We start from the raw sequence: 143841 nt of genomic DNA, 5'->3' as shown, positions 1-143841 counted from the left end.
GCACCAATAACACTATCCATAAAAGAAGAAATGGGTAAATTGCACTACATTAAAATTAAGAACGTATGCTCTTTGAACGACTTTGTTAAGAAAATGAAAAGATAAGACACAGACTGAGAGAAGCCATTTGCAGATCACATATCTGTTAAGGGACTAGCATCTGGAATATATAAAGAACTTTCAAAATAAGAAGAAAGTAGATAGCACAACCGAACAAAAAAAAAAAGGTGGAGGGAGAAGGGAGAAAAAAATTTGAACAGACAGTTCACCAAAGAAGATACATGGATGGCAGGTAAGCTCGTGGAAGATGTTCTAAATAATTAATAACCTGAAAACGGGTTATTAAAACCATAATGAGATATCATTCACACCTATTAGAATGGTTAAAATTAAAGACATACACCACACCAAGTCTTGGTGAAGACGAAACTCTCATACATTTCTGGTGGGAATAAAAAATAGTATGACCACTTTGGAATGTGGTTTGGCAGTACCATGACCCAGCCATTTCATTCCTCTTACCCAAAAGGAAAGAAAATATATGTGTTTACAAAACCTTGTATGCGCCCTGGCTGGTTTGGCTTAGTGGTTAAAGCGTCGGCCCGCGGACCAGGGAGACCAGGGTTCGGTTCCCTCTAAGGGCATGTACCTGGGTTGCAGTTTGTCCCTGGCCCCGGTTGCGATCGTGTGGGTGGCAACCAGTCGATGTGTCTCTCTCACATCAAGGTTCCTCTCTCTCCCTTCCTTCCTCTCTCCTTCCCGCTCTATCTGAAGATAAATGCAAAAATGTCCTCGGATGAGGATAAAAAACAAACAAACAAACAAAACCTTGTATGCAAATGTTCTTGTAATAGCTAAAAACTGGGACCAACCCAGAGGTTCGTCAACGGGTGAATAGATAAAAAAAAACCTATCGTCTATTTATACAAGGGGCTGCGACTCAGCAATTAAAAGGAATAAATGATCGATATATGTAACAATGGGCATGAATCAAAATAATTAAACTGAGCGACAGGAGCCAAACAAGAAAGAATATATGCTATGTGACTCTATATAAAACTCCAGGAAACAGACGGTTTGTAGTGACGGATGCAGACTGGTGGTTCTGGGATTGAGGGAAATGTTTCTCATCCCAATTATGGTGATGGTTTCATGATTGTATACATATGTCAAAACTGACCAAAATTGCACACTTGAAATGTGTGCAGGCTATTGTACTTCAAATATAACTCAATAAAGTTGGGGAGAAAAGGGGACAGCTTTCTTCCTGGGCTGATATGGAATGCCCATTCGCATAGTGCCCCAAGTCACCCCTGCACCATCTGCGCCACCAGGGCCTCTCCAGGAAGCACCTCTGTGAGTCCAGGCAGATCCCAGAGATGTCGCAGGTTCGGTCCCAGACTGCTGCAATGAAGCGAGTAGCGCAATGAAGCGAACTGTCTTGGCCTGGAGTTCACACCATCGGCACTCCTGGTTCGCAGGCTCTGACTCAGGATGAAATTACACCACCCACTTTCTCGGGGGTCCAGGTTGCAGAAGAGATCGGGGGACTTCCCAGCCCCCATAACTGTGTGAGTCAGTTCCTCACAATAAATCTCACTCTACGTACACATGTCTATCGATGTCAATGTCGGCGTAGGTGCATCTCCTGTTAGTTCTGTTTCTCGGGGGGGACTCTGCCTAATACATCCAGGAAGCAGAAGGGAAGGACAGGAGAGAAGGGGGCGGGGAGAAGCCTTAGGAGGAGGTGTGATCAAGGCGGCTACAGGCAAGAGTCACTGACTGTGGGCCCTGGGAAACCACAGCCACTGCGCCCTGGGACAGTAGGCCATATTACTGTAGTAGGTGATAGTACTGTATTAGATAATATTACAATAGTCAGTAATATTGTAACAACCAGGTATGGTGCCAGGTGGGTACTGGCAATATCAGGGGAACACTCTGTAAATATGATTGTCTAACTGCTGTACACCTGAAACTAATACAAAATAATATTGAATGTAAACTGTAATTTAAAAATAAAAAAAGAAAAGAAAACAACAATGGCCAAAATAACATTAACATAAAAAGAGTCTGATGCAAAGTGGGATTTAGGGATTGGAACGCTTCGGAATACCTGGAACATCCTCTGGTCTCTGAGCCCTGACTCCTGGTGAGCACTCCATCCTCAGGGCACAGGGACTGTGGTTAGCATGTGCAATCTGGACCCAGGCACCGGGTTCAAATCCAAGGTCAGCCAGTGATGGCATACAACCACCAGGCCTCAGTTTCACTATCTGAGGAATGGGCTGATAATAGTGTTCACCTCTTAGGGACACTATGGCCTTCAAGTGAGTTATTCTATGCAAAATGCTTACTCCAGAGTCCAACACAGAGTTTTGTGCTCAGTAAATGCAAGCTGATCTTAGTAATGTATGATAACTCCTGAATCTATACCTCAAATTCATACTGTCTATTGAGCTCCAAGTCAATAGACAGCTCTGCTCAAGGGGACCTAGGCTGGCCTGACCTCCACCCCACCCCCAACCCCCAAGGCCACTCAGCATCGGGTTCCAAAGCTCTGTTAAAGGCCCCATCCTCTCAGTTGCTCGTGCCAGGAACCTGGAAATCTCTCTGGAATCCTGTGCCCTCCTCCACATCCAGGCATCACCCAGTCGGTTGGTTCTAACTCCTCAATATTCTCTCCAGACACTTGCTCCTCAAGTGTGGTCCGGGGACCAGCAGCATCAGCATCAGGCTCTTGGCCCCACCCCAGACCTACAGACTAAAACATGCATTTTAACAACATTCCCAGATGATTTACATGAATATTAAAGTCTGAGAAGCTCTGCTCTCCAACTTCTAATTCTCTCAACCTTGGCTGCACAATGACATCATCTGAGGGCCTTTAAAAATACTGTTGCCTGTGTCCACCTCCACCGATGCCGACTGAATGGGTCCAGGGTGTGGTCTGAGCAGCAAGATACGGCAGTTCTAACGTCCACCTGAGGCTGAGACCCAGCGCTCTTGCCCGGGCCCCCTCCGCCTCCCCACACCCCCCACGCTGGTCCTCCTACAAGGACAACCAAGTGGCCCTCAGCCCAGCCTGCAGGGCTGCCCGAGCCCAGGCCATCCCCACCCTCCAGCCAGAGTGGCCTTCCTAGCAGGAGAGAAGCGCACCCACTGTAATCAAGATGTGTCAAACATGCACAGAAATGAAACTTCTTTTCTCTAATTGACCCCAACTTCCTCACCAGCCTCCTCATCCTGCTGATAGCAAGAAAAACAAACTAGCAAACAGACTGGACTTTACTAATTAAAGGTGACTCCATCTCTTCTGGGTTACCTTGGTCTCTTCCTCTCTCTTTCACACGTTCTTCCACCTCCCACCCCGTCTTTCCTTCCTGAGGTGCTCTCGGGGTGCTGCTAGTCCACGCGTCCTCTGGCCCCTCCTCGGCCTCAGGCATCCTGGCCCTCTTATCTCTGAGCTTCAGACTCTGTTTGAGCGGAGACTACAGGTGCTGTCTTTGGTCCCTCTGGCTGGCAGGTGTGTGCCCACATCCCCTGCTGCTGATGGGGACCCTGCCATCACCTCTCTGTGACCTCTTTGTCCTGCTCCTCTCGGTCCCTCTAAACCTCACTTTGGGAGGCACACGTGGACTTCTGGGACTTGAGTCCATCACTCCCTCCTCGAAGGAAGGCCTCCCGCAGGGTGCTTCCCTCGCATCCTCTGTTCCCTTGAGGCTCTCGGTCAAGTTCCCAGGTCCAAGCAGGTCAGGCCGGCTTGTGAATACAAAGGGAGCTTCGGACTTTATTTTTTATTTATTTATTTATTTATTTATTTATTTATTATCCTCACCCGAGGACATTTTTGCATTTATCTTCAGATAGAGCAGGAGGAAGAGAGGGAGGGAGAGAGAAACATCAACGTGAGAGAGACACATCGAGTGGCTGCCACCCACATGACCCCAACCAGGCAGGGGACAAACTGCAACCGAGGTACGTGCCCTTAGCGGAAACCGAACCCGGGACTCTCTGGTCCACGGGCTGATGCTCTAACCGCTGAGCCAAACAGGCCAGGGCAGGAGCTTTGGACTTTAAAGAAAGCTCTTCTTTTTCCACCAGGCTGCCTTTCGAAACAATTGTCAAGGCTGCAAGGTAACATGCTTCAGGGTGCAGGAGGGAGAATCGAAAGCAGCCTTCTTGCAAAGCGAATGTCCACCAGCCATGAGAGAATAACCACACTGTGGTACAGCTGAGCGAGGGAATATTACTATGTAGTAAAAAGGATTCTGCTGATAGACAACATGGAGACTCTCAAAAGCATGGTGCTAAGTGAAAAAGCCAGACACAGAAGGATGCCCACTGTATGATGGAAGTCTAGACAAGGCAAGTCCACGAATTTGCAAGCAGATCGGTGGTTGCCAGGGCTGGTGGGGTGGCGGAGAGGGGGCTGACTGCAAAGGGGCAGGGAGGAACTTTGGGGGGTGATGGAAATGTCCCATGACTTGATTGTGGTGGTTATTCCACAACTGTATACCCTTGTAAAAAATGATGGACTTGTACACTTAAAATTGGTGAATTTTCTATGTAAGTTATTCTTTAATAGAGCTGATTAAAAATAAAAACTTAAAGAAATACCAGTTTTATATTTTAAAACATCAACCTCATTTTGTATTTAAAGTTGATATTTTAGCCTGGCCGGTGTGGCTCAGTGGTTGATCGTCGACCCACACACCAAGAGGTCGCCGGTTTGATTTCCTGTCAGGGCACATGCCCAGGTTGTGGGCCCAATCCCCAGTGGGGCTCATGCAAGGGGCGGCCAATCAATGTTCTCTCTCATCTATGCTTCTCTCTCTCTCTCTCTCTCACCCCCTTCCTCTCTGTCAAATCAATAAAGAAAAAAACATTTTTTAAATTAATATTTTAGCATCTGATTCTCCATTTCGGCTTAAACCTCACCTCCTGACACAGGCCCTTCCTGAACCCCAAGACTGGGTTAGATCTCCATGCGTGGCAGCCCCACAGACACGCCACCCTTTCTTTGCACACTGTGATTTTTTGTTCACTTTCCATTTTTCTCACCAGACTGTAAGTTTGGGGTCCCTGGGTCCCCACACAGTGTCCAGCACAGAGCAGAGGCTCAATGAATGTTCGCTGAGTGACTGTTTAGGATCCCAGTGAATGCCGGGTGAATGAACAAACAAAAGAGCAATCACCAGTTTGGTGGATCTGGGGTGTTATTCGCATGGAGGGGAAGATATTGAACAAACGCTGAGCAGAGGTCTAGGGGAAAACCACGTGAACAAGGCAGAGGGAGTCAGGAAAGAAGGGGATACAAAGAGACGCCCTGTGGACACAGCGTAGCGTGGCGGGGTGGGGAGTGAGGAGGAGACCGGGTGTTCCAAGCCAGCCCAGACACCATTAACGAGCGTTTATTGAGTCCCAATCACACGCCCAGAACCATGGGGACGTCGTGAGAAGCACGGGCTGTTCCTGCTTGTCTCTACACCACGTTTCACCGCCCCACACATTAGTCTCTGCCTTGTAAAGATCGATTCTGTATTGACAGTTTCTGTCTGCACCCAAACAGGCAGAAAAAAACAGCCCTGCTGGAGGGACCCGACGACAACTGGATTTACGACCGCGTCTCCGAGCATGCGGGCTGCCAAAACGCACCAGCCCCGCCGCGGCCCCCAGCACCCCAGACACAGCGCTCGCGGGCCGAGGAGCGCGCCGGGTCCAGGACAGGATCGGCCCAGTAACCAACATTTGCTGATGTCTGGACCGTGCCAGCCTCTGAGGCTACGGAGACAGTAAAACATCATCCCTGCCCCGTGTCGCCCTCGGACCAGCCAACAAACATTACCGAATACCTTCCATGTGTGTTCAATAATGTTTGTTGAGTTTTAGTTATTTAACAAACACTTACATAGTGCGTGCCGTGTGCCAGGAAATGTTCTAAGTACTTTGCAAAGATTAACTCAGTTAATCCTCATAACGGCCGCTCTCGTTCCCGTTCTGCCAACGAGGAGACTGAGGCAGAGACTCGCCGACAGCCGCAGAGCTGGCGAGTGGCAGGGCCGGAGGACGGACCCTGATGGCGGGCTGCGATCCCTGCTCACGCTCGCGATGCTGTGCTGCCCCCGGTCACTCATCCCACGGTGACTGGGGGAGCCCGCTATGTGCCTCCAGGACAAGCCCACGTCTCCCTCACCTCCGCACTGGGTGTCGGGTGCAACACATAGTTGGGGCTCGGTCATGCTGGTTGGTCACTGAAAGTGTGGGTGCTGGAGAGAGTGCCGGACTTGGAGCCCGAGCACTTGGACCCCCCCTGCGGGTTCTGACATGCTCATCCATATTCAGGTATGTTATGTATCCCAAGGGGCTTGTATTGAAAGAGTGGAACTGAGATAAGGCCATAATATCCTCCAAAAGAATGAAGTATTAATGGTGGAATTTCAGGCATCCACAAAGGAGATAATTCTGTGGGTGGGTGGCCCCCAAGCACACCCTGTCGTTGATCGCCTCCCCTAGTGCCTGGGAATGGGACCGGCATTGTCTGCGAGGGGGTGCCGAGCACTCTGACTGGGGCTGTGAGTCACTGGATGGTCACCCTGGAACCTGACAGGGAGGCACAAGAGCCCGCCTACCCGCAGACGGTCACGTCCTCCGGGACAAGGCAGGGTCTGTGGGAGCAGAGCAAGGGCCTGGCCCTGCAGGCCATCAGAGGGGGAAGCTGCCAGCCGCCCCAGTCTGTGCCTGAACTGTGACCTGTGTGCCTTCTCTGCTGGCTGAATCCTGGGGAGCAGCTGGTGGAGGGTCTGGGAGCTGGGCAGGAACCCACATCACCTGAGACACGCCCAGAGTCTGCCTCTACAGCTGCGTCCCCCGGCCCGCGGCAGTGTCAGCGGGGAGAGGTGGATCTTCCCAAGTTCACTCTGCTCAGCGCGGGGGTGGGGCAGACACTGCCGGATGGGCCTCCTGTCCTCCCCAAATGACACCCACTGGTAGTGAACTGTGCCCAGGTACCCCGACACGTGGCACCTTGTCTTACTCAATCCTCGCCTCCGCTCTGTGAGGTGGGACTTTTATAGAGGAGGAAAGGAAGCCCAGAGAGGTGAGGGCAGCTGCCCAGTTCGCCCAGGGGTTGTGGTCAGCAATGAGGCTGCTCCTTCCAAATCTGGAGCCCGAGCTCCAAACCACAGTGCCATGCCACCACCCACTGCGAACGGAGTCCGGACCTCACCTCCTGGCTGCCACCCTTGCCGAGTCTGGACCCTGCACTGAGGTGGCCGCCTGTACTGATCCATGTTCCTTGGACCTGTAAGTGCAGCTCATAACAGAAGGCTGGAATCTCCCACCCCACCCATATCTCTCTCTCTCTCTCTCTCTCTCTCTCTCTCTCTCTCTCTCTCGGCCAGCCCCGCCCCCTCTGGAGTTTCTCCAGCCTTCCCCACACCAGCTGCCACCCCCCCTACCCTGCCAGGCCTCCTCCATCTCCAGGGGCTCCCAGCAAGCCAGCTTTGACATAGCTCAGTACATCTCAGCCTCCTCCCAGGTACACGAGGAGGTGAGCTTCCCCCGTTAGCAGTTATGCTGTAACACTTAGAGTTAGGTACTGCCCTACCTTGAAATTTCGGGCACCTTGCTTTCCCCCTGTATCCGGTGATGGTGTCAGCAACTACCTCAGGGGCGGCTTCTGTTGCCCGCAATTGGGTGGATCCCAGACAGTGGCAATGAGGGAGGCCCTTCTGCATTCACAGACGAGGAAACTGAGGCCCAGAGAAGGTCAAGGATTTTCCCCAAGTCATGCATCCACATGGACCTGGGGCTAGAATCCAGCTCCGACCCACCCAGTGCAGTGGCCACTTCCTACAGTCAAGTCTCCGGCAGCACTGAGACCTTCCGCGGCTTCCCGCGTGGACGCCACCTCTAGGACCCCTTCCCTGGGCCCGGCGGAAGGCGCCCTGCCAGCTGCTCCTGTCCTGTCTCGCTGCCCCTGTCCCTGGGTGCCCAGCCCCCACACTCTCCCCCCAGCCCTACAACCAAAACAAACACTGTCCATACTTCATTTCATCACCAAACAATAAAAACAGACTTGCATCCCCCTTCGTGGAAATGCTAATTTATTCGCTGCCATGCGGGCCAGCTGGACTGCGAGGACAGAGCCCAGCTGAGCGGGGAAGGCCGGGCGGGCGGCGGCTTCCCTGAGAACTGGGGGACCGAGGTGTCTCAGCTTTCATCAGGGGTGCCGTGCTCTGTCCAGCCAAGGGGCGAGCGAGGAGCGGCTCAAACCGCCTTCCTGGCCGGGCAGCCAGCGGCCCTGTCCTGACAGCCCTCTGGCTACGAGGCTGGTCTCCTCCGTGAGGCTGGGCTAAGGGGGGCTGGTCCCCAGGCACGAAATTAGGAGTAAAAAAAAAAAAAAAGTCCAAGGTTGGGAAAAAACAGCCTAGAGCCCGGCCGGCTGTCCAGTTGGCTGTCTGTCCTGGGGTTCCATCACATGTGGGCACGTCATGGAAACATCCTCGCAGAGAACTCTCACAGCCTAAGAGATCTCTCAGCTCCCAGCGGTGAGTCGTTTCCAGTTCCTCCTTCGCTCACGCCTCCCCAGCAGACCCACTGGCTCTGCCTTTAAGATACACCCGGGATCTGGCCACTTCTCACCGTCTGTATATATCATTACCTCCCTGATCCAAGCCACCATCATCTCTCAACTACATTGTTACAACAGCCTCTCCCTGGGCTCCCCGCGTACACTCTTGTCTCCTGTGGTCCATCTTTCCTACAGAAGCCAGAGGAATCGTTTAAGATGGACATCAGATCTCTTTCCTACCCTGCTTAACCCTCCAATGGAATACAACGTTAAGTTCTCACGGTGGCCCGCCAGACCCTACTCTCCATGGCCACACCCTGTCACTCTAGCTTCATCTCCTATGGCTCTCCCCTTCACCCATTTCACACCAGACACACCAGCCTCTTTGCTGCTCCTCACTCTTGTCCAACACATGCCTGCCTCAGGGCCTTTGCACTTGCTATTCCCTCAGATATTCCCAGTGCTTACCCATTCTCTTAATTCAGATCACTTTAAAACATCCCCTCCTGCCCTGGCCGGTTTGGCTCAGCGGTTGGAGCATCGGCCTGTGGTACAGAGAGACCCGGGTTCAGTTCCCGCTAAGGGCACGTACCTCGGTTGCAGTTTGTCCCCGGCCCTGGTTGGTCGTGCGGGTGGCAGCCACTCGATGTGTCCCTTCACATCGATGTTTCTCTCTCTCTCTCTCTTCCTCTCTCTCCCTCCCGCTCTATCTGAACAAAAAAAACAAAAAAAAACAAAAAAAAAAAAGGAAAAACGTCCTCGGGTGAGGATTAAAAAAAAAAAAAAACAAAAAAAAAACAAAACATCCCCTCCTCAGAGACTATCTCATCTAAAATAGCTCTGCCTCTGTCCCTGCTGTGTTTTTCTTTCAAGCGCGAATCGCTTCCTGACACTGTATTTTATACCATTTGTTTATGTGATGTGTCCCCTTCTAGAACGTAGGTTCTGTGAGGGCGGAGGCTCTCTCTCTGCCTTGTTTCGTCTGTGCCCTTAGTGCCTGGAACAGTGTCTGGTGCATAGCAGGGGCTCGGTAACTATTTGTCGAATGAATATTCTGTTTCGCAGAGGCTGCGTTTGTACACATAGCAACACTTCCCATCTGGATGATGTTCTTATTGAAGAAAGGCCTTGTGTGCCCCAAAAACAACTCCCAGAGAGGTGTCCAAACACTCTTGAACAGTAGTGGTTTTGTTGGCGGAGTCCGCCCTTTCGCTCCCCTGGCAGACGTTATTTATAGGTCGTGATTAACCAGGTTCTTCCCAAGTGAAGGTCCTCTTGGACAGGTGACATTATGGGCTGCATGCTTGAGCACCCCCTACCCCCGCCAATTCGTATGTTGAAACCTGAACCCCCAATGAGATGGTATTAGGAGGTGGGGCCTTTGGGTGGTGATCGGGCTTAGACGAGGTCATGATGGTAGGGCCCTGTGATGTATTAGTGCCCTTCTAAGATGAGAAAGAGGTCAGAACCCTCTCTCTTCACCAGGTGAGGGTACAACAGGAAAGAAACCGCCTGCGAACCAGAGAGAGGGCCCCCACCAGACACTGGATCTGTCTGCATCTTGATCTTGGACTATTCAGCCTCCAGAACTGTGAGATATTAACGTCTACTGTTTACACCTCCAGCCTATGGCCCTCTGTTATTGCAGCCTGAGCAGCTAAGACAGGTGAGGTCCTGCTGGGGTAGCCCTCATCACAGACAGCACCCGGGCCATGGAAGTCTGGATGTTTCGACATGACTCACAGCTGAGAGAGACCACAGATGTGGCAGAGGACCGACTATCCAGTCGAAATAGGCACAGTAAAGTTCAAGGAAGGCCAACGGTGTCCTTTCCTAAAGTTCCTGAAAATCAAGCATTGCAACTTATCTTAAGGAGATGTGGAAGGTAGGTAGAGAGTCACGTCTGAAACTCTTTCACGACCTTATTTGTGTCAGTGAAAAACTAGAAACAACTTCCTTTGCCACAAGAAGGGATGGATCATCAGTCAAGTCTTGTAGGTCTGTCTGCATGACGGCCCGCTGGGCAGGAGGGTTCTCAGCCTTGGTGTGGTCAGCATGTGGGGCCGGACAATCCTCTGATGTAGGGACAGTTCTGTGCACTGTAGGATGTTAGCAACCAGTAGCAGCGTCCCCACTATCCCCCTTGTGACAACCGAAAATGTCTCCAGACAGTGTCAGACGCTCCTGGGGAGCAACCGCCCCTGGTGGAAAACCATTGCTATACATTCAAGAAAAATCATCTTTCTCAGTACCGTGGGAGATGCCTGTGCTAGTGCGCTGGGTCAAAGGGAAGCGATGAAGATTGTGTGTTCAACTATATTTATATATAAAACAGAAAAATCTTTGGAAGGAAGCATACTAGGATGCTAACAATAATCTCTAGGTGGTGGCATTATGGAAGATTTCCTTTCACTTCCTCATTTTTGCTTTTAAATATTCATTGATTCATTGATTCATTCACTCATTCAACAGATACCTGCTAAGTGTCTATCCCCTGCCAGGCACTGTCTGGGGCAGTGGGGACAGGCTGTGCACACGGCAGACACTGGCATTCACAGAACTCTGCCTCCACATAGGTCAAGGTCTGCTGGGGTACGGGGGCGGATAGATGTTCCACCCAGAGTCTACAAAGAACAGTACTCTGAGAGAGTGAGGGGATCTGGGAGGACCATAAAGGGGGGGGGGAGAGAGAACCAGCCTGGCACTTAGTACCCACTCAACGACTATTTCTTGAATAAATAAAGAGCCCTTAAAGAATTTTAAGTAGGGGGGCTAAATCATCTGATTTCTATTTTTAAATAATAGTTATTTAAAAACTTCATTTTGTAATGATAATTACAGGTTTGTTCTTATAAAATTTCGACCCGCATAAAGGAAAAAATATAAGGGAGCATATAAAAATCACGCGAATGCAGCCACTGTGAGCATTTTTGTGAACATCCTTTTAAGCATCCTTCTCTCTCTCTCTCTCTCTCTCTCTCTCTCTCTCTTCCTGTCGATCTCTGCCTCTCTTTATAAATATATAAAAACATTTTATGCAAGTGGATTCAAACCATTCATGCTGATTTGTAACCTGCTCTTTTTCTGCCCTTTGTAATTTTATGCTCATTACAAACTTTCCACAGTGGGCATATATTACTTTTATAATCCGGAACACAAAAAAAAGCAAAACGACCACAAAAAATAAAGTGAAAACCCACAAATACAGGATGAGGGATCACTGGCTGAGCAATAAGGCTGTGAAGAAAGGCTCTGGGGTTTTGCTGACCACAAACCCAGCATGAGTTGACGGCATATAATTTCAGTTCTGTTCGTTTTATCAGACAATGCTCCAGCTCCTAGTATGGGACAAGCAAAGGGCAATATGGACATGCTTCTTTGGGCTCGGCCCAAGGTAACTTGATGCCACTGAATCCCCTTTGAATCGAGCTAATGTTCAATGAGCACTTACTATGTGCCAGGCACTGTTCTAAGATATTTACATATATTGACTAATGTAATCCTCCCAACAACCCTATGACATGGGTCCCATTATTATTCTCATTTTACAGATGAAATGGAAGCCCAGAGATGTTATGTGACTTGAGCAAGGTCACGCAGCTTATGCAAGGAAAGCTTCGTGAGAAACACCAAGAGGAGCAAGCTATGGGTCTGCCCTTAAGGAGCTGACAGTCAAAAAGGCAAATACAGCAATCTCACACTAATTCATTTGACAAAGATTTACTGTGCAAGGGGTCCCGTGGGTACATTCTCGTGGCCCAGCTAAGGTGGATCTTCATTTACTCAGTCATCAGACAAAATCTTATTAAGCACCGATTGTGTTCCAGGCACACAGAAGTAAATAAAACAAAGTCCCCACAGTAGAGTTCACAATCAAGTGGGATATAGAAACATCAAACAAACAAATACGCACATGATGTAATTTAAGATGGAAACTAGTCCTCTGAAGAAGAATGAAGCAGGGTGAGGGCTGGAACAGACTGGTGTGGGAGTCTGAGCAGGAGGGCAGCTGTAGGTCATGTAGAGAAGGTCACCAGAGAAGGCCTTTCTGATAAGGTAGCTTTGGAAAAGTGATCTTAACAGAGAGAGACCAAGTCTTGGGAACATGTGGGACAGTGCAGTCCAGGCATAAAGAATGGCAAGTGCAAAGGCCCTGAGGCATGAACAAGCTTGGAAAGGCAAAGAACACGAAGGAGACTAGTGTCTGGATCAAAGTGAGTGGAGCAGAATTGTCGGCTATGAAGTCTGTCCGGTATTACATCCTGGCTGGGCAGCATTTGAGAGTTTTAAGCAAAGAAGTGACAAGATGTGAAGTCCACTTTTGAAAGGTCACTGGACTGGAGGGCAGCAGAGAAGAAGATAAGCAAGAAGACGGTTCTGTCCAGCTGTTGTGGCTCAGCGGCCGAGTGTCGACCCCTGCACCAAGAGGTCGCCAGTTTGATTCCCAGTGAGGGCACACGTCCAGGTTGTGGGCCCAGTCTCCAGTGGGGGGCATGCAGGAGGCGGCCAATCGATGTTCTCTCTCATCGATGTTTCTAGCTCTCTCTCCCTCTCCCTTCCTCTTTCTCTAAAACATCAATAAAGGGCGGGGGAAAGTCAGGTCAGCAATCGAGGCATAAGCTAATGGGACAAGACCAGGTGGCAGCGGTGTGCCTGTGGGAATCAAGACTCGTCATAAAAATAGCACTGACCAGACCTGTGGATGGAGGGTGTGGAGTGTGAGGGAAAGAGGGGACGCGGGGTGGCTCTAGTGGTTGGGGCAGGAGTGGTGCCATTGACCTAGAAGCAGAAGATGGAGGAAAGTGGTTTCGGAAACTCCATCTGGTTTGAGATGCGGCGGGGACTCCTCCAAACGGGAAGCTGGATGCAAGAGCCGCGAGCTCAAGGCGCAGCTCTGGCCTGGAGATGGACGCTTGCGGCGTGTCAGTGTATAGAGAGACTGTCCCAGGCCAGGCTGGATGAGACTGCCTAGGGGCGGGGGGAGAAGAGCCCGGCATGCTCCTGCATTTATGGATTGAGAAGAAGAGACGAATCCTAGAAAAGAGCCCGAGGAGGAGTGGCCAGGGAAGGAGGAAAGCCAAGCAAGTATGGTGGCCTGGAAGCCAGGGCTTCAGGCTGGAGGGAGGCATCAGCTTGGACCCGGGCTGCTGAGAGGATGAGGAAGCTGAGGCCGGAGGCTGCCCACTTTGGCAGCTGGTCATCCCTGCACAGGAGGCATCTCCTCTCAGCATCCTGAGACCCAGAGTTCCCAATCCCCAGTTCCAGCCATGGACCCCACAGCAGAGGGAGGGCCCATCATCTGTTCACACAGGCGCCTGTCAGCCGGTGTCCAGGCTCAGCCCTCACGGACCCCACCAGGCGCGCGCCGTCCCTCCCGGGATAAGCTGACACACGTGCGGTATAGCTTTCCAGAGGCCCTGCCTGGAAATATTTGCCCCCTCCAGGCCCACTCAACCCTGATGCCTCAGATGACAGCACTCGACATGCGAGTAATTAAACCTCCTCCAAGGACGGCTGTGAGGGTGAGAGAATCTGAGAGGAATCCTTGTCAACTCAGAGGTAACAATGTGTGCTCTGTAATGTAAGCGCTGATCGTGTCATCAGAAATTACTCCTCCCTCTAACGGCCTTACCCTCCCTCCTGCTCCTCCTGGACCCAACGCACCAGCCCTCGCAGCCCCCCTGCTCACTTAACTTAGCCCATCTCTTTTTTCAGGAGTCTCTTTGGTCCTGCAATTCACGGTTCTTCCAAGCCAGCTCAGCCCTCCTCAGGCGCTCCACACCACATTCTCTCCCACCCTCTGCTGAGGAGAAAAGAGGGAAAGAATAACAGAAGTAGAGTTAGACATGATGATGGTGATAAGAATGAGGAGGAGGAGGAGGATGGTGATAACAGTGATGGTGGTGGTGATGATGATGATGGTGATGGTGGTAATGATGGTGATGGTGATGATGATGGTGCTAGTGATGATGGTGGTGATGGTGGTGGTGATGATGGTGATGATGATGGTGCTAGTGATGATGGTGGTGATGGTGGTGGTGATAATGATGATGATGAATGATAATGGTGATGATGGTGGTGGTGTTGGTGATGATGGTGATGATGATGGTGGTGGTGGTGGTGATGGTGGCAGTGCTAGTGATGATGGTGGTGGTGGTGATGGTGGTGGTAATGATGGTGGTGGTGGTGGTGGTGATGGTGATGATGAATGATAATGGTTATGATGGTGATGATGATGGTGGTGGTGGTGGTTGTGGTGATGGTGGTGGTGATGATGGTGATGATGGTGGTGGTGGTGGTGATGGTGGTGGTGGTGATGATAGTGATGATGAATGATAATGGTGATGATGGTGATGATGATGATGGTGGTGGTGGTTGTGGTGATGGTGGTGGTGATGATGGTGATGGTGGTGGTAGTGGTGGTGATGGTGGTGGTGGTGATGATGGTGATGATGAATGATAATGGTGATGATGGTGATGATGATGATGGTGGTGGTGGTTGTGGTGATGGTGGTGGTGATGATGGTGATGGTGGTGGTAGTGGTGGTGATGGTGGTGGTGGTGATGATGGTGATGGTGATGATGATGGAAATAATGATGACAGTGGTGGTGATGAGGATGGCAATGATGATGATGGTGATGATAAATGATGTGGTGATTATGATGAATGCCGATATACCTCTTACTGAGTATTCTTTATGCCTGACCTGGTGAGACTTCTCATCTATTCTTCCCTGCAGCCATGGAGGTAGGTGCTCTTCAGGTGATAGTTGCGCCCCCAACATCAGCAGGACAATAGGGATGCACACTATTTATTAAGCATTTCCTATGTGCTCGGTTTGGGATAAGCACCTTCTGCTCACCGCCTCCTTTCAGCCTCACACGATGATAGGAGGTACTCTTATTACATCCATTTTGCAGGTGAGGAAAGGTTAAGTTGTTAAGTAAAAGAATGAATTGTGGATCAGACTTAAAATTGGATCAGGGCAAAAAGAATGGAGGCAAAGAGAAATGCTTACTAACCACTGTGCCACACTGCGTTCCCAGAGAGATGCCTTTGGGGTGGTGATGTGCTGTGTGTTGGAATGGGGGTGGGTAGGAAAATACACAGCCCTGCTTCCCTGCGAGTCCTGCCTTGGGAGCGGGTCTGTGTCTAGCGTGTGGCACTCTGGAGATGGTGGGTGTGGGCACCAGAGGCGCCGCTGACTTGAGTGTGTCCCAGTGGGACTGTGGCAGCCTTTGCATTTTTGTGGCATAAGGTGGAAATTTGAAACATTAAAGAAACGGGGACAAGAGATAGAAACAAGCAAAGGAGAAAAAGCAAGGAAACAATAAAATGTTATCATCTTGCAGGCGCCAGGCTGGGTGATGAAACCGCTAATGAGCCCAAGGTTCTGCAGAGCCCAGCGTCTAATTTGAACCAGACAGACAGCAGCCTTGAACGCTCCTGTCGCAGCACTGAGATCAGTCCTCCAGGCAAGGCTGGGAGGGGAGTCCCCCGCCCCCACGCTGCCCATCCATCCGGCAGCCCCAACAGGGTGGAGGAAGGCGTGAAACATCACCCACTACCCAGCTTTGGAAGCCTCTGTGCATCTCAAAACCAACCAGAAATACCCCTCCCGTGCGTGAGCTGAGTGCTTCAGTCCACGGTGCAGTGGAGGGGAAAGTGCACGGCACTGGACTTGGGGTCAGCTCCTGGTCTGTGAGAGGCCACTACCGCTCTGAGCATCAGTTTCCCCACAGGAAAAATGAGGACGTTAACACATGCCCCGTCTTCCTCCCAGGATAGCTGGGGGGACCGGGTGAGATGATGCACCTTCCCATAAACCTCAAGCGTGATGAGGGCCACCCAGCCATCTCTACGGTTGTGCTTACCACAGGCAGTGGGGTACCACTTTCAAGGGAGGAATCACGCGAGTTTCTTAAGCCCGGAGAGCTAAAATTCCTCTTTCCCCAACGCCATTGCTCCAAACCTCCAGTTTCTATGACTCGTTTGGTTGTGACAGACGATGAGAATTGAAAGGAAGGGAGACAGAGACAAATGGAGGAAAGATAAATGCTGCAGAGAGAATGACGAGAAGGGAGGGAGGTGGGACTGAGACAATCAGAAGAATTGAAAAATAGTGCCTGAAAGGGCAAAAGATGCCGGGGGTGAGGCCGCGAGAGGAGGGCGGAGCCAGGGGAGCAGAGCCCTGGGCAGCCTGGGGCGCAGGGTGGGGGTCAGAACCGGACCGGGCCTGGACCACGCGGCTCTGGGCATCATCCCGAGTGACGGGAAGGGTGAGAGAGCGAGTGGCCCTGGAGCCAGGGTAACGGACTCCTTCAGCCTCATGGCTCTGGGTTTGGGTTGAGCAGAGGGTTCGCGCTCTCCAGACCCCACCAGAGAGAAGACTGGTTTCTGATGCCAGAGGCTCCTCCCTCCCACTGTTCAGTCCAGAAAACCTACAACTGTTTACCACTCAGATATAGACCTTTGTGCCCAGATGGGTGATTTCTGGAAGGTCACAGCTGGCGCAACCTCCAAGGCCAGGTTGTCCAGCCCTTCCTCCCTTACCGTCCACTGGGAAGCTTGGTCAAGGCCCAGAGGGAGGAGGCTGCCCACGTCACCAAGGGAGATCGAAGCTGTTCAGGAGCATAGCCCGAGCCTCCTGGCCCTGGAGGAGAAGGCAGAGAATGAATGGGGTGGAGGGTGAGTGGAGGTCTCAGTGCTGGGGTGCTGTGGCGAGAAGGGAGGCTGAAGAGAGGGTGGAGCCTGGAATTGGAAGGATGAGACTAGGGGGGTGGGAGGGGTGCAGGGGGAGAAAATGGATGCTCTCTCTCTCCTCTGCCCAAAGCAACTGCTGTGTTCACAGATATGTCCCCAGCACCAAGAAGAAGGCCTGGCACAGAGGAGGCATTTGCTAAGTAATTTGTCTCAGACCCCGAGGCAGAGTAAAGCCATCTGGGGACTCCCCGACCTTGACCAGAGTATAGCACTGTCTGGCCCCGGGGCCCAGGGCGGGCCGGATGGAGCCAGCAGCAGGCGAGGCGGAGCTGGGAGCAGGATGCAGGCCTGGGGCAGGGTTGAGCCTTCTGACTGGGCTGTAGCTGCACTGTGTGAGCCTTCTGACTGGGCTGTAGCTGCACTGTGTGAGCCTTCTGACTGGGCTGTAGCTGCACTGTGTGAGCCTTCTGACTGGGCTGTAGCTGCACTGTGTGAGCCTTCTGACTGGGCTCTAGCTGCACTGTGTGAGGCTAGGCCTGGGCTGGCTGAGCCCGAGCTCAGCTCGGGGCAGAGCTGATGTCTGGTGGAACTGTGGATGGGGCTGGGGCTGGGGCAGCTGCCGGTGTGTTTAAAGCCGGAGCTGCTGCCAGGGTCAGGCTAGGATGACGGCTGAAGGGGGTTTGAGGTGGGGGCTGATGTCCAGCCTGAACTGAAGCTGGTTGGGGAATGGCCTTGGAGGTAAGGCTGGTTCGGGGCCTAGGACCCCTTCCTTCCATCGCCCTGGCCCTGTGCCTCTACCCAACACTGCCCAACGGCCCCTTCCCGGAGTCCAGCCCATGCCCGCTGGAGCCCAAGCAAATGCCACATTCCGACCTGGTGGTTGGCCTGTGATGCAGAGCCCTGCACGTGCCCCAGGGGTGCCAGCTGGGGCAGAGCACCCTTACAGCTCTGTTGTGCAGCCGAAGGTAATGGGCTCTTCCATTTACTGTCTTTTCACAAGTAAAATAGACCAAGTGAGACTTGCAGGGAGGCAACAGAAAGGCTGATCGGTGCTGCGGCTTCCTGAGCCCCTGGTTTCCAGAGAACCTGGCTGTGGGGCAGGATCCTCCCAGGGGCTGCCCGCCCCTGGGCTCATGTCTGTTCCCCGGGCTCGGCAGGGAGGTGCTGATGGAGCCAAGGCGAGAGCACCAATCAGAAGTGCCAGCTGGGAAGGGGGACACCCACGCTGGAGTCTCAGTTCCCACCTCTGCAAATAGCACAGGATTTGGCTCAACTCTGTGACCTGTAAAAGAGGTACCTCCTCTCCTTGAGCCTCAGTCTTCATATCTCTAAGACAGAGCTATTGGCAGAACATGCCCACTCAGGGTCTGGCTTACAGGAAAAATCGGCTGGCCCGTCTTTCTTGTAGAGGCTCAGAGATTGGGCTCTGGACTCAGACAGACCTGGGTTTAAATCTTGGCTTTGGCACTCATTATCTGGGGGCTCTGAGCAGATTACTTCACCTTTCTGAGCCTCAGTTTTCTCCTCTGTGAAATGGGCACATAAGAGTGTCTATTTCATCAGGTCCACGGGTCAGAGTGAATGGTTACAAGCAACAGAACCTGATTCTGTCTCTCACGAGTGCAGAGGGAACTGACCAGAAGGGTATCAGGACGGCACAGACTCGACGGTGAGCGGGAAGACCCGGCCTGGAGCGAGAGTAGAGAAGAAGGAGGGTGGGGGGCAGGGCAGTAGAGACCAGAGCAGGTGGCAGCAGCGGAAGCCCACTGCTCCCGCCCTGGTGATGACCAGGACTCAGGTGGCCCCTGACCCTTCACATCAGTTGCTCAATGTCCATGGCTCAACCTAAGTTACAGGCCCGTCCCCTGCCCACTTCTTTGGTTTCCCCAGTGGGGACAGTGTGGCCTCCCACCAGTCCATGTTCACTGGGGAGTCCCGAGGAATGAGCAGGGTGCTCCTGATAGAGGGGTTCAGAGCTGACAAACAGGGTCTGTGACAGGGGTCTTTGGGAAGGAAACAAGACAACCTGTGTCCTGTGCTGTCACCGAGGAGCACTCTTGAATTGCAGCCATTAGCTGCCATGGCAGCCTCTCCTGCACGGTCCCCGCCTGCACGGTCCCCGCCTGCAGACACCCTGGACTGAGTGGCTACGGGCTTGGCTGGGGCACTGGCTCACGAGGCACCACCGACTCGTCAGGCAGCCTGACGTGAAGGAAAGAGCACCGGACAGGAGTCCACCTCCGCATCTCGTTCCCGTCTGCAGCTCATCAGCAACGCAGGTCTGAGCTCCCCGCTTCTCAGCTGAAAACCAGCGTCGATGCCACCTGCCCCCCCGTCGTCAGAAGCTGGGAGGAGGCTCTGTGATAACACATGGGATCATTCTTTTAAAATTTTAATGTTTTCTAATAACTTTTAAATCTTTAAAAATAACTCACATCCCATAAATTCTCCCTGTTAAAGAATACAAGTCAATGGTTTTTATTATATTCACAAGGTTGTGCAACAACCACTGCTTTCTAATTCCAGAACATTCCATCATCCCCCAAAGAAATCCTGTCCTCATTAGTAGTCATTCCTCATTCCTCCTTTCCCTCAGCCCCTGGCAACTACTAATACGCTTTCTGTCTCTATGGATTTGCCGTTCTGGACATTTCATATAAATGGAATCATGCAGAATGTGGCCTTTTGTATCTGGACTTTTTTCTCTTAACATGGTGTTTTCAAGGTTCATCTATGACATAGATTCTATGTTGTAGCATGTGTTAGTACTTCGTTACTTTTCATGGCTGAATAATATTCCACCGAATGGATATATATCACATTTTGTTGATCCATTCACATAGGATTATTTTCCGTTCACACAGGCCCAGGACTGGGGCCTCAGTGTTGTCAGAGGGAGGCAGCCAGAGCAGAACCAGGAGAGAGACCACGTCGGCAGGGGAAGGTGTGTGTCGCCCAAGCGCATCAGTCTCTGGCCCTGTGCATCCTAAAAATGCCTGAAGGCATTCCAGAAACTCCTGGATTTTGAGAATGGAGAGTTATGGGTACCTAGACTCTAGGATTTCCATCACCTCTGCCTCGAAGCCTAGGTAGGTATGGGCACCAGTGAGGACTTCCTGGAGGCGGGGAAGTAGCAGACGCAGTGCCGGGCTAGGCACATAGTAAGTGTTCAACAAATACTCAGATGGATAAATGAACGGAGAGAGAGAGAGCTATGGATGACTGGATGGAGGGATGCAAAGGTGGGTGAAGAGAGGAAAGGTGGATGGATGGAATTGAGGAATGGACTAATGACTGGACTGGTGAGTGGAGCTAGCTCTGCATTCTTGCCAATACCTCCTGTATGCAGGAGAAAGAGAGAAACCTTTTACCTAGAGAGAAATCCTAGCCCAAGGCATCCTTAACCAAAAGACCTACCACTTATGTACTATCTCCTCTTCAGGAGTAGGAAGGATCGAATCTCAAATCTCTGGAATTTCAAATCAAAATTATCTAGCTGTGCTTGGCACAGAGTAGGTGCTTAATACATTGTCAGTGACTGGATGGATGAATGAATGAATGAATGAATGAGTGAATGAATGGCTGAAACAACTGAGCAAACCTATTTCCCACCCATTTTACGAATGAGGAAAGTACACCTACGGTCATCCAGCAGACCAGGGGCAGAGTGGGGTGTGGAATCTTGGCCAACTGGAAGTCCAGCATTCTCTTCCCCGTGCCAGGCAGTTTCCTGGTTCCTGATCTCATTGGGGGCATCTCGTGTAAACCAGAAGAGTCATTTGTCGGTCTTGAATTTTGTGTTCTCCTACCTACAAGGCGGTCACTGAACTGACCACGTGTCTGTTTGATGAAGGCAAATGTGTCTTGTCAGCAGCGTCCCTCCTGTGTCCAGCTGCAGCATGTCAGGTGTACGGAGCACTCAAGATAAGCTGTGGATGCCTTCCTACCTCCCAGGGAGGTTGTGACGGCCCCAGGTGACAGGAACAATGACATTCAACATCTGGATAGCATGTAAATGAGGTGATGCCTCTGCCTGTCACGTGGTAAGTACTCAATGAATGGGGGCTACATTCATTAAACAGTGACGCTCCACATGGCCCGGGCAGTCTTAGCAGGCTTCATACTTCCCAGTGCCATCGGACTGGGTACCAGGAGGTCTGGTTCTAATCCCAGCTCCGCCAGTCACTCCCTGTGTGACCCTGGAAGTCTAACCTCCTTGGGCCTCGGCCTTCTCATCTGCAGAATGTCCTGGGGCAGTTGAGGAAACAGTAAGAGAGACAGGGGACGAGGGCACTTTCCATGCTGCAGACTAAGCAAAGGGCAGCAAACTACCATGGGCCCAATCTGGCCCACCACCTGTTTTTGTACATAAAGCTTTATTGGAACATAGCCACACCCGTGTGAGTATCGTCTGTAGCTTCTTTCACATGACAATAGCAGAGTCACACGTAGTTGTGACAGAGACCATAAGACTTGCAAAGTCTAAAATATTTACTATCTGTTCATTTACAGGAAACGTTGGCCAACTCCCGCTCTTGAGCAATTATTCCCAGGTCTTAGCAGCATAGGCCCTCCACCCCTTCCTTGGGAGCTCGTTAAAAGTACTGCTCCCAGGCCCTCCACAAGGTTCCCGTTCAGCTGGGGTTAATCCCGGCTGTCTCCTTTTCGACAAGTGTTCCTGGTATTTCTGATAAGTGAGATCCCTAGTCCAGATTTTGAAAGCCCCTGAGAGAGACAGACCTGGGGTCGAAGCCGCGCTCCACCACTTCCTATCTGTGTGACTGTGCCCGAGGTACCGAACCTCTCTGATCCTCAGCTCCACGTGGGACAACACTGCCTGCCGCGAGGGCTGCTGGGAAGACGGCGTGGACTCCCCATGCAGTGCTCAGCCAGGGCAGGTGCTCAGTAACTGGCCGCGCTCTTCCCTTCCCGCATCCCTGGGCTTTCCGCAGCCCCGGGCGAGCCGTGTCCTGGTTCTGCAGCTTCGCAGGGGGACCCCCCATCTTTGCAGACAGGTCCTGCTTCCCCAGCGTTTGGTAAGAGGCTGGGTCGGAGGGCTGGGCTGGCAGAGCCTGGAGCATGTCTGACACTAAAACTGCCACCAGCTCCGTGTTGACACATTTACTCTCATAATATTTGCTTTCTGCAGCCACAATTGCCCCCGCGCTGACGTCAGATGAAGACAGCTCCCCACCAGCGCTTCCAGGGAGCCAGATCAGCGCCTCCCCGCCCCCACACTGTCCATCCCTCGCTCCTCCGCTGAGTTTTCCGAACTAACCACACTCCAGGTGGCAAGTGACTTGGCAGAATGTGTTGGTGTGAGACCAGGAGAACAGGCAGATTCCGGTCCCAGCCTGTCACTGACCTTGGGCTCCTTTCCGGCCTCAGTTGCCTCATCCCTGCCCTGAGGGGCCTGGCTTCTCCGGTCTCTAGGGCTTCTCCCAGCACCACGACTCCATGACTCAGGGATTCCAAGAACCCCCTGGTTGGGAGATTCCAGCATTTGCCCACTATTCCCTCCACCCTCCTCAAGCTAAGGGAAGGATACAGAGAAAGAGAACGGAAATTGTGAAAACTAAGCCACACTTCTATGTATCTGCAGCCATGCAAACAGCACAACCTTTCTCTCATCACGACAGAAAATAAAAACAGAAAAACTACAAGCCCTCCTGTTAGACCCTCTCATGGAGGGGAGTTTCTTCACCACAGTGAATACCCCGCATCCCAGACACCTCGCGGGGCCTGGGGATGGACCAGAAATGAGCTTCTCACCCCCCTGCCCCTGACTCGTCCTGACAGCTCGGTCAAGTTGCAGGTGAAGCCACCTGATTCCAGGGCCAGCTCTTCCCAGGGAGGAGGAAGAACCATGCTCAAGGCCAAGGGAAGAGGAAATTGCAAGTCCCTGACCCCAGTGGAAATGCGGGTCCGTGTCAAGGACACACTGGGTGGGGCTAAAGTGGGTTTACAGTTGTGAGTACAGGAAACAGTTTATTCTTGTATCATCATTCATTCATTATTGTATTATTTTCCACACGAACAACTGTGAACATGCTTTTGTCCCACCCTGCGCTGGTTCATGGGAAAGCCACTGGGAGGGGAGCCCACGCCTCCAAGAGATGAACAAAGGACACGCATCTGAAATCCCAGCCTGAAGCCATCAGGAAGACATAGGGACGGACGCCTCCTGCCTTGGAAGGAGGCAGGTCTGTGGAGCCAGAGAGACCCAGGCTGGACTTCCGCTGCGGCCACCGTGGCTGGGCCTGGGCTTTGCCAACTGTGAGAGGGAGGTGATGACAGCCAGTCCCTAATGGGGCCCTGTGAGAATGGAAACGAGGCAGAGGAGAAGGCCCTCCCCGAGTGTTACCGCCCCCCTTGGAGAGGGTGCGGGGACGGTCCTGTGGGGTAATCACAGTAGATACTTACTCTGCGCAGGGAACACCGAGCGCTTGGAAGCACTCACACGCCTCATTTAGAGCATTTCTTACAAGAGGCCCATAAGGCAGTTACCATTGTCCCCATTTCACAGCTGCTGAAACTGAGGCTCAAAGAAACATCACGGCCTACTGGCCCCATAGAGATCAAGTGGGCCTGGCTGTGTCCAGAGGCCTCCCGGGTACCGGCCACTGGCCATGCGCGTTCTCTTCAGCCCTCAGTGGACATCCTGAGCTGCCACGGGGAAGCTCAGTCAGACTTGTGAGGACACAGCGCCCTCCAGTGGCTTCTGTGCAGCAGTGAGGGACAGAAGTCGGGGAAACCCACTGCACAGGGCTGCGCAGCCCAGGGGAGGGGTGCACCGTCCGGCTCCTCCCTCACCAGTCCAGCTGAGGATCAGGGTCACTGGCTCCTTGACACCCCATGTTCCCTCTGTCCCTAGGCCCTTATAATTACATCATTTTAATCTGGGAAGAAACTTCACCACCACCTAAACAAACTCTCTTTGCAAAGAGGAAATTATTGAACCCAGAGTGGAGACAGCATATCCAAGATCACACAGGGAGTCTCCTGTCTCTCCCTTCAGCCCCAGCAGGAAGTTCATGGAGGTTGTATCCACCTACCCTGCACCTGCCCCCGCCCCGCCTCTATTTCTCCCCTCTGCCCCCTCCCACCACTAGGGGGCTGCCAGACACACCAGGTAGAGTAGGACAGGTTGAAGGGAGAGGTCAGTGATGGGCACTGAAACTATTCATGACTGTGTGATCTTGTGCAGGTTACTTACCCTCTTGTGCCCCAGTTTCCTCATCTGTGAAACGAAAAAAAAAAAGAATAATACCTATGTCACAGGGCTGCTATGAGGATCGAATAAGGTGCGAAATGGGAAAGGCTGGTAGCACAATACCTGTAGGTAGTAACCGGCCCAAACATGGTAACCCCTGCTACAATTGTTATTTGTTTGGTGCGGCTAATTCACTGGCTCACTTCTGAGAGGCACACATTTTTCCTCCTCCCCTTCTCTCATTCCAGTTTTTTCTCATCAAATCCCAAAGTGGAAAATCAATCCTCCGCACCCCTGTCTCATGTCACTCCCGTGAGAGGTACTGCGTGGGGGGAGGTGGCCTTGGGGCCTTGAGAGTGGGCACCGTGGGCACTGTCCCCTTGCGGGGCCGCTCTGGCCCAGGTGAGCTTGGTCAAGGCTGAGTCCCAAAGAAGAGCTAAAACCTCAGAGGGTTTCTCTGGGCGCAAGGGAACAGTTAAGGGGCGTGGTCAATACCTTCCTGGGCTTCTGGCACGATGCCGAAGGCCCAGCTCTAACTATTGGACACCACCAGACTTGAAGCCAGAACGATGAGTTCAGATCCTGGCCTGCCACTCACAGCTGTGTCGTCCGGGGAAGAGACTCATCACGTCTGAACCTCAGTGTCCTCCTCTGCAAAGGGAGCATGAGGACAGGTTCGTGCAGAGCTGTTGGGTGCAGAACAGAGTGAAAAACCTGGAACAGGGTGCTTTGGCCTACTTATTGAACAGCAATAGGTTTGAAATAAATTCACCATCTTCCCCCTAAATTCCATTTTTTTCTTGGATTGCTGTCCTGGTAGGTGGCAGCATCCACTCAGCCACCCAGCCACCTAGAGGGGTCATGTCATGGGGCTTGGGCTTAAGTCCTGGGTCTCTGTGAGGATGCACTGGGGGGATGTGTGGAAAGCCCTGTCACAGCATCTGTTGCATAGTAGATGCTCAATAAATGGAAGTGATTCTTTTTATTATTATTCCCACACTAGACTGCATATTCTTGGAGGGCAAGACTCATGTCTTACTTACTTTTGTATCCCCAGCAGCTAGCATGAGATCGGCCCGATAGAGGAAGTTCAATAGATGTTTTTTAATAGATAGACGAATGGATGTGGCTAAAAGAAGAGAAAGATGTACAGAAGAGCTGCCATTCATCTGGTAATCAGGCAGTGACGGAAACTGGCTGAGCACTGCGATGTCATGTGAGCCTCGCCCCGGCCACGCAGGTAGATTCTGTTTCTATCCCTAGTTCATGAGGGAGAAAACTGGCTCGGAGAGGTAAAGACCCTGCCAGAGTCCCACAGCGATGATGCTGGTGACCGAGCTGATATTTGAAGTCACTTCTCTCTACAAACCCCTTGCAATTTCCCTTTCTCCGCAAGGCATCCTAACAGTCAGAGTAACAGCCGGCACATGAAGGAAAATCCGAACAGCATTGATTTGGGGTTTGCTCAAGTTCTCAGGTGCTTCTCACTTATTATCTCACTGAATCCTCACAAGAGGGGAGGCTGCTCTGCATCCCCCCTTCCATAGGTGAGGAAACTGAGGCAAAGGAAATGTGGGTGACTGTCGGCAGAGGCAAGCTCTCTACAGCCACGGGAGCCACTCTGTCGCCAGGTCCTGGTGGCACTTGATGCAGCAGAGAAGGGCGAACCTGGAGGGGTGTGTCCTGGGTCCGGAAGTTGGAGGTGAACCGAAGCAAGGAACTGTAGACGTCTCCAAGCGTCAGAGCTGGGGTATTGGGGCACCCAGGAAAGGTTGCTGTTATTACTGTTACTAATAAAGCAGTCTATTCTTATAGATGCTCTGTGATCATATACTATAAAATCACTCACATTGTCATGCATCGTACAGTTTCCAGAGCACTCTTTGTACACACAACCAATTGTTCCTCACCAAGTCCTTCAGCATATGCAAGGCAGGGATTCTTATCACGACCTCACAAAGAAATGTCTTCAGAGGAGTTTCCTGAATCCCCTCAAGGTCCTACAGCTGGTAAGTGGTTGCCCAGAGTCACCGCCTACGTTTTTCTGAGTCCTGATCTGTGCTGTTTCTCATGTGCCTGCGGCCTGAGACGCTGCTGTGTAGTGCAGGTGCTGTTCAGTAGGCTGATGTGAGTATCGACAGGGAGCCAGAGATGGCAGAGATGACTGGGAAGAGAGAGGACTGGGGAACTAGGAAAAGAGGCTCTGCAGGGAACAGGACGAGACAAATGAGGCCCTTCTGGGCCCCACCCGGTGCCCCAGCCTCTGCTCGGCCACACACCAGGCTGCCAACCCAGATGCTGCCACTAGATGGCGCCCGCGGCTAGGGGACCGACTGGAGTGAACCTGGGCAGATGGGAGACTGACTGCCGGAACTGCCGACAACCGCCTGCACTTTCTGCCCTGCTTCTGGTGATGGGTATCTCCTCCTATCAGCCTGTGTTCAGAAGGGCCCCATCAAGCCTCCTCAACTAAAATCCACAACAGTCCTCGAATCCAGACAGTCGAGCCCCACAGCTTAACGCCAGAGGCTTTGGTCTCAACCAAGCGCTCTCTGCTGGCCTCCAGGATTGACGGGCCAGGGAAGGGTGCCCGTGCAGGCGGGAGGTGGCCATCACGAGGTCTGGGAGAGGTCTGTGGGGCCCAGAGGACCGAGTGCTCCACTCCACGAGGAGCCGTTGGGGAGGTGGGGGCGGTCAGAGGGCTCCCAGAGCAGGGCTTAGAGCGATGCTCGGGGTGGTGGGGCCGGCGGGCAGAGCTTGGGGCACAGAGTGGCAGGGTGTCTTCAGGCGACCTGAGTGCTTTGGGATGGTCAGAGCAAGGGAGAGGGGGTGGGACAGATGATGCTGGGAGGTGGACGCCAAAGGGGCTTGGATCATGGGGGGCCTCGGTGTGCTGGCTCCGCTGAGGGCGCCACGCTGTGGGGATGTGTGGGTTTCCGAGTGAGGAGTGGGAGTGGAGAGGACGTGATGTGACCACCATGGCAGCAGGGTGGAGGGAGGAAGGGGGAACCCGCTAGGAGGAGTTAGCCATAACCGATCCTGGATCAAGATCAGTGGCCCCAGAGGGTGGAGCAATGGGCAAGGAAAGTGTGGTGGCATGACCGCCCTGCTCGGTGAGCTGACCGGTGAGAGAGCAGGGACCCACTACCAGTCAGGTGCATCCAGTCATGGTGAATGCAGATTTTTATCACAGCCCAGGCCCCTGAGTGAGTCCCCAGGAAATGCAGAGTCGTGGTTTCAGCAGAGATGTTTCTCAGGTGTACTGAACACTTCCAATAGGACATGCATGTACGGTCAGATAGAATGCAGGGCACGCAGTTATATTTCAATTCCAGATAAACAAAGAATAATTTGTTGGCATCAGTACATCCCAAATATTGCACGGGACTTATTTACACTAAAAAACAAAACAAGCCCTGGCTGGTTTGGCTCAGCGGTTAGAGCGTCGGCCTGAGGTCCGGAGAGACCCGGGTTCGGTTCCCGCTAAGGGCATGTACCTTGGTTGCAGTTTGTCCCCGGCCCTGGTTGGTCATGCGGGTGGCAGCCACTCGATGTGTCCTTTTCACATCGATGTTTCTCTCTCTCTCTCTCTCTCTCTCTCTCTCTCCCTCCTGCTCTATCTGAACAAAGAATGAAAAAGTGTCCTTGGGTAAGGATAAAAAAAAATAAAAATAAAAAACAAAACAAAAAACTATTCCTTGCTAACCTGGAGTTCAAATTTAACTGAGCAGTCTGTATTTCTACTCGCTCAGCCTGACCATCCCATAGGTATTATTTCATCCTTTCAGCCACCAAGGAGGAAGATTCTGGAACCAGGCCTCAGAGCCAAGGCTCCCAGAGGAGAAGGGACGTGCCCACGCTGCACAGGTGAGCGCCGGGCTGCGATTCCAACCCAGGTCCCCGCCGCTTCTGCATCTGAGCCCCACTCGCTTCTCTAGTCAACACGAGGGGCTGAGAGCAAAGGCCGACACTCCTGTTCTTTCAGGGAGGCAGCCGGTTAAAATTGGAGGCACCACACGTCAGTGTCCCCCGTAGGAGAATAATGAGTTCCCACTGTAACGCAGGAATGAATGGATCTCAATTATCAATCACTGCTGGGAAGCGGCTCAGCTTCTGGGTGAAGAGGTTGGCTCTGGAGACAGACTATTGGGTAAAAGCCCAACCCCATCTGTGACCAGTTGTGAGGCTTTGGTGAGGTATTTAACCATTCTGTGCTTCAGTTTCCCTGGTAAGAATATACGAAAATACGGCCCATGTCGTAGGGTGGTTGGAGGGAGTAAATGAGATCATTCATGTTCAGCACTTAGAATAGTGCCTGGCACTTGTAAGCACCCCGAATTACATGCATTAGCTCCGTGCAGGTAGCCCAAGCGCTTTGCGTCATGAAGGAGCACGCCGAAGCCCAGAGCGGACCTGCCTCGCTCAAGGCCGCGCAGCCGAGGCGTGGCTGGGTGGGGGCTCCGTCTCAGGTCTCCACACCGAAGTCTGTGCTGCCCGTGTCAGAGGAAGAAGAGAGAAATCACCTCCTGCAGCAGGTGAGAGCCCGGGTCCCGATCCCCCAATCCTGATTTCTCCTGTGATAGTTGGTACAAAGGAACCCTCCTACTTTGGAGTCATTTACAGAATTTAAATCTTCTGATTCTTGCTCAGTGATACAATATTGTAAATTTATTTAATTCGCTCCACAAACACTTACTGGGGGCCTGCCTCATGCCAGATGCTGTGTTAGGCACACCGGATGCCAGAGCAGGTAGATGCCAAGAGACCAGGGGGACTGGCACCAGCAGTGGGGAGGCCAGAGCCTGTGGGAGCCAGAGGAGGGCCACCTTGCGAGCAGGTGGCAATGACAGTGAAGCACAGCTGGAGAAAGTGATAGCTGGTCTGAGCCCTTCAGGACAAAGATGGTGGGCCGGGCAGAGGACAGGAAAGGCCTTCCAGGCTGAAGGAACAGCATATGCCGAAGCCTAGAGACCAGACAAAAACCATGCCATTCTCTGCAGTGCCCATAAAAGGAGACTGGAGTTGTATTTGGGTGTACCAAGTGCTCCCCACAAAGCCCTGGACAGCCAGTTGTCCAAGTCAAATCTATGGAGACCACATTTGATTCCTGCCTGTTCTTGGGGGGCATCAAGACCTGGAGCTATTGCCCTCCCCATCCCCTCTCTGTCCACTTTCTCCACCACCCCTCACTACCATCCTGGTCAAAGCGACCATCATCTCAAGCTTGGGTACCAAATTAGCCTCCTAACAGCCTGCCCAACAGCCTGCAATCTTATCCCACTGAGATCTATTTGCGATTCTACATCTACAATGATCATCCTAAAATTAGAATATGATCTCCCTGCTTACAACCCTCCCAGCCATTTATTCATTCGCTTAATCAGTTAGTCACTTCTTCAATAAATAATGTTCGGCCCACCATGTGCCAAAGATTATTTATTATATCAGTAGGAACACATCAAGACAAAGTCCCTGCCCTCAAATAGCAAATACTGTGTGTAGCACAAAGCTCCGTGCAGAGCTGGATAACACTATCTCCCTCCGTTTTTGTTCCTGCACCCCTGCAAAGGCTGCCCTGAGGCGGAGAAGTCAGGCCTAGATTTCATAACGGGAGCCTACCAGCCTCTCTATATCTCAAGTTTGTGAAAAATGCAAACACACAGACACAGACACGCCCCAGAGACCCTGGTTCAGATCAGAGGTGATCTGTAGCTTCCCAGGTGATCCCAGTGTGAGGTCACCAGACCAACTTCTGAAACACACTGTCCGAGAGCCCAGAGAAGGCATGGACACTCTGGCAGAGATGAGCTGGACAGCACAGAGGAAATCAGTGCTGTGTAAGTCATGTCCTGGGCACGGTTAAAAACTTGAATGCAGCCCTGGCAGGTTTGGCTCGGAGGTTAGAGCATCAGCCCGCAGACCAGAGCGTCTCGGGTTCGGTTCCTGCTAAGGGAGTGTACCTCGGTTGCAGTTTGTCCCCGGCCCCTGATTGGGGTCGTGTGGGTAGCAACCATTCAGTGTGTCTCTCTCATGTCGATGTTTCTCTCTCTTCCTCCCTTTTTCCCTCCTGCTCTATCTGAAGATAAATGCAAAAAATGTCCTCGGGTGAAGATAAAAAAAAAAAATTTTGAATGCAAATCATTGTAAAACAACATCCCATAGGAAGAGACAATATAACGTTTTCTGAGTATATAAAACTTAACCAAAGAGAGTTGTCCTTATAAAAAGCTAGGAGGTGTTTGGAAAAGTATGTATTCACTGTGCAACCTTCTGCAACTGACTTGACCACTCTGTTCCTCTGATGTCTCATCTATAAAATGGAGAGTCTGTCGTTACTCCCTGCTCATCGGGTTGTGATAAGGATGAAATGAGTTAATGCAGACTAAGGGCTTACTATGACTCCTGGCGCATGTCAGCTGTGCTTGGTGTCGTCGTCGTCATCATCATCATCATCATCATCACTTTTTAATGGGGATCACAGACTCCTCTGAGACTGATAGAAACTGTGCACATGCACACACAGTTCAGCACACTATTTTGGAGGTTTACAGATTCCCTGAAGTTTGTCCATGATGATCCCAGTGGTGTGGGAGGGCTCAGCTAGAGAAGCTCCATGTTCCCCTGTTTTGCATCTTTGCATTTTATATTTGTAATGTGATGTCATTTCGAAGAAAGGGGCTACTTTTTAAAATATGAAAAATGCTCATCTTTCCTCTCTCATTTTGCAGATGAGGAAACTGAAGGCCAGAGAGAAGACACACAGCCCAAGGTCACACAATAAATTCTGGGCAGAATCAGGACTAGAATCCAGATGTCCTATCCCCCAGGTCAGTGACCCTGCATTTGAAAGGCAAACAGGCGGAGGCCTCGGTGGGTGAAAATTGTCCCACTGGAGTGGGCACAGCTCAGGTGAGGAGAACATGGGTTTGGGAGACAGACCTAGGTATGAATCTTGAATTAGCCACTTACCTTGAGTAAGTTTCTTAATTTCTCTGACCGTCAATTTCATTGTTTCTAAAGTGAATCAAAAACTACTAAGGGGTCTCAGAAGTCCTTTCTCATGAAGGAGCAGTGCTGGGTGTGGAATGATTATATGTATAAACATGTTTAGCATCACATTCAAATGTGTCTTAAAGCGCTATGACCACATAAATCTGCATTTCTTTCTTCTTTTTAATGTTTTTATTATTTTTTTAGAGAGAGAGAAAGGAGGAGAGAGACGGAAACATCGATCAGCTGCCTCCTGCACGCCCCCTACTGGGGATGGGGCCCACAACCCAGACATGTGCCCTGACCAGGGATCAAACTAGGACCTCTCAGTCCATGGGACGATGCTCAATCCACTGAGCACACCCGCTGGGTTGCATTCCTTCTGGATAAAAACCTTGAGGGATAAGACAGTTGCTAAACAGACTTGTGAAGTTGAGGCAAAGGTAAACTTAATGGGAAAAGGGCAGCTAGAGTCCTGGGAGCCCTGGCTGGTTTGACTCAGCAGTTAGAGCCTCAAGCCCACGGACCGAAGGGTCACTGTTCGACTCTGGTCAAGGGCACATAACTGGGTTGCAGGTTTATCGCCAGCCCTGGTCAGGGTCGTACGGAGGCAAACAATCAATGTATCTCTCTCACATCAATGTTTCTCTCTCTCTTCCACTCTATCTAAAGGTCAATGGAAAAATATCCTCAGGTGAGGATTTAAAAGAGAGAGAGAGAGAGAGAGAGACCCTGGGGGACAGAAGGGGGTTGAGGGGGCTCTGCCCCTGTTCTGTGCAGTTGCACCCTGTGTACCGCTCTCTGGAAGCCTCTATGAGGCTTTGACAAGTTAATTCTGTTATTTTATTTATTGCTTATAAACTACATGCTTATGGGAAATAAGTTTTGAGACACTTTAATGATATCAACTTCATAGGATTATTGGGATTTAGAGAAAGATAATGGATGTAATGAGATTCACTCTATGCTTGGCACACAGTCAACTTTTAATCAGTGTATGCTGATTTTAGAAACGAGAGATCGTTGTCATTGTTGAAAGCAAAAACAAAAATTGCCCTGGCTGGTGTGGCTCAGTGGTTGGGAGTCGTCCATGCACCAAAAGGCCAGGGCACATGCCAGGGTTGTGGGCTTGATCCCCCGTAGGGGGAGTGCAGGAGGCAACTAATGGATAGATTGATGTTTCACTCTCACGTTGATGTTTTTCTCTCCCTACCTCCCTCCCTCTCTCTCTAAAAATCAATTTTAAAAAATTATGAGGCATGACCTATTTCATTTGCCACAGAATCTCCCAGCCCCTAGCACAGAGCCTGGCACATAGGAGTTCAGCAAATACTGGAGGGATAATATACAGACAGGGTGGAAGGATTAACAACGAAAGGAATACATGCTTCTTGGGGTCATTATAAGAAATGTACTGAACTGAACAGCAGTATCTGGAGAGCCGTTAGCAACGTTCATCAGGAAATTCCTCTCCATGCAGCTGATGTGAGCTTTCTCTGTCCCAGGCGCTCTCCCCAGCGTGGGGATGGGGCAGTGCTCAGCGGAGACCGGACCTCTGTTCTCAGGGAGCTCACATTCTTGTGCAGGGAGACAGATAAACAAACAAACATAGAATATGATATAATAATAAGTGCCGTGAAGAAAAATAAAGCAGAAAGAAGGAGGTAGGTGGTAAAGGAGATGCTGTTACAGAGGGTGAAAACCTCTCCGAAAGGTGGCATTTGAAGACACATGGGTGAGACCACAGGGATATCTGAGGGAAGAGGTTTCCACACTTGGAAACAGCTGAAAAGAGCAGAAATACACTCCATCCAGTCCAGCGGCCTCATTCTCCACAGACTGAAACGAAACACAGACTCTTTGTAGTGCTCCGCCTGAAAGTTGAACAGAAATACACTCAACATGAAAGGCAAACCTTTAGTTAATCTGTTTTTGTTGTTATTGAAATCTTAAGTGCCTCCTTTATCGCCCATGGCTCGAAACCGGCAGGAAAGAGGTGCTTTAGACACACAATGCCGAGCGAGAAACAAAACACCCTCAGCGATGATAATGGCCTCACCAGAAATAGCTTGAAATTGTGAGTGCGCTGCTGCGTGATGACATTAAACAGTCGGAGGCAAACGATGCTGGCCCCGAAGAGGCACATGTTCATAGGAGCCATCCACAGACCCCCTGGCCCCGCGCCACACCCAGCGGTCTTCTGCCTGGGGAGGCAGCCAGTCAGCCAGGGAAACAGTATGGAGCGCCTGGTTCTTTGTAAAGCTGGGTGCTCTGTGGCTTGAACGATGAATCAAGCCCAGGTCTACACTAAGGAGCTTCAGTCTGGTCCCGAGTTGGCACATATTTATTATTTCTTTTTATTTAATTTATTATTATTATTATCTTTTTGTTCATCATCAATTTCCAGTCTCATTCCCCTTGCCCCACAGGCCTTATTCTCAGGCTCTTCATTCATTTTACTTATAACTTGTAAATACACTTACATTTTAAATACATAGATATGCATTTATATGAACAACGTACGATATTGTGTATATTCATGTATGTAAGTGATACCTTGTTGTGTGTCTCATTCTGATTCTTTGAGATCTGCTCCTATTCATTAATATACCTATAGTCCTCATCTTCTGACTGTTGCACCCTGTTCCATTCTTTACACCTGTTCTATATTATTGAGCAATTTCTATTGAAGAATATTAATTTCCAGCTCTGTTACTATAAACCAGGCTGCAATAAATATCCTTGAACATCTCTCTCTGTGTACTTAAAGGAGAACTTCTCTGGGGTTTATACACAAGGATTTGCAGTATAAAGTGATCTACCCTTTGTCCCTACCACTAAATACATCCAAATTGCTTCCAAAATGACAGCACGTCTTGACTTACCCTGCTAGTACGTAAGGGTTGCATTTTCCCCACCTCTTTGGCAATTTAATATTTTCCCATATTTCATCTTTGGATGTAAATTTCTCGCTTTCTTTTGCATTCCTCTGATTATTAATAAGGTTAGACATGCCTTTTTATTTATTGATCATTATTTTTTTTAAATCCTCACCCGAGGATATTATTCCATTTATCTTCAGATTGAGTGAGAGGAAGGAAGAGAGAGAAGGAGAGAGAGAAACATCCATGTGAGAGAGACACATCGACCAGCCGCCTCCCACACGACCCTGACCAGGGCCTGGGACAAACTGCAACTGAGGTATGTGCCCTTGACCAGAATCGAACCCAGGACTCATTGGTCCGAGGGCTGATGCTCTAACTGCTGAGCCAAACCAGCCAGGGCAAGGTTAGACATCTAAACAGACATCTCTTACCTGTTTGTCAGTCATTCTGGTTTCTGGTTTCCTGTTCTGTGAATTGCTTGCCCATGTCTTTTTCTTTCCACGTTTTTATATAGAACCCACCCACCCCCTTTTCTTTTCTTATTTGCTGTACATTTCAGATATTAATGTCAGTCACATATATTGAAAATACATTCTTCCATTCTGCTAATTGCCAGTTAACTCTGTGGTATGTTTTGGTTGTTATGTAGCTACTTGCCATCCCCAGCAACTTCTCTCCTTATCTTTCTTAATTAAAACAAACAAACTGTTTTTTTAAGCAGACACAAGGCTTCCTGTCATAAAGACTACATTTCTCAGTATACTTTGCGGGTGTGGCCATATGACTAAGTTCTGGCCAACAAGCTCTAAGAGAAGGCATTGTGGGAAATTTGTAGGAAATATTCTCAAGGAGAAAGCGCTATTTTCTTTCCTCTTTTCTCCCTCTCACTGGTTGGAGCGTGAACTCACGAAGTGGGAGCCATGTGCCAACGAAGGGGAAGCCGCGACAGAAGACGGGGTCCCTGATGCCAGCCCTGGGCTGCTTACTTCTCTCAGAGCGAAACCTGAATGTAATTGATATAAACAGAAGTCTTTCACTTTGAAGTAATCAAATCCATCTGTTTTCCTCTTTAAAAAATTCTTACCAATCCCAAAGTCACAACAACATTTGCCTACATGTTTCTTCTAATAGTTTCATAGCTGTGCTTTTTCACATTTGATCTTTCATCCATCTGGAGGTATTTCGACTTTTTTTTTTTAATTAATGTGTAATAGGAGGCTACTTTCACTTTCTCTAGACTATGAACCATTACCACTACCACTTCTATAGTTCATTCTGTCCCGGCTGGTATGGCTCAGTGCATTGAATATCGTCCATGGACTGAGAGGTCCCAGTTCGATTCCTAGTCAGGGCACGTGCCCAGGTGGTGGGCTCCATCCCCAGTAGGGGGTGTGCAGAAGGCAGCTGATTGATGTTTCTCTCTCACATAGAAGTTTCCATCTCTCTCTCCCTTCCTCTCTCTCTCTAAAAACTCAATTTAAAATATTAAAAAATAAATAAATAAATAGTTCATTCTTTCCTCACTGTATTGTGATGTCCTCTCTAGTATACTAGGCTCCCAGAACTACATAGAACAGTAGTGGTATGAGGAAGTATACTTGTCTAGTTTTCATACCAATAGAAAATTTACATTTAAAAAAATTAAATATGGTGTCTGTTGTATAGTTTTAATAGAGAATTTTATTAGGTTAAGAACATTACTTTAATCACAAATAGATGTTTTTCCTGTATCTTTTGAAATATTATAGTTTTTTATTTAATCTAAAACACTTTGATAGATTTATCTAATGCCAAGTCATCTGTGCATTCCTAAACTAAATCCTACTGGGGGCTTTTAGAATTAGGGATTTTGCATCTATAATTATGAATAAAACTGGGCTATAATGACCTTTTTTTCATACTGTTCCTATCTGGTTATAATATTGAGGTTTAACTAGATTCATAAATTGGTTGGACAACTTTCCCTCCCCTCTTCTCCAGGAAAACTTGAATAATATAGGAACTAGCTGTTCTTTAAAAATTTGGTAGAATTTACTTGCAAAGCCATCTGGCCTGGTGATTATTTCATTAGAAGGGATGGGGGAAGTGATGGTGGTGTTTATTGATCATGTTTTTCCAACAGTGCCTAGTGTTTAATAAGCACTCAATAATTATTTATTGAATGAATGGATGAATGAATATTTTATTTTATTTTATTTTTTCTTTATTGATTTTAGAGAGAGAGGAAGGAAGAGGGGGAGAAATATCGATGAGAGAGAGCATCGATTGGCTACCTCCTGCATGCCCCTCACTGGGGATTTGGCCCACAACCTGGGCGTGTGCCCTGACCGGGAATTGAACCAGCGACCTCTTGGTGCATGGGTCAATGCTCAACCATGGAGCCACACTGGCCGGGCTGAATGAATATTTTAAATATTTTTATTCTTGTGCCAATTTGGGCATTACATATTTTTCCAAGAACTTAGACATTTTTCTTAGGTTTTCAAATGTTTCCCCCAAAAAAGTTGTTCAAAACAATAGCAGACACTGTTGACTGCCTCCCCTCCAGTCATTTCCCTATTTCTCCATTTTTCTCCACTTGTTCATATACTTAGAACAGTGTAGCCCATCCCAGACTTAGAGGGAGAGGTGGAAAGTGACCCTGATTTGGCCTGAGAAGAACATAGTAGTCTCCTTTTCCTTGTCCGTGACTGGCTTAGATATGAATATATGATACGATGAGGCAGATGAGTATGTAGTAGAAAATGAGGGACTTTGGGGAAACATAGAAAGAAACATTTTGCCTATAAAAGGTAGTTGTGATAGTGTGAAGCCTGGGTTGCTACCGATACCGTGTGTCCAGGGGAGCCAGTCTGTGGGTAAGTCTGATACACTGAGGATGGAAAAGTAGAAAGATGCAAAGAAACTTGACTTTGATGACTTAATGGTGGTGCAGTTAACCAGTTCCTGAACAATCCTGCTTTTGGGTTCCTTGTTATATAACAAATTTCTCATTCTTAAAATTGGTTTAGATTTCGTTTTTATTATTTGCAGCCCGAAGCAAAATTCTTTTACAGGATTTTTTGGGTAGTTTTATTTTAATAGCTTGAAATTTAAATTTAAATTTCTATTTCTGCTATAGCTATAAAATGTAACATATGATATAATTTTAATTTATGAAATTCTAGAACAGATACAGATCATCTATACCCACACAAAGTAGATTGGTGGTCGGTGGGGAACTGGGTGTGGAGAGAGTTGAACGGGAAGGAGCTTGAGCAAATTTTTCAGGCAATGCGAATGTTCTAGAACAGGACTTCTGGTTTCTGGTCCATCATGTAAGAAGACTGGTCACCGCTCTGTCCTGACAATAGGTAAAAAGCTAACCAGTGTGAAACATCAACACCGCTTCTTAGATCTATTAGAGCAGTCAGTTCACAGTGCAAACTGCTGCCCCCACAACTGAAGAGACGGACAGGCAGACACAGGGAAAAACAACTTACCTGGTGGAAACCCAGAAGCAGAACCTCAGCAGGAACCAGTGCAGAGGCGGGGAAACCTGAACTGTAATTGACTAATTGCTGGAGGCTCACTGTGGAGGTGTCTGAGAGTTAAAAATTCCAGAGGGACCAGTCATGGGTGGTGTTGGGGGCACTTGTGAAACTCAAGTAGTTTTTCCAGGCTCTCAGAGTGAATATCAGGGTGCTTCTGGCAAAGGGAGGAAAAAGGAAGCATTTGAAATATACCAGAGCATTCTGTTCTTTTGGGGAATAAGGTCTGGCACTGGCTGGTGGGGCTCAGTTGGTTGGAACATTATCCCATACACCGAAAGATGGCAGGTTCAATTGCCAGTCAGGGCACATACGCAGGTGATGGGTTCAATTCCCGGTTGGCACGCGTACAGGAGGCAACTGATCAGTGGTTCTCTCTCACATCAATGTCTCTCTCTTCTTCTCTGTCTCTCTAAAATCAATAAAAAACATCCTCGGGTGAGTATTAAAAAGATAAAAAGAATAAGGTCTGCCCTCATGAAAAACTATTGAACCAGAGTCTAACCTGCTAGAGCTGGTTTTATCAGAGCCTAACGGCCCCCCTAGCCATCCTGTTTCACCTAAGGGGCATTTGCAAAGGTCACAGTCCAGAGGCACCGCTAACTAAAGAACCGAAACCTAATCGTAGAACTATAAAAACTCCCCTTCCCTTTACTTCCCCTGCCCATTACTAAAGGCATAACTTGCAACAGTTCCTTTTATCCAGCACATTATGTCCACCTTTCATCAAAAAAATGCAAGGCATACTCAAGACAAAAAGCACAGTTTGAAGAGACAAGCAAGCGTCAGAACCAGACACGGATATGGCAGAATCATCAGACTGGGAATCTAAAATAACTATGACTAATATGCAGTGTCTACAGCAGACAGCATGCAATAACAGATGGGCAATCTAAACAGAGGTGGAAATGATAAGAAAGAACCAGAAAGAAACCAGATCAAAAACACTGTAACAGAAATGAAGAATGCCTGTGATGGGCGTATTAGTAGACTGGAAGAGACTTGAGGAAAGAATTTCTGAGCTTGAGCGTATCTCAATAAAAACCTCTAAAACTGGAAAGCAGAGAGAAAAAAAGGCAACAACAACAACAATGACAAACAACCCCAGGGATGCACCTGGGTATATCATATTTAAACTTAAGAAATCAAAGGTAAAGAAAACAATCTTGAAGGAAGTAAGGGAGAGACATCTTATTTATAGAGGAGTAAAGATAAAAATTACATCTGACTTCTCAGAAAACGAATAAGCAAAAAAGGAATGGAGTGAAATATTTCAAGTGTTACCAGAAAAAAAAGAAAGCTAGAATTATGTACCCTGTAAAATTATTCTTTGAAGGGGAAGGAAAAACAAAGACTTTCTCAGACAAGTAAAAATGTCAGGAATTGGTCACCAGCAGACCTGCCTTACAAGAAATGTTAAAAGAAGTTTTTTAGAAAAAAGAAAAATGATAGAGGTCAGAAAATTGGGTCCACATAAAGGAGGGGAAGCACTGGAGAAGTAATAAGTGAAGGTAAAATAAAAACTTATTTTTCATATTCTTTTTTTTTTTTAATCCTCACCCGAGGACATTCTTCTATTTTTTGTTCAGGTAGAGTGGAAGGGAGAGAGGAAGAGAGAGAGAGAGAGAGAAACATCGATGTGAAAGGGACACATCGAGTGGCTGCCACTTGCACGACCAACCAGGGCTGGGGACAAACTGCAACCGAGGTACGTGCCCTTAGTGGGAACTGAACCCCGGTCTCTCAGGACCGCAGGCCGACGCTCTAACCGCTGAGCCAAACCGGCCAGGGCTATTTTCCATATTCTTAATTGATCTAACAGATAATATCAAAATGCTAACAGCAACAACTTATTGATTATATATATGCATCTATACGCATATATATTCTTGTATATAATTATGCATAAATGGAATGATAGCAATAACACAGGGACAACAGAGAGAATTAGGATTATTTTGTTGTTTTAAAGTACTCACACTACCTGTGAAGTGGTATAGTATTATTTGAAAGTGGACTTGGATTAGTTGTAAATGTATACTGCAAAACCTAAGGCAACTGCTAAAAAATATATAAAATAATAAATATAACTGATATGCCAAGAAAGGAGAGAAAATGGAGTCATATCACATGCTCAATTAAAGCCACAAAAGAATGAAAAAATGTGAAAGACAAGATTTAGGAACAAAGGACAATAAATATAAACTAATAAATATAAAAGATAGTCATCCAAGATATCAGTGATCATCTTGAATATAGCAGTCTAACCAATTACAAGAGAATCAGCCCTGGCCGGTTTGGCTCAGCGGTTAGAGCGTCGGCCTGCGGTCCTGAGAGACCCGGGTTCGGTTCCCGCTAAGGGCGCATACCTCGGTTGCAGTTTGTCCCTGGCCCTGGTTGGGTTGTGCGGGTGGCAGCCACTCGATGTGTCTCTTTCACATCGATGTTTCTCTCTCTCTCTCTGTTCCTCTCTCCCCCTCCCACTCTACCTGAACAAAAAATGGAAAAATGTCCTCGGGTGAGGATAAAAAAAAACAAAAGAGAGAGAGAATCAGAACATACAAAAATCAGCCCTGGCCAGTTTGGCTCAGCGATTAGAGCATTGGCCTGTAGACCAAAGAGTCCCGGGTTCAATTCCAGCCAAGGGCATGTACCTCGGTTGCAGTTTGTCCCCGGCCCCGGTTGGGGTTGTGGCAACCAATCAATGTGTCTCTCTCACACTGATGTTTCTCTCTCTCTCCCTCCCACTCTGTCTGAAGGTAAATGTAAAAATATCCTCAGGTGAGGATTAACAACAACAACAAAAAGAACATACAAAAATCAGTTGCATTGCTATATGCTAACAACAAACTATCTGAAAAGGAAATTAAAAAAGCAATCCCATTTCCAATAGCATCAAAAAGAATAAAATACTTTGGGATAAATTTAACCAAAGAGGTAAAAGACGTATACACTGAAAACTATGAAACACTGATGAAAGAAATGAAAGCAGATATAAACAAATGCAAAGACATGTTGTGTTCATGGACTGGAAGAATTAACATTGTTAAAATGCCCATAAATCAAAGTGATCTACAGGTTCACTGCAATCTCTATCAAAATTCTAGTGGCTTTTTTTTTTCCCCCAGAAATAGAAAAAAAAAAATTCTAAAATTCATATGGAACCACAAAAATCCCCAACGAGCCAAAGTAATTTTAAGCAAGGACAACTGGAGGTATCATACTTTCTCATTTCAAAATGTGTTACCAAGCTACAATAATCAAACTATATGATACTGGCATAAAAGCAGATACACAGACCAATGAAACATAATACAGAGCCCAGAAATAAACCCACACACATACAGTTAACTGCTCCCCAATGGGGGTGCCAAGAATACACGGTGGGGAAATGACAGTCTCTTCAATAACTGGTGTTGGCAAACCGGATGCAAGAGAATGAAATTGAACACTATCGTACACCATACACAAAAATTAGCTCAAACTGAATTAAAGATTTAAAGGTAAGACCTGAAATCCTAAAACTCTTAGGGAAAAAAAAAAGCTTCTTCTTGACATTGGCCTTGACAATGCTTTCTTGGATATGATGCCAAAAGCACAGACAACAGCAGCAAACGTAGACAAGTGGGACTGCATCGAGCTAAAATGCTTCTGCACAGAGAGGAAAACAATGAATTGAAAAGGCAACCTATGGAATAGGAGAAAATATTTTTTCAATAAATACAGTTGGCCCTTCATATTTGTGGATTTTGCATCCACAGATTCAACCAACTGTGGATCAAAAACAGCATTTTTTCATTCCCAACTGTGGATACCCAACTGTGAACCAAATATAGTTTTTGGTCCCCAGTTGGTTGAATCCAGAATGAGAAGGGCCAACTACAGTTAAGTGTTTGGGGATTTAAAAGCTATATGTGACTTTTTGACTTTAAGGAACACCTTGTCAAAGATACACAGGTGGCAGGCAAGCACATGAAAAGATGCTCCATATCACATGTCGTCGGGGAAATGCAAATTAAAATAACAGTGAGATAGACCGCAACACAACAAATAGAACGGCCAATATCCAAACCACTAACACCACCAAATGCAGATGAAAATGTGTAGCAGCAGGAACTGCTATTTATTGCTGGTGAGAATGCAAAATGGTGCAGCCGCTTTGGAAGACAGATTAACAGTTTCTTATAAAACTAAATGTACTTTTACTATACAATCCCGCAGTTGTATCCCTTGTTATTTACCCAAGTGAACTGAAAACTTATGTCCACACAAAAACCTGCACACACATGTTTATAGCAGCTCTAGGCATAAATGCCAAAACTTAAAAGCAATCAAATTATGTTTCAATAGGTGAATGAATAAACTGTGGAATATTATTCAGCACTAAAAAGAAATGAGCTATCAAGCCGTGAAAAGACATGGAGGAAACTTACAGGCAAATTACTAAGTGAAACAGGCCAATCTGAAAAGGCTACAAACTGTGTGATTTCAACTATATGACATCTGGAAAACGCAAAACTGTGGAGACTGCCAATAGATTAGTGGTTGCCAGTGGTTGTGGGGAGGGAGGGATGAATAGACAGCACAGAGGATTTTAGGGCAGTGAAGCTATTTGTATGATACTATAATAGTGGATACATTTGGCCAAACCCATAGAATGGACAACATCAAGAGTAAACCCTAATGTAAACTATGGACTTTAGATGATAATGACCTGTGAATGGAGGTACAGCAATTGTAACAAATTATCATTCTGGTGGGGGTTTGATGGTAGGGGAGGCTATGCCTGTGTAGTGGCAGGGGGCTATGGGAAATCTTTGTACCTTTCTCTCAATTTTGCTGTGAACCTAAAACTACGTCTCGATATGCTTTGTTACACAGGTCTATCTAATATATTGGCCAAAATTCTACTTTAAATAAGTACATTTTCTTGCATGTAACTTGATTTTGCATTTATAAAGTTGATTCTAATAGAAATGTAAGACTACACTGGTGTACTGGCTGCAGAACAAAGTAAAGGACAGCAAAAGAGGCTGCACAGGGAGGATATTACAGTAGGTGAGAGATAAAGGTCAAATGGAGAGGGTATATTCAGAGGTAAAATCGACAAGGCTTGGTGGCTGGTTGAGTGACAGAAGTGTCAAGGACAACTCTCAGGTGTCTGACCTGAGCAGTTGGGCAGAGAATGGTGGGTGGGCCATACTCTGAAACGGGGAGCTGGAGGGGAGAGGCAGGCTTGGTGGATTCTCCATCTCCGTAGAGATGTAGATTCCATCATTCTAAATGCAAAAGTGCCTTTTGTCTCAGGGAAAACTAGGGCAAGGGATTAATTAACAATATAAGATATTGGTGGAGCCAGACCCACAGAAGTGTTCCAGACTCCCCTTGGCGGGCAGCCCTGTTGGAGCAAGGCAATCTTCCTCCTTCTTTCTCTGTTGTCATCCCAGATGGATGAGCAGGCAGCTGACCTTTCTGAGTTATTCTGTAGATTTCAACAGCATCCTCATCTGAGACTCTCTGGTCTCCAATGGGCAAGATCTGAAGACCAAGCTTCAATTGGATTGGAAAAAGGGGTAGTGAAATTCTAACACTTAGAAAGCCAGGAAAAAGAATGCCAAGGCCCAGATACCTACTCTAAGAAATAAAAAGTCTATGTCGAGCCTCTAGCAAAATTCACTTCTACAAATAACACCACTGCCTTGGGGAACAGCAGACTTTTGACCAGGCAGCAGCTGTGCAGAGGATGCTATTTAAAGACAGCTTTTGCAGCCCAAGGACTCTGGGTGTAAGATTTGATTGGAAAGCAGAGGAAGACAGCAAAGCCTGAGAAAAGAACCAGATTTGGGGAAAACATCATCAGGTGGTTGGCTGCTGATGCGAACTCTGAATATGTTAAATGAGTTCATTTTCATAAAATTATGTTTATCCATCTCTCTTTCTCTCTGAGTAAATTAAACATGTTAATTCATGGAAAGCACTCAGAACAGTGTCCTACACACAGTGCTTACTAGAGGGAAATTGTCATTATTATTGTTATTATCTGTCCATCTACCTACCTACATAAATCTGCCCAGAGATGGAGAAATGCTCCCCTATAATGATATGTTACTGCTCAGTAGTAGAATTTATAGTGATTCTCTTTTTAACTCTCTTTGTGTTTTTCGGTAATCTGTGAATTATTTATAATGAACATATATATTTTGTAAAAACTGTAAATCATTCATTCTTCGGGAGGGGGGTGTGGTTTAAGGGTCTGGAGTCAGACTTCCTAGGTTTAAACCTCAGTTCCACTGCTTAGTAGCTATGTTTCCTAAAGCAAATTATTTTTTTTCTGTGACTCTGTTTTCTCCTTTGTAAAAGGGGGTAATGATGTTACCTACCTCATTGGGTAGTTAGGAGAATTAGCTGAGATAATCTAGGGACAGAGCTTGGCATGGTGCCTGGCGGAGGGTAAAAGCAAGATCAACGATGATTGCTGTTATTAGCTATGGACGTGGTAGCGGTTGTTATTTCCTACTAGGGCAGGGACCATGTTCTGTTCAGCCCAGTGTTCTTGGCATGTAATATTCACTTCAGAAGTGGTAGTTTAGTTGGAGCCTCCTCAGCCATGGTCCTGGGAACATTTTCTGTCAAGGTAGAAGAAAGGGTGAAAGTCCAAGAATACCTCCCCCCTCAAGGTCAAGGATTGAGTCCTTCCAGCAATTAGTTAGAAGCGATAGTTATTTCTCTAAAAACCTTGGATCTCCCAAGAGATGACATTCTCCTAATTTTTTTTTTTTTTTATCCTCACCCGAGGACATTTTTCCATTTTTTGTTCAGACAGAGTGGGAGGGGGGGGAGAGGAAGAGAGAGAGAGAAGCATCTCGATGTGAAAGGGACACATCGAGTGGCTGCCACCCGCACGACTAACCAGGGCCGGGGACAAACTGCAACCGAGGTACATGCCCTTAGCGTGAACCGAACCCGGGTCTCTCCGGACCGCAGGCTGACGCTCTAACCGCTGAGCCAAACTGGCCAGGGCGAGATGACATTCTTAAAGGGTCCAGCCATTGTGTTCTTATTCTCCCAGATGATGGTCAGCCAGAAGCCAGGGCCATTGCTCTCCATGACCCTATGCTCTTCTTCATAAACTATGGCCAAGGCATTCCCATGAGAATCGCAAGTAATGCAAAACCTCAAGTAAACAATTATGGAGAAACTGCAACATTGACCCATTGACTGTGTGTGTGTGGGGGGGGGACACTGGGGGATGGCATTCTTTATGTCTAAAACCATCTTTCAAAAGGAGAGAGTCCTTCCTATGTTTTCTAAATGCTCTACAACAAACATGTTTTTGTTTTAAAACGTAACATAGAATAAGAAATAAACACTTTATAAAAAACCACCCTATTCTTTGTAAACATGGCCCCGGGAACTCAGTTCAGGCAGAGTGGCGCATTCCTCCGGCTCTCTCCTTCTAGTCCTGCTAGGACGGGAGTTTTGCTGAGTGGAAGAGGAAGGACAGAGTGTGCCTGCGAAGTTATTCCTATTGTTTGAGACGGACAAGCCTCAAGCCGTCCACATTCACATACAGTACATTGGAATAATACCTTAAAAAAAAAAATCCATCACTCTGACAAATATTTCTTGAGCACCTACTATGTGCGACAATGTAGGTGTTGGCTCAACCTGGCATTCCCTACCTGAGGGCTCTCACTAAAGGAGAAGGCGGCGGTAATGGAAGTGAGTGGTTAGGGGGACACAACAGCTGTGCGTGGCTCTAGTGCCTACAGAAGTGACTGAATGTCAGCTGCGGTATATCTGACCCTGCACGTGACAGTGATGTGTGAGCATGACAGTGACATCGAGGCACTGGGCGGGACCGCGGGCAGCTGTGTACCTGCTAGGGGCCTGCTAAGTATTGTCCTGACTACGTGGCGGTGAAGCAGGTGGGTGGCAGTGACAGTGAAGACAGCGGAAGGAGTGAGGGCTGGGCACGCAGGGCAAGTGCTGCACTGCCCAGAACGGCTTGAAGTGTGTGGTCACCGACGGTGTTGGCATATCGGACGGTGACAGTAAAAACGAGGGACCATTGACAGCGACAATGTGACAGGTCTGCCCAGTAGATTGAATGTGTGAATAAAAGGGCGATGGAGCGAGAGACCGCCTGACAACGGCAGCTCTCCGGACGGCTGAACAGGGACACGGCGCGGGGAGCAGCTGTGACCACAGAGGGAACTCAGCACTGCACTGCGATGGCCGCACTGGGTGGCCTGCCTGCGTGACAGAGGAGCAGGCTGCGCGTCAGTGGCCGTGTGCAGTTCCCGGGCCAGCGCGGCCGACTCGGTGGGCCGGACACCGCCCCGACGCCTCTGCTTGGCCGTGAGGATGGCAGGAGGAGAGAGGGGACCGCACGGTGTGCGGGCAGGAAAGTAAATAAACACACGCCCTAAATGCTAACATTGGGCGGAGGGAGAGGCGGCTTCAAACTGCCTTCAAGGCACACGATTGGTTGATACGAGTCTGATAGCCTATCATGTCTGAGCGGTGTCAGGCTTCTCCACCAATGAGAATACCTCTGGGGACCGGCCTCAGGTCGCGTCTCCCCCTTGCAAGTGAATGTGATGTTTTGTAAAAAGAGAAATGTTTGTGTCTACTCTTTTGCCATTTTTTGAAATAAGATCCTAACCCCAGTGCGGTCTCAGCAAGGGATGGTGGAATTCGATTACAATTGTCCTGAGAGAGCGTGGCCAGAGGAGGGGGGAGGAGAAAAGAGAAGAGTGGCCAAGGGTCAGAGGTCAAGAGGCAAGGCCAGCAACGGGCTTGCCCCAGAGACCTAGCATTGGTGAGCGCACGCGCACGGAGCAGGCCCCGCCCCTGAAAGGCCCACCCACCCCCAGCACGTGACTGTGGCGCGGGGCAGGTCGGGGCCTCCCCCTCACACACTTCCCGCCGGCCTCAAGATGGCCGCCTTGTGGCGTCTCTGGCGCTGTTGAATGGAGAAATCTTTATTGTTCCCTTCGGGCAGGAGTGTTCGTGTCCTCTATGGCGCTGTCAATAAAGAACGGCAGTTTGAATCGGTGCTGAACAGGTAACCATAGAAACGGGGCTGGGACTCAGCGTGGAGACCCCTTTTGTAGCTGAGGCTGGAGAGGTGCCCCAACTGAGGGGATCACAGAGACCCTTCCGCATGGCGAACTCCGCCGGCCTCTGCCCAGTCCCAGCCCACACCCCGAGCGCAGGCTCCGCTCCAGTCTCCGGCAGAGAAAGGCTGCTGGGTCCCGGCCCCGTTGCTCACTCGCTGTGGGGGCCTTCTCCCGCCTGGGGCCTGCCCTAGCCCCGCACCGCCTGCTACTCGGCTGGCCTGCGGATCCTCTGCTCTCAACCCCCTCCCCCAAGTCCCTACACCAGATGCAGGCAGCCTGGCCTTGGGCCAAATCCGTCCCCTCCCCTCCCCTTCCTCTTGTGGCCAGAAACTAAGAATGGGTTTTACATTTTTAAATAGTTGGGGGGGGGGGGGGGAGTATTTCATATGAATTGTGACAGTTATTAAAATCAAACTTCAGAGTCCATAAATGGAATTTTATTGGAACACAGCCCTGTTCATTGTTTATGTGTTGTCTATGGCTGCTTTCCTGCTACAAGGGCCGACTTGGGTCGTTGAGTCTGAGGTTGCATGGCAGTGATCGCTTGGCCCATAAAGCCGAAAATATCTATCTGGCCCTTCACAGGAAAAGGTCGTTGACCCCTACCCTAGACACAACTAGACTGGGTCGCTGTTGTCCAGTGATTCCTGTGGTCTCTTTTCACATAATGGGTAACTCCACTACAACTGTCCCATACTGACAAAACAGATTCCCATTGCCTCTTCTGGTCTTAATGATTTATTATTCAATGTGGGAATGGGGAATGTTTCCCCTACTTTAAATAACAATACTACGATCCCACCCAGCTCCTACAAGAAGTCAGGTGGTTTATTTACATTCATACCCAGCGGTTTTTTTTGTGCTAACAACACTCTATAAGCAGGTGTCCGTGTTTCCATTTAAGAGGAGGAATCTTCATTTCTGAGAGGTTAAGCTGTTTAAGGTTGTCCTAGATCATAGGTTGTCATAGATTATCCCTGGAAGCCACCAGTCTTGTGACCCATGCCATATTGCCCAGAATTTCTTCTTTCAACTCTCTCAACCTGGAGCTGTTGGTTCTTTCTTGGAATTCTATCCATATCTTTGTGTGGTTTATGGAGATTCAATTACAATCCCAAAGTGAAATATCTCTATTTAGCTAAATCATCAAACTTCTGCCACACCTCACTTTGTAATTTAGATGCCTTTCATACATGGCAGTAGTTCCCAAACATAGCTATCCTCCACGAATTTAACAAATGGTTTCAGAACACTATGTTTGCATGCATGTGTTCATGAGTCATTCAGTATTTGTCGAGCACCTACTAGGGATGATTCAAATCCCTGGAAATACAGTGATGAAAAGATCAATATGATCTTTGTCCTTCCACGGAATTAAAATCCTATAGGGTCTTGGACAGATGGCACACAAGTAAACAAAGATAATTTCAAGTACAGCTGTCAGAGCATCATAATAACAAAATGAGTAGTTAATATTTATTGCGTGACTCCTTTGTGCCAAGAGCTCTTTGAGCTTGTTTTACACTCTACACTTGATTTACATGGATTATCTTTTAAAAAATGTTTTTATTGATTTTTAAAGAGAGAGGACAGAAGAAAGACAGAAATATTGCACATCAGCTGCCTCCTGCATGCCCCTAATTGGGGGTCTAGCCCACAACCCCGGTTATGTGCCCTGACCAGTAATTGAACCAGTGACCTTTTGGTGTATGGGTCAATGCTCAACCACTTAGCGGCATGGTGGGGCTAGCTACATGGATTATCATTTAATCTTTAGACCAACACTATGACACAGGTAGTATTAATACTCCCTTTTTAAAGATGAAGACACTAAGACTTGAGAAGAGATTTACAAGGTTACATAGCTGATGCATAAGGGAACTGGGATCTGAACCTAAACTGATCACACTCACCACCCTGTATTAGTCCATCTATTTATCTTTTCTACCAATTTGGGAGGTCCTCAAGGGCAGGGATCACACCTTACTTGTTTTTGTACCAGCTGCTAGCCAGTACCCACAACCAGTCATCTGGTAAATATTAAATAAACAAATCCAGGCTGTTCGTTGAGCAAATATTTGAGTGTCTGCTCTGTACCAGGCACCATTGTGATTACCAGAGTGAGCAAGATGGACCTAAAACATAGTGTCTGAGACAGTAAAGAAATAAAGTTATTTCAAATTATAAAGGAAACAAAACAGTGCTAACCTGAGAGACCCTTTTTACCAAGATGGCCTTGGAAGGCCTCTCAAGAGAGGTGGTTGAAGCTGAAACTTGTTGAATGACAAGGTACTGGTCCAGCAAGAAGGGAAAGGGGAGAGAAGTGGGGAGATAGAACTTTTCAGCAGGTTTAGAGCCTGTGAGTTGGCAAGAACTTGAGGTGCTGGAGAACTGAAAGAAATGATTGTGCTTTAATTCACAGTCCTGTGCTTTGAGTCCCTGGCCTTGAACTTGGCTTTGCTGCTGATAGAGCTGCATTCTCAGGGGCCAATTACAGATTAGTCATCTATTCTGTCAAATATGGGTAATGATACCTACTTAAAGAGTTATTGTGTGGATTAAATTAGAGAAAATGTAACAATAGGTTCTGAGTTTTCTTGTTACATATGTTGCTGAATTTCAATCAGGGGAGACTAACCAAATTTGGCCCCAAATGAAAACTTTTAAAAAATGTTAAATAAGGGGGGAGGGAAGAGATAAATCACAGAATTTATATGCATGCATGCATAACCAATGGACCTGGACAACAAAGCTGGAGAAGCGGGGAGGGGGGGTGTCAATGGGGTAAAAAAGGAAAAACATCTGTAACAAAAATAAAATTAAAAAAATAAAATAAAGTAACTGGGAAAAATAAATAAATAAAACCAACCTTCTTTTAATAAAAAGTTTTGCCCAAGATTAAAAAAATAAATAAAATGCTAAATAATAACAAAAATCCAGAAGTGTTACAGACAAAATTGAAGAGGAGTGTGTGTGTGTGTGTGTGTGTGTGTGTGTCTTTCAGGGGGAGGGCAACAGATCTTACTTTTCTCTTAATGTTTCTGTTAAGGGTTGAACTTTTCCAACTGGCATGTAATTGTTTTTCAACCAAATTATACAAATGTCTGTTCAGAGCATTTTTCATCATTTTAGTGTTTTAAGCTCGAAACTCTGTGCTCCTTCATTGCATGCATGTGCACTTTGTTAAGGCATTTTAAGAAAAAGATAGGCTTCAGATTTTAGTTGGTGGTTTTATATTACATTTATATTTACATTTCAGAATTTGTTTGCAAATGATTTGTGGTTTTTCCCAAAAGTTTTCAAAATAATGTTGCATTATTTTCAGTTCCCTGCCCATTCAAAGCAGGGCATTGAATACTTTGCAGGGGTGGGGAACCTTTTTTCTGCCAAAGGCCATTTGGATATTTATAACATCATTCGTGGGCCATACAAAATTATCAATTTAAAAATGAGCCTGCTATATTTGGTCAGGCTAATTTGGTGAGGCGTGTGATGTTAGCTGGTATTGATTGCGCAGGCCTTATATATGGCCCTCGGGCTGGACGTTCCCCACCCCTGCAAGCAAGTAGCAGACATTTTAAATAGGTAAAAATAATACGATGTTTGGGCTCAGGAACATAAAAAATTACAGAGGCAGTAATAAATCAAGCAAACTATATAAGATCAGCAATGTCAATTTTGCTTTAAACTGTGTCCAGTAACCAGATGGCACATGTCATCAGAAGATATAATCCAGCCCAGCAAATGGAGCATGGAACCGGACAGAGAGTGGCATGTTAATGCAACGTTAAACAACAAGCCCCAAATTAAATTGCTATTTCAGGTTTGGGTGGGACCTTCACATTTAAAGTATTGCAGTTTTACTCTGTGATTTGGGTCTCTTGGGTTCCAGTAAAGAGTAGCTGGTAACACTAGCTTTGAAGGATAATATAAAACTGCAGGAAGAGCCAGGGCATACTGATTTGTTTTTCAATCTATTTTATTTCAGTTCAAAGCATCATTGCAGACAGGCAGCGCAGGAGAAACAGCCACGCTTTGGCAATACTCAACTGCTTTTGGAGATTGAGGAAGACTGAGTATAACCAAAATGTGGCTTGTTTTCTTGGACTGTCTGTAACAATGCTTTGAACTGAAATAAAATAGATTGAAAAACAAATTGGTATGCCCTGTTGCCTCATACTGAGTATTTACATTACCCTTCTGGAGTTCTCCCTGTACCATCATGGGGTCGGGGGGGGGGGGGGGGCAGTGACCCCTCAGCCTCTTTCAACTCTTCCAGAGAGTGAACTTTTTGATTTTTTTCAAGGACATTGAATTGGGATATATGGTTTTCTGGATCTCCAACAGCCTACCTTCTAAAGTCATCATCTTAATAATGTGGAGAAAGCAAGCTATAACCACATAGAGGAAAAATTAAATATTAAGGGCATTTAAATTCAGAGATTAGATTGTCACTTTTTAAAAGTCATGCAGAGTGTGCAGTATTTTATTTGCAGAGAGCATGCAGTTTTGAGACTCCTGTAGGCCTCAGGGGTGAGAAGGGTAAAAAAGCTAGCTTACATTACATTTCCCTAATGTTACCCTCCAAATCATGTTGTCAAATCCTCAAAATCATGAAACCAAGTATTTCATTTTCTTAGATGAAGTAAATGTGTTATAGCAGGTATTGTTAATCTGGGGTGAACGGTCCAGTTACAAGGGATCCATGAACTCTTCGAATTTGCCTGTTTCTGGGGAAGGAGTCCATTCTAGTAATCAGATTTCAGCCCTTGACCCCTTAAAGGGTGCAGAGCCAACAATGAAACATCACATCACCAAATCGAAGTACTGATTGATGAGACTCCCCCTGAGAACAGTTATTTTCTACTGTTATGTGGCCTTGATCTCAAAGTTTTGAAATGATCATTCCAGGCCTTGTTTCCTGCCTGAAGCGGTCAAGCATAGTTGAATGGTCATTCATAATAAAGCTATTTATACCCAATGAGGTGCCTCAGAAATCCCTTAGAGTTCCTTGTTTGTCCTTATTCCACATGAGACTGGTGAAATGGGGGGATGTTGTTTTGGCATCCTCGTTCGCAGATACCATATTTGTTTCTTCTGACTTCTTACAGATGGACTCAATTCCTCAGAGTTAGGAGATGAGGATTAAGAGGGAAATAGGAGGAGGAGAGGGATAGATTCCAGGAGGCAGAGACAGGAGTAAAGGAAGAGAGGATGCTTCTCCTGCATTGGTCTCGGAGTCCCTCTGTACCTGTGGGAGTAAGAGCTGCTTTTTGAAACCAAACTTATTTCAGAACTTCTCCAGTACTAGGACCCCCTGGGAAAGTCAGTTCATAGATGTAATTTCTGGTTTTATTTGTACTAGAAGGGAAATAAAAGGAAGGAAGTATCTTTTAAATCTATATCTTAGGCTATTTTGTAAAAACGACACCTCAGTATAAATCTTCTGTAGGCCAGTTTGTTTGGCCCATATAGTGTTTAACAATTAGTTGCTTACGTTTAAACATCTATCTGACCTCTGGAGGTATTTGGGTGAGTAGCCTCTGCTATAGTCCCTAGAGTCTGGTTCTGGGGCAAATAATAGAGAATATTTTATGAAAAATAGGGCCCAAGAAGAATGAAGAAGATTAGAAATAAAGAATTACAAATGTAAATGATAGTTGTTGCAGCTCCAAATATTGGTTTCTTGAATTTTTAAATATAAAAGCAAAAGTGGCCCTAGATGGTTTGGCTTAGCGGTTAGAGCATTGGCCCGCGGACCAATGAGACCCAGGTTCGATTCTGGCCAGAGCACGTGCCTTGCCTCGGTTGCGTTCGTCTCTGGCCCCAATCGCGTTCGTCCCTGGCCCCGGTCGGGTCTCGTGGGCAGCCAGTCGATGTGTCTCTCTTGCATTGATGTTTTTCTCTCTCTCTCCTAATCCGTCTAAAGGTAAATGGAAAAATGTCCTCGGGTGAGGATTAAATACATAAGTAAATAAATAAAAGTAAAAGTGAACAGTGTGATTCTATTTCTGACTTTGAGAAAATATTGCAAGAGGTCATCTAACCTGCTAGTTTCTTCTGTTTCTTCGCTTTCTAGGTCTGCAGCCTGACGGCTGGATCTACCTTCTTGACTCCTTGAGCCTCTTGTCCCCACTAACTCTGCACGATGATGTCAGGGACTCTGGCAGCAGTGAACTTGCTGTTTTTCTTTCATCTGGTAGTACTTCTCTTCAGTTCCTAGTCTCAGTGAATGGCACCACAGAGTTGCCACAGGGAGAAACCTGGGAGTCCTCCCATGTTCTTGCCCTTCTCTGAACCTGCCACCCTCCTTCCACTCCCCACCCACAAAGAGCACACATTTATATAGACTGTAAGCCTGTTGGATGGCCCCTTTCTCTTTGGTTAAAGCTACTATAATCTCTTGTCCTGGATTACTGCGACAGCCTTCTAGCTGGGCAGTGGCTTCCCGCTGTGTTCCTCTTCAGTATGTTTTGTACACTGTTGTCAGTGATCTTTATAAAGCACAGATCTGAACATGTCACTCCCATGCTTAAACCTCCAGGATGGCCCTAGCCAGTGTGGTTCAGTGGTTCAGAGTGTCAGCCTGTGCACTGAAGGGTCGTGGGTTTGGTTCCTGGTCAAGGCTATGTACCTGGGTTGCAGGTTTGATCCCCACCCAGGTTGGGGCACATGCTGGAGGCAATCAATTGATGTATCTCTCTTATATCGATGTTCCCCCCCCCCCCTTCCACTCTCTCTAAAAATCAGTGGGAAAGAGTATATCTGAGTGAGGATTAACAAAACAAAACAAAAAAACTCCAGGATGGTTGCCTGCCCACAGGATAGTGCAGTTCCTTGACTTGGCGTGTGCTGCCCTTGAGCTGTCTGGCTGTGCCAGTCTCAAGCCTCATCTCAGCACCCACTCCACTCCCCTCGCTCTTCTACTTGAGCTGTGGTAAACATTCAGTGGCTCACAGAACTTCATGCTGGGACAAGTGGGCCATCTGGGGCTTGGAGGCTGCTGGACTTCCCTGGCCATGTTATTGACCAGGCCAGTGGCGATGCTGTTATCTACCCTGACCATTAGATTACTGAATGTTGTTTTACTTTTCTATGTGGCTTCTTCGTCCTTAGACTATATGCTACTTGAGATGTATAGTCAAAACTGTCCTAAAGGCACTTGTAATTATTTTCTGTGTGGTTATGCCACCAACTTGATAGACTTGGTAAACAGGTTCATTTGTTTTAAACTTTAAAAATTGCTTTTAAAAGTCTGATTTTGATTTTTAACCATGTAAACCATTTACATGGTTTCAATATCAACTGTATAACAAGGTACATTCACAGAAATTTTTATTTCATGCCTGACCTCCTTTTTTCCTTGGGTCCTGCTGTCAGTTTTGGCCTTTTGCCAATCTGTTAGGTAAGAAATAACAAGTCTGTGTAGTTTAAATTGTTTTCTCCTATTTTGAGGTACAGGATATTTGCCCAATGTCTGTGGTATAAGTTGCAAAAATATTTTTTCCAATTTGTCATCTGCCTGACTTTGCCTGTTTTATTGCTGTACAAAATTTTACATCTTTATTTTTTTATTTTTAAACTCATCTTTATTGTTGAATGTATTTCAGATGTCCCCCTTTTTTTCCCCATTGACCCCCACTCCTCCCCATCTCCTGCCTTCCCGACACTGTTGTCAGTGTCCATTGGTTATGCATATATGCATAGAAGTTCTTTGGTTTATTTCATCCCTTCCTCCCTCTCCCCTTCTCTTTGAGGTTCATCAGTCTAACAACCAATTTGTACTTCTTAATTCCTTCATCTTTTTCACCCATCCCGCCAGCCCTCACCCATCTGGCAAGCAACAAAAAATTCTCTGTATCTATGAGTCTGTTTCTGTTCTGCTTGCTTATTTTGTTTGTAGACTCGATTGTTGATAGATATGTATTAATTGCTATTTTACTGTTTATATTTTTCTTCTTCTTCTTCAAGAGGACCCTTCAACATTTCATATAATACTGGTTCGGTGGTGATTGAACTCCTTTAGCTTTTTCTTGTCTGGGAAACTCTTGATATGTCCATCAATTCTAAATGACAGCTTTGCAGGATAGAGTAATCTTGGTTGTCATTGCTTTTCATTACCTTGAATATCTCTTACCACTCCTTTCTGGCCTGCAGAGTTTCTTTTTTTTTTCATTTATCTTCAAATAGAGAGGGAGGGAGAGACACGTGGACTGACTGCCACACACAACCCAACCGGGGCTGGGGACAAACTGCAACAGAGGTCCGTGCCCCTAGCGGGAACCAACCCAGGATTCTCCAGTCCACAGGCTAACGCTCTAACCACTGAGTAAAACTGGTCAGGGCTGCAAAGTTTCTTTTGAGAAGTCAGCTGACAGTCTTATGGGAGTTCCTTTGTAGGTAATGAACTACTTTTCTCTTGCTGCTTTTAACATTCTTTCTTTGTATTTAACCTTTGGCATTTTGATGATGATGTATCTTGATATGGATCTCTTTGGGTTCATCTTGTTTGGGACTCTGCTTCCTGGACTTGTGTGTCTGTTTCCTTAACCAAGTTAGGGAATTTTTCTGTCATTATTATTTCAAATAGGTTTTCAATTTCTTGCTCTTTCTCTTCTTCTGGCACCTCTATGATGCGAATGTTGACATGCTTGAAGTTGTCCCAGAGGCTCCTTACACTATCCTCATTTTTTAAAATTCTTTTTTCTTTGTGCTGTTCTGTTTGGGTGGTTTTTGCTTCCTTATATTCCAAATCGATGGTTTGCTTCTTGGCTTTACCTACTCTACTATTATTCCCTGTAAATTATTCTTTATTTCAGTTAGTGCACCCTTCATTTCTGACTGGTCCTTTTTTATGTTGTTGATGTTCTCACTAAGTTCCTTGGAGGTCTCCTTAAGTTCCTTGAAGGTCTCACTAAGTTCCTTGAATGTGTCACTAAGTTCCTTGAACAACCTTATAACCAGTGTTTTGAACTTTGCATCTGATCGATTGCTTATCTCCATTTTGTTTAGTTATTTTCCTGGAGTTTTGTTCTTTTCTTTCATTTGGGGCATGTTTGTCTCCTCATTTTGGCTGCTTCCCTGTAATTGTTTCTATGTATTAGGTAGAATTGCTATATCTTCTAGGTTTTGTAGGGTAGCCTGTTGTAGATGTCCTGTAGGATCCAGTGGCACAGCCTCCCTGATCACCCCACTTGGGCCCTCAAGGTACATCCCTAGTGTGGACTGTACATTCTTCTGTTGTAATTGAGTATTGATTGCTGTTGGCACATCAATGGGAGGGATTTACTCAGGCTGATCAGCTGCAAGGACTGGCTGTGCCCACTGACCACTGGCCTCTGACTCCTTTGGAGGATCAGTGGTGTAGGGGCCCAACACACAGAGCAAGACTTACTTCATTAGGGCTCTGGTACCAACTGAGTCTGCTCCTTGAGTGTGTCACTTGTGGAGGGGATTGGGTGCTGGTGTTTTGATGTGGTCTGAAGCTGTCCACTGTGTATGCTGGCTCTGGGGCAAGGTCAGCCTCCGCCTGTATTCTACCCAGGACCACCAGGCATAAGCTACAAAGCAGTCCGCAGATGGCTGCTTCCTGTGCTAGGCTTGGAGGTTTCCAGGCAAAGCAAAGTTGTGAACCAAGGCTGGCTGCTTCTAGTGCCAGGCCTGGGGCCACTTAAGGAGAGGTATGGGGCTTGCTGAGACCAGATGCTGCTTGTTTGAGAGATTTTAGGAAATTCTGAAACAAGGTCCAAGACAGGTCAATCCTATGGGTGGGGCAGGCCCTCAGGGAATCACCTGGGCGGGGCAACCAGTGTGAGCCAGGTTGCTGGAGTCCCAGATATGGCGGCTGTCTGCCGCCCCAGGGAAGGGCTCACCAAGGAACAACAGCCTCCGCCAGCACGTCTGTCTCAGAGAAAGCTGCCTCTCCAGCCCTCCTCCTGAGGCCAAACAGCTCAGGTCTTCCCTGTATGTCTCTGATGCCTTTCAAGCTGCCTCCCCTCGGAGCTTAGAGGGAGCTAGTCCGAGTAAGTCCGCGCGGGCCCTGTAAGAGGAACTGCCTGGGGCTCCAGAGCCTCAGCCTCCCTCGGTCTCAGTTTCCACTGGTTTTTACAGCCAGAAGTGATGGGGATTCTCTTCCTGGCACTGGAACCCTGAGCTGGGAGCCTGGTGTGAGGCTGGGACCCCTCAGTCCTTAGGGAAGACCTTCCCAGCTGAGGTGTCCTCCTGATTTTTATCCGCCACACGTGGGTGTGGGACCAGCCCGTCCACCCCTCCACCCCTCCTGTCAATCTCGATGTGGCTTCTTCTTTAATTTCGTAGTTGTAGGACTTCCATTCAGCTTGATTTCAGGATGATGGTTGTGCTGTAGCTTAGTTGTAATTTTGATGTGGATGTGGGAGGAGGCAATACCGCGGTTACCTACGCCGCCATCTTGACCGGAAGGCCAAAATTTTACATCTTTATATAGTCATATTTATCAGTCTTCCAGTGTATGTACCGCTTTAGACCAGTGATTTTCAACCTTTTTCATCTCATGGCTCACATAAACTAATTACTAAAATTCTGCAGCACACCAAAAAATATATATTTTGCTGATCTGACCAAAAAAATAGGTATAATTTTTATTCATTCACACCAGACGGCTATTGTTGTGTTGCCTGTTGTCATTTTTAATTTGACAATCTGAAGGAAAAGAGGTCAGTGCTCCTAACTAAATAGTCAGGTATTAGATGTTTTAAAAGTTTTGCGGCATACCAGTTGAAAATCACTGGTTTAGGTTTTAAGTCTGAGTTCCCCCACTCTCATTTTATGAGAAATTCATTAACGTTTTCTTCTAGTACACATGGTTTCACTTAAAACAACAACAAAACCACATCTAAGACTGATCCACTTGGAATTTTGGGGCATTTAGTTTGAGGAAGGATCAATTTTATCTTTTTCCTATTGGCCAGCCAGGTGTCCCAACACTACTTAAAGTTTGTATCTTTTCTCCACTGATTTTAGATGCAGTCTTTCTTGGATATAAAACTTATATGCATTTGGATTTCTTACTGGATTTTTATTTTGTTCCATTGGTTTGTCAGTTCATATACCATTACAAAGCATTGTAATTTTAGAGCCTTTTATTTGTTTTAGTATCTGGAAGGGCCAATTTTTTTTCATATTTTTCTTTTTCAGGGTTTTCTTGGCTGTTTTTGCTTGTTCATTCTGCCATGTGAATTTCATAATCAATCTGTCTAATTTCAGGAGGAAACAACTTGATGGCATTTTTATTGAGATCATGTTAAATTCATAAGTTAGCTTAAAGAGAACAGACATCTTTATGATGCTGAGTCGTCCTCTCCAAGATCTTGGTCTGTCTTTCCATTTGCTCAAGGTTATTTTTATGATTTTTCAAGAGTGCTTTATGTTTTTCCTTATATAAAATGTGTATGCTTCTTGTTCAGTTTATTAGACTTTCATTCTTAATTTTTAAAAAAAGTCTTGAGAATTCTTCCAAAACTTTTCAGAGTGGTTGCATACACCCACATACTCCAAACTTATTGTGTACCATTTTTGTTTGGTTCTACAATACCCCCCAAAAGCCCATCTTGTTATATCGTCCCCTCAAAAGCCCTTCTGTTGTCTCTCTGCCTCTTTTCCTCATTCTCACTCCTTAGCTATGTGTCTTGCATGCAGTAAGCAGTAAGTATATAGTTGTTGAATGGAAGAATAAAGCAGTAAGGGAAATGAAAGTGGATGGAAGAGTGAAAAGCCTGTAAGACATACAAGTCTGCACTCTGCGGCCATTAATCCACTGGTTTATAGTGTTTTGTTCTCTTTATCCCCATCCCAGAACTTTAAAAAATAACATGTTGGTAATAATAGTTACCATTTCACTGCACACCTACAAAGTGTCAAGCACTGTACTAGGTGTTTTTACATAATTATTTCTTGTAATTCTTACGGCAGCTAAGCAATAGGTACTATTATCTCCATTTAAAACTTACTATGGAAACTTGAAACATACAAAAGTGAGACTAGCATTGTGAGCTCCCATATGCATGTTAACTCCATTTTATACTTGAGAAAACAGGTGTTGAACGGTAAAGTAACTCAAGGTTACAAGGCTAAAGTCAGCTTTAGAGTCTAACTCTTTTCTAGCTCCTTATTAAGATTATTTTTCAGATTTTAAATTCCAACTGGCTAGGGAGAAATAGAAGGAAGACAGTCAAGAGCCACTCGTCTAAACTCAAACTGGTAGTATTTTATTAGTCTTCCCTTCCACAGCATATCACAGATACTGCCCTCACTTTGGCCATTTGCAAACAGTAAACCCTCCTATCATTACTCCTCGTGTGCTCTGTTCATGCTTTGCCTTCTCATTGCCTAGTTTTATTAGTGCAATTCTATTGGTTAATTTTTAAAGGCCCTCCACTGTTTTGGGTGCCTGGCTCCTAGCATGATGTCAGGAACACAATAGGAACTTACACATTTAAATAACAGCAAAACTTACTGCTCTTATACATTCAGCCCATAGGTTGCTGTGGTACTATAACTTTTGAATGTTACTCTGAAATAGTCATCAAATTTGACCACCCAGACACCAGCTGCTCATATAGCTGGCACTCTGCTGTCAGCTGCCGTCGGTTCCAGTCAGATTCAGACCAGAGGGAGACTTTCCAAGGTCAAAGTCTAAGACAGCAGACTAATTGGCCCCTATAGTGTTTTGGATTTTCTTTTCTGGGCAGCAAATTGTTGAAGACATTTTCCATGTCTTCTTTGAACATTTTTGAGCAAATACTATAGAATCCATAGGCTCTCCCTGGCCAATGTGGCTCAGTTGGTTGAGCATCATCCCATGCACTGAAAGGTCACTGGTTCGATTCCTGATTAGGGAACATGCCTAGGTTTCCAGCTCAATCCCCAGTAGAATCCCGTAGGCTCTTTCCTAAAGTTAAAGACAATAGAGAAGTTAGGCTCTTCTGCATTTAAAAAACTTATTTATTCTTTATTGATTTTTAGAGAGGGAGGAAGGGAGAGGAAGAGAGAGATAAAAACATTGATGAGAGAGAACATTGATTAGCCACCTCCTGCATGCTACCCACTGGGGATTTGGCCCACAACCTGGGCATGTGCCCTGACTAGGAATCGAACCAGTGACCTCTTGGTGCATGGGTCGACACTCAACCACTGAGCCACACCGGCCGGGCTCTTTTGCAATTTTTATTAGCTCCTTAAGTTAACCCTCTTGTCATACACCCTAGTGATGGATGAGAGAAAGATAGAGATGAAAATAATTTCCATTTCTTCAAAGACAGAAGAAGAAGCTTACAGCATTAAGAGGAGAATGGAGGTCATCTATGAAATGTACACAGAGGTGTATTGAGGGTTGGGTGATCTGAGGAGGGTAATAGGACAGTAATGCAGGGAGCTGGGGGTTCATAGTCTCTTCAGTTCTTCTGCTACTTAACTACAAAGGTATAAGAAAAGAAGGATTTTATGCTGAAAGTGATCTCTTCTTCCCGGCTGTGCTATAAGCTCCTGGAGAGCAGGGATTGTGCCGAATTTCTTCTCTGTGCAGTGTCAGACCTCAGTTAAGGGCACTTGGCTGAGCTCAGTAAAGATCTCCTAGACACTGCCCACTGATGAGGGTAGGAAATAGGGCCTTGGAGTCATGCTGGGGCTGCAGGCTTCACATCCCCCAGTGGCACTATTACAGCTATGTGGCCTTGGAGAAGTTGGAGGCTTGAGAAATCTCTATATGGCGCCTCATATATATAGCACAGAATAAGTAAATTCTAAATAATTCACCTGTTCTTGCTTAAAGATCATTTCATTTACTGCGTATCTTTGCAGTGCCTCTGAACAAAGAAGTTACCAAAAAAATAGGAGAAAGACTCTAGGATCAAGAGCTTAACTGCTTTTTAAATTCTCAAGCTTGAGCAAGGTCTAGTGGTCAAGGTTCCAGCTCCAGAGTCAGACAGCGTGGGTTCATTTACTGACTCTACCACTCACTGGCTTTGTGATTTGGGGCGAGTCATTTAATCTCTCTAGGCCTCCACTTTCTCAGTTGAAAGTGGAGTTAATAATAGTAACTGCCTCACAGGTTTTGCAAAAATTATATAAGGCCACCCATGCAAAGTTCTTGGCACGGTGCCTGGGATACAATAAATTTCAGTATATGTTAGCTATGTATTGTTAAGTCTCTACCTTAACCCTTCCAAACTGTGTCTGTCTTTTTTCCCCTTCCAGAATGTCTTCCTCTTTGCTTTCCACTTAGAATATATAGATCAGACATGGGTAATAGTGTCATTTCTGTCATTAGTTAACCAGAAGGTCTTAAAAGCACTTACTTCTCAACACTTGAGTTTCTCATCTACAAAATGTGGGAATTGGACCAGGTGATTTCAGAAATTCTTTGTATTTCCTCCTAATTTTCAGTCAGTTTAAGGCTTTGAATAAAATTGCTGATTATAGCCCAGAGACCTGTGCTATGAGAGGTCTAACCCTCTTCATTCTCTCTCTTTCCTGGCTGACTTCCATCTCAGACCAGCTGTATGAAACTAGTCATGTGATTGTCTAGAAATTCTTTTCTTTTAAAAAATAATTTTTGTAATATTTGATATATATATATGACACATATGTAACATTTGAATGATGAGGCAGAGTGATTTTTAAAAAGTACATCTGTGAACATGCCCTGGTTTTGCTCAGTGGTTAGAGCGTCGGCCTGCGGTCTGGAGAGACCTGGGTTTGGCTCCCGCTAGGGGCCCGTACCTCGGTTTCAGTTTGTCCCTGGCCCTGGTTGGGTCATGTGGGTGGCAGCCACTCGGTGTGTCCCTTTCATGTTGATGTTTCTCTCTCTCTCTCTCTCTCTCTCTTCCTCTCTCCCTCTCCCACTCTATCTGAACAAAAAATGGATAAAATGTCCTCGGGTTAGGATTAAAAAAAAATTTTTTTTAAGTATATCTGTGAACTGACCAACTAGCCTAAGAACTATAAAAACAAATATTTTGCCAGGTGAATTTTTATGATTCCTTTTAACGTTCAGTGGATGTTTAAAATGTTACAAGAAATTTCCTTTCTGTAATTGACTCATTTATGTGTAGTGGCTTATTATTGCTAGTAACTACCCCATGAAATAAGGACTAATATCATTCCCATTTTATATATGAGGAACTGAGGCCCAGAAAGTTAAGCAACTTGCCCAAAGTCATATAGCTGGCACTCATGCCCTAGGTGTCTGTCTAGAGCCTGTGCTCCCAACCTTGACTAAGCACACAGCCTCCGCAGTCCCAAGCTTGGGTTGGTGTTCTTTATTTGCCTGAGCTCTTTGAGTTTTACATTAGACCACTCTCTTTTAATTCAGAATTGGGTGCTGTGTTCCTGTGTGGTCCAGATTGATTCCCTGCTGAAGAAAAGTATATTCTCATAATTGAGTTGGTGAAAACTCAGAATTCATCCAGATGTTCAGGTCAGAGCAAAATGTCTGTCGGTGCCCGTGACAAAGCCAAGGATCTTTGTTAACACCTAAGAGGTTGGACGTGAGAGCCCTGAAGCGATGATTGCTTGTTGAGACTCTTGACTGCAGGATACAAGAGTCACATTCAATGTGATGCAGTCGCTGTCCCCAGTCACTTGTCAGATGAATGTGTTGCTCAGGAGATTTTGCAGTTTGGCCTGTCAAGAGTCATCTTGGATGAACGACTGGATCTGTGCAGCATGGCCAAGAAAGACAGAGGAAAGGCAGATAAGTCTCTCAAAGCCTCCTTCCATTTTAAATGGCTTGTTTCTGTGAATTAGTCTGAAGATAAGAGGACACTAACAGTTTGTTATGCTGAGCGTTTTGATGTTTTGTGTCATGTATTTTATAGAATGCCTCAAAAGAAGAATTCCATTTAAAATAGAGAGAATCTAGAAAAAGAAATTTGTTGAATGTGATGGTTTCTTGCTAGTGGTTCTTAATCTGCATGTCTGTACCTCTTTGAGAATCTGGTGGTGAGGTGGTGGTGGGGATGATGATGATGATGATGGTGGTGGTGGTGGTGGTGGTGGCCAGCAGCTTATTGATTTAGTGAGCACTTAGTATGTCTCTAGAGCTCGTGCTTTAGGTGTGTTGACTCATTTAAGCTTCTAACAACCCAGTGAGAGAGGTATTATTGTTACTCCTGTTTTGTAGATGAGGAAACTGTACCCCACGCAGGATAGGTCATTTTTCCTAAGATCACACAGCATGTAATTGGACATTCAAGCTTCATACCCAGGCAGTCTGGCTCTGGCTCCAGCCTTTAACCACTAAACTACACTGCTGCTCATGACAGCTGTGGGCCCTCTCCCCGAGAAAGGGTGCATATGGACTCTCCTTCCCCTTCCCAGTCCCATGCTAATCTCTTGCTTGCAGAGATTATATTTTACTAACTTTGCTTGGTACCTAGTAGAAGTGAAATAAATGTTAATGAATGAATAGTATGTTGGAAATGACATTAGCTTTATAGCCAGACAGACCTACCTGGGTTTCTATTTTTAAATTTCCTGGTTATAAAAATAATATGTTTATGATAGAAAATTTTGAAATGTATGAAGAAAATAGGTTCCCCATAATGACACCACCTAGGGGTAACCACTGTTATCATTTTGAAATATTTTATATCTTTTTTAGTGCAAATGTGTATATGCAATTACATATATATTGTATATATAATATATATTTATTTTATTTTATTTTTTATTTTTATCCTCACCCGAGGACATTTTTTGCATTTATCTTCAGATAGAGCGGGAGGGAGAGAGGGAGGAAGAGAAAGAGAGAAACATCAATGTGAAAGAGACACATCGAGTGGTTGCCACCCACACGATCCTACCTGGGGCTGGGGACAAACTGCACCTGAGGTACGTGCCCTTAGCAGGAACCAAACCCAGGACACTCTGGTCTGTGGGCTGATGCTCTAACTGCTGAGCCAAACCGGCCGGGGTGCACGTATGTATATTTTTAAACCAAACTTGAGTTATATATATAGTTGCATGCTGTTTTTTTCTTTTAATATATTGAAAGTATCTTCCCACATTATTAAAAATCTTCAAGAGCCTAATTTAAATTTTTTATTTAGATATAATTAATGTACCATACAATTTAGTGTTTTAAAGCATACGCTTCAAAAGCCTGTGTAATCATCATCACTTTCTAATTCTGTAACATTGTTATCACTCCCCCCAAAAAACCTACCAAAATTGTGAAGACATTAAGGCTCACAGAAATTAAAGTGACTTGCCCAAGGTCACTAAGTCTTCAAAATCTGCCAGATCAGAGTTCATGGTCTAAAACCACTGTTTCCCAATTAAATGCTATCATTGCAAAACTTTTTCAATGTGATTGCCCCAAAATACTATTAATGTTTTCATTTGTATTTTTTAATTTATGGGTGAACTTTTAAAAATTGATTTATTGACTTACTTCTTTTGTGAATTATCTATTTTCTTTGTCCATTAAAAATATCATTGTTAATGTTTTTCTTATTGATTTGTATGATCTTTCTAGTCTAATAGTAACTACTTATTTTTCACTTCATATGATGGTTTTTTGGGGGAAGTTTACATTTTTCTGTAGTCAGATCTGTTGATCATTTGTGAATTTCTTTTGTCTCCTTAAGGAAGACAAAAGCCTCCTTCATCCTGACCTTGGTGAAATATTCATTGATATATTATCTTTTAAATATCTTAATAATCACTTAAATCTTTTGTTTTCTTTTTAAGTCATAAATTTACCTTACAGATCCACTAATGTCAGTAGATTGGGAAATTTGTGATGATATCTTCCCTTACACTTTGGGGCAGTTTTATGGCTTAAGGATAATTATTTTCTCATTGCAAGAGCTATCAGTGGTTGATATTTAATCAACATTCAAAGAAAAAAACAGTAAATGTGCTGTATACATACCTAGTACTAGTGGCTGCCAGTCTGAGAGACACATAGAAAGCCTTCCACATGGAGGTTATGTTGTGTATACTTAGGGGTTTGGTATTTTGATTCAAGTAGTGGCTTGAAAGCCTAGAAACCTGGGTCCTGGGTCTGGCCCTGCCATTACCTAGATACATGACTTGGCAGGTCACTTAATTTCTGTTAGTTTCTTCATCTGTGAAATTATGTTAGAGCTAAATTGCTTAGTCTCTAAGGATAATTCTAGTTGCAGACTTATCTGATTTTTCTTATCTTTCTGATCAGGGATCATTTCATGTACGTTTGGTATTGACAAATCTTTTAAATTTAAATTTAAATTAGTGATGTGTGGCAGGGTGGCCTGAAGCAGAGTGCCAGGTGAAAGAAGGGCATGGGAGGAAGGAATGGGTGAAGGGACAGAGGGAAAGGGGATGAGGACTGAATCTGGGGTAGCCAGAGTGAGGCAGATGACCCAGATGGAAGTTTTTTCTTTGTTTTTATTTTATTTTATTTATTTTTTTTGTTACAGATGTTTCTCCTTTTTTACCCCATTGGCACCCCCCTCCCCACCCCACCCCCACCTCATCCCCGACTTTGTTGTCCATGTCAGTTGGTTATGTATACATGCATATAAGTTCTGTGGCTTATCTCTTCCCACCCACCCACCCCCCATCCCCTCTTCTGAGTGATGTCAGTCTGTGCCCTACTTCCATGTGTCTGGGTCTACTGTATTCCTCAGACTGTTGTGTTCATTATATTCCATATATAAGTGAGATCATGTGGTATTTGTCTTTTTCTGCTTGGCTTATTTCACTTAGGATAATACTTTCCAGGTCCCTCCATGTCGTCTCAAAGGATAAGAGATCTTTCTTTCTTACAGCTGCATAGTACTCCATTGTGTATATGTACCACAGCTTTTTATCCATTCGTCTACTGATGGACATATGAAGAAATGCTCAACATTACTAATCATCAGAGAGATGCAAATTAAAACAACAATGAGGTATCACTTCACACCTGTCAGAATGGCCACCATCAACAAATCATCAAACAACAAGTGTTGGCGAGGGTGTGGAGAAAAGGGGACTCTAGTACACTGCTGGTGGGAATGCAGACTGGTGCAGCCACTATGGAAAACAATATGGTGTTACCTCAAAAAATTAAAAATTGAACTTCCATTTGACCCAGTGATCCCGCTTCTAGGAATATACCCTAAGAAGCCTGAAACACCAATCAGAAAGAATATATGTACCCCCATGTTCATAGCAGCACTATTTACAATAGCTAAGATCTGGAAACAGCCCAGATGGAAGTTTTAAGGCGGGTAAGTTTGAAGTGAGTTAAAAGCTTCATTGGGCTTAGACTCCTGGAAGGAGGAGTCCTGATCTGCTGTAGATAGATGTTTGGAGCATGAACAGAGAAGCCTGTGGGCAGGAGTAACAGGAGGGCACTTCTTACATTCTCAGAGAGACTGAAAAATTAGCACGTGGTCACTGCTATTAGGTCATTGCACAGGGCTACCTCAAGGACAAAGCTGAGTCCAACTACCAAAAAAGAGACCAGAGCCACAGATGAGTTCAGGAACTCGGTGATGGAGGTGACAAGACAGAATGGCAGCTGGCGCTGCCTGTACAGTGTACATTACCCCTCAGACTCTGCCTGCCCAGTCTGGAGGCCAGGCATTGACTTCCATGGCAAAGGCAGAAGCACCAGGCTCCCAGTGAAGGCAGCGTGCAGTCTCTTCTGTGACTCTTGAAGGCTTTCTGATGATACTTGACCTCGCTGCCTTTTTTTTTTTTTTTTACAGATAACTGCAAAGAATAGGCATATTTCACTAGTAAATGAACTAATAAATTGCCTTTCTGATTTATAGTTTATTTTTACGAGTTTAAATAGTGTTATCTAACCTCAAGTTCAATTAACTGTAAGACTTCTACAGAATAGGGTTTTTGTGTCTGCAAGCTTGACAACCAAACCAGAGTAAGTTCAGGCCATAGAGGGAAGTCTCTTGGCATCCGGCCAGTCAGCTGGCCTGTTCCAAAGCACTCTTTCCCAGACACACATCCGTCCATCTTTCAGCGAGACCAGCCGGAGAAACGGGGTGCCTCAGATGCAGGTGCTCTCGTCAGGCATCCAGCAGCACACCTCTGTCTGCGAGAGGCGCGGAGGGATGACAGCAGTGAGCCAGTCAGCACGACGGTAGTCAGGAGCCAGGCAGATCTGCATGTGAGCTCTGCTCAAATTCAATAGCTGTGCGTCTTAGGCAAGTTGCATAACCTTGTTGGACATTAGTTTCCTCACCTGAAAATTAGGGATAATAGTGGTATCTACCTCAGAGGGAGGGTCGGGAAAGTAAACGGGAAAGTGTATGCACTGTGATTAACACAGTGCTGGATGCCATGACCATCACAGAGCGGCTCATGACCTTTCCAGAGGTGTTCAAGAAACTCAAAGACATGAAAAAGAGCAGAAAGCTGTGGAGTGGGCAAAAAAGATGTTTTAACGATTTCTCTTTATCCGTTGACACGGGAAGGATTCCTATCCTGTGGTTGTGGCTGAACACACGGCACAGGACACTGGACAGATGAGACTGACAGCAGTTCATTAGTGGCATATACACGCCTCGCCGGTTCACCTGTGACTGCACTGAGGGGCAGTGGAACCAGGGGCTGTGGGGGGCACGCCGAGTAACACAGAGGATTGAGTGCCCTCTGCTTCCTGCCAGAGGATGTGATTGGTTCATTTGAAAAATTGGGGGGCTGGCAGGGAACTAAATCCCACTGCTCAAGGATAAGCAGAAACTATACCTGGTCACTTTGATAAGAAAGATTGGCTATAGGACCTTGTCCATGGGAGCAGAGCAGGTAGTGGAATTTGTGATTAAGCTCTTCAAGGTTCTCCTGATTTTACCAAATGTCAAAGCAGCACATAATATTGATCCTTCATTTTAGACTTTATGCTAGGGAAGAGAATATAGGCCTCAAAATACTATTTAATACCATTTTTAGGGGATCTGAATTGGAGACTATGGAATATAAATAGACTGATGGCACAGTGGCTAGAAAGGATATGTCACAGTAGGTCGTATATAATGTCATGAACCAAGATCTCTTCACTGTATTCATTTTAGCATACATTTATCAATTGGCCATACCATCCTAGGCCCTTTCAAGGCTTCACCAGGCTCAGTGGACTTCTTGATTCTAGATCAGGAGCAGTTTGACCTCTAGTTACTTTGGCAGCAGCCAGGGAAGCTGGCCTAGTTCTGGAAGACCAGGTTGCTGAAATGCATTTTAAAGGAGTTTGGGTCGGTGCCAATCAATAGAGCTCCTCACCTAAGGCTTGGTTATTGGAATCTTCCATATTTTGTAGGTTTTATTCCCAGAGCTGTTCTGGAGTTTGTTTTTTAGGCTGGAGCCAAGGGCAGATGGAAAAGGAAGGATGTGAGGATGACATTATTTCTTAGAGGGGAAGGGTCACTTAAAACTTATGTAATAATCAGATGTGAAAAACTGAGATTTGAGAACAATGTCATCTAGTCCTTTGTGGCTCAGAGAGGATTCCTTGAACCAGCAGTGTTCGTATCACCAGGAGCTTACTAGAAATGCAAAAGTCAGGCCCACCCCAGAACTTCTGGATCAGACTCTCACCTTTGGCAAGAAAGCCAGATGATTCTTACACACACGCAAGTTTGAGAAACTGTTCTAGTGGATAGAGGGCATGAGCTTTAGAATCAGGCCAGTTGGATTAAAATCTCAGTTCCTCTACTGATTTGCTATGTCATGGGCCTGTTCCTTACCTTCTTCATTATCAGGATTTATTTTTTCTTTGGTTAATCCTCACCCAAGGATATTTTTCCCCCATTGATTTTTTGGGGGGGAGAGAAAGAGAGATATGTGAGAGAGACACGTTGATAGTTTGCCTCCTGCATAATCCTGACCAGGGCCAGGGATTGAACCTGCAACCCAGGTACATGCCCTTGACCAGGAATCAAACCCACATGACCCTTTGGTCTGCAGGCCTATGCTCTAACCACTAAACCAAATTGGCCAGGGCTATCAGAACTTATTTTAAATTGGGTTTGAGTATCTTGCCAGATTGTTAGTATTGAAGGAGGTAACAAGTAAAAAGTTCTTAAAAATATGGCAAGGTACTTAATTACTAGTAGCTCTTATTAGTGGTTATTTGATAAGTAATATCCTAGTATAATTTGGTAGAATATGAAAAGAGAGAGCAGACTCATTAGGACTAATTCTATTGTGAGACATGAATTGGTAATTGAGAAAAATAGTCTCTTAGGCCAATGGGGCAGTGAATGTGGTTGGCTTACTAACCAGTTTCCTCAGGGAGAGACTGTAAGTATACTTGTTAAGTGACCAAAAGTTAAGAGCTATACTTCTTAATGATTGTGAGCTCTTGGAAGGGAGAATTATCTGCAGGAGTGGTAACTAAGTCTTGGCATCCAGGGAGGCCTTCGTATTACAAAGGAAAGAACCATGGCTTGAGAGTTGAGATCTGGGCTCTTTTCTGCCCCTTATTAACTCTGTGGCCCATAATAAGGGATTTGGCTTCTCTGAGCCTTAGCCTTCATCTATAAAATGAGGATAAATGGGATGATAAGGTGCAAATCCCAGTATACAGCAAGACATTATCATAGCATCATCCTTACTTGGTTTCTGCCATAGAACTCAGTAGACAGCCCCCCAACTCCCCAAAGGTGATTTTATGTCTGATTGAGCTGCTTTAGAATCTTCAGTTCTGGAGTTCTTCAGAGCTGTTCTGGTTACCTGGATTTCCCAATGACCAGGATGTACCTTACAAAAGCACATAGGCCATTCAGGAGTTCTGCACATCTCAGGGACTGGAACAGTAGTAGACCAGCATTTGGGACAGAATGATGATAGTAGTGATGATAATATTAGAAATAACAATGACGATAGATATGAAAAGATAGTACCATAAACCCAGGAGTGTCGGATACAAAAATCTTCATCCCTTACACTATAAATTGCTGACTTTCAGGTTGTCAGTGTAAGATAAGAGACCAAATGACAGGTGCTTTTGAACTTGAGAAATCTGGGCCTACTAAAAACTATAGTCACCCTTTTCTAACCTCACCAATCTTCCTTGCGTTCTCAGAAATAATTGCTAGGGGTTCTCTTTTAACTTAGTTGATTCCTTAGATACCTTACATTTTAAATCATCTTTTTGTGTGTAGCAAATGCCCTCTTTCTTGTCTCTGAATGTGTGATCTTTGCTCTAATTATGTTGCGAGTGCCTGTTATTTCACCTAATTCTGGTTGTTTGTGAGATACTAAATAGCCACGGGGTTAAAGCGGACTCAGATCAAAGAGCAACTCTGCCTCTCAGGACCTCTGTTTCCTCCCTTAAAAAGGGAAGAGATTGGACTAAGGTCATCTGGTCATATGACAAGAGTACGCGATAGATAAAGTAATGAACTTCTGTTTGCTGAAAGCAATGAATAGGGCTCTGTAAGGTCCCTTCGAGCTTTCTTGTTCCAGCAGCGCCCCGCTGTCAAGATAGAAGTAAAAATTTTATTCAGAAGATAGGGATTATCATTAGCAACAGTAAAAAAAACAAAACACAGAAACTTGAAGCAGGTAAGGTAGCACTGAGCCAGACCATAAGAGAGATGTCTTAGACCCTAAGGTAGATGTTCTGCTAGGAGAGAATGGAATGGTTAGGGAACCAGGGTAGAGGACACCCGATCACGTATGAGAATGACTTTTATCTCTTGAATATTGGAGTATAGAAATCCAGGCAGAGGGGGGCCCAGCTCCTGCTCCATGGAACTCTAGTTTTTTCATTGTAGACAATATATGTAGGATGCCTGTTTTTCCTTCCCATTGCTACTGACTTCCTCATTAGTTCATCCTCCCTGTCACTGGTAAAGCTCTGCTTTAATTGTGCTGTTTCTATTTCTGAAGCTCTTCCCTCAGAGTAGATGTAAGTTACTCTGCTCATTTTCTGGCCTCCCTAACCTGGGCAGCCTTGTGCCCCACTCCCTCTTACCATGGGTGTTTTTGGAGACTCACCCTAGCCAGCCCAGTGTCCATAATAATAATGGCAACTACTTATCGGATACTTTTCCAGTGCAAGGTGCTGTGCCTATTGCCTGAGCACATACATTATTTTCAGCATACGTGCCAAGTGTCCTCTTCTGGAACTGGGTTCATGGTTCCCCCTTTGTCTGTAGTTCCTTACCTTTTCACCCTTGCCTGTTGAAATGCTGCCTAACTTGCACTTACCTGCTCCAACCTTCCCTTTCCTTAACACTCACTGGAATCGATCTTTTTTTCTCCTCCTCATCTTCCATTTCCTCTTCTTGTCTCTTGTGGATTGAGTCTTTGAAGAGTTCCGTTTTTCTATCATTATGTATTGAGTCAACTTTACAAACTCCCTGAGGGCAAGGATCTTGTTTTATATTTCACTTGCCTCCTTCCCACACAGCACCTACCAATGTGCTGAGTAAATAGTAGGCAGTTGACCCATAAATAATTATTGGTTGATGTGTGTATTGCTGACTTATGGGAAAATAAGTATAGTGAATTGGGGAATAGCAGGTCCAGTTCCCAAGGCACAGAAAAAGCCTCTTCCTCCCCAGTAGTGGGAGTAAAGGCCTTTGTTTCAGTGCTTTGCTAAGGACACTGCCAGCAGTTGTGGATTTCAGAACATCTGTTTTATTTAATTAAGCAATATATATCAAAACTAAGCTTTTATAGTCCTCTTTGTTTGTTAAAGGGATTCCATATATTCTACCAACTATGACTTCGCTCTTACATTTGCGTTTTCTGGTTTTTCTCTTGTGCGTGACTGTTGTTTCTTTGTAACTTCAAGAATCCTCAAACTTTCATTTTTGGAAGTAGCCAGAATAAAATTATAGATAGATAGATAGATAGATAGATAGATAGATAGATAGATAGATAAAATATATATTCTTTGTGCTTCTTTTAGAAAGCTGGCCTAGTTTTCACTTTGTGTTGAAGTCCCATTTGTATTTTGAGTCATTATGTAGCACTTGGTTCAACCAATTAAATTTTTTCTTTCTAAGTATCTTTATTCTGTATCAGTATAGTTTTTTCTTGAAGCTTTAATATTGTTCCTTTGAGGAACATTCATCATTCTGGTGTTCTTTTTTACTTAAATGTTCTTCCCCTGGGACCTTTGACAATTTTCCCAAGCCTAGCAATTTCAGTAAGTGCTTAATAACATGATTTAGGTTGCCTCTATATGAGAATCTACAGGATTCCCTTAGAGATTTCTAACATGCAGTGTTTACACTATAGTTTCTTAACTCTGAAAAACACACTTTTATGACATTCTATCTGGTGCTATATGCTCTCTCTTCCATTTAACTTCCTTGCAAAGGGAGTTAGGAGTAAACTTAGTAAAATATATTAGAGGCTTTTACATTTTTAGTTGTGAGATTAGCAAAATGTAGTTTAGCCTCTATAGTATATTTCAGCAGCCCCCAAAACACTAGTGTATCCCTCATGATTATATATTGGATTTATTTAAGAACAGTAGTCTGTACCTGAAAATGGTCTACAAATATTATATAGTTTAATTGGTTATTTACAGATAGATACTTCAGCTGTCATGTCAGATGGCTAGTTTCAAAACTATTTCATGAGAATGATTCACAGCTTCTCTTGGTAATAATAATAACAGCAAACACATGTATTATTTATCACATGCTAAGCACTGTTTCACTTGTAAACACACCACATATTAATTCTCCTATAAGCAACATATAGCTGGGTGTGTTTTTTTTCTTTTTTTAAACTTTCAATCAGAGAATCTCTCTGCCTTTTTTTAAAAATCCCCACCCAAGGATATTTTTCCATTGATTTTTTGTGTTTTTATTAGAGAGAAAGGGTAGCAGGGAGGGAGGGAGAGGGAGAGAGAGAGAAACATTGATGTGCGAGAAACACATCTGTTGGTTGCCTCCCAAACAACCCTGACCGTGACTGGGATCGAATGTGCAACCTAGGTGTGTGCCCTTTACTGGAATTGAATAGGAGACCCTTCTGTCCATGGGCCATTACTCTAACCACTGAGCAAACTGGCCAGGGCTGCCTTTTTTTTTTTTTATCCTCACCCGAGGACATTTTTCCATTTTTTGTTCAGGTAGAGTGGGAGGGAGAGAGAGAAACATCGACGTGAAAGGAACACATTGAGTGGCTGCCACCCGCACGGCCGACCAGGGCAGGGGACAAACTGCAACCGAGGCACGCGCCCCCAGCGGGAACCGAACCCGGGTCTCTCTGGACCGCAGGCCGACGCTCCAATCACTGAGCCAAACTGGCCAGGGCTGCCTTTTGTTTTTTAATCCTCACCTGAGCATATGTTTGTTTGTTTAGAGAGAGAGGAAGGGAGGGAGAAAGAGAAGGAAACATGAATGATTGGTTGTCTTCCTCATGTGCCCTGACCTGGAATCAGACCCTCAACCCTTCAGTGCAGGGGATGATGCTGTAACCAACTGAGCTACACTGGCCAGGGTTCTCTCTGCCTTTTACCAAGAAAGTTTAATCTGCTATTTTAAAAAATTCTCACCTGAGGATATTTTTCTATTTATCTTCAGACAGAGTGGGAAGGAGGGAGAGAGAGAAACATCTATGCAAGAGAGACACATCAACTAGTTGCTTCCCGCACAGCCGGACCAGGGCCTGGGACGAACCTCAACTGAGGTATGTACCCTTGACCAGAATCGAACCCGTGACTCACTGGTCCATGAGCTGACGCTTTCATCACTGAGTCAAACCGGCTAGGGCTAATCTGCTTTTTAAAAATTGTAATTACTGTGTGGAACATCTGAGGGAGTTTTTCACTCAGCTGATAACCCAAGGCTCTTCAAATAACTGCGCGACTAATAGCCTCCAGGCAAAAAGCTAGAGGATAACTGAACTGTCGTTTACTGGGCTTGCAAATTTACCCAGGAAAATAAGACTTGACAATGGTGTTTAGCATGGGTCCTCCCATGCTCATCCAAACCCAGTAGAGGGAGCCACAAACACCAAAACACCAACACCCACAGGGAAAGTTTGGCAGGCTCCAAAACCCACTGAGATAGCCAAAATGGTGAGACAAAAAAACAAATCCCAAATGAAAGAACAAGAGACCTCTACTGAAGATGAGATAAATTAAATGCAGTTAAACAAGTTATCAGAGGTAGAATTCAGAGCCATGATCTTGAGGAAGCTCAACAGCATGAATAAGGACATCAACGCTATGAGTAAAGACATAGAAACATTGAAAATCAACCAAATGGAAATGAAAAACCACCAAGAATAAATGAAGAATGACATAGCAGAAAAAAAGAACACATTGGAAGGACTAAACAGCAGAGTAGAGGAAGCTGAGGGCCAGATTAGTGAATTAGAAGACAGGGTAGGAAAAAGCCAACCAATCAGAAAACCAAAAGGAAAAACAATTAAACAGGAAGACAGCTTAAGAAAAGTGTGGGACAATTGGAAATATAATAATATTCGCATCATAGGAGTCCCCAAATAAGAAGAAAATGAGCAAGCGTTAGAGAATATATTTGAAGAAATAGTGACAGAAAACTTCCCTAATTTGGTGAAGGAAGAAAGCATTCAAGTTCAAGAAGCACAGAGAGCCATGGCCGGTTTGGCTCAGCGGTTGGAGCGTTGGCCTGCGGACCAGAGAGTCCTGGGTTCAGTTCCCACTAAGGGCATGTACCAAAAAAAAAAAAAGAAGAAGAAGAAGAAGCACAGAGAGCCCCAAGTAAGAAGAACCCAAACAGGTCCACACCAAGACACATAGTAATTAAAATGCCAAAAATTAAAGACAGAGAGAATCCTAAAGGCAGCAAGAGATAAGCAACAGGTTACCTACAAAGGAATCCCCATAAGGCTGTCAGCTGATTTCTCAACAGAAACACTACAAGCCAGAAAAGGATGGCATGAAGTAATCAAGGTCATGAAAAACAAAGATCTGAATCCAAGACTACTCTATCCAGCAAGGCTATCATTCAAAATGGAAGGTCAAATAAAGAGCTTCCCAGACAAAAAAAGGCTAAGGGACACCTCTCCAAACAGTACATACAAATGGCCAAGAGACATATGAAGAAATGCTCAATATCACTAATCATCAGAGAGATGCAAATTAAAACAACTGTGAGGTATCACCTTACATCTGTCAGAATGGCCACCATCAACAAATCATCAAACAAGTGTTGATGAGGGTGTGGAGAAAAGGGGACTCTAATACACTGCTGGTGGGAATGAAGACTGGTATAGCCACTATGGAAAACAATATGGTGTTACCTCAAAAAATTAAAAAATTGAACTTCCATTTGACCCAGTGATCCCGCTTCTAGTAATATACCCGAAGAAGCCTGAAATACCAATCAGGAAGAATATATGTACCCCCATGTTCATAGCAGCACTATTTACAATAGCTAAGATCTGGAAACAGCCCAAGTGTCCATTAGTAGATGAATGGATAAAAAAGCTGTGAAACATATATACAATGGAATACTATGCAGCTGTAAGAAAGATCTCAGAGTTCTTTAACAGAAACCTTTAATAATAAATATAATATATAGTCAGATTTATTCTTTACCCTTTTTTATTCTTTTTTTTTTTTGGCTTTTGTTTTAAAAAGTTTCCCTACCTCTGCTTCAAAGATACCCTCTGAAATTTCCTACTGTTAGCTTTTATAGATTTATCTTTTACATTCATGTTTCCTCATATGGTTTGTAATAGTGAGCTCTTTTCTGTATTTTTCTTTTTCCCTGTGTGAGCCTGTGCCTAGGGTTATGAAAGTATTCCAATTTTTTTCTGCTGCATGTCAAAGACCAGTTAATTTCTCAGCTTAGGATTTCTGTAGGATGCAGGGTGTAAATTTAGATTTTACACCTCTACGGCATATGCCTACATTTTATATTTCTTGCGGGTACCTTTTCCCCTATCAAGGCCTAGATAATTAGCAACTTTTATTGCTGTTCACTGAGCCAGTGAGCAGAGATTTTTCAGACTGCATTTTGAGGAGGGATAGGTGTATTAGGTTCTTTGTGAAGAGTCTCAGTTCCAACTCCCCTACCTCTACCTGCCTAAAGCTGTACTTCCAGTCTCCATGTGAGCATTAATGCCTTCTCGGGCAAGCCCAGGGCCTGTATTGGAGTTTGAAACCTCTGTGGGCCACCATGGTCTCAACTTCCACTTTCTATTTTGTCTTTGATTTTGATGTCTCTTTCATTTCAGGTGCCTGTGGATTTCCTTTTTTTTTAAAGCTTGACTATATATTTTTAAAGCATTTTTGTTTTGTTTTTCAGCATCTCTGTGGGAGAAAAGGTCCATTTATATCAGCTTAGTGTGCCAAAAGTCTGTCCTTTATTAGTATTCCTATTAATCTCAGTACAATTTCAACTTTCAACATTGCCAACTTACATTTATTAAGTAGCCCTTGATCACCCTTGAATGTTTTCTGCCTTAACAATCACCATTCTCCTTTTATCAGTCAGATTTATAACCATGTTTTTAGTATTTGTATTGATAAGCCACATAATTCTGCTCAGTTTTAAACCTTGCTCAGTTGCTCATTCTGCTAAAATTATTCTATTTTCTTATTTAATTTAGTTGTTGAAAAAAATGTGAAATAACTCTGGCCACAAGGTCTTGTAGTTAATGATAAAATACCTCCCTTTGGATCATTGATATTTCTTATTTTTTAATCTAATGAAAGGTGTGGATACTGTCCTCTGAAAAACGACTAAAATACAACATTTTAAGGAAGTTTTAGTTGGTCCTAAAAATATAATTCCAATCAATTGTTTTTTATTAAAAAGAATGTTTAAAGAGATCTAATATATGTCCAGTTAAGTCTTTTGATTTATTATAATCCATAAGGCCTGTGTCTTCTCTTAGGGAAAAAACCACACTAGACTTCTATGATTGATTCTTTAGAAAAACCACATTGGTGCCTGTTTAGTAGTTTATGTTTTGTGCTATTTGCAAATTGAATCATTCTGATTTTTTTCTGATATTAAAATAAGTTAATTTATAATTTTTCAGAACCATCTACTTTTTTCTAAATATAGTTCCTACTTTTGCCTGTTCTAAATTTTATAGGATTTTTTTTTCTGTTTTCTACAAGTACCAGGAGATACAAATTCTGGTCGCGCTTCTACTACTGTTGCTATTGCTGCAAGTCAGTGAGTTCCTCAGCCACAGTTTTTCTGTGGATTTTAGAAAATTATGCATTTTATAATGCAAATATTAAGACAAACACTAAGGCTGGATGTCCTCAAAGATACTTTTTGAGTATACTAAAAACTTTTATGAATGTTTTGAATGCTCTACAATGTTAGATACCATGGTATATTAGATAGGGTTTGGGGTGAGTAGAACTGAAAAATTTATATTCATATTAGGAAATTTTGAAAAATAAATGAACTTTATTCTTTAGTTCTAGGTTCACAGCAAAATTGAGAGGAAAATATAGAGAGTTCTTGTATAACACTGTCCCCACACAAGCACAGCCTTCCCTGAACTCTCACACCACAATGATACGTGTATTACAGTTAGCAAACCTACATTGACACATCATTTTCATCCAAAGTCCAAAGTTTTCATTAAGGTAAAGTTTTGTTATTTTATATTTTATGGATTTTGACAAATCTATATACACGAATCCAGCACTATAATATCATACAGAATAGTTTCACTGCCCTAAAATCCTCTGTGCTCTGCCTGTTCATCCCTCCCTCCACCTGCGACCACTGATCTTTTGTCTGTCTCCAGTTTGCCCTTTCCAGAGTATCATGTAGATGGATTCACATAGTTTATAACCTTCAGATTGTTTTCTTTTCTTCTCTTTATTTATTTATTTTTATTGTTGAAAGTATTACAGATGCCCCCCTTTTTTCCTTATTGACCCCTCCTTCCCACTCCCACCCCGCTCCTGCCAGATTGTTTTCTTATACATTTAAGTTTCCTTTATGTCTTTGCATGGTTTGATAGTTATATATATTTATATATATTTTTTGAGCACTGGGTAATATTCCATTACCACAGTTTATCCCTTTACTTACTGAAGGACATCTTGGTTGCTTTCAAGTCCTAGCAGTCATGATTAGAGCTGCGATCTGTGTCTTGCACAGAAACGTCTTCGTGCAGGCATTTGTGTGGACATAGTTTTAAGTTCATTTGGGTAGATATAAGAAACTACTAATGTGTCTTCCAAAGTGGTTGTACCATTTTCCACCCTCACCAGCAATGAATAGGAGTTCTCATTGCTATACATCCTCACCTGCATTTGGTGTTGTCAGTGTTTTGGGTTTTGGCCATTCTAATAGGTGTGTAGTGGTATCCCATTGTTGCTTTAATTTGCAATTGCCTTATGAAATATGTTGAACATTTTTTCTTTTTTTTTATCCTCACCCCAGGATATTTTTCTGTTTATCTTTAGATAGAGTAGGAGGGACAGAGAGAGAGAGATAGAAACATCGATGTGAGAGAGACATATCAACTGGTTGCTTCCTGCATGACCCCAACCAGGGCTGGGGACAAATGGCAACTGAGAGGTACATGCCCTTGACTGGAATCAAACCTGCAACTCATTAGTCCACGGGCCGATGCTCTAACCGCTGAGCCAAACCAACCAGGCTGAATATTTTTTCATATGCTTACCTGTGGTCTGTATGTCTTCTTTGGTGAGATGTCTTTTTAGGTCTTTGGTCCATTTTTTAACCAGGCTGTTTGTTTTCTTGTTGTTGAGTTTTAAGAATTTTTTGTGTATGTTGGATAATAATTCCTTTTTTTTCTTTATTGATTTTAGAGAGAGAGGAAGGGAGAAAGAGAGAGAGAGATAGAAGCATCGATGAGAGAGAACATTAATTGGCTGCCTCCTGCACTGGGGACTGGGCCCACAACCTGGGTATGTGCCCTGACCGGGACCTCTTGGTGCATGGGTCGACACCCAACCAGTGATCCACACTGCTGGGCAAGATATGTCTTTTGCAAATATTTTCTCCCAGTCTGTGGCTTGTCTTCTCATTCTCTTGACAGTGTCTTTCACAGATCAGAGTTTTTAAATTTTAATTAAGTCCAGCTTATCAGTTATTTCTTTCAGGGACCATACCTTTGGTTTTGTACCTAAAGAGTCATTGCCATACCCAAGTTCATCTAGGTTTTCTCTTGTGTTATTTTCTAGGAGTTTTAGAGTTTTAGATGTAGGTCTGTGATTCATTTTGAGTTAAATTTATGAGGGCTATGAGGTCTGTGTCTAAATTAATTTTTTTTTATACATGTGGATATCTAGTTGTTTAATCACCATTTATTGAAAATACTATCTTTGCTTCATTGTATTGTCATGGCTCCTTTTGTCAAAGAATAATTGATATATTTTTTGTGGGTCTGTTTATCTATTTTTTTCACCAATACCACACTGTCTTGGTTACTGTAGATTTGTAATAAGTCTTGAGGTTGAGTAGTGTCAGCCTTCCAACTTTGTTCTTCAATAATTCTGCTAACAAGGGCAACCAGTGTTATTTTGACATATGTCTTTCTACCCTTTTATTTTTACTGTACTTTTTGCTTTTTACAAGTGAGATTATACAGTTTTGCTGTCATCATCAGATCCTCACACCCAAAACTTAACTAGATGTCACCTTCCCTAAACTATCTTCTTGTATTATCTGGATCACCTCACCATCTGCCTCCACTCATCAAACCAGGAACCTGGGAGTCACATCCATTCAGACCATAAATCATGACAGTTACACTTTCTAAATATTTTTGGATGTGCCTTCCCTCTCTTCTGTTACCACTTTTCATGGTCAAAGCTCTCATTGATTTTTCCCCTGAACGCCTACAATAATAGAGCATGTCTCTAGCATTATCCCCCTCAAATTCTGTACAAATCTTACTTAGATGATATATTTAAAATGCATATTTGACCTTGTGACTTTCCTTCTTAAAGTCCTTCAAACCCTTCAATGGCTCCTCATTGCCTCTGGGATAAATCCAAGAACCTAAGCATGGCTTATATATCTCTCTGTGGCCAGTACCCCTGCTGGCCTCTCAGATTCATCCTCTGACACTCCCTATCCCCTGCTTTTCCACTGTCACCAGCTTCATATAATCCCATCTCGTAGTCCTCCTCCCCCCACTCGGATGTTTTCTTACCTGTGTGTGTCATGCAGTCGTCCCTGCTTGGAATGCCTTTTTTCTCCCACTCTTCACCTCATCAGTACTTACTCATTTACAAACGGGTCTGTTGTTAGTTCCTACTCAAAACCTTACTCTAATTCCTGGACTCCCTGTTCCCCAAACTAGGTTTCTAGGTGCAAATCTCTCATTGCGTTTTCTTACATTCATTTATTCATCCCACCAACTATCCAACAATATTTGTGTTGGGCAGTATTTTAAGTACTGAGATATAGCAAATGATAAAAAAATAATAATAAAATGACGATCCCTCCATAATGGAGCTTATAATAAACAGTAAAAATATAATATGTTAGGTGATAAATACAATGGTGAAAAATAGAGGAAGAGGGATGGGTTGTTCTGAGGTTAGAGAAGAGGTTGCTGTTTAAAGAACATGGTCAGAGAAGGCCTCACTGATAACGTAGCCTTCAAGCAGAGACCTGTGGAGGTGAGAGAGGAGCCATGCGCATATGTGAAGAAACTCTGAGGAGGAGCCGCCCCGTGTTCCAGGGCCAGCAAGGAAGGCGTGTGCTCAGAGCTGAACTGGTGAGCGGGGAGGGGTAGGTGACATCAGGGAATTAATGACAGCCGGGTCATGAAGGGACTGTAGGCTGTTATACCAACTTTGGCTTTTGGCTTTTATGGAGACCCAAAACTGTGAAGGCTTTTTGCAAAGAAATGACAATATATGGCTGTGTGCTAATAGGATCCCTCTGACTACTGGGCTGAAGACAGGGTAAGGTAGGTGTAGTACTAGGAAGGGGTGGAGGTGTGGAGACCAGTTAGGACATTGTTGCAATAACCTAGATACAAGGTGATGATGGCTTGGACTGAGCAGAGTAGAGCCCGTGGAGGTGGTGCTGAGTGATTGGATTTTGGATATATTTTGAAGGAAGAGCCAACAGGATTTCTGAAGGATTGGATGAGAGGCATGGGAAGAAAACAGGAGACAAGGGTGACTTCTAGATTCTTAGCCTGGACAACCAGGGCAGAATCGCTGTGAAGTGGAGACGATGGCAGGAGAGCTTCAGATACAAGTTTGAGAAACCGGTGAGGCCTCCAGCGGGAGAGGCTGAGTGCGTAGGGGGAGGTGTGACCTGGAGGTCCGAGGAGAGGCCCGAGGGGGAGACGAATCCAAAAGCCGTCTGCATGCAGAGATTTCGAAGCTATGGAATCAGATGAGAGAAGATTGAGGTGAGATGACTGAGTCCTGGAGCAGTCAGGCTTGCGAGGCCACGGTGGTGCAGAGGGCGTCTGACCGAAGGAAACTGGGAAGGCTAGTGAGGCGGCAGGAGAGCCAGAGACAGCAGGGGCAGCTAGAAACTGCATTCGAAGAGGAAGGGGATGATGACTTGTGTGCAGTATTGCTGGTACATGGAGTAAGATGAGGACATTGTGTTGTAAGTCTCTGTTTATACATTTGTCTCCTTCAGTGGGCTGAGAAATTGTTGGGAGCAGGAACGCAAATGGCAGTGTAGTTATAGCTTTGAACGCAGAGATGTGGGCATGCCATTTAAAGGCTGTTTTCCCTCAGGCTGGTCCTCTCAGCACCCCCTCCCCTTTGCATTTGTCTCATCTGTAAGATGGGGAGATGTATGTTGTGAGGGTTAAGTTAGATCAGCCAGATGAAGCACTAAGCATAGTCCTGTTCATTTAGTTAAACACAGGACAGCTCTTGTCAGCATTATTAATTCTGTATACCTGCCTCTCCATATTAAGTAACACTTGTTGAATGGATGAGTGAATTGCCTTTTTGTTGGTTTGTTTTAATATTTCATTCCAGGAATTTCCCTGTGTGTTGTGAAGCTTTAACATGGCCTTTTTGGGTTTCTCTAGGATCCAGTGCTGATCTCACAGAGTACGTTCTGAAAGAGAGAGGAAGAGAAGTCCTCGGGGCGCGCTGATGCGATGGAGCTCCCCAACTATAGCCGGCAGCTGCTGCAGCAGCTGTACACGCTGTGCAAGGAGCAGCAGTTCTGTGACTGCACCATTTCCATCGGCACCATCTACTTCAGGGCCCACAAGCTTGTCCTGGCTGCTGCCAGCCTCCTGTTCAAAACCCTGCTGGACACCACAGACACCATCTCCATCGATGCATCTGTGGTGAGCCCCGAGGAGTTCGCCCTCTTGCTAGAAATGATGTACACTGGCAAACTACCTGTGGGCAAGCACAACTTCTCCAAAATCATCTCATTAGCCGACAGCCTCCAGATGTTTGACGTGGCTGTTAGTTGTAAGAATCTCCTGACTAGTCTTGTAAACTGCTCTGTTCAGGGTCAGGTGGTGAGGAATGTCTCCGTGCCATCCCCAGAGTCTTTCAGGAAGGAGTCAGAGAGGCCTGGAGTAGAAATCCTTTCCGCAGAGGGCGCGGGAGAGCTCTGTTCTCCCCCACCGGCTTCTACCCCTGGGAAGGCCGAGACCCAGGAAGCCATCCACATGGTTGCACAAGAGATGAGTGTGGGTCCTTCCCCTGCCCCGGAGGTCGAGGGGGATGCAGACGCCCCAGTGGAGACTTCTCCTACAGCTGAAGTCTATCCTTCCTCCCCTGTTGCACAAGCCTTCAGTGAGGCAAAGGAGGCAAGCACAGAACCAGGTAACGTTTGTGTAATAGTTGTTTTGTAATCTACCCTATCATCAATTACCAGATTCCATGATCTTGATGAAGTTTTTTCTTTCATTGATAAATTTACCAAAGATCACTGTTAGACAGGATATTGAAATCTAGTGCATTACTCCTACTGGGATATTCTTGTGACAGTGTCTGTGTTTCTGAGTGTTGGAAGTCTGAAGCTGAACTACATGGCAGGGAAAGCAATGTTGAAATACCAGTGTGCCATTTTTCATCCTTACCCATTCCTTTAACCAGGGTGAGGATGGCACAAAAGGAGAAGGTCTTAGAGACACTGTCTTCTGTTACTCGTAACTGATGTGCTAGATGTCAGTTGTCAGTTATAAATGCAGCCTGTGACCTAAAGTTTCTCAGGTAGTGTAAAGTTTTAAAAATAATTTCAAGTAATGAATCACTGATTTGTTTGTTTTGTTTTGTGTACATTCAGAGTATGAGAGGAAACACTACCAGCTGACTTTTCTTCTAGAAAATGAAAATATCTTCTCAGACACACTCTTGGTTACCCAGGATGTTTTAAAAAAACTGGAGGAATGTTCAGAAATTAAAGGTGTACAGAAGGAGGTAGGTACTGTGAGTTTTACTTGCTAGTTTAGTGTTCTCAGGGTACCAGATTCTCTTCCAAATGCGACAGAAATATGAAAATGCAAAATCCCCCAGACTCAATTTTTTCAATTTTTTTTTTTTACATTTATTCCCTAAAGGGTAGTCTTGCAAAAGTACTAGGCAAGATAGTTTCAAAACAAAATTGTATTTTGATTACTGGGTGAATCCCAGCTTACAACCAATTTTGGTTAAGTGATTTTACCATTCTCTCTGATTAATCAAGGATTAAATAAAACAACAACAAATACTTAACACATGGTACAAAAAGGATGTAATATAAACTTACATAGTAAATTGCATCCAATGTTTAGGCCTACAATGGCCATTTTCAGATATCAAAACAATAATGGTACACTTATTAAACATTTACTGTGCTATATTTACTGAATATATGTTATCTCATTTAATCCTCACAAAAGTCATCGAGGAGGATACTCTTTTACTATTTTTTAGCCCTGTTTTATGGATGAGAAAACTGTCTCAAGGAGATGATGTAACTTGGCCAAGATGGCAGAACTTGTAAGACTCAGAGCAAGAATTCAAACCTAAGCATTCTGACTGAGCTGTTCTCTCACAGGCTGAGTTAATACTGCCTCCCAACAGGGTAGAAATGATGTGCGTAGATCACGTGTGTATAAATGTTTAGGAGTTAACTGACAGAAGACTGCCTACCGGCTATCGTGCTCTACTTCTTGGCTGACCTTTTTTCCTTTGATGTCTCAGTGAGACACATCTCCGCCTGTGGGCTCCCTCACTCCCGAATTCCTACGTCCTTGCAGGATTGACTCCATGGCCACTTGGAACTTCCCTTGCTTCCCCTTTCTCCCAGAGTGAGAGGGCTCTGCCCCGAAGGCTGCCTTGTCCGATGGGCAGGGCAGTGTCGGGAGGTCTCCCATGTTGCTGTAGGCATTTAGTTTTTGTTTGTTACTATTAATTCAATAAATAAATACCTCCTAATATTTCAATATATCCCTGCTGCATAGCAAATTCCTTTTTTAAACAAAGAAAGTCACCCTGGTCAGTTTGGCTCAGCTGTTAGAGCTTCGGCCTGTGGTCCAGAGAGGCCCAGGTTCGGTTCCCGCTAAGGGCACGTACCTCGGTTGCGGTTTGTCCCCGGCCCCTGTTGGGGTTGTGTGGGTGGCAGCCAGTCGATGTGTCTCTCACATCAATGTTTCTCTCTCTCTCTCTCTCTCTCTCTCTCTCTACCTCTACCTCTACCTCTCTCTCTCTTGGTCTATCTGAAGATAAATGCAAAAAGTGTCCTCAGGTGAGGATAAAAAAAACAAGGTCAAGTATTTTATTTATTTATTTTAAAAATATGCTTGTGTTGGTTTTTTACGGAGAGAGAAAGATAGAAACATTGATGTGAGAGAAATACATCCGTTGGCTGCCTCCTGCACGCCCCCTACTGGGGATCAAACCCACAACCCAGCCATGTGCCCTGACTGGTAATCTTTTTTTTTTTTTTTAAATATCCTCACCCAAGGACATTTTTCCATTTTTTGTTCAGATAGAGTGGGAGAGAGAGGAAGAGAGCGAGAGAGAGAAACATCGACGTGAAAGGGACACATCGAGTGGCTGCCACGTGCACGACCAACCAGGGCTGGGGACAAACTGCAACTGAGGTACGTGCCTTTAGCAGGAACCGAACCCGGGCCTCTCTGGACCACAGGCTGACACTCTAACCGCTGAGCAAAAGCGGCCAGGGTCTGACTGGTAATCTAACTGGGACCTCTCAGTCCGTGGGGTGACAATCCACTGAGCCACGCAGACCAGGCTCAAGTATTTGTTTATTTATTATTTATTTTTTCTTTATTTAATTTAGAGAGAAAGGGAGAGGGAGAGACAGATAGAAACATTGATGAGAGAACATCAACTGGCTGCCTCCTGCATGCCCCCCACTGGGGATTTGGTCCACAACCTGGGCATGTGCCCTGACCGGGAATCGAACTAACAACCTCTTGGTGCTCAACCACTGAGCCACATCAGCCAGGCTCAAGTATTTATTTTAATCATGGTTAGTCAACAGTTAGCTATAAACTGTATTCTTAAGAGATAAGCTATTTACAAGACTGGTTTAACCCTGATGACTCTCCTAGTGAGGTTTCAAGTTATAAATCCTGGGTATTCTTTGTACCAGTTGTGCTAAGGGTATTATGGTTTTATGTTTTCGCACTTGGATGTTCTCTTAACTGTTTAATCCATCATATCCAAAGTAACTGGTTTGTTACTTTGATAGCTATAGTCACACCTCTTTATTTCCTCTCTTAAGACTTCCTCTCCACTTAAGTTTGGATATAGACAGCAACATCATTCCTTAGATCCACAATATTGAAATTATTAGTGACACCGCTTTACCTATTTGAATGTGTCTTAATGCATTTTTTCCTAACACTGGTGCCTAAAAATATCTGGCACATAACAGGTGCTTAGAAATATTTACAAAGATTCATTTAACATTTTTTCCTCCAATTGTCCTAATCTTTTGATGGCAATAACATTACTAGTACTTTGAAAGAACACGGAATCACAGTTGGTGATCATTATGGGCTTATGTGTTTCTTCCTCGGGTTCAGAGGTCAGAGTAAGAGCTCTGCAAACCTTTTGGTGTCTGTGTTAAAGCTGACTCTGTTATACTCCATAATAAATCTTCCCGCTGCAGAAAGAAAGGAAAAAGATACTTCAAGAACACAAGATTCAAGAAAATAAAATAGAGTTAGGGAGGTACCGCTTTCATAGGCCCTGCACTTCTCTCTCTCTTTTTACTTGCTTTTAGACAGTTTTATTGAGGTATGAGTACATATAGTAAACTGTACATACTATTTAAAGTGTATAGTTTGATAAGTTTTAAAACCTGAAACCATCACTATAATCAAGGTAGCAAATAATCTATCACTTCTAAAAGTTTCATTTCCCACCTGGCCAGTGCGGCTCAGTGGATTGAGCATCCTCCCATGGACTGAGAGGTCCCTGTTCGAGTCCCAGTCAGGGCACATGCCTGGGCAGGGGGCGTGAAGGAGGCAGCGGTTGATGTTTCTCTTTCACATCGATGTTTCTCTCTCTCTCTCTTTTCCTTTTTCTGTAAAAAAATAAATAAAAATTAATAAACACATATCTAAAAATAAATATAAAAAATAAAGGTTCATTTCCCTTTGTAATTCCTCCTTCCTGCTCCTTCCACTCACTCATGCCCAGGTAGCACTGCTCTGCTTTCTGTCTCTATAGATCAATTTGCATTTTCTAGAATATTATATAATATTCTATATGGAGCCATATAGACTGTATTCTTTCTGGTCTGGCTTCTTTCATTCAGCATAATTATTTCAAGGTTGCCTGTTCCTTCTTTTGCACTGTTGCGCACTGCTCCATTGTGTGGGATACAGTTTATCCAGCTCTACTAGCCCTGTGACCTCGAACAACTTCATCTCTGTGAGCCATTCATTTCCTATTTGTAAAATGGGAATGTTATCACCTATATCACAGAATCACGGTGAAATTAAGATCATTTATATGAAACTCATGCTAAAATGCCAGGCACAGAAAAGGACTCAGTAGGTGGAGACTGGTGTTGTTTGTTACATATTAACACAGCATTTTTAGACTTAGTTGATCTTGAAACCCCCCTTTCACCTCATCCCTTTTAATATCCTAGTGCCATGGTCGTTGATTCCTACACGAGATGGTTTGCTGTTATTTTAGGCATAGTTTTCAAGTCGTGTTTTCAAATAGGTGCCCTCACACCCTTGGATGTAGCTTTCTGAACTGCAGTTGTAATGTCTCGTACAAAGCCACCAGTCTCTGGAACAGTGGTTCAGTGCATATGAAAACCTTCGGGGGGTATGTTAAAATGTGCACGTCCAGACTGCATTTCCAGAGAGTGACTCCTAGGTTGTGGTAGAAATCGGACATCTCCATCTTTAACAACTCCCCCGTGGCTGCTGTTTGGGTATCTCTAAACCACGCTTTGAGAAGAAGCACTGCTGGAAAATTAATGGCTTACAAAATTCTTAGTGTCTGATGGCAGGTATCACAGTGTCTCTGCTGACATCTCTCAAACCTTTGAGGGATCACTGAATATCCATTTTTCCCATGTCACTCTTTGCTTGCCCCTTGATTCAGCAGATACTTACTGAGCAGCTGGTATGTGCTAGGCATTGAGCTGTTTGTTAGGAAAACAAACCTAAGACTGGATCCCTATCCTTGTAGGATGTCCTAACAGCAAAGAAATCCTGCCACGTGTAATTTGGGGGAAGTATACACAGAAGTCACCAAACTATGGAAATCACCAAAAGATGTCAGTGTTCAGTGTATTTAAGAACTGTTCTGTATCATTCAACATTCCAGTTACCATCTTAAAGGTTGTTTGGAGGGTTTCGTTTGTTTTTTGATGTTATTCTGCTTACATATTTTTAGTTCCCACATAGCTTCTAGTATTTTTTGTTGTTGGCAGCGATTGTTACTTGGTTAATCATCATAACATAACTTGAGATAATTTAACAGTAAAAGAATCTATGCTTCAATGTGTCATTTTGAGACTTGATTTAAAGCCTTACGAGTGATGTTCTGGTTGAGATGGACCAGCCTATTTCTTTTCTGAAAAACAGATACAGGGTGTGCAGCCTGGGTTGAGTTTAGGGAGGACACCATGAACCAGTGTCCTGATTGTTTTATTTCCTGAGATAAATGATGAAAGGCGGCAAAGCCATTCCCTGAGCAGTGACTGCGGCAATGTGAGAAGAGGTTGGCGCTTGAATTGTGCGAAACCAAAGCAACACTGATTGTGGAGAAGTCTCTTGGGTGCTGGAATGGGCCATGTCTTCTCCCTGTCTTTATCCCAGTGTTCTGTCCCCTACCCATTAGAGAAAGCAGATACTGACCTAAGAGGCTTTCTGGCTGAGCTTAGTAAAATCTTTATTTGAAGACAAACTCAAACTTTTTTTTCAGCTTGTATGTTAGAATTTTTAATTGTCTTCTTTTATTTCTAACCACGTCCCTGCTTTTGATTATGTATACAGCAAAGTGAGTCTTTCACTAGAGTAAGGAGATACCTTTTTCTACTATTGATTTCCTTGCTGTTTGATCTACTTTTCACCTAAAGTTCTAGAAAGACTCTCAAAGCTGAAGGTATAGTCGCATTTTTCTCTCCTTCAACTGTGTTTCAAAGGCAAACAGATCTTGTCTCCTATGTGAATCTAATATTTTCAGCCATGTTACTGCTTTGGAGCTTTGTCAAGAAGTGCAGGTCTGTGCCGTGTGGACTGTGTTCCTGACGGGAGGCTGACCCTCTTGAGAAGTGAGTTAATAGGATTCATTTTGCAGGTCTGCGAGAGATGAAAATGAGTTGTTTTTCCAAATCACCTCTGAGCTAGTCATCAGGTCTGAGATATGCTGCCATAGATGGAAGGCTAGTGGTTTATGGCAAGGACATCTCATTGAGTTAATCATTTATTGAGCACCTACTATGTCCCAGTGTACTGCTCACTGAGACCAAGAGAAATGCTGCAGTTGTGTAGGTACTACGGCACAGTGTTTAAAGTGATGTTGACTCTGGTAAGTCTGGTAGAACCCAGTACAAATGGATTTGGTTACACTAAAAACCTGCGAGATGGAACTGCGTAAAAGGGTGCCAGGCCAATGGAATGAGCTCAGTGTTTCTTCCAGGTTACTTCACCTCTCTGACTGTCATTTAACTGGCTGTAGTAATGCCTCCTGGGGCTGCGCTGTGGGGTAGAGTAGATGGCGCATATGCAATGTCTGGGATGGTGTTGAGCTGTTGTGGTCTGTATCCTTCCTGCCCTTAGCATCTAGGGGAGGCATGTGCAAACAAGAATACAGTGCAGCCCTGGCTGATTTGGCTCAGCGGTTAGAGCGTTGGCCTGCGCCCCGGGTTCGGTTCCCACTGAGGGCACGTGCCTCATTTGCAGTTTGTCCCCGGCCCTGATTGGGTCGTGTGGGTCACAACCACTCCATGTGTCCCTTTTACGTCGATGTTTCTCTCTCTCTCCCTCCCACTCTATCTGAACAAAATATCGAAAAATGTCCTTGGGTGAGGATTAAAAAAAAAAAAAATACAGTGCAGCCCAGACAAATCTGAAGGCAGTAGGCAAACAGTTGGGAAAATAAGTAAGTTCAATGAAAAGACCTGAGTGTAAGGGAAAGATTAATTTTTTTTTTCACATATAATAGAGGGAAAGGAAACTCTCTTTGAATATTTTACTTGAATAAAAATGCTTTGATTATACATGTGACTGAATTGATATGAATTTATTGACATACCTTTCAGAATCAAAGGAGTTCCAAATGTATGGTTAAAGAACAGAACTCTGTTTTGGTTCATGTCTTAGAGTTCTGTTCATGGTAGCAATCAATGAACCCCAGCCTGTAGCAATATGCGACACCCTCTGTTTAGGCAGAGACACTATTTCAGAAAAGAGCTCACTCCACTGTGGAGCCCCCGGCAGCATCAGGGGCTGGTGGAGTAACAGTTATAAACGCTGGCTCTGGTACAGGTCCCCAGTAGGATCTGGAAGAAAGAGCAGAGAGCAGGGCCATCCAGGCAACTGACTGCTCCCTCCTGGCCCTTTCATCAGCCCACTGCTACTTCTCTTCCCAGATGGTCACCCTAGCATCACTGCTGAGCAGTGAAGTTAACAAATGTTTTAATTTCACTGCTGAGTAGTTCTGCAGAGGAGGAGACAGCAGAGAGGATAATGAGAAGCACATCAGATGCCGCCATTGATGAGAGCTTCTCTTCCCCAGTGGCCCAAACGATAATGCCGGACAAATTGGATGCTGAGAAAGGTGGATTAGGGGTATTCGGGGAACAGCGCTGGCCAAGTATAGAATTAGATAGTTGTGTGCTATTCAACTATGATGCACTAAAGAAAGAAAGGGAAAATAAAGAGAAAGAAACATGTTTACTAAGGGCATTAGCAATGAGTGAGTATCAGTTATCTATCTCTGTATAACAAAGCACTCTAAAGTTTAGCAGCTTAAAAGAACAAACATTTATTACCTCATGGTTTCTGTGGGTCAGGAATCCAGGCCTAGCTGAGTCCATGGCTCGGGTTCTCTCACAGGGCTGGCCTCCAAGTGTCAGCCAGGGCTGCAGAATCCCAGGGCTCGGCTCCGAGCATCTCTTTCTAAGCTCACTCACGTGACTGTTGGCAGGCTTCCCAAGATCCACTTCCCAGCTCACTCACTGACTGCCGGCCAGAGACATGAGCTCCTTCCACTCTGTAGGCAGCTCACCCATGGCCACTTGCGTCCGAGCGAAGGCAGACACTGTGCAGACAGGTGAGGTGGCGGTCCTGGTAACCTAATCTCAGAGGTGGCATCTATTACTTTTGCTGTAGTATCTTCCTTAGTTATTAGGTTCCGCCCAAGGGCATGAGTGCCTGGAGGCAGGGATATTGAGAACCGGTGTAGAGGCTACCCACCTCAGGTCCGACTGCTGCCAGGGAAAAGGCATTCTGAAGAGATTCTAGGCCAGCTGACAAAACGTGAAGGGTGGAATAAACGTGATTAACGGGGATTAAGTGTGCAATTAGTATCTTTAGCTCATTTATCATTTTTAAATAGAGAGAAGTTCGCTGTAGTTACTTACTCCAGTAAAATCTTAATGTGGGTTACTAAGCCTTGTTTTACCTAAGTTTAATTTGGAGATGACTAAAAACCATAGAAAACTTTTTTTAAAAAGTGTAAATTAGCTTTATACAGTCATTCTGTGATCAGGAAACAAGCTAAAGCAAAACCAAGAAATATAAAGTCTAACTCATTTGTAATCTCTATTTATTTGGGAGCAGGGGAGAAAGAAAAAATCTCTCTAAACAAAAATTTTAGAACATAATTACTACCAGAATTTATAATAACTGTCTAGCTGAACTTTGCAAGCATAGATATTGATGAGATCCTATCATGCTGTGTGTGTGTGTGTGTGTAAAAAAACTTAACTTTGCTCTCTAAAGACTCCTGAGAAAACTTTTCTTTTATAGTATCAACAGTAAAAAACATCAAAAGTAGGTTGTAATTGTGCCAAGTAGAAATGTAAACACTATATATAAGACTTTACACGTGAAATTAATTTTTGGTTACCAGATATTTTTTCAAATAAATTAATTATTGCTGAAATAGAAGTGTTGATCACGCCTTCCAATTGGCCTTCCTACCTTTTGTGCGAGAGATACTCTATAAAACCAAAGAATGGAAAGGTGATTTTCTTTTACCACTGGAGCTGTTGATATGTTTTGCACTCTAGGTTTAGAAGAGTCAAGATGGTGAGCTCCCTTCCAGACATGTGGTGCTGAGGCCTCTGGAGGCAAAGGCATATTCAGCAGAAACTATGTAGTTCTAGATTGAAACACCGAGCTCAGTGTTAGCAGTTTTTCAGGGTTATCTGCATAAAAGTGATAGTTGAAAGCTCTTCAAAAGGGAGAGAATAAAGATAAAAATTAGTTGAGACCAGTCTTAGGTACTGTTTATGGTAATGGATTTGGAAGAACCAATGAGGAAGACTGAAAAGGAGTAGTCAGAAATTGCTTATCCAAAATGCTTCAGTATGATGAAGTCAGAGAATTGTTATACTGAGGCAATAGCAATATCAAATGTCACAGAAAGGTCAAGTAGGTGAGGATCAGATTGTTGAGGGCCTTACTTGCTAAATCCAAGGAGCGTGAGGTTCTTGTGTCTGGCTAACATCTCTTTCCGGGTACTTGTGTTCCGCAGACCATAAGGGGATGTCTTGCGGGTGAAGGACATTCGGCATTCCAGAGAATCCTGGATAAAGTAAGAGATGAGAGCCTGGATGTTCAGACTGTTGTGTCCCTGTTAAGGCTGTACCAGGACTCCAGCCCTGCAGTAAAGGCAGCACTGTTGGGCAGAAAGCCAGAGGATGTGGAAGTGGTGCAGCCAAAAGGTAGGAGGAACCGTCCACCTGAGTCACTGAGCTTTGTTCTGGGCAGATGCTGTAAAGGTTGCTCTAGTGATTCATTTCTTCAGTGGCCTCATTATTGTTAAGTGCTTTTCACATAAATTGTGCATGTAACTCCAGAAGCTGCATGTTAAATATATACAGGCTAAATCTGAGTCTCCATTTCTATCCCCTAGTGTACTAAACTAGTCTGACACCTTGAGGTCAGAGAATACCATTCGTGTTCTTCTGCCCTTCAAAATGCCACACATCCACCTCAACGTTTTGAGCCCAGGGTAACTGGTTTGCTGACAGCACTTTTAAAGGCTGCAGTTTCTCTTGTGTGGGTTCGGTACAAAGTGGTGGCCTTGCCAACCAGAAGTTAACCTCTGGCTGGCTCTGCAGCTTTGTGTTTCGACAGATAAATGAAACATTTTTTCTTTCATGCAATTTAAACAGAATAATAAAGTATTTTCCTCTCCAAAAAGAGAGATTCTGCATTTGGGTCCTCAGAATAGGCTGAGAATCACTTTACTATTCTGTTAGATCTCTCTTGACAAACCATGCTGTCATTTTCTTCAAATTGACTAGCTTCTCTTGTGCGTCTCTAACTTTCTCCCGCAGGGAGCACAGACGAGGGAAAGACCTTGTCTGCTCTGTTACTAGAACACAAAGAGGACCTGATCCAGTGTGTAACACAGCTGAGACCTATTGTGGAGTTCCTGGAAACAGACAAGGAGGAATTCCTGCCTGACACTGAGAAAAGGGTAACTGTCAAGTGTCTCTTCCTCCTTTCTGTATCCATATAGCATTGTAGTTTTTTTAACCTCTTTTGTGGCATGTAGCGATTTTTACCTTGCAGTATTTTTGTACATATTGCATAGTAAACACCTTGAAGTTCAGGTTCTTGATTCATGTCTTTGTATCCTTGCAACAGCTTGCCGAGGGCCTTGCACATTGTAGTTGTACATTAAATGTTTCGGTGTGTGGATAGATGGATATTCCTGCTCTGATCCTGTGAGTTTTATTATAAAATAGTTGTCCCAAGAACTGAAGTGTCTAGGTATATTTGTAATTATTATGACACTAGTCCTCTTTACAGAAATGATATACTGTTAATCTGTACGAAATTGGGGAAACAAACAGAAAGGAAGAAACTCGAATATCCCATAATCTCATCCCTCAGAGATGATCACTGCTCACCGTGTCGAGTGTGTGCTTCCCCTTTGCTCATTTGAATCATCCTGGGCTGCAGCTATCACACTGTTCTTTAACTTTTTAATTTAATGTATTATGAATTCATTTCCATACTTACAGTATGGATTCTGGTAGCTGTTGTATTCTGTCTAATGGATATACCATAATTCATTAATTCTTTGTTGTTGGACATTTGTACCCAGTATTTTGCTGTTGTAAATGATGTTACGGGAACAGCCTGGCACACAATCTTTGCACACTTCTGAAATCATTTTCTTAGAATAATTTTCAAGAAGTGGGATTTTGAAATAGAGATTATAAAGTTTTTCAAGTGCTTGATATATATTGCCAAATTGCCCTTCAGGAAGGTTGTACCAATTTACTCTCCCTCCAGCTAGCTGCTAAACTCCTCATGAAACCGCTGGCATGACTTCTCGGGTCAACTGGATAACTATATTTGTTGGTGTTATTGATTTCAACTTTGTGCTAAAACTGTGTTTATATCTGGAAAGAATAGAACTTTTGTGGCATCAATTCTTTGTGGGAAGTGGCTTAAACATCCAGGGGAGGAAATGTTCAGAAACCACGGGTGCAGTGGCTGCTTGCTGGGTGAACAGTGAGACTGGAGTCTGGACTTTCTTTTTCTCAGCAGTCTTGTATTGTATTTCTTCAATAAAATGGGAATAATCTTTAATCTCAAAATTATATTTTGTAAATTAATTCTATTTTTTAAATTTTAACTCCTTTGAACTTCTTAACAAAAGATAATACACAAAATAAGATTAAGATTAAACCCCTCTTTTATCCTTAGACTTCAGATTAAGTGTAATTTCAGGCACTCGATTAAAGTCAGTTGCTTGTAACTCTAGAGGTACCCAATTTCCTTAGTGATTCCACTCAATTGCTCATTCAGACCTTTTTCTTATTAGCTGGATTGAATGTGTCCTTTGAACTGTTCCATTATCTTGGTAAAACAGCGTTTATAGGTAGAGCCCAAACTCAGCCTCATTCTCTGCAGCAAGATAGACCACGCTGTCATTTTCTTCTGTCACTCAGTTAACTTGACAGAAAGGGCTGAAGCAGAAGAACTTGAATTAGCTATGAATCACAAAAAATACTTCTTAAGACTGGGGTTCCACCAGATCCTCATTAAGCTACTCCCCTTCACGAAAACTGAAGCAAAATAATAAAGCAGGTGTGTGGAGGTGATGATCAAATAGCCACAGTGTTTTGACACCACGTGGAGCATGCCGAGGCCTTTTTCTGTTATGGAATGGTGCTAATCATCGGCACCTTGGCCCTTATCTGTACATATCGTGGGTTTGGTAAGAAATGTCTTCAGGGTTGGAAACATACAAAAATAGTAATGATATAGCTGCCATTTACTTTGCTTATTGTATGCCAAGAAGTATGCTGAGGACCTTTTAAGCATATAAATTCTACCCTCACAGCAACTTTATGAAGTCATTACTCTAATTTTAAAGATGAAGAAACAGACACTTATAGGTAAGGCGCTCACTCAAAGTCACAGCTGCTTGTGGCCAGTACTGGAACCCAGACTTCTACACAAAGCATTCTCTTAACCATTGTGCATACTGCTTCTAATAATATCAGTAACTGTCATTTATTCACAATCACATAGTACTGGGCATTATGTTAGGCTCTACAAATAGCAGCTTCATTTTACAGACTCCTCATGACCACTGTGCAAGAGGTGGTATACTTATCTTCTTTCATGGATGAGGAAAACAAGGTTCAAAGAATTAAATGTCTTGCCCAAGCCCACACAGACAATACATTTCAGAACTGGGGTTCAAACTAGGCCTGTCAGGCTTTAAAACCCATTCCTACTCTCTTTTTTTTTTTTTAATCCTCACCCGAGGACATTTTTCCATTTTTTTTGTTCAGATAGAGTGGGAGGGAGAGAGAGGAAGAGAGAGAGAGAGAAACATCGATGTGAAGGGACACATCGAGTGGCTGCCACCCGCACGACCAACCAGGGCCGGGGACAAACTGCAACCGAGGTACGTGCCCCTAGCGGGAACCGAACCCGGGTCTCTCTGTACCACAGGCCGACGCTCCAACCGCTGAGCCAAACCGGCCAGGGCCCCATTCCTACTCTTAACCGTAACTGGCTGCTTCATGATGTATCAGGTTATTGCTTAGGAACAAAGAGATAGCACTGAAATCAGTGTGGTTTTTAGATACAAGCTCTTAAATTTTAACTTATGATTTATTTACTAGACATCTAATATATATTAGACCTTGAAGAGAATGACTATGTTCTGTACTAACAGGGAATATGACAACTTGATTTATAATATATACCTTTCTTTCATATATATAATATAGATATTCCTTTCATATATATAAAACTAATTTGTTTTCATAGCAAAATTCATTATTTTGAAATGGGAGTTAGTTTGATAATGGCGTCCTCTGGTGTGCTACCATGACTGATCTGCTTGACTTCCTACTGAGAGCTGGTACTTTCCCAAAGGAAAGCTCAATATTTAGTTACTATGAATCTGCAGATTACATGTGTTGAAATAATCCCCCGCATTATCAGTTCCATAAGAGCTGAGTTATGCATATTGAATTGTAACCCATTAAAAAATAGTTCTGTTGTAATAGGAAAATGTCTGTAAGATAGATGTCATTTGTTTGATTTTTCAACCTTTTGCTTGCGCCCAATGCACTCTTGACTCAGAACATCCTTTAACACACCAAGGACAAAGGAGTGGTTGTGTGGTGATGACTGGAGCTGATGTATGAGGCTGTTGAGAACGAGAGAGATAGACAGTAAGAATCCACAGGAAAAATAATCCAGAAATGTACTTTAAATCTGTTATTTTGGAGGGCACAGACTAATATATAAATTATCTGGGTATTCAAATTGCTATACAAATAAAATAAGAGGAAGTAAAATAAAAGAATTACTTTGAAATTGCAATGTGTACTACTGCCGTATACCTTACTGAACAGAAATCGAAAAACATTGTAACTGTATTAATTATCAATATGTTTCTCAGTTTTAGTGTCTGAACAAACTAACCCTAAAGAATCAGGTTAGATGTAAGCTACTTACTCTGTCATATAGGCTCAGTGTAAGAATATTTTCACAGAGTGCACACTGTTAGAGGCAAAGAATATACACAGACCTGCAGGTGAGAAAGATTGATTTTCATAGAGCTATTTGTTTGGAGAACGTTTTGGATTTTTACTGAAATAGAATAAGGAAGAGACTATGAAAGAGTAAAAGACCAGCAGAGGGAGGACCTGAAGACAGGGCATCTTGTGATACCATCTTGATGGGTTTTCCAGTGGTGCGTCAGATACATTTAGAATTGCCAGTAACAGTGTCTGGTTGATTGCTTGCCACTGCAGGTGATTCTGAATTGCTGTGAGGGCGGAACACCCAAGGAGACGATAGAAAATTTGTTGCACAGAATGTCTGAAGAGAGGACCCTGACTGCTGAGAGTTTGGTAAAACTCCTTCAGGCTGTGAAGATGACATTCCCAAACTTGGGCCTTCTGCTGGAGAATTTGCAGACACCAGTCACTTTGCCGAGCACCACAGGTATTAGTTAATTGTTGGCTCTCTGGACCGGAACAACTTCTACAGAAAATCATAACTTAAATTACGGTTTTAGTTCCATGCTGGGGAGCAAGATAACGTGAAAGGCCATTGCAGAATAGAAACTAGCTGTCGCAGATCCGTGATTCTAATAGTTCTGGAGTTAAGACCTGAAATCTGAGAAGTACTCTTTTCTAGTAAGCTCCCTCATGATGTCCCAGTGGCGTAGGGTTTGTTAAAGTGTGGCTTTCCCAGGACTGTCACATGTCATCAGACAAGCTCACGAGGCTCATGATTTTGACATTTTATTTTATTTATTTTATTTTTTTTATCCTCACTTGAGGACATTTTTCCATTTTTTGTACAGATAGAGTGGGAGGGAGAGAGAGAGAGAGAAACATCGATGCGAAAGGGACACATCGAGTGGCTGCCACCCGCACGACCAACCAGGGCCGGGGACAAACTGCAACCGAAGTACATGCCCTTAGCGGGAACCGAACCCGGGTCTCTCCGGACCGCAGGCCAATGCTCTAACCGCTGAGCCAAACTGGCCAGGGCGATTTTGACATTTTATACTGACAAATCAGTCTTGATTTCCCCATTCCTACCTGAATGCTCTTTGGTTCCGGTTCTAGCAGACCCCTCGTATTCATTCAGTTTGGGTCAAGAAGTCCACATTCCATTCCTTAGGAAAACACCAACTCTAGCCAGTTCTCCCCTCTGTTAGAGCATTTGAGGCTAGATCGTTTTCAGAGAAACCATATTTGGGAAAGGAGAGAACTTTTTTCTAGTTTATAAAAGTAGTGTATACTTACACAAACTTGAACAGTTTTTAAAATAAAGAAGAAAACCATTTAAAACCCTACCACTTGATTATATCAATATTCACATATTGACATATTTTGTCATATTATTTGTACAATGTTGAGATATTTTGCCATATTTTATAATTTTTCCCATTTAACAGTATAACAAACATTCTCCCTCATTACAGAAACCTCCCTATGATCATGTTTTATTTTGTTATGTTTTGTTTTTTTGTGTTTTTTTTTATCCTCACTTGAGGACATTTTTTGACATTTTGTTCAAATAGAGTAGGAGGGAGAGAGAGAGAGAGAAACATTGACGTGAAAGGGACACATTGAGTGGCTGCCACCCGCACGACCCAACCAGGGCCAGGGACAAACTGCAACCGAGGTACGTGCCCTTAGCAGGAACCGAACCCAGGTCTCTCCAGACCGCAGGCCAATGCTCCAACCGCTGAGCCAAATCGGCCAGGGCTATTTTGTTATGTTTTAGTTTTTTTTTTATTGATTGATTTTAGAGAGGAAGAGAGAGAGCGGTAGAGAGAAACATTGATATGTTGTTCCCTCCATTTATGCATTAATTAGTTGACTCTTTACATGTGCCCTGACCAGGGATTGAACGTACAACCTTGGCATATTGGGACAAACTAGAGTTTGTCCACCTGAGCTACCCGGCCAGCGCTATAGTACTGTTTTTTGGAAGGTTATGTAGTTTTCCTTCATAAGAATGTATATGATGTATTATTTATGTCCTCGTTTGGGTACTCATGTAGCATGATAGTTAAGGCTGCCAAGACTACTTGGGTTTGCATCCTGACTCATGTTATAACTGTGTGACCCTGAGCAAGTGACTTAAGCTTTCTGAACCTCATTCTCTCCTCTGTGAAATAAAGATAAGAAAGGTGCCTGTCACATTCGTTTGTATGGCTACTGTGAGATAACATATGCAAAACATTTCGCACAATGCCTGGCACATAGTTGTTATTATCTTCCTCATCATCATACCACAAGTTACACAGTGACAAATACCTTGGTACACAGATATTTTGTTGTTGTTGCTTCAAATCATTTCTTAAAGTTAGATTCTCAAAAGCAGAGTTATTGGGCCAAAGAGGAGAATAAATTTTTATTTTTATTTTTTATCTTCACTCGAGGACACTTTTGCATTTATCTTCAGATAGAGCTGGAGGGAGAGAGGGAGGAAGAGAGAGAGAGAAACATCGATGTGAGAGATACCCATCGACTGGTTGCCACCCACACGACTTCAACCAGGGCCAGGGACAAACCACAACCCAGGTATGCATCCTTAGAGGGAACCGAACCCGGGACTCTCCGGTCCGCAGGCTGACCCTCTAACCACTGTGCCAAACTGGCCAAGGCAAGGAGAATAATTTTTAAACATCTACAAAGCTAATGGAAATGCCTGATGGTGTTGATTTTTCTTTATTTTCAAATAAATATGACCTCTTAAAAGAGAATATCTAGCAGATTGGCTCAGGGGGCATATAAACAGAACAGTGGGTAGGCTTCACTACCACAGCCTCGACTCATGCCTGCCTGTATTTTGGACCACCACATGGATCCTTTACCTCAGCCTTGATGAATAACACCCCTTGAATCTGTACATCTGAATGTCTTACCAGTGCAGCCTTCTGATGACCTACCTCCCCCCCCCCCCCCCCCACTGAACAATCGCTAGCTTCTACCACTGGGTGCCAACTCTCAAAGGCTTAGTGGTCTTGTGACCCTGAAGCATCGAGTGATCAAGTGCAGACCGAAGGAGATTTGAACATGAACATGGGTATGAGATCCCAAGCCAGGAGCTGAGCTTGCTCTCCCGAGGAGACAGCTCTTATGTTGATACCTCTCTTCCTCTCATTAGTAACTCCTTGGTCTTCTATTGGAGAAGCCCTTAAGGAAGCTGTGTTCTGCAGAACATTATTGTTTTGCTAATGTCCTTACAGTCCAAGCAAGCCCTGATGACTACGGGACTGAGCTATTGAGACGGTATCATGAAAACCTCTCTGAGATTTTTACAGACAACCAGATGTTGTTAAACACGATCCCGCATGTGAAGAGTTTAGCCCCTGGAGAAAGAGAGGTAAGAGAGGTGGCGGGGTGAGGGTGGGGGGGTAAATGAGAAAATAGGGGAAAAATGAATATATATACATATACATATATATATATATATATTTTAAATATACTTATATTTTACATAAATACACACACACACAGCCATGTTGAGAAATACTGAGCAGTCAGGAGAAATAGAAGGTGATTCAGTTTCTGAGGCAGTATGACAAGTAGGACAGCCGTGATTTCTGCAGTCGTAAGGAAAGCATTCAACAGGAGGAACGAAGAACATTGTTGTGTATAAAAACCTCGAGGTAGAGGTGAAGGATGCTGAGAAACTCCTCCCAGAAGCACATTCCCGGGGACCCAGTGCTCAGACAGGCAGCCCTGCCGCGGGGCCAGTGGCCAGAAAGCCCCTCACATGTATGTTTGTGCTGCATCTTGAAGGTCATGGAGACGCTTGTGAAACGTGACTCTGGTTCGGGTGGCTTCAGTTCTCTGATGTCAGCGGTTCTAGAAAAGCAGACTCTGTCCGCGACAGCCGTTTGGCAGCTGCTGCTGGTGGTTCAGGAGACAAAGACCTGCCCGTTGAGCCTGCTCATGGAGGAGATACGAAGGGAGCCTGGGGCCGATGCTTTCTTCCGGGCAGGTAGCTTATGTGGCCTCGGTGCTGGCTTTGTCCCCTCTGGAGATTATTGTCAGTCTTGTCAGAAAACAGAAAGAGCTCCCTTCTGGTAGTCCTTCACATCCCTACCAGTAGAAGCAAGGACTAGTAATCTTGTTCCAGGATGTAAACCTTTTAAAATAAAATATGCAGTAAGTATTCTAAGCTTACAGTCATAATTATACGCTGAGTGCAGTCTATTTGCCATTTTCCTTGCTCCCAACCCCAGGTAGGAGACAAGTGAAGTGTTTTCTCAGTATGAAGAGTTGAGTTGAGAAAAGGTAAAGAGAATTCCCAGAGCCAGAAATGGTGCTCGTAGTTTTACTAATGAGTTCTCAACCCCCCTTGTCTTTCAGTGAGCACCCCAGAAAGTGCTGCCTTCGCAGCGCTCCTGAGGCATCGCGCGCTGACCCTGGAGGCCATCCAGCACAGGCTTGCACTCAGGGGCTTTGCCTCAGAGGAGGAACACCTGGCGCAGACCATGAAGGAGGTGTGGTGGATATAAATCCTTGCTTCAGAGATTTGAGGGTGATGCCTGGGACTGCCTCACTCCTAAGGGAGGAACCCTCCTCTGTGCAAGCCTGCGGTGTGCTCGCTGTGTGCCGAGCCCTCCACCGCCCATGACGGTTTTGCTCTTTAGTCCTCCCAACTCTGGTAGATGTGGGAGGCTCACCATCCCCATTCTGCAGACAAGGGAACTGAGGCTCCAGGGGTTCAGTAACTTGTCTAAGGTGCTCCAGCTGGTTAGCGATGGAGCCAGACTATAAACCCAGGTTCATGCGACTCAAACCTCAATTTAGTCTATGTGTCTAAACCCTGGTAAACTCAAAGGGAGCCATGATACTGTGCTCTCACGTGTTTTTTGAAGCAACTTCTTTTAGAGAAAAAGTAAAATGGTGTTAATACATGCTTCATTCTGGCTTCTAGAAAGAGCCAAGGTAAACATAGATAGAACAAAGTTTTTGTCCATATGGGGTAGCAAATAGTGCCAACTCATTTTCTGTAAGCCTTCTCACAGTGTGGCCAGCGTGCCAGAGAAACCAGGTGGGGACTGGGAGAGAGTTCGTGGATGTCCTTTCCAGGACCATGTGTATCTCAAGTGGGGAAGAGTTATAAAATTAACCACAAATTTACCTTTCAACCCACATAGGCTTGGGAGGTGTGCAGAAGGGCTGGCTTCTTCCTGTCCTCACAGGTGATAGCCCCACCATAGTCTGGCTCAGATGGGAAGAAGACGGCATACGTGTCTGTGGGCTTCAGAGGAAAGATCATCTGTTAGACTCTTCCAGCACGCCACATACTTCAGAGATGGGCTTCCGCAGTTGATCAGTTTGTGCCTCACTAATTAGTCTCATGCCTGCCTCCAGGGACATCAGGTTTATTTAGATAGACTTGAAAAGAGCAGAAATAAAATATCTTCCAAAATGAAAATTCTGTTTGGCCATCTGTGGATGGTTTTGCTTTCTTTTCTCAGTGTTCCGACTCTTTCTGCTGATAATGCTCCCATTCTGAAAGAGGACGGCTTTGAAATAATGTTCTTGGCCTCTTTAAGCCCCTTGCTTTTAAAAGCTGAGTTTCTTTATGAAAGAAAATGATGTTTAAAAGAGTATATCTAAGTATCTAGAAATGTGAAACCACTGATCTTGCAGAATTACTTCCAGACATTGAGACAATTATATATTATGAAAAATCATTTTGATCTTCAAGGCAGAAACACCAACAACCAAAGCCTGCAGTTTTCCAAGCGTTTACCATTAAGGTCTAGAAAAGCTCTGCAGGGACTCCTGTTGCTGAGAGGGTATTTCTCATGAAAATGTGTGATGCTTGCTTGCTCGCACCTCCCTTGTACCTGCACGTTTGTCTTCCCGTGCGCCGCCTCCTCTTTATTTGCTAATTTCCCCGTTCTTTGGAAAGCGGGGCCCTCCACCACATTTATCACAAGCTCTGTGAACTTGTTACAGATGGAGCAGCGCCTTCCTGAAATTAGCCATTATTTTTTAAAGTTGAAAACCATGTAGAAAATCTGTTGGCATTAACCACAAACCTTTGTCTTGTGGTGTCCGTTTAGGTTCTGAGCATTCCCTCTGCACCAGCCAGCCCCGAAGCTTCCCTGAGAGCGGCGCTGAGCAGAGCCGTGGAAAAGCCCATCTCAGTCGCCGAGATATGTCAGCTCCTGTGCAGCGTCCACAAGTCTTTCCCAGGCCTGCAGCCTGTCATGCAGGAGTTAGCACATGCTGGTAAGACACGGGCTGGGTGGGGTCCTGTTGGGCCTCAGGTGGCTTCCCTGTTGGAGAGAAGCAGCAGTTTCTGCGAGAGTTTACCCATAGCCACCTCGTTTATTTATTGTGTATGCTCTCAGTACTTAGAAAAGTCATAGACATAGATGTAGAACAATACTGTCTGTGTTAATCGAGTAAAGATGACAGTGCTACTGCTCCAGAGTTTTTGGAGCGTCTCACGTAGTCTGCGTTCTTCTCTAAGAAGATGAGTTAGCAAGCAAAGTGGAAACTTTGAGCATTTCCAGAGCCGTGAGATTTCTCTCTTATGCAGGTTTCCTTACTCAGGAAAATGGGGAGAAGGAAAGGTGGAAGGTGAGTCACAAATTTCACGTTGAAGACAATGACAAAGCAGATGAAAAGACAGCTGAGCCTGTTGAAGAGGACTGCCAGTCTGGGAGACAGAACGACCAAGGGGAGGCCAGTTCCTTGCCAGAGCAACAAGAGAAAGACGCTTCTGCGTCCCCAGACTCTGCCAAGAAGAGCTTCGTCTGTAAGGCCTGTGACAAGAGCTTCCATTTCTACTGCCGCCTGAAGGTGCACATGAAGCGCTGCCGGGTGGCCAAGAGCAAACAGGTGCAGTGTAAGGAGTGTAATGAGACCAAGGATTCTAAGAAAGAGCTGGAGAAGCATCAGCTGGAGGCCCATGGTGCAGGTGGAGGGGCTGACGTCCCCAAGAAGAAGAAGAAGAGGCTTCCAGTGACATGTGACCTCTGTGGAAGAGAATTTGCTCACGCCTCAGGTACATTCAGGAAGGCCAAGTAACCAAGCATGATACTTCTGGGAATTGTGGTTTGGGTTCCAGGCCTGGCTTCTAGCTGTATGCAGTGAGGGCTGCGGATGGGCTTAGAAATAGAGCAGGTGCCTACAGAGGCAGGTGGTGCTTCAAGAAGAGCATGAGCTTTGGAATCACTCTCTGAGCTTTAATTCCCCATCACAAGGCACCCTGATACTTGTTAGATTGTTATGAAGATTTAAGATGATATAGCTAAACACCTAGTGCAGTGCCTACAGCAGAGTTAGTACTCAATAAATCGTGGCTATTGTTATTCATAATAATAACCAGCTACTTAACCCCTGACTCTTAGGCTTCTATACATCACTTGTCTCTTGATAGTAAACGAGAGCCAGGGAACCATGGGATGCATAGTCAGAATTGTTTTCCCTTGCCCCAGATGTTGGCTAAACCTAATGAAACATAAAAGTGAGTTTTGTTTCACTCTTTCTGGGTGACTGGGTCCTATTTAAGAGAGAGAAAGAGAGAGGATAGGAAAGATACACTTGGGACACTTCATGCCTGATTAAACCATGAGTGGGACGGAGGTGATGTTTGGAGTGCTGGGTGGTGGGCAGAGGGCAGCCTGGATATGTGATGAGCAGCATGGCCTGTGGGGTCAAAGCGAGCATGGGCTGGTGTCCTGTGGTTCATGCCCTGCTTCCTCGTGAGGCCTGGCCTGGGGCAGTGCTGTTGGGATGTATCCTGATGCTGGACAGGATGTAGCTTCATGACACTCATCACTGGTGTCTTTCTGGTCCCTGGCACGGCCCCCCTAGGCATGCAGTACCACAAACTGACCGAGCACTTTGACGAGAAGCCTTTCTCCTGTGAAGAGTGCGGAGCAAAGTTTGCAGCCAACTCTACCCTGAAGAACCACCTGCGCCTCCACACCGGGGACCGCCCGTTCGTGTGCAAGCACTGCCTCATGACCTTCACCCAGGCCTCTGCCCTGGCCTACCACACCAAGAAGAAGCACTCGGAAGGTGAGGCGTGGAGAGTGTTCTCCTTTCTCTTGCAGACTGACCTGTGTGAGCTGCCCGAAAACCCGCTCGGAGTTAGGCCTGATCTATAATCTTTTTTTTCCAATCCTCACCCGACATTTTCCCTTTTTTTTTTTGTTCAGATAGAGTGGGAGGGAGAGAGAGAGAGAGAAATATCGAGGGAAAGGGACACATCGAGTGGCTGCCACCCACACGACCCAACCAGGGTCGGGGACAAACTGCAACCGAGGTACATGCCCTTAGTAGGAACCAAACCCGGGTCTCTCCAGACCGCAGGCTGACGCTCTAACTGCTGAGCCAAAGCGGCCAGGGCTGATCTATATATCTTAAGTAGATTAAAAGCCAAACGGAATGTAAAATGTCCAGGCACTCAGAGTAGGAACACATATGTGCAGGAATGGAAATGCTTAGGGTGAGAGCTTCTGCAGAGAGGCTGACTAGCGTAGTGCTGACTTTATAGCTGTAGGATGTACATAGAGCCAGGAATCCCTTGGGTTTTAAGATGGACTCCGAGCATGGGACAGACCTTGGCTGAGCACCCACTGTGGATCGGGCAGTGGCGATGCTGAGCGACAACGCTGGATCCTGTGCTCACAGAGCGGAGTCTAGAGTGTGTCTGACAGAGAGACAGTGACAGTGCAGGCATCAGAGGTGGGACGCGGACACAGCAGTACCTGAGACACAGGAGGGAGAAGTAGGGGTTCTGGTCCAGTCGGAGCAGGGAGCCTCCTCCGAGGACTCTGCGTGGTTTGCAGCATTTCTGTGATAGTGACAATGCCGCCTGAATCTCACCTGGACTGTTGTGGCCTCCTAACCCGTCCCCTACTCTCACCTTCCCCTGGACAGTGTTCTCCATACGCAGGCCCAGGTGATCCTGTGGCAACTAAACCGCATCCTGTCGCTTCTCTGCTTAAAACCCTGCAAAGGCTTTTCGCCTCACCTTTCCCGACCACCCGAGTAAAGTCCCAGTGAGCCAGCCCCAGGTCCCCGCAGTATTTTCCTCCATAGTGCTTGTCCTATATTATCTACATTATTAATTTGTTTATAGTCAGTCTCCCCCTGTTGGAATAAAACCTTTATGAGGGTCAAGCTGTTAGCTTTTTTTTTTTTTTTTCATTGCTGTATCCGTGGAACTCAGATACAGTACTTAGCAATAGAAGGCCCTCAGTAAACATTTACTGAAGAAAATGAATGTCTTCAGCCCTATCGCAGGCACTGGGGATAGTGTCACTGTGCACACCCTGTTCTTGGGGAGCTGACATCCAGTGGGTAAAGCAGACCATAAACAAATACATGTGTAATAAAGATCAGATAGCGGTCATCGCTATGAAGAAAAATAAGCGGGGTAACCAGCGAGAGGACAGGGTTGGGGCGGGGCACTATTTTATCATCAGCAAAGGCTTCTGAAAGCTGAGATTTGAGTAGAGACCTGAATGAAATGAGAGAGGGAACCAGTGGAAGCTCCAGGAGAAAAGTATCCCAAGTGGGAATGAGCCTGGCTGTTGGAGAGACCAAAGAAACCAGGAGCTGAAGCAGAGCAAGCGAGTGAGTGTTGAGATGAGACCAGAGAGGTCGCCAGAGGCCAGGTCTTGCAGGGTCCTGTAAGCCAAGGTAAGGGCTTTGGTTTTATGCAAATTGTGTATTACAAACAGTGGCTTAAAACAGTGCAGATGTATCATCTTACAGCTTTGGAGGTTAAAAGTCCAAACTGGGTCTTAGGATGCTGATGTCTGGCAGAGTGTGTTCCTTCTGGAGGCTCGGGACCGCACCCTGCCCTTCCCAGCTCGTGGAGGTTGCCCACATTCCTTGGCCTGTGGCCGCATCACTCCAGCCTCTGCTTCTGCCATCATGCCTCCTCCTTTGACTCTTCTGTCTCCCTCTTACAATAACCCTTGTGATTACCTCGGGAGGAGGCTTTGATTGTTCTCTGAATCCACGCCCCTCACCTTCATGTGCTGCTGCAGTTCTCCACTGAATATGTTTCAGGGACCAGACCAGCATTTCCAGGCACAAGGACGGATGTTTCCTGCGAGTGGAATGAGCTCTTCCATACTCGTGGTAGCCTGGTCAAAAGACGGGCAGTCTTGTATGATAAGAACTCTGTCCTTATTCCTCAGGGTAGGGAGACCACACTGACACCCTCTCTGTTTAAATAGCTGTGTTTATGAGGCCTCAGCTGATAGGATGGCTCAGGCTCTCACCCAGCGTATTGCAAATTGCCTGATGTTGTGCTGTCTTCTCCCAGATTATATGTCCCCGGTACATGCCTTAGAATGGGTTTTCTTTTTAGGAATGTCATAAGTGTTTAGTGCTGGCTCTAATAAACACATGTATATTTCCAGGAAAGATGTACGCATGCCAGTATTGTGATGCTGTGTTCGCCCAGTCCATCGAGCTGTCCCGCCACGTGAGGACCCACACCGGGGACAAGCCCTACGTCTGCAGGGATTGTGGCAAGGGCTTCCGGCAAGCCAATGGCCTCTCCATCCACCTGCACACCTTCCACAGTATGTTCTGAGATTGTGGCTGTCAGGCATTCAACACAGACCCGGCCCTGAGAAGACGTGACAATCATAACAGAATTGTCACGCTCCCAGGGCTGGGCCCATTCAGTGCCTCTCCTTCCTCTGCTCTCCTGCGAAACCCAGAGTCCCTCATTTCTATTTACAGAGGAATCCTATTCTAATATGGTTTCATGTGGTACCTGTTTCTCTGTGCGGTGTTTCCTTGTCTTCCCTTTTGCCTACCTGACCCTATTTGGCTGACAGAGAAATGCTGTTTGAAGGAGAGAAGGGCTCACAGAGCACCAGAATGCTCGGCGTAGGCCACTGAGCATCTGTTCCTCCCCCCGCCATCCTTCCCCACTCTCGTCTTACAGTCCTGCCCTCCTTCCCCAGGAGCAGCCGGACACTGAGTTCACAGAGGCCTTCGTGAAGGCTCCCTGGTCCCGCCCCCTTCAAAGCTTTCTGCTGTTTCAGATGCCACTGTATTCACTCGATTAGTGGGGTCTGCCTCCATCTTTCTCCCCTTTTGCTAGAACTGATGCCTCAGAAGCACACATATTGAATATGCACCCAGGAAGGAGGAGGAGCTGTGATTCCCAGCACAGCCTCAGAACCGCTGTGTGGCACTGTGGGCCCCATGGCACCGCAGCTCTTGCTGCAGCAGGGGGGATCAGCACAGCCCGGCGGGGGGCTAAGAGCTTGGTGCCTGAAATCACACAGGCCTCGGCTTGAATCCTGACCCTGCCGTTTACTTTCTTGAGACATTAAACAAATTTCTCTGCCTTCCTAAGTCTCCTGGGCCCCTTCTGTAAACTAAAGAAAAAAACAATGCTAGCACCTTAAATTGTGAGAATGGAATGAGCTATCACAGGTAACGCATGAGGCTCTGTACCTGACACAAAAAACATGCTCAGGAAACGCCAGAAAGTATTGGTGATGAGAGTGACCCTCTCGGGTGCTGGTTGTCACCATCAAAGCCTGTCTTTCTGCTTGCCGTGCACCTCGCATCCACTTCTTCCCTTCCCCACCCCTGCTCCCCACAGTTCCCAGCTGTCCGCGGACACAGAGCCTCGCACCCTGAGCTCTGTCAGACACTCAGGTCTGTCGGCAGCCGCCAGCAAGGGACTGCCAGAGCGCCCGAGGGCCCCGCCTGTGGCTGGACTGGGTAGGCAGGAGGAGTGTAAAGGGCTGCCCCCATCCCCCAAAGAGTTTACAGGACTCTCCAAATGCCCAGTTGCAGTCGACTTCCAGATGACGAAAGTGGTTTGGACACAGTGCCCCAGCTCTGATGTCCTCTCAACCTCTTTAAAGGACATTCTACTTTAGTCTCCTTTTCCCAGTAGCATAGCACGGGAGTCGGGGGGGGGGGGGCACTGTCAATTTCCACAATGGAAAGGACCCGAAATATTTTGCCATACCTTAGAGGACATCATTGGCAGCAGGCCCAGCATCCAGGTCCCTCTCTGTTCCTCACCTGTGTCGCAGGACGACGTCATTGCTTAAGGAGAACTGTTTTATAGTGGCTTAAAAGACAATGTAAAATCGAGATTTCAAGACCTCATGTCCACAGGGAAGCGAGTTAATGATACCAAGTGCTGCTGCATGCCAGAATTCCAGAGGTAGTCTGAGTCAGCACACAGAATACTGGCTTGTGGGCAGAGGATTTTATTATTAAAACATTTTATTTTCTGTTGTTTTCAGAAAAAGACTGAAATTTCCTGCCATAGGGGTGGCAGAGGCATTCATCATGCTAGTTCTTACTTTTGAGATCCCACTGAAGAGGTGGCGTGTCCAGTAAGCATGTAGCTCGGAGCGTGGCCTCGGAATGAAAGCTGGGATCGTTTCCTGCTTGTCCGCTGGACACTCCCCGAGCCTTGACTTTCCTCGTCTGTAAAATAGGACTGATACTAGAACCTTCTCGGCACTGAGAACGTGCCTGTCACACGGCGTCGTCAAACATTTCCTGTGAGAGTGGCTTTGTTACTGAGTCTAGAGTGGGGAGCACGGAGCATTCCTCCTGTCATTCCTACGACTGACAGCGAGGAAATAGTGATGCTCTGGGGAGAGTGCTGGAGTCTCTGGAGAGAATTAGAAAACAAAATGCTGCTGCAAGCAGGGGAAGAGCAAGAGCGATAACTCCCCAGAAAACAGTAAGATGGGATTTAACTTGTAAGAGGTAAAATGAGGAATGGAGGTGAACTGTCCGATGCCGCAGAGGTGGTTAATCCAGAAGCCTCAGAGGACTCCCACCTCCCGGGATGAAGGTAGGGGGTGGTCAGGTGATCGCTGTACTGACTTCCGGGTCTTGGAGTCGGTGACCTTGCATGACCTCTACGCAGAGTCTTGTGTCTGGAGCTGTGCATGACCACCCACACCTCACTGACTGCTGCCTGTGTTTTCTTCCTCCCACTCCCATGGACTCCCCACATGGAACCAGACATAGAAGATCCCTATGACTGCAAGAAGTGCAGGATGAGCTTCCCCACCCTGCAGGACCACCGCAAGCACATCCACGAGGTGCACTCCAAGGAGTACCACCCCTGCCCCACCTGTGGGAAGATCTTCAGTGCCCCCTCCATGCTGGAGCGGCACATGGTGACCCACGTCGGAGGGAAGCCCTTCAGCTGCGGGATCTGCAACAAGGCCTACCAGGTGACTGCAGCTTCCCCTGCGCACTCTCCCTGGATGGCGTACTCTGCCTTTGCCCCTTCGGTGGCTTGTGGGGTACGTCTTGTCTCCCGACAGGATGAGTTGCTGGGTCTCATGAAGATGCAGCTGGTAATAATTCAAACTCTCCGGCCATCTGGTCGGAGAAGGTAGTGGGACTCTAATTGGAGCCGAGCTCTCACCCCTCTATACTGAGTGCTGCTCCCCCCAGGGTACTCACATTCTTCAGACTCTACTGACTCTGTGTGTCAAGGGACATGAGATGACAGCAGGGTGTGTAACACTGCCTAGAAGGATCTTGTTCAGCACAATTATTATTTTTTAACAGCCAGGCAAGGACTCCATTTTTTACCTAGAATTTGGTGTGTAGTTAAAGTGAAACTCCGTATAGAAATAAACAAAAACCACATCTGTGAGACACTCTAAGACCACAGAGAAAAGATGCCCTTGCTGGCATCTGTCAGATTCGGTCAGAGAGAGAAGCACAGTAGCTAATTTCAGTTCAGCGAAGATTGAGGGTTAACTGTGTGCCAAGCCTGTGCTGTGACATGAGGGTTGCAGAGCTGAGTAGGACCTGGGCATGTGCTCTAGGAAACCATGGGCGTGTGGGGAGACTGTCTCAGGGCTGCTCTGAACCCAGGAAGGAAGGACACTCGTCGGTGGAGTAGGAATAGTGCGCACCCTGCTCCAGCCGGTTTCTCCGCTGCACCCTGGGTCCCGGGAAGCAGTCAGACAGCGGTGCAGAGCAGATGCTAGGATTTGAACCCTGCTCCTGCTATTGACTAGTCGCGTGACCCTGGGCAAGTCATTTAACCCCTTGACTAGTCATGTGACCCTGGGCAAGTCATTTAACCTCTTGACTAGTCATGTGACCCTGGGCAAGTCATTTAACCTCTTGACTAGTCATGTGACCCTGGGCAAGTCATTTAACCCTCCATGCCTCAGCCTTCCCCTCACTGGAAAGATTCTGACTCCTCCTGCACAGGCTTGCTGTGAGGGTGGGTTTCTCTGCTGAGCCCTGCCCCATAGCGGCCTCTCAGGAAATACCCAGGTGCCTGTTCCCACAAACACTAACCTCTGTCCTCAGGATGATCAGTGAGAGTAGGATTCTAGAGCCATTAACTGACCTGTTTCCCTCTCCAGCTTGTTGAACGTTCTGAAACCTAACACTTAACAAATTCCTTACAGCAATTGTCTGGTTTGTGGTACCACAATCGGACCCACCACCCTGATGTGTTCGCTGCTCAGAACCATCGGTCTTCAAAGTTCTCCTCACTGCAGTGCAGCTCGTGTGACAAAACCTTTGCCAACACTGTCGAACACAAGAAGCACATCAAAACAGAGCACGCAGGTGGGCATGGGGGCCAGAGACGGGGTGGGGCCTGATGAACGGGAGTACACCCCAGCTCCAGTGCTAGCATGTGGGGTGCTGTGGTAATTACCTTCGTTCTGCCCGAGCACCTGGAGGTGCCTCACTGATGCCCAGTGACAGTAGCTTGAGAGGCAGTGGTTCTCAACCCAGAGACCGAGGGCAGTGTAGGCTCCCAGCAGCCCCTGAGTGGCGCTCAGTCACAGCACAGTGGAAGGGGTGGAAATCCCGTCCGCAGCACCAATCAGCTGCATGACTTTGGCAGGTGACTTCTCTTTTCTGTACCCGTTTCCTTCTCTTCAGAATGGCTGTTATTCATACCTACCTGGCAGGTAAATTTGGGCATAATCTCAACAGCCAGCAGTTATGAAGCATTTCCTGTGTGCAGGGCACTATGCTAAGCACTCCACGTGTTTTGTCATTTAATTATCACAACAACCCTGTTTGCATCCAGCTGTCTGGATCCAGACCTGGAGTCTTTACCACAAGGGTGAACTAATCTATCCCAGTTGGAAGGTTCCTGGTACGTGGCAGATGCTTGCCAGTGTTAGCCTCACTTCCACCCTGCCTGATACTGTCCAGCCTCAGAGAGCCGTCCTTGCTCTGCCCTCATGTGCTTCACAGATACGAAGTTCCATGAATGTGACCAGTGTAAGGAGCTCTTCCCCACGCCGGCTCTGCTTCAAGTTCACATCAAGTGCCAGCATTCAGGTCAGTGGGCCTGGGGATGCGGTTGAGCTGCACTGCCTGGCGGTGACTCCTCTCCGCTGTGCAGTCCAGGCTGAGTAACTTCGTGTGCCTCCGTTTATCTGTAAAACAGGAGTTCCTGCTTCGCCAGGTAACTGGGAATTGACTATGTGAGTAGACATAAAACAGAGAGGCCTGGCACCAGTGAGCATCCTGTAGGCACTGCCTGTGATTATCATTGTTCCTGCTCTGTCTCATCAAATCTAAAATGCCAATTGTAAGATGCACCCTTTTTAATGAACCATTAAGAAAGAAAAAAACTGCCAATTAAACTCTGCTTCCTTGTCACTTAGAACTTACAGGTTATTCTAAGTGCTATTTTAGACTTAATTTGGCATAGGTTTCTATGCACTCTTGTGTGCATACATAAAAAGGAAAACAAGAAATATATTAAGGTAAGAATCCAGTTTCTTGGAGTAGCTTTCAATTCAGATTGTTGATATGCGTGTTCTTCCATGTGGTCTGAACTCGGCCATCGAGAGCACTGGTGGCGGGAGGGGGAGGCACGTAGCGGCCTCTGGCTGGTCTGTCGAGCACCTTGGGAAGCTGGTGTACTTCTGATTCCTGCTTTTGGGATGTCCAAACATTCTGAACGTCCACCCCTCGGCTCCTCTTTCCTCAGCCTTTGGGTCCAGTCAGTTAAAGACGTGCACCACTCCTGTCTTAGGGATTTTCTTCCAAGCCCTGGACACACATTCTGCAAGTCTTGGTGCTGCAGGGCTTCATCAGGTTTTGAAGTTCTACATGATGGTCGTTGACGGTGACACCCGACTGCCACCTCGCCCATAGCAGTTGTCAAATGCCATTGTGTCCATTTCAGAGATGTTAAAACATGCTTCCTAGAATTGATGGGATGCAGTGTCGTCTGCACCGTTCTCTGTGGTGGGGTGAATAATGGGCTTCAGCAGAGCTCTGGGTCCCCAGAACCTGGGTCCGCCTTTGGGCCAAATTCCTTGCTGCTCCTTCCCCTCCCCTCTCCCTGCTCACTTCTCTCAGCCGTCACCCACAGCTCGTGCCCTCTGCCCCCACCAGGGTCGCAGCCCTTCCGGTGCTTGTACTGCGCGGCCACTTTCCGCTTCCCCGGAGCGCTGCAGCACCACGTCACCACGGAGCACTTCAAGCAGTCGGAGAGCACCTTCCCCTGCGAGCTCTGCGGGGAGCTCTTCACCGCCCAGGCCCAGCTGGAGCGTCACTTGGAATCCGAACACCCAAAGGTGACAGGCCCTGAAACCCAGGCAGCAGCCTCGCAGATGCTGCAGGTAAACCTGGGGCCGTCAGACAGGAGGGTGTAACGGGGCTCCTAAGGCTTTTCTGGAGGTCTCCAGAGGTCACAACACCCAGTCTCTCTCTCTGGGGCTCTCGGGGTCCTGTGCACAGTACATCCCTCACCAAGAGAACCTGTAAGAGTCTCTCTGGGCCTCTTACCACACAGACCAGAGAACTCGAGTGTCCTAGAGGCCACACGCGAGATGGCCCCAAGTAGTGGGAGCCTAGAGCAAGATTTCCAAAAGCGCAACGGCCTTGGCTCATCTCCCTGTCCGCACGCTTCCTGCCTCCTGTGACGCTGAGCCGCGGTGAGAGCTGCGGGAAAGCGCGGGGAGGGGTCGGCTCTCTGTTGGAAACACCTGCAGTTGAAACGCTCTGGCAGCTCCTCCGGGCTGGTGCAGGACACGTGTGGACATGTGGGCCTCTCCCCTTGACCAGGTGGAGAGCCGCCTCCCTTGAAGTGTGTCACCTAAGCTTGCTCCAGCCCCTCTGTCACCCTTCTTCCGTCTCCTCCAGAGCGGGTGGGCAGGAAAGGAAAAGTAGCTCCCTTCAGGATATTGGCAGTAATTTGTGGGTGGCCCGGAGAGGAACTGCAGGCTGAGTGCATGGCCCAGCCAGCCTCCCGGAGCAGTCATTTATAAGCTGCATTCTGCGGCCTGCGGGGAGCAGAGGGCAAGTCCAGCGGGCAGGCCTCTGGGGACTCTCCTGCCGCTGTCATCCAGAGCAGCTGCCTTTAGCATTTCCATCTGTTGGGGTTCTTGTGTAAGATGTCCTTTGGGGGGGGGGGGGGGAGATTCCATCGCTAAAAGAAAAAGAGAACACAGTTTGAAAACTACTCCCGTAGATGAGTTTTTTGTTATTGTTAATCCTCACCTGAGGATATTTTTCCATTGATTTTTTTTTGAGACAGTAGAAGGGATGGAGAGGGAGCACGCGTGAGAGAGAGAGAGAGAGAGAGAGAGAGAGAAACATCCATGTGAGAGAGAGACATCAATTGGTTGCCTCCCGCATGCACCTTGACCAGAGCTGAGGATCAAATCTGCAACCCAGGTACCTGACCTTGACTGGGACTCAAACCTGAGACCCTTTGGTATGGTGCTGATGCTCTAACCACTGAGCAGCACAAGCAGGGCTAGATGACTTTGGACATCACAACACACAGAGATGTGGCTGAGCTTGGCTGCCCCACTTTTGCTCACCCTCGTCTAGTGCCCTGCTCCCCACTCCCAGTTTCTCAAGCGCACAGTACCTGTGCCCCCTTTGGGACTCCGGTTTGAGAATGTCAGGGCATCAAGCTGTCCTGAGCTCCACAGTTCAGAAGCATGACCTGGAAAGTTCTGGCAGGAATGGGCCATGCTTAAGCATAGACTAGTTCTCCCTGAGATGGGAGGGCATCTTCAGCAGATGCAGATTTGGAGGGGTATGTGTGGCCTGTGGAGGAGAGGAGGAGACGCCTACCTTGCCAGCCTGGTGAACCAAACGAGTGAGTTGACGGCAGTCACATTTCGTCCACCTGCTCTCCCTCGTGTAGCTGTGTAGCCGCCAAGCAAGGCTCCTGCCTGCTTGAGGTTCAGAAACACTGCCTTCAGTACCATCCCTTTCACACAGCACTTACCTCTGCAGTGTAATCCCCGAGGCGGAAAGCCAGGTGGGAGACTGAGCCAGCGTTCGCTGCTGTGTAATCACAGAGTCCGGGCACCCTGCGATGGCGTCCTGAGCCAAATTATAGCAATTGAGCACATGGTTATTTAAATTGTTTGCCTGCCTTCTCTTTTGCATCACTGGTGTGTAAGATTTGCCTCTTCCAATCATTAGGCACATGTAATTGCTCTCCTCAGGTGAAAACATAAATATCATCATTACAGCAGGAGACAAAAACCATGTAAATTCTGGGGAGCTGACTGTGGACACTGCCCAGAGCAGCCTCATGGTCTTTCCCTTCCAGGTGATTCAAACGCCAGAGCCGGCGGCCTCAACAGAGCAGGTGATCACTTTGGAGGAGACCCAGCTTGCTGGTTCACAGGTATTTGTGACGCTGCCAGACTCTCAGACATCTCAGACCAGCTCTGAGCTCGTGGCGGTGACTGTGGAGGATCTGCTGGATGGCACTGTGACCCTGATCTGCGGTGAGGCCAAGTGAGTGGCTGCTTACCTGGTGAAGGGGTCCTGCATTCGCAGCAGAGGGAAAGCTCCGTGGCTTGCCCTTTGCCCTCTGTCCCTGGCTGTCCTGAGCAGTGAGCCTCTTCGCCTAGCACCAACCAGAATGGTCTCTCTTGGAAAACAGACAGAAGAAGTGTCATTGTTCTCATAGAACCAACAATGTCTGGGTCATCGGCGCCGGCCCACTGCTCTCCAGAGCAAGCAGGCCTACTTCCCCACAGGCCTGAGGTGGCCTCTGTGACACTGTCCACCCCTAACCGGGGTATAGCTTCAGAAACAGAATCTGAAGGAGCTGTGGGGTAGGAGCTGGTGACCAAGGTAACCAGAGAGGGGCAATGGGCTGGCAGTCCTCTGTGTAGAATGGCAGGCGTGGGACTGGAGCCCACACAGTGGGGCTGCAGACGCTGTCAGTGCCTTTTGGCCATTTAAGAATGAGAGAAAAGCACCCACAGACCATCCACGGACTCCCAGTCTGGAGCACACTCGGCCCCTTCCTCACTTCTTTTATCCTCCAGCTGCTTGGTGGTGATGTTAGCACAGGAAGGCCATTTACATGGGCGTCTACCTGGGTAGTACATCAGGCCTTCCAGAAATGACACCTTTGAAATGTTTCTGCTGGACGGTCCTGCCCCTCCAGGATCTTCGTGGTGGTCTGCACCTGAAGGCTGGACTCTGCAGCCTTTCCCGTGTCCTCCTCCCGTTCCCTAGTCATTGTCTACAACTCCTGCCCAACCGGGAGGCCTTGCCCCTCCCTCTGGATCATGTAATACAGCTAAGCAAGCAGTGCCAGGGGGCGTAGTGCCCGTGCCACCCCGGCTCTGCCTTTTGCCACTGTCTTCCACGCTGGGTGCGTGGCCTGCCGTCCGAGCTCTTCCAGGCTGCCGCTGCTGCTGCAGGTCAGTGGTCCTTTGGAGTCGGAATCTCACCAAGCTTTTTTATCTTCAGTTCCTAACATGTAATCTGATAATGAATGGTTTGTGGAATCCATTATGAAGTGCAGTTAGGTGGATGGATGTAGGTTCCCCCATTTGGAGGGAATGGCTAGCATTTGTCTTCTGTTCCCCCATGCCAGAAGGTTCTGCTAGTGCAGCATTTACAAACAGGCGTGGGGGCTTGCCCCCCTGCAGAAGACTGGCCCACCCCTTTCCAAGCACATTTCACATCTCCAGGGGCAAGCTGGGATATAGGGTCGATTTTGGTCACAGTCAGGACTTTTATTGCCACCGCACACTGCTGGAACAGCAGAGGCGGGTCCTTGACACTGACCCGTGTGTTCCATGGCTGGCGAGCGGCGTGGAGCTGCAGCATGGGCCAGCTCACCCCTCTGCCTGCCGCTCCTGCCTCCAGTGCATCCCCATTTGATATGCAAATCACCTGAGCTCCTCTGCCCAGGGATCTTCCTTCTGAACTAAATGAAGATTTGAAAGGCAAGTTGGCCTCAAAGCCAAAAACTGACCAGAAGATGGTGCTCAAACCTTTAAGACTTGGACTCCGCCTGCAGCCCTCACTGCTTCTGCCAAGCCTGGCTCTGTCTGTCTCCTCAAGATTTTCAGTCCTGTGAGCTGTCCGACCAGGAGAGCTCTCCACCCGCAAGTGGCAAAATGGCACTGACTCTCCCCCGACACCAGACGACACCCACTGGAGGGGAGGGGAGTGGCTGTGCCCACTGGGCTGGGCGGAGAAGGTGCAGCTCCTCAGAGCCACAGAGCGGGTCGGGTGGGGACGGCAGTGTCATCAGACCATCTTCCAGCCGAAACACAAAATAAGTAAGAAGTGAATCACTGAGGGCCAGTAGGAGAAAGTTAATTTTTCTTTTTAAAAAGTCTTCTGAATAAAGAGGGCTGTATGTTTAGACTCAAGTTTCAGATCCTTTCAAGTACTGAGAAACCCTCTCAGTTTCTGATGGGCCCAGGTTGTAATAGAACAGGCATTTTCTCCAGAATCACCAGGCCAGCGGGTCGCCGAGCCGGGAGCAGACGAAGCGGCCTTGCTGCCGTGGACTCGCCCGTGGCACGTGTCAGCAGGTTCGAGCCCTGCCCGTTTCAGTCGGGTGTGAGGAAGGGCCGCCCTGAATTCACTCTGCTCTGAGCGGACTTTTGCAAGACATGGATGCAGTAGCAGTGATTTTACAGTGTCGCTCCCTAGAGATGCCCAGGTGTGAGTTTCATTGTAGAAAAACTTTTTCTAGTTCTCTTTGGCCATTTTCTCCCACTTCTGCTGAAGAGACCTGAGTTGTTGCCACAGAGGACATTGCTATCGTGGTCTCAGGCCACATCACCAACTTTCCTTATGGCGGTGCCCTCTCCACCTCGTTGCCATGGGTGCTGCCCTGTGGCCTCCGGGCTGCACCCGGGCATTCGAGGTGGTCTGGAGGAGTCTGGGCTCCCAGAGCTCATGAAACAGCTGGTGAGAGGGACAGGCAGGCAGACTCTGAGCTGGAGTCCAAATCGCTGGGAATGATGGGAATCGCTTATGGAACAGGACTTACCCTCCCAGGTAAGGGAGAAGCTCATGGATGGTCTAAGAGCAAGGCGTGCCGTGGGGAGATGTCCAAGCACGTGAGCAGAGCCTGGGCAGAGGGGCAGCAGGGGCAGGAACATTCCATAAAGCCCATCTCTTCTGTCTCAGAAGCTTTGTGTTTGGGAAACTTTGAGGCCAGGCCTCCATGGTCTAGTGTGAGCCTGGGCCCCCTGGCGATTCCAGCCCTCTCCAGGAGGTTCGGACTGCCTCCCTGCTGACCACGGGACACACAGCCTCGTCCCCGGGGGAGTTGCGAGGGGCTGAGGGGTGAAGTGAGGTCAAGCCTGACAGGGTGAATGGTGAGACAAGGTCCCTGTTCTCTGCACCCGGTCTAATAAGGACTGCTCCCAGACTGAGGAGACGGGCCGGGCCCTAAGCGTTTCTCTCACCCCGGGAAGTGTGGTCACCACGGGCTGATGGCATACTGATGAGGTGGGAAGGATGTGCCTTTAGATCTCATGTGCCTGAGATCAATGAATTGACTCAGGATGGAAGAATCTGCTCACCTTACATTGAGTGGTTCTTACAAGCAATATGTCTATTAAACTGGGCCTTGGAAGTTGGGCAGTGGTGGAGAAAATGCTGGTGTGTTCTGATCAGTCCTCCCGAAGGAAGACTTCAGCAGCCTGGCCCTGCTCCGCACGCCCAGTGTATCCCGGGGACACCAGGAGGGACACCGGGAGGTCGGGGGAACGGGAGTGAAGGGAGATGTGGGGTTGAAGGGAGTATGGAGGCAAGTTGGCAGTTGTTTTGCTGCCATGGAAAACCTCGAGGCTGGTGGGACTTAGACCAGAAGCACAGTCAGAACTCAGAAGCTTGCTACACCCACGACTCGGCCTATAACGAAGAGAAGCTGTCTGTGCTTTGGGGATTACGTCGTTGAGGGAAAAGAACCCCCGTGCTGATTTAATTCAGGTCGTTCCCAAATCGCAGAATGTTGATCTCCCTTACCAGGGCCACCCCACCAGCTACCCCGTGGTCAGGATAACTAGCTAGCACGTGATGCTGTATAAATTGGATTACAAACCATTCTTTGTGCTCACCCTGCACTATTCTATATAAATAAAATATGTACTTTGAAAAACATGATGCTGCGTGAGTTTCAAATGGACTGTGATGATACAGATGTTTTCTCTGGCTCAGGGCGGCTGTCAAACAGGCTCCATAGGCCTGGTCTCCTAGGGGCTCTGTGTACCTTGAGGCCATGTCCTGGGGGGGCGGGAGGCGGTGCCCTCCTGTCCTGTGGAGCCTGGTTTCCTAATCCTCTCCCAGGGAGCCGGTGTGGTGCAGGGTCAGACCTGGCACATCCCAGCTGTGCCGCTGGCTGACTGTGCCCTCGGGTGAGATACCTTTCCGAGCTCCCTCCTCTGACTCCCCATCTATAAATGGGGGGATTGTATGGATTAAAAGCCTGGACTTGATGAATTTAGTGTTGAAAATTTCAGTTGTTACTGATCAAGCCCTTCACATAGAGGTCAGCCATCCCCTGCGATTTCAGCACTAAGGAGAGTTCACTCCTTCACGTGCGTTTCTCTTCCGTCTCCCAGTCCTTAGGATTCTCACAACACCCACCTCCTCTCATTCATCTCTGGACTCTGCATTGCCCCCAGCACAGTGCGGAGCAGGAGCTGTGAATAAGCAGAACCTTTGAGGTGAGAGCTGGGACTGTCACGTTGCTGGCAGCCAACAAGGAAGCGCGAGGCAGACACAGAGGCGCCCGTGATTCCTGCGGTGAGATCCATAACGCCAGGGGAGGGGTCGCACCCTGCAGCGGCTCAGCTGACTTCTCCTGGGACCGCCCTGGAGTAGCCGCTCACCACACTTGTCCAGGCCGCAGGGCCTTGTGAAGGAATGCCCTCCGCCAAGCAGTGTGTCTGGAGAGAGGCTGGCGCTGTCGTTTTTAGAGCAGGAATCCTGAGAGGTCCCAGGCTGCTGGGGGTCGTGGCAGCGTGTGACCGTGCGCAGAGGGGGAGGCGCAGGAGTGACCGAGCAGAGGTAGGGAGTGGGTGGAGGGATTCCCTGGTGACCCAGTCTCTCAGGCCTGGGCTGGGAGCATCCCCGCCTACTTCTGACAGTGACCTGGGCAAGTCATTCGGAACTGCTGGTGGGAAGGAGAGCTGGTGGGAAGGAGAGTTAACGTCTGTAAGATGCCTAATCGAGTATAGATGCTCTGTAAAGGACATCTGTCCATGTGTCACATACTGTCCAGAGCCACGGGGAAGGAGGAAGCCTAACCTGTCCTAAGGCAGAGGGCCTGGAATGAACCACAGGGGCATCCGGGGACCAGAGCAAGGTTAACCTCCAGGCGGCCCCATCGCAGACCAGAGCCTGTGTCCCAGGCCAGAACCAGTGGGGATAAGAGGAGCTTGGAGCAGGACTCAGCCCGAGGCACTGCAGGTGAGGGTCACATCTGAATAAGGCACTGACTGGTGTCAGGTGGGGACACACCTAGCAAGAGCAAGGGAGTGGGAGCACTAAATATGGATGATCACTGGCCTTCCCTCCTCCCTCCTGAGCTGTCGCATCCATTGTCTGTCTTGCCCTCCATGAGCTTGTACTCAGGGATGTGTTTGGTGTGAAAAAATAACACACCTAAGCCGAGAGCCATCAGCCTTCACTGGACATAACCCAGGATGGAAGGTTTCACGGAGGAGGGAGGGCCCAGGACAGGCATAGAGAGCAGTCTCATTTTCTCCTTGTGCATCTGCCGTCTTCTGCCCTGTCCCCAGTGCTACCGGTCACAGGTCCCGTGTCCATGAAGATGCTCCCAGCTCCCCCACGTGCTTGGCCCCGCCGGGACGGAGCAGGGCTTCTTTCACCGGCCCTCACGGCCCTCAGGGACAACCAGCTTCTCACCCTGCCAGCAAGGCTGTTCCCCAGTTACCTGTAGGATGGTTTGCCAAACACCCTCCTTTCTCTGTCCTCCAAGGGGGGATTAGCAGCCGGCTTAGAGCAGCTGGCCGGGCCGGAGCTCCCGGCTGCTCTCATCACACACCGCTCCTGCCAGCGCTTCCTGCCCTCGGTCCCTGGCGCACACTAGGAGCAGCCGACCAAACACCAGGACAAGGTCAGTGCAGGGACCACGGTCCCCTCCAGGGGAGATTTCATGGACCTGCCATCAGGAGGGTCTGATAAGAATGGGCAGGGGGTGAGCAAGGGAGCCCGTGGGGCTGGCACAGGGCCAAACAGCTTTTCATTCCACTGAAGGTCGAAACCTCTGTGCTCCTCAGAGGGTCCAGCCCGACGCCGGCATTTCCAGAGAGGCCAGGGCTAGTGCTGCCTGTGAGCCCAGGGAACCGAAGCAAAACCAGGGCGGGTAGCTGTGCGTGCGGGGGTGAGAGAGGGCCGGTCGGAGCCAGGGGGAGCACAGAGTGATTGGATCATCACAGGCTGACTTGAGATCGTCCCTCGCCAAACCGTGACCCCTGCAAGGGCAAGAACTGTGTGTTACTCTTTCTGTAAACACACCTGTGCACAGGTAGCCTGGCCCATCGGGGGTCTTAGACCTGAAGTTCTGGAGGCTGTGAGGATCCATAGGTGCTCGGTCCCACGCAGATGCTGGGGCCATATCAGGCTGCAGCGGTGTGTGGGGCTGCTGGGCAGGCAAGGGGTACACATGAGAACAGGTCCCCAAACACCCATTCCTGCCCTGGCCTGCGTGGCTCCGTGGTTGGAGCGTCGGCCTGTGCACTGAAGGATCGCAGGTTTGATTCCTGGTCAAGGGCAGAGGCAACCAATCGATGTGTCTCCTTCACATCAATCCCCCCCCCCACACACACACACCTCCTTCCACTCTCTCTAAAAATCATTGGAAAAATTATCCTCGGGTGAGGATTAACAACAAAAAAACACCCATTCCAGTTCAGACTCAAGACCTAAGATACCTATAAATACTGTGTTTCTCTTTTTTAACTTTTTGTCTTTTTCATGAGGGTGGGGGATTAATATTGTTTAGAAATGTCCTCATAATTAATAGTTACTGTCAACTAGCTCCTACCACAAGTTGCACCCGGGACAAAGGCGTTACGTGGTCCTCCTGCGCCAGCTCCGGACGTCTCGCGGCCGCTCCTGCCCGGCCGAGGACACCAGCGCGGAGAAGTCGCTGGAGCCCGTGACCAGGGAGCGGCCCCGGGGCCCTGAGCCCGGCCGAGGACACCAGCGCGGAGAAGTCGCTGGAGCCCGTGACCAGGGAGCGGAGAAGTCGCTGGAGCCCGTGACCAGGGAGCGGAGAAGTCGCTGGAGCCCGTGACCAGGGAGCGGAGAAGTCGCTGGAGCCCGTGACCAGGGAGCGGAGAAGTCGCTGGAGCCCGTGACCAGGGAGCGGAGAAGTCGCTGGAACCCGTGACCAGGGAGCGGAGAAGTCGCTGGAACCCGTGACCAGGGAGCGGAGAAGTCGCTGGAACCCGTGACCAGGGAGCGGCCCCGGGGCCCGAGCCCGGCCGAGGACACCAGCGCGGAGAAGTCGCTGGAACCGTGACCAGGGAGCGGCCCCGGGGCCCTGGCCCGGCCGCGTGGCTCCAGGGCCCTCACACACCGCGCTGTGTTCCTGCGCTTCCTGCTAACAGTAGGCGTCCTTCCCGGGCCTGAGCCGCGGCCCGTCAGACCGGGGCTGTTGCCACAGGGCGCACCGGTCTCCCGACCTGCTCTCCTCAGCCCCCTGAGAGGCAGCCGGGCCTGACACTGCTTCCTCAGCCGGCCGTGGCGGCGAGCCGCAAGCAGGCCGTGGCCTTGCCGTGGCACCCGTGGCCCGCCTGGGGCTGCCCCTCCCCCAGTTCTCAGGCAGCACCTGCGCGCTCCCCCGGGGCCCCTCGAGCCGAGGGTGGGTGCCCGTCCGGCAGGGCCGGGAAGCACCTTGGCCGATCTGACTTCCCCGTCTGTCCTGTCCCGGGCTCCTGAAGGAGAAGTGTTCTGACGCGGCAGCCACTTTACTGGAAAGCACCGGACGGGACTAAATTAACACAGTGGTTCGGAGCCGGCTTTCGCGTTACTCAGATCTGAGTTCAGTTCCCTGCTCTGTCTGTGAGCTGTGTGATTCCAGGTGTGTCAGCTTTTCTTGACCCTTTTCTTTTTGTCTGTAAGATGGAGTAATGAAAACCCATGTGTTGTAAGAACTGACACATGACAGACTGTGTGGGTGATGGCGGTAGCGAGTGCTCAGTACACGACACCAGTCATGCCGTCGGGCACCCGGCGCTCCGGGGTGGCTCCCGCCGGCGCAGGACCCCTCCGGGTGCCTCTGAAGCTCCAGTAAGATGGGCTTCTGGGTGGGGAGAGGGAGAAACGGCACAAGCTGGACAGAGTCCCTGGAGGGCGGGCCTGGTCTTCACCATCCATGTCCCCCATTTCCGGTGTCGGCATTCGGCTGGTCTGCAGGGAACACCTGTTGTGTGACTAGGGGAGCAGCAAAACCAGGAGGACAGCCGGGCCTGCGGCCGCCTGGGACCCCGCTCCCCATGCTGCTCCCTGCTGTGCCACAGAGCGAGGAGGTCCTGCTACCCGACCCCAGGGGGTCACAAATGCGAGCAGACTCCCTAGATGTGACCAAGCCACAAGGTGTGGCCACGTGGCCCCAGCGGAGTGTCTGGTCTCAGCTTCCGCAGGACGGGTTTCATCCACTGTGCCCTGGTTTCTGTCCTAGCTGGTCTACTGGAGCTGAGGCCTCACCGGGCGGAGCAGAGGCCTCACCGGGCGGAGCAGGGGCCTCACCGGGCGGAGCAGAGGCCTCACCTGGAGGAGCAGAGGCCTCACCTGGTGGAGCAGGGGCCTCACCGGGAGGAGCAGAGGCCTCACCGGGCGGAGCAGGGACCTCACCGGGCGGAGCAGGGGCCTCACCGGGCGGAGCAGAGGCCTCACCGGGCGGAGCAGAGGCCTCACCTGGAGGAGCAGAGGCCTCACCTGAGGAGCAGAGGCCTCACCTGGTGGAGCAGGGGCCTCACCGGGAGGAGCAGAGGCCTCACCGGGCGGAGCAGAGGCCTCACCTGGAGGAGCAGAGGCCTCACCTGGAGGAGCAGAGGCCTCACCTGGAGGAGCAGGGGCCTCACCTGGTGGAGCAGGGGCCTCACCGGGAGGAGCAGAGGCCTCACCGGGCGGAGCAGAGGCCTCACCTGGAGGAGCAGAGGCCTCACCTGGAGGAGCAGAGGCCTCACCTGGAGGAGCAGAGGCCTCACCTGGTGGAGCAGGGGCCTCACCGGGAGGAGCAGGGGCCTCACCGGGAGGAGCAGGGGCCTCACCGGGCGGAGCAGGGGCCTCGCCTCACCGGGCGGAGCAGAGGCCTCACCTGGTGGAGCAGGGGCCTCACCGGGAGGAGCAGAGGCCTCACCTGGTGGAGCAGGGGCCTCACCGGGAGGAGCAGGGGCCTCACCGGGCGGAGCAGGGGCCTCACCGGGCGGAGCAGGGCTGGGCGGCACAGAAAGGAGAGGAGCGGCAGAGGCCTGGCCCCTCTTCGCCCGGACGGTGTGCCTGGGCCTCTCTTGAGTGGCGCTCTGCTGTTTTCAGATCACTTTCATCTTGTTACTGATCTCACAGTAACGCGACATTCACGGGTGTCTTCACTGTTTCCCTTCAGAGCGAAGGGCTTCAGGCAGGCTCTGGACTTCCGGGTCCTCGGCCGGAGAGGGAACTGGGGTCCAGCTCGTCCGCGGATGCAGCCATTCCCGCCTCCCGGCGCTGTGTGTGTCTGAGGACCCCAGGTGTGGGCTCTTCCAGCCGTTCACTTGCTGGACTCTGCAGCATGTCGTGAGGCTGGGGGGGCCTGCGTTATTTTGCAGATGAAGAAATCCAGGGTCCAGGAGGCAGCGTCACTCAGCCTCAAAGGGTCAGTAGCAGAACTGCAGTCAGAGTAGCCGGCCCCAGCATCGCATCCGCTTGCAAGGAAAAGCACAGCTGGGCCAGGTGACCCGAGGCTGAGCCAGAGCCAGTCGCCCGGTCTAATGTCAGCCGTGTGACTGCCCAGTGCTCTGGCCTGGGCAAGCCACTCAGCCCTCCGAGCCCTGTTTTCCTTACTGTGGATGGGGAGGATGATGGTTCTTGCCTGCCTCTGGGTTCTAGGATAACACCTGCGCAGGGCCTTGCGAGGCGCCAGGCAGAGAAAGGACTTGGGAGGTGGTTGCTATTAGCTTCCCTGACCCTAGGAAGACCAGCTGTCGCAGGAGGAGACTGCTTCGCGTCTGGACTCTGGTGCCACCGGGCAGCAGGAGGAGACGGTCTGTGTAGGAGCCCACCCTGACCTGTTGAGGCTGCCGCCTCAGAACTAACCGGAACAGTCAAGTACTGCGGCCGGTGCTTCTGTGACCTGTCTTCCAAGTTAGGCCTGGCTGGCTGGGTGATCAGAACCCCAGGTTTGTGGGGGCTTCCTCAACCCACCTCCAGCAGGCCTACGGAGATAGGGTTCCCTGGATACCACCTGCTGCCTGCTATTTTCTGATCAGAAGCTTTCCACAAGCCTCCACCCAGGCGGCCGAGGTGGGGGGGTGACAAGGCTGAGAGGTTCCCAACGTGAGATATTGTGTACCCCAGCCAAGCACAGGTACTCGGGGGCCAACTTACCTGCCTCCAGGCCTTGGGCCAGGCCGCCTCCCCCATCCTCCACATGTGCCCTCTCGCCAGCCTTCCCCACTCGGCTTCCCCCTCCTCCACGCCCAGCCCAATGTCTCTCCCTCCAGAACCTTGCCACAATCTCAAACTCTGTGGGTGCCATTTACAAGCCGAGCACGTGCCGAGGAGATGGGCTCGGGGCAGCTGGAGACCCCGGGGGCCCCAAGCTGGAAAAGGAAGGCCCAAGAGGCTCCTGAGCTGTCTTCGCAGACCTCCCAGCTGTCAGCGGGATCTGCCCAGGACATGGATCCCACCACGTCATGCCCTGGCTGCAACCCCCCGGCGCCGAGGTGAAGTCCTGGCGGCTTAGTTGCCAGACAGGGCCCTCCCAGGCCTGCCCTCTGCCACCTCCTCAGCCTCATCACTCAGATCCCAGTTACAAACCGCCCACACAGTCTGCCCGCCCCCCCTCTGGGCCAAGCAGGAGGGACACTGCTGGCTCCCTGAGCCTCTGATGGTGCTGTCCCCAAACCCGTCCTCTGCTGTCCTGGACAACACCTGCTGACGCTTGGAGACATTTTGAGCTTCGATTTGGAGGTCACCTTTTCCAGGAAGTGTTCCTTTGTACTCCAGCTAAACCCCCACCTGGAACCCGGGCGACACTGGCCTGTCTGCCTCACCAGCACAGGGCCAGTCAGTTGGCATCTGGGGGGGGGGGGCACCCGCCTGCCCTCACAGGGAGGCCAGAGCAGCCTCGTGGGGTTATCCCCTTTATACGTGGGGTCGTGGAGAAGTGAAGGACCTGCCGAGGTCCCGCAGCTGTGAGGAGATGGGACTAGACAGGCACCTGCTGTCCCATGTGCCGGAAAGGCAGCGGGTAAGGAGCCGGGAAGGTGGAGGGTCGTGAGCTCGGTGGCCTCTGTGAACCTCCCCAACACCAGGATTCTCAGACTCTACCGACAATCACAGTTCATGTGTCACCTACTCAGCCTTCTCTGGCCTATCATAGAGCCTAAAACAGCCCAGGCCACTGTCTAGCCTTTCACTCTCCTTCATTATTTTCACAGCACTCATCAGGATCTAGATAAATTACTCGTTGGTCCGTCTCCGCAGCTGCACCATCCACTCTGCAGAGCGCAGACCTGGCCTGTCGGCCAACGTTGAATTCCCAGGGCCTGGCAGCAATGTCTGCGGGACACGCGAACACTCCCCTGTGCCCTTCACACCTGTCACCCACCGATCCTCCCAGCCATCCCCTGAGCAGGAGTCAGGCATGTTTCCAGATGAGGAAGTGTGGCCCAGAGGTCCCCTGGCTCGGGGTCAGAGATAAGTGGCAGGGCCGGTGACCAGGTGGGTCTGGTTCTGCAGCCTGCACTCTGAGACCCAGAGAGGCTGCCGCCTGGCCCGCGGTCACCCAGCCAGCTTCAGCTGGAGACGCAGGCTTTGTTCTTCCCACAGCCCTCCGCCGGCCCCGGGGACCGCGGGCGAGGAGCAGGTCACCTTTTGCAGAATTCCATCCTGCCCTTCATTAAGCGCGCAAGGACTGCAGCCTTCATTATTGTCCACAGTTCAGCTTCGCTTTTTTTTCTAGTTAAATGAGCACACTCCTTCAGTGGCCGCGGCATCATTAGTCCTCTGGCCCCCCTCGCTGTCGAGGGGTTGAGGCCAGGGTCCGGAGCCTCTCCTAGCTCCTCGGCCACCTCACAGCTGGTGGAACTCAGAAACTAAGCCTTCTTATCCGGCCAGGAAACTCATGGCCCAGGCAGTGTCAGCTGACTCCAATGTTGGTCTTCCCAATCTGTCCCTGAGACTGAAGTCCAGATTTCCCGGACACTGCTTTCTGGCTGTGTGGCCTGGAACAAGTCCCCTCTGGGCCTCAGTCTCTCCACCTGTACAAGGAAGGGTCAGAGTCCCGGATACATAGCAGCTCTTCCAACTCAGATGTTCTAAACAACAAGGTCTAATGAGAAATATGATATGAGCCCTGGCTGGTGTGGCTCGGTTGGTTGGGTGTCGTCTGCGCACCACCAGGTTGTGGGTTCAATATCCGGTCAAGGCTCATGCCTGGGTTGCAAGTTCGATCCGCAGCCGATAATTTTTTTGCTCTCCCATCAATGTTTCTCTCTCCCTCTCCCTCTCCTTTCCTCTCTCTCTCTCAAAAAAAAAAAAAAAAATCAATAAACTATTTTTAAAAATAATAATAAAAAGAAATATAGCCCAGCCGGTGTGGCTCAGTGGTTGAGCATCGACCCATGCACCAAGAGGTCGCTGATTCGATTCCCCATCAAGGCACATGCCCAGGTTGTGGGCCCGATCCCCAGTGGGGGGCATGCAGGAGGCGGCCAATCAGTGTTCTCTCTCATGGATGATTCTGTCTCTCCCTCTCCCTTCCTTTCTTTCTAAAATCAATAAAAGAAAAAAAATTTTTTTAAAGAAATATAATATGAGCCACATGGGTCATTTTAAATTTTCCAATACCCACATTACAAGGATAAAATGAAACAGGTGAAATTAATATAATATGTTGTACTTAATCCAGTACATCCTAATTCTTTTCATTTTCACTTGTAATCAGTTTAAAAACAATGAAATATTTCACTTTTAAATTACTGAGTCATCTCAGTTCAGACATTTTGGTGCTCGATAGCCATGTGCTGGGCTGGGCTGGAGCCCTCACCTTGTCCTGCCCCAGTCTTCACGCTCAGGTGTCCAGGGCAGCTGTGGCTCCTGCCCAGGGCTGTAGGTCACCTCCCAGTCCCTGTCCGCCTGGCTGAGTGCCCGCACGAGGGCCTGTGACACCGAGTTGGCTCCTAGGCTGGTGGAGTTCTGCGTAGCCTTGAAGGTCACAGCCCAGTAAGGCTCCCTCCCTGCCAGCTGGGGAGGAGGTGGATGGGGAGAGAAAAGGGTGATGTGGGGGGAACAGATCCCCGAACCCAGGTCCGTTTGACTGGGTGGGTGTCCTTTCCACTCAGATTCAACTGAGCCAGGCGAGGCTGTATACCCTTTACATAAATCATCTCTTTTTACCTCCCCAGAGCCAGGTAAGATGTGTGATGTTCTGCTCCTGATTTTTCACAGAGGAGGAAACTGAGGCTCGGAGAGATGAAGTGACTCATTTCCGTGCTCCCACATCCCTCTTTCATTCTGTTCCTTTCCTCTCGCCTTCCCAGCCATGGCACGTACGTGTGTGCACGTGCACACGTGTGCGTGCATGTGTGAATGCGTGTGCGCGCGCATGCATGGGAGCACAGTAGAGAGCCACCTGGGAATACGCCCCCTTCCCACACACAGCCTGGGGCTGGGCATGAAGTCCCTGCTGGCAAACTGCCCCGCTGCTGGGGTCCAGGCAGGGTCAGAGCAGGGACACTCCGGACTACACCCCCTCGCCTCTGGGACAGCCACACTGAGGTCTCAGGGAGCTGCGGGAAGGGCATGGGGATGGAGACAGAACTCTGTTCTCCTGCCCCACCGGGGGCCCTGAGCCCAGGCCCCCTCCACAGCCCCTGGAACTTGCCTGTCTTGCTCCTTGCTGGACCCCACATTCACCAGGCCTGGTGCTTAGTAAATGCGGGTGGGCTGAATGACCATCCTTCTCGGGGTCTCCTCACCCCTCTCCCATCATCCTCTGTCCTTCTCCTACCCTCCCCACCCCACCTGTCTTTTCCTGCCCTCCTGCCTTGCTGTGTCTCTGTCTCCACCTCTGTCCTCTGCTGTTGGAGGTCCCTCTGTCTGTCTGGTCTCTTGCTCCCTCCCTCTCTGTCTGGCTTTGGCCTGTCAGTCTCTATCTCTGTCTCTTTCTGTCCTGCCTTGTGCCCTCTGGGTCTTCCGGCTCCCCTCCCCTGTTCTCTGTGGCTCTGTCCCTCCGAGGCCCCTACCCTCACCCCTCACCCGCCCTCACTGTCCGACTCCTTCCCTCCTTCTCCCATCCCCTCCCCCTCCCTCTCGGTTTCTGTGGTTTCTGTCTGCGCTGGGCCTCTCCGGGCCCACCCCCCTCCCTGTCACTTGTTTATGCCTCTCCTCCTTGAGCTCCAGCGGAGGCCGGCTCCCCTCAGCCTCCTGTCTCCTCGGGAAGGCAGCGGCTGTGAGGCCCCACGGATGACAGCCGAGCCCAAGCGTCCCTCGGAGCTGTCACCGAGGAAATCACACAGCAGCGCCTGAAATTCAAATTAGAGTTTTGCTGAAGCTGCTAAAACTCATCAAAACGATCTTTGAAGTTCCCGAGCAGGCTGGTCATTGCTCTTAAATGAGCCCCTGTTGGAAATGAGATGGTGGCAGAGGGTCTGGGCAGAGCCACCGTCTCAGGGCCTGGGGAGCGGGGTCCCTCCCTGCACACACCCCTCCTCCTGACATGTCCAGCCACAGATGGTCACCAGCGGCTCCCTCAGAGCATGCTCACTGGGCAGCACCGGTCTCGCCAGACCGACATCTGCTGCCCCCACCTCTCCCAGGGGAACCATGGACTTAGAAACAGGCAGGAGCCCTGAGCTGGCGGGGAGCCTGAGGCCCTGGGGAGCGGTCTGACTGTCGGGGCCATCCCTCTGCTGCTCCCTGGCCGTGGGACCAGGAGCCCTGTCCTCACCCCGCCAGGCCTCCTCTGGGAGCCCAATGAGGGCTCCTATGCGCAGGGTACGGTGAGGATCAAGCGCGTTGTTGGGCGAGTAGCACCAGCACCCTCGATGCTCAATAACAGCCACCGGCACTGTGACAGGACCAACAGCAGAGACCCCCACTAGTCCCGCCGCCACAGCTCACCCACGTCAGGCGCAGCTCTGAGGGCGGCATCTGTGCCCAATCACCGCCTCCCCAGAACAGCCCCTGGGGACAGAGAAGTTAAGTAGCTTGCTCACAGATCCTCCCCACCAATGGGCTCCCCATCCTCCAAGCCCAGGGTCTGGGGTCTGTCCCGAGCTTGCCCTTTGCCCTCTGCATGCATGTAAATGTCCCTGAGCAACACTCCCCCACCCTCCTGCCAGTCCCTCTGACAGCTGGCTCGGCACCACTCCCTCCGGCTGCCTGGAGTCACCAGCAACCCCGGCGGGCCTGCCTTTCCACCGTTACTGTCCCTTCCCCAAAGGTCCCCTGGGCCTTTTCCTCTGCAGACAGCCCTGTGGGGATTGTTACAAGCTGCCACCAGGCAAGCACAGACAGTTTTCTGCTCAGACTAAAAGAAAAGCCCTGGGCACTTGCTTCCTGCTGTGACAGACCACCCGGAAAGGGCAAAAGTAACTGAGACTGGGACAGGGAGACGGAGCCCTGAGGCCCCTGGGAACATGAGGGCCGCTGCCTTGGAAAAGGTCTCAGGAGGGAATCATAGCGTTTGTCGCCTGGCACCGTGCCTGGTGCTTTAGGAGGACGGTCCCAGCAAAGCAGACCTGTGGCCCAGTGTGCAAGGCCCACGCAGGAGCAGCTGCCCTGCGCTCTCCAGGACAGGCAGCCTGGGGGGGTCTTAGCCCCAGAAATGGCCACGCGTGCAGGCTCTCATGTGCTGCAGAGCCAGGGGGCACTGACACCGTGAGGTGGGAGCCACAGGCCGGGTGTCAGAACCTGCCAGCCCTGGGCGGCCCTTGATTCAGCAAGTCCTTGTGATGCTCCCCCGCCAGGCCCAGCCTCAGAGCGGACACCGCACAGCCTCTGGAGCTCCAGGTGAGAAAAGTTCTGTGCTGGCAGAAGTTCAGGGGGCTGAGCAGCCAGAGGACACACCCGACGCCAGCATGGGGAACCAGGGAAGGCTTTTCAGAGACCTGAAGTTTAAGTGACTTGAAATTGAGTTCACTGGGCAAAGGGAGAGGGCAAGGGACAGAGGAGTGTGCCAGCTGAGGCACTGGCAGAGGGAAGCCAGAAAGACCACAGTAGATGGGGGAAACCGGAAGTCGAGAAGGATTATAGCTTAGAGTGGGATGTAAGAGTGGTGAGACCCATGGCTGAAGAGGTAATCAAGAGCCAGGACACAGAGACTCCTGGTCAAGATGGCGGGAAGGTAAACGTGGTATCGCGTCCTCCCACAACCACATCAAAGTTACAACTAAACTACAGAACAACCATCATTCAAAGCCGCCTGAAATCGAGCTGAATGGAAGTCCTACAACTACGGAATTAAAGCGGCAGCCACATCCAGACTGGTAGGAGGGGCGGAGGCGCGAGGGGCGGAGGGGACGGGCTGGTCCCACACCCACGTGTGGCAGATAAAAATCAGGAGGACACCTCGGCTGGGAAGGTCCTCCCTGAGGACTGAGGGGTCCCCGTCCCACACCAGGCGCCCCGCTCAGGGCTCCAGTGCCAGGAAGAGAATCCCCATAACTTCTGGCTGGAAAAACCAGCGGGAACTGAGGCTCAGGGAGGCTGAGGCGGCTGAAGCCCCAGGCAGCTCCTTAAAGGGCCCGCGCAGGGACTTATTGGACTCTCTCCCTCTAAGCTTGGAGGGGAGGCAGCTCGAGGGGCGCCAGAGACATACAGGGAAGAACTGAGCTGTTTGGCACTGGAGCGAGGGCTGGAGAGGGGGCTTTCTCCGGGACAAACGTGCTGTCAGAGGCCTTTGTTCCTTTGGTGAGCCCTTCCCTGGGGCGGCAGACAGAAGCCATATCTGGGACTCCAGCAACCTGGCTCACACTGGGAGCCCCGCCCTGGTGATTCCCTGAGGCCCTGCCCCTGCTTCAGGTTTTCCTAAATTCTTTCAAACCAGCAGCATCTGGTCTCAGCTAGCCCCATACTTCTCATTAAGTAATACACAGAAACAAACACAGGGAGGCAGCCAAAATGTGGAGACAAAGAAACAGGTCCCAAATGAAAGAACAGAAAACATCTCCAAGAAAAGAACTAAGCGAAATGGAGATATGCAACCTAACAGATGATGTGTTCAAAATACTGCTTATAAGGATGCTCAATGAACTTAGTGAGAACCTCAGTGAACTTAGTGAGGGCCTCAAGAGCATAAAAAAGGACCAGTCAGAAATGATGGATGCACAGTTAGAAATGAAGGAGGCACTAACTGAAATAAAGAATAATTTACACAGATTCAGTAGTAGAGTAGGTAAAGCCAAGAAGCAAATCATCAATTTGGAATATAAGGAAGCAAAAAACACCCAATCAGAACAGCAAAAAGAAAAAAGAATCCAAAAAGTGAGGATAGTGTAAGGAGCCTCTGGGACAACTTCAAGCGTGCCAACATTCGCATCTTGGGGGTGCCAGAAGGAGAAGAGAGAGAACAAGAAATCGAAAACCTATTTGAAACAATAATGGCAGAAAACTTCCCTAACTTGGTGAAGGAAACAGACATACAAGTCCAGAAAGCCCAGAGAGTCCCAAACAAGATGAACCCCAAGAGGCCCACACCAAGACACATCATCATCAAAATACAAAAGATTCAAGACAAAGAGAGAATCTTAAAAGCAGCAAGAGAAAAGCAGTTAGTTATCTACAAGGGGGTTCCTATAAGACTGTCAGCTGATTTCTCAAAAGAAACTTTGCAGGCCAGAAGGGAGTGGCAAGAAATATTCAGAGTGATGAAATGTAAGAACCTACAACCAAGATTACTCTATCCTGCAAAGCTGTCATTTAGAATCGATGGCCAAATAGTTTCCCAGACAAGGAAAAGCTAAAGGAGTTCATCACCACAAAACCATTATTATATGAAATGCTGAAGGGTCTTTTTGAAGAAAAAGATAAAATATATGAACAAACAAAATGGCAATGAATACATATCTATCGACAATGGAATCTACAAACAAAATGAACAGGCAGAACAGAAACATTCTCATAGATACAGAGAATATTTTGTTGGTTGCCAGATGGGAGGGAGGTTGGGAAAATGGGTGAAAAAGGTGAAGGAATTAAGAAGAACAAATTGGTTGCTAGACTGACAAACCTCAAAGAGAAGGGGGTTGGGGGTGGGAAGAAATAAACCAAAGAACTTATATGCATAACCAATGGACACAGACAACAGTGTGGGAAAAGGCAGGAGGGGGGTGGGAGTGGGGAGGAGGGGGTCAATGAGGAAAAAATGAGGAACATCTGTAATACATTCAACAATAAAGATAAAAAACAAAAAACCCTTAGTGTGGCCCAGCTGGTGTTGCTCAGTGGTTGAGCATCGACCCATGCACCAAGAGGTCACTGGTTCAATTCCCAGACAGGACACATGCCCAGGTTGTGGGCCCAATCCCCAGTGGGGGGCATGCAGGAAGCAGCCAGTCGATGTTCTCTCTCATCGATGTTTCTATCTCTCCCTCTCCCTTCTTTCTCTCTAAAATCAATAAAGAAAAAACCCCTTAGGGTGGAGGCCCAGACCCTCTCCCTCCCAGGAGTAAGCCCACACCTCTCCCTTCCTCCTTCCCCATCCCTCTCCTTCCACCCAGGTGCATTACCATGACCTTCCTCACTCCCAAGCTCCAAGGGCCCTTCCTTTACCTCTATAACTTGTTTCCTACGCTCATTTCTTCTACAAATTACTTCTTCTACCTCTGTGATTTCCCAAATAAATTTTCTCTTATAAAAAGAAGAAAAAGAGCCAGGACACAGAATTCTCTTGGTGGGGAACTGACACAGAAGAAGGCACTCTTCCAGGAGCCGGTGGTTGAGTTCAGACTAACCAACCTTCCTACTACGTGAACACCTGCTCTGTGCCTTGTGCTGAGGGCTGTGTGAACAAAAACGATTGCCCCCAACAGAGCCTCTCAGCCCTTCGTGCCCAGCAGGCTCTGAGCTCCCACTGCTGCCAAGTCACCGCCCAGGCCAGGCTGCAGGGACCTCAGACTGGCCAACATTCACCACGTGATTCAGACAAGCATCATGGCTGCCCTGGTAACTAGGGCAGGATGGGGGCTTTTCAGATAAGGAAACTGACACCCAAGAAGAGGAGGCCTTGCTCATACAGGAGGTCAAGGTCACACAGGAGGCTAAGGTCACACAGGAATTAGTGCCAAGGCCAGAACTCAGAGCCCAGGCTCCCCAGCCAGGGTTTTGAATCTGACCCAGTGAGCCCCAGACAAAGCACGAGGTTCTCAGATAGGAATTCTCCCTGAGAGTTGATGCAACTGGATGTGTTCAGTGAGCACGCACCTCTGGTGCCTGCTGTGTGCCTGGCACCGAATTGCATGTTTGAGGCTGTGCTGGGGGACCAGGGGAGGGCCGGATAGTAAATAGGACCTGACCCTCATCAAAGCCGTTTGGAAGGATGCAGGGATGGGTGAGGGAGCGCTCTGCCAGCAGACAGCGCCATCTGAAAGATGGGAGGCGTGAGGGATGCAGACTGGAAGGTGCCTGGGCCCCCGCCCTGGACCCCAGCCCCCATCCTTAGGCCAAGGGAATTGCAGGAACCATCTCCCAGGGTCCCCATCCTACCCTTCTACACCGCTTGCTGAGCTGGGTGTCGTGCACGCGTTTACAGGCGTGTGCACGGCCTGCATGTGCACGTGGGATGAGCAGGAGCTGCTGACAAGCGCCCCAGGTGTATTTCAGGGGCCGTTAAAGCTCCGTGTTTAATGGCTGGAGCCACAGTGGTCACGGCTGTCATCGGGGATTTCACGGGCTCGTTTACATCTTTAGCTTCCTTCTTCGGAGACGACTTCATCATCCCCAGCCCCCCAGCCCCTTAGTGGTGGTGGGGAGAGGAGGTGGAGCCAGAGCGCTAAGCTCCCACGTTGGGGTTCAAAGCACTGAAGGGGGGACAGGCTCACAGAAGAAGCCCAATCCCAGGCTGGGGGCCGGGCAGGGCCTCTGGCGGGGCTGGGGTCCCCAGCCACTGCAGGGACCCAGCAAGCTGGAGGCTGCTCTGCAGAGTGGAGATGGGGATCTGGGGACAAGCAGGAGGTGGGAGTCTGGAGCCAGGAGGCCAGGACGGAGAGGTCAGGACCTCCAGCAGGTGCAGGGCCGGGAGAGCCAGAGGAGAGGGCGGGGAGCTCCTGGCCACACTGGGAAGCTGCTCAGAACTGTCTGGGGCTGCCGGGAGGGCTGGCCGGCCCTGGCTGACTGACGTCTGTCTGACCAGGGCTGGCATCCAGCGGAACCCAGAACAGCCCCCCGAAGCCAGTATCGAGGGTGGGATGTGGTATGGCGTGAGGGTCGTCAGGGTCTTTGAAGTCCTGGCTCACACCAGCCACTTACCTGCTGGTGCCTTTGAGCCCATTGCCCCCCCTTCATGAGGTGGGTGATCATAAGGCATCCCAGTTTGGTGGGTGAGATGGACAAACAGCCAGTTTCCACACTGGTTGTGCTAGGATGGAATGAGGCAACATGGGCACACTTAGCACGCACCCCACACGCCTCCGAGTCTCACACACGAGCTGTGAGGAGGAGGAGGAGGATCAAGGGGTAAGTGCTGGGGGCGCTGGGGACCCCACACAGGCTGCAGGGCTTCAGCTTAGGGAAGGCTTCACAGAGGAGGTGATATCCAAGCTGAGACCTGTAGGAGGAGTGGAGCGAGCCCCTGCCTTCCCCCACCCGGGAGACATGGCAGGGGAGGGGCGGGTGCCAGGAGGCAGGAGTGCCGTGCAAAGGCCCAGCCGAGAGAGGCCAGCACGGGGTGGAGCCTCAGAGAGCAGCAGAAGCCGGACCCTGAAGGTCTTCGCCTCTCGGGCCGGGCTCAGGGCGTTCTCCCAGGACAGTGCGGTTGCTGCAGGTGGTGAGTAGGGGAGTGTGGTGCTTTAGAGAGATCCTGGCTGTGGGTGCAGGTGGGACTGGAGGTGGGCAGGAGGCAGGAGGCCCCAGGCGCGGTGGCCGGGAGAGGGGAGTGGCAGTTGCAGAGGGGACGGAGTCAGTGGATGGTAGAAGCAGGAAAGGGGCTGGTGGTGGGACGATTCCTCTGGCTTCTTCGGGGAGGCAGAGGCTGAGCCCCTGCCCATCCCTGCTCCAGGCTGGGGCCAGGCTGTCTCCACCTCATCAGCACTCCCTCCACAGCCTGGGCCTGTCGCCAGCAGCCCCAGGAAACATCCCCTCTGCGAGGCGGAGGCAGGGCCTGACGGACCTGTCACCGCAGTGCCATCCCGCCCCGCCAGCCCCTCACCGGGTAATCTGCTTTCACCAGGAGCACCGTCCTTCAGCCTCCCCAGCTCCCAGCTCAGAGGAGGCAGGGCGGGCGCGCAGCCGGAGAAGCTGCCTTTCTTCCCCAACAAACGACCTTGGGCCAGGCTGGAACAGCTTGGCCGGAATTCAAACAGCCCGGCCCCAGCAGCCCCAGGCTCTCAGCCCCTCTTCCACGCTCGTCCCAGGGAGTAAATATGCGTTTGGGACGGTTCCAAATTCAGCTGGACTCTCGGGAGCTCCTTCTAGGTGACCGCGGGCCACTGACGGTCTCCAGCTTCTGAGTTACACTCTGTCTCCTTCCCCAGATCCCGCCTGGCCAAGGGGGACACACAGTTTGAGTCAGATATCCTTGGGTTCACATCTCAGTTTGGCTGCTTCCTAGCTGGGTGACCTTGGGGAAGTCACTTGCCCTCTTTGGCCTGTAACCCTCCTTCTCCTCCCCACATGCTCACCATCACCCCCCTCTCCGCCTCCGCCCCTGACCCCTCTGGAGCTTGAGTGTTCCCGCCCCATGCCATGAAATGACCTATTCTAGGTCTGACTGTCCGTCAGACAGCAGTTCCTGGACAGCAGCAGACGTGTCCCCATACATGGCACCCAGCGCAGCCCCCATCCTGGCACTGCTGAGCCTCAGAAAACAGGTGGATGGCATGGGATGGAGGCGGGACAGGGGCTCTTTGCCTGGATGACAGAGGAGCCAATGGGCCCAGGAGCCAGGGGGAGGGCTTTGGGCCCAGCGGAGCACAGGGGTGGCAACCGGGCTGCAGGGGCTGTGACAGAGGCAGCTCCCTGAGCAAGGTGCCTGGCACAGAGCCAGGGCTCCTCCGTGTGCGGTGGCCATGCCATGGTGGCAGCGGCCGGGAAGGTAGCATCAGAGGGCGGTGGGAGCAGCCGTGCGGCCTGACCCTGGCTCTGGCTCCTGCGGTCAGAGCCTCCAGGCAGTGATGGAGCCACTGCCCCTCCCGTCACACCCTCTGCCTCCGCGGTCTTAATGAAAATCAGACAGAGATCTGGAGAGCTGCTTAGCATTTCAATACATTCGATATTGGATATTACCGAGTCACCGTCCTAAAACTATTCCCCTGCTCTGGAGAGGGGCCATCACCACCCACCCTCCCTCCCATCATACACACCCGCCCCTCAGCAAGTCATTGTCACCGGGCACTTTCTTTTACACACACACACACACACACACACACACACACACACACAGAGGCTGTTTCTCCCTCCCCGCCTCCCTCCCTGCTTCTCTGTCTGTCTGTCTCTCTCCTGCAAATAGAGCTGATCCCATCTGCCAGAATGCTGATGTGGGCTCATCTCCTCCCAACGAGGCAGAATGACGATAAGGTTATTTTTTAATATCAGGGATATTAATGCTCCTACCTCTGATAACGAGCCACGGCCGGGTCCCTCCTGCTCCCCGAGGGAGGCCTTGGCGCTGGGCGGGGGGAGCTGGGATACACCAGGGCCTGCGGTGTGCCCGGCACCCTTTAGATCATCACCACCCTAAACAACAGCTGGCGGTGTCCCCACTTTACAGACCAGACCCTGAGGCTCAGGGAGATACAGTGACCTTGCAAAGACACACAGCATACAGGAAGGGTCAGGCCTGAGATGTGAACGAGGTCTGACTCTGGAGCCCAACATCTTTGCTGCCTCCCAGCCAATCTAGAGACTTCCCCCCACAGCTGCCCAGAAGCCCCTCCCCTGACACTCCAGAGGGAGGGCCCCTGCTCTATCCCATGACCAAGCTGAGGGGTTGAGCCCAGCTCTGGCTCAATAATACAGCCAGGGGCCAGACCGGCTCGGCTCCCGAAGACCCTGGACCTGGCAGGACCTCCCTACCCACGCCCTGCAGTAGCCCAGCGGCGGCCTGGCCTCTGCCGTGAGCTCCTTGACCTCCCCCCAGACTTCTGAGGGGCTCAGAGAGGGTCAGCACACCCACTGTCTAACCGGCCAATCAACGGCCACCGCGGCCCTGCTCCCCTTCCCTGCGACCAGCCCGGAGTCCAGCCTCCCCCATCTGAGTGCTCCGCCCTCTCCCCCCGCAGCCGCCACGTGGGCTCTGGACCCGCAGGTCTGAGCTTGAATCCCAAGCAGCTCACTTCAGTAGCTGCGGCATCTTGGGCAAATCATGTCACCCCACCTGATTCCCCTCACTCGTGAAGTATAGATAATAACAGGACTTACTTTAAAAGGCTGTTATGAAGACGAATAAGAATAGTGGCTATTCTGCCATGTTGCCCCCATGTTGAGGGGCCTCCCCCTGCGCTGAGCAGCGCCCCAGACGGGTGCCGAGGTCTGCCCGGAGTCACACAGACAGGTCATGGCAAAGAGAACCTCGCCCCAGCTCCAGGTCTGGGCCAGGCCTCCGAGGAGCCTAGGCCAAGGCAGAAGTCCTATGGGGCTGCCCAGGTGCGGGCATCGAGGAATGGGTGCCCAGCAAGAGCGTAGACCTCCCTGCTCCTCTAGGAACGTGTGACTCAGATGTGAGTCAAGGAATCGCACATGCGCAGGTGGCGCTGCACACGGAGCCCAGGGTGCAGAGACGGAGGAGGTGATGATGGGAGAGGTGGCGGGGTCCAGACCCCCTGGACAGGGACTTGCAGCATGATAAGGCTTCGGGTCTTTATCCAGAGAGAACAGCAGGAGGCTCTGGAGGTCAGGGGAGGGGAGGGCACGGCAGGAGCTGGCCACGACCTGCCCTGAACGAGCCTCTGGCCGCAGCGTGGTATGTGACTGAGGGTCCGGGGAGCCCACCCGGAGGCCGGCCGCGTGGCCAGCGCAGTTGCCTCAGAGAAAGTGCGGGAGTGGGTGCATTCAAGGTATGTTCTGGTGGTGAAATCGAAGGACTGGGGATGTCCCAGCTGATGACACAGGGAGACACAGCTGATGGAGAAAGAGGGATGGAGACAAAGTTCAGGTTCCTGACCTGCACAGCTGGGTGGAGGGCGGTGTCAAGGGAGGACCAGGTGGGGGGCCGAGAATCATGGAGTGGGGTCTGGGGCGGATGGTGTTTCAGGGACTGTGGCGCTGATAACAGACGGGGAGAGACTGAGGGAGGACGACGACGCCCATGAGGACAGGTGGTTCTTCCAAGAAGCTTGCTGAGAAGTGGAGGAGGGAGGGAGAAGGCCCAGGGCAGGGAGAATGAGGGACGACGGGATGGTTTGGGTTTCTCAGGACACAGAAGCCTTGAACATGAATGATGGTAGGGCAGCCAGACCTCTGGGGCCCATGGCATCCACTCATGTTTTCTCTCCATTCTGCACCTTGCTAGGGGTTCCAGACTGTGGAAGTGATTGATTACATGTAAACAGGAGAAAGCAATTAGCCTGTGCATGCCTGGCCATAAATAAGCCTCTTATGTATTTATAACAACACCTCACTTACCCTCCAACCTGAGAACAACTATCCGGAGACCAGCAAGGAGTACGCAGGGGAGACCTCTGAGCAGCCACAGTCACTGACCCTAAACTCACACTCTTTCCTCCTGGGGAAGCCCCTCGCTTGGAACCCAGTGACTCTTACTTTACCAACAACTCTAACAAGCACGCGTTGTTTTCCGTCTGCAAGAGATGGGAAGCAGCTCCTTAGGAGGCAGCTGGGAAGGGTCAGAGGCAGGAGCCCTGCAGTGGAGAGGAGGCAGCTGGCAGGTGCAGAGGGAGGGGAGACATGGGGACACTGCTGCAGCAGAGGAGCCCGGGGTCCCTCAGATGACCAGGGGGAAGAGGTCCACCGCTTCTAGGGCCCTGCAGGCAGCCTGGCTCCTCCGGTCCCACGTGGACTAACTCAGCTCTAGGTCCTCCCACATCAAGCTTCAGTGATTCTTCCTTCACAGCGATGACTCCAAGCCACCGAGAAAGACCGTAATTACATTCGGTATTTTCTGCTTAAAGAGGACTTTCTATCCAACAAATATTTTAAATTGTAAATTTTATCTTACGTTTTGGTGCTTGCAGTTTCTGAAATATTCCCTCACGTGGAGGGGGCTGTTGTCACTGCCTGTGTAATGATCTGCTTCCCTGTGAGGCTGGAGTCTGGGGGGCCAGGACTGCACCTGGTGGTCCACCTCTCATCCCCGCCCCTGGCACCGTGCCACAGGCGGACTCGATGTGGGGCTGTGGAATTAGTGAACTGATTAATAAATTGGTCTTACGTACCAACTATATTATTCCATTTAATTTCACCTATTCCTTTTTACTCTTTTAATGTGGCTACTAGAAAAAGAATGGAATTTTGTGTGTGGCGCACACTGTGTTTCCATCATTGCCTTAGACACTCCTGCCCCTCGTGGGATGGGCACTTTTAACACAGTCCCTGAGGCCCGAGTGCATCTCTCCCATGTAACATAAGCTACTCTCTTACTCAACTCCGGGCCGCCTCCCCTCCGTCCCGGGAGCACACCATGAGAACCCCAGTACCCGCCCAGTGGAGTGCCAACACCACACTCCCTTCGTGCCCCTTGTAACTCGGGAAAACGGGGAGCGGGCCCATTCCTGAGGCCCTCATCGAGAAAGCCGCAGGGGCCAGGCTGGGAACCAGGCTCTTGCTAAGATCTCCCAGGGCTCTGTGCCCCAGCGGGGAAGGAGCGGTTTCCACGCAAACGCAAATGGGAGGGCGGCCGGCCACTGTCCCCTGACACAGTGAGCCAAGCAGAGAGCGAGCAGGGGGTGGGGAGAGGCTTCTCTGCAGGAGCTAGGCTCTGCTGAGTGGGGTAGGCTGAGGCAATGGGGCGTCCAGGGCAGGGTTAGGGAGGCTGAAGGATGGGTGCACTTCACCACTGCCCACTGCCCCCGCCGGGCACACTCACACCACCCATCTTTCCTGCCAGAACCGCATCTTCTGCCTCAGTGGTGACCCCTTGGTGCAGAACGCCCAGCTCCGCCCGCTCCCGCGCAGGTCAGCAACGCCTTCCGACCCCACCCGCCCAGGTCCCCAAGCACCTTTGCAGCTGTGAACTCGCGTGGGCCTCACGGCAACTCTGCATCAGTGGCGTGGCCTCACTTTTACAGTTTGGGAAACTGAGGCCCAGCAAGTCAGTGAGAAGAAACACTCCTGGGAGGATCCATGTGTAGTACAGCCCATCTGACGATCCCTACAACCCCCTGCCCACTCCCAGAGGGAAAGATGAGGGTTGGGGAGGCCCTGAGGTGGAGGAAGGACTGGCTCAGAGGCTGCCCAGCTCGGCCAAGTCCAGCTCTGCCCACGCCACCCCTACTAGCCTGTTCTGTAAGGCAAGGTCCCGCTGGGCCAACGAGCTGGTGAGGACTTTCAGACTCAGCCCTCAGAGAGTGGAAGTCAAGGCCACTTAGCACACCTGTGGGGCAATCCGGACAAGTCGTGGGCTTCCTGGAAGTCTGCTCATTCATTCACCCAGCCGTTCAGCAAATGTTCCCAGGACACCTCTGGGCTCTGGGAGGACTGAGCACGACCCAGCCAGGACCCTGCCATAGACTTTGCCCTCAAGAGGCTTGGAAGGAATCCAGTCGGGGAGAGGAGACAGACTAAATACAGCCACCCCAGATCCCGCACCTGCTTCCCACTCATCGGTCAGTCCTTAGGGGTCTCAGTCTCTGTGTCTTTAAAATGGGGTGAAAGCCCTGCATTGCAGGGGTTCAATGAGACAAGAGATGGGGAGTCCAGCACTGATGGTGAAGCTGAGGAAGCCTCTCCTCTGCCCTCCCCCCTCCTGCGGCTGCCTGACCAATCAGGAGACAAGGAGAGGCGCCATCTCTCCAAAGGGCCTGGCGACATGCCTCTCGCTCCAGGAGCCAGGTCTAAGGGCTTCTTTCTTCCTGCTGGCAGATTGGCAAGTTGCCACTTTGAAACAGGAGCAGGTGGGAGGAGAGATCCTGGGGAGAGAGCTCACCTGGGCTGGGGCATCCTGGGGATTTCCCAGGTACGGGGAGCCCCCTGAAACAAGCTGCCATTACCCTGCGCAAGGTTTGGTGAAATGAAGTCCTTAGTTTGCTAAAGAGGATTCGGATTGGGAGCAGACTCGGACGGAGAACCACGCCTGGTGCCCAAGTCCTTCAAGGAGCCCCAGCTCCAGAAGCCCAGCTGTCTTCAGCTCCCTCAGCTGCAAAATGGGCGCAACCCAGGTGTGGTTGGCTCCCCCTCTACCTAGGGGAACCCCCGCCACGGCAAAGCCTCCCCTTCCGACACATATTTCTGGGAGCCCTGGCCAGGGCAGGGGATGCCCGTGGGTGCTGCGACCGTGTCCTGACTGCATTTTCTGCCCTGCCTTGCCCATCCCCCAGAGCCCCAGGAGTGGGATGCCAGCCATGGACTCCTCCATCCGAGGAGCCCTGAAGGACAGTCTGGGTCCTACGGGCTGTGGCCACTCCACCCACAGGTTTGCCCACCCTGTGGTATACTTACAATGTTTCATTAGCTGCCAACTTTCAATATTAGGAGACACCACGTGAAAAAATCCAGATGTACAACTTCTCCCGGAAATGCAGAAAATTGGGCTCACACCCAGGGTTGTCTGGAGCTGGGAACACTGCCCTAGCAGGTTTCATCAGAGTGCCTGCCTGTCTCCCGTGGGCATTTGTGTTTGCCTCTCTGGGTCCAGTGCAGTCTGCTCCCCTTCCCCCACCCCCTTCACAGCATCCCCGAACAGTCTCTACCTAGTGTCTGCTTGAATGCCTCTGGTAACAGGGACCTTGCTACATCTTTGAGACGGTTGACCTGAGTTGTTGGGAAAGGGCTCCTAATTCGAGCTGTCATCCCCTTCTGTAACAAAGACACGCAGGGGACAGTGAGCTTTAAAGCCCAGTGGATCTGGATCTGAGCACCTCTCGAGCATTTAACCAGCTGTATGATCTAAGGCAAATGATGACCTTTCTGCACTTCAGCTTCCTTAGCTGTACCTCCCCGCAGGGCTGTATGACGCTTTAAGTAGAGCAAGTTTATAAAGCTCCTAAAGCAGGGTCTGGCACACGGCACACACTCCCCAAATAGCCTTTTTCATTCTATGTAACCTCCAGCCATGGGTCCAACGCTTCCCCAGGGAGCACGGGAGCTGGGAGTGCAGTCAGAGGGCCCCGAGCCGTAGTCTGTGCCCATTAGAAGTTAGAGGCAGCTTCAGGACTTGTTCCCAGTGGGCACCCACACTTGAGGGCCAGCCCCTGGGAGCTGAAGACCTCTCATCTGCTTCCAGGACAACGTGGCCCACCAGGTGCTCATGGGGCTGGGGGATCCCCATGTCCCCACAGCTTTCCCGGGATGAGACTCCTCCTCCTGGAAATGGAACAAGAAGTGAGGAAAGTCAAAGGAGGAAAAAGCAGGGAGTGTTAATCCCCATTATCCAAGAACAGCTGCCATTACCAGCCACCTGGCTGTGTGCCTGGCAGTACCTGGGCACTTCGTCTGAGTCCTTGAATATAATCCTCACAACAGCCCTGGG

At 48.1% G+C, this 143841-nt stretch overlaps 1 protein-coding gene across 1 annotated transcript; it reads left to right on the top strand.

Annotated features, from left to right (window-relative positions):
* Positions 1-46837: 46837 nt before the first annotated feature.
* On the top strand, positions 46838-118942 carry ZBTB40 (zinc finger and BTB domain containing 40). The gene is made up of 19 exons (XM_036255941.1): positions 46838-46967; positions 62372-62743; positions 81970-82726; positions 83190-83323; positions 92090-92279; positions 92898-93040; positions 96858-97050; positions 99818-99954; positions 100374-100575; positions 100947-101080; positions 102659-102827; positions 103141-103608; positions 104421-104627; positions 106988-107152; positions 109587-109801; positions 111005-111167; positions 111810-111896; positions 112965-113191; positions 115144-118942. The coding sequence occupies exons 3-19, from the start codon at positions 82042-82044 to the stop codon at positions 115336-115338; spliced, it is 3714 nt and encodes a 1237-aa protein (XP_036111834.1). The 5' UTR covers positions 46838-46967; positions 62372-62743; positions 81970-82041; the 3' UTR covers positions 115339-118942.
* Positions 118943-143841: the final 24899 nt, after the last annotated feature.

This window comes from Molossus molossus, unplaced genomic scaffold (genome assembly GCF_014108415.1).
Source record: "Molossus molossus isolate mMolMol1 unplaced genomic scaffold, mMolMol1.p scaffold_m16_p_12, whole genome shotgun sequence".
Classification (NCBI taxonomy): domain Eukaryota; kingdom Metazoa; phylum Chordata; class Mammalia; order Chiroptera; family Molossidae; genus Molossus; species Molossus molossus.
The sequence above is the reverse complement of the archived record's forward strand: the minus strand, read 5'-3'. Positions and strand labels throughout refer to the sequence as shown.

What these genes read in the sequence shown, in the direction of transcription:
- ZBTB40 (XM_036255941.1), top strand. Translation starts at nt 82,042, where the DNA reads ATGGAGCTCCCCAACTATAGCCGGCAGCTGCTGCAGCAGCTGTACACG. An exon ending in AGAATTTGCTCACGCCTCAG is followed by an intron (nt 103,609 to 104,420) that starts GTACATTCAGGA and finishes CGGCCCCCCTAG; the next exon opens with GCATGCAGTACCACAAACTG. An exon ending in CAGCCTCGCAGATGCTGCAG is followed by an intron (nt 113,192 to 115,143) that starts GTAAACCTGGGG and finishes TTTCCCTTCCAG; the next exon opens with GTGATTCAAACGCCAGAGCC.